The sequence below is a fragment of the Pipistrellus kuhlii genome, unplaced genomic scaffold (assembly GCF_014108245.1).
Source record: "Pipistrellus kuhlii isolate mPipKuh1 unplaced genomic scaffold, mPipKuh1.p scaffold_m20_p_6, whole genome shotgun sequence".
NCBI lineage: Eukaryota > Metazoa > Chordata > Mammalia > Chiroptera > Vespertilionidae > Pipistrellus > Pipistrellus kuhlii.
Genome location: NW_023425562.1, coordinates 76,293,670 through 76,437,848, shown reverse-complemented (window position 1 = coordinate 76,437,848; position 144,179 = coordinate 76,293,670). Strand labels below are relative to the sequence as shown.

General features: G+C 47.2%; 2 protein-coding genes across 4 annotated transcripts; both read left to right on the top strand.

Annotated features, from left to right (window-relative positions):
• Positions 1-7,644: 7,644 nt before the first annotated feature.
• Positions 7,645-8,442, top strand: LOC118708127 (60S ribosomal protein L7-like). Its single transcript, XM_036419161.2, has one exon. It carries the CDS (start codon positions 7,661-7,663, stop codon positions 8,408-8,410), a length of 750 nt encoding a protein of 249 aa, XP_036275054.1. The 5' UTR covers positions 7,645-7,660; the 3' UTR covers positions 8,411-8,442.
• A 30,681-nt stretch (positions 8,443-39,123) lies between these two features.
• Positions 39,124-108,827, top strand: ZFP64 (ZFP64 zinc finger protein). 3 transcript variants are annotated; one of them, XM_036418468.2, is made up of 9 exons: positions 39,375-39,557; positions 42,524-42,763; positions 47,097-47,258; positions 48,657-48,719; positions 53,081-53,332; positions 91,462-91,611; positions 91,838-91,900; positions 104,136-104,387; positions 107,613-108,827. In XM_036418468.2, exons 1-9 carry the CDS (start codon positions 39,512-39,514, stop codon positions 108,326-108,328), a joined length of 1,944 nt encoding a protein of 647 aa, XP_036274361.1. In that variant the 5' UTR covers positions 39,375-39,511; the 3' UTR covers positions 108,329-108,827. The 3 variants fall into 3 exon arrangements, with proteins under 3 accessions (XP_036274359.1, XP_036274361.1, XP_036274362.1); XM_036418466.2 differs by lacking the exons at positions 91,462-91,611; positions 91,838-91,900; positions 104,136-104,387; positions 107,613-108,827 and adding an exon at positions 59,596-61,558 and having other exon boundaries at positions 39,124-39,557; XM_036418469.2 differs by lacking the exons at positions 39,375-39,557; positions 42,524-42,763; positions 47,097-47,258; positions 48,657-48,719; positions 53,081-53,332 and adding an exon at positions 85,863-86,003.
• The last annotated feature ends 35,352 nt before the right edge of the window (positions 108,828-144,179 follow it).

Genomic DNA, 144,179 nt, shown 5'->3' with positions numbered 1-144,179 from the left:
GAAACATGGAACAGCCCTCTCCAGCCATTCAAACACTGGTCCAGATTGCCTCGTGCACCCGCCTCTAAGCCCTCAGTGATACTGTGGCTTTTCCCTAACGGAGCTGCGAAGGTGTCACTGCTGCTCAGATCACATGGCCCAACCACGGAGAGGAGGCTGCTGTCCAGAAGGAAGTTATATGCTGCTCCCCGGACAGGGAAGGATGCACACGCGATGGAAAATATCCACTGAATCAGGACTGTTGAGAGAATTCAGTAAGATAATAGTGGCCTCACCCCCGTGTCAGTGAAGAATTCTTTTGGTTTCAGGGTGATAAAAATATTTGGAACTGCCTAGAGGTGGTTGCATGACACTTTGAATGCAAGAAATGTCATGGAATTGAATTCACTTTAAAATGATTAATTTCATGTAATGTGAATGTCACCTCAATTAAAGAAAAAAAAAATCATGCTTTGGCTGCAAATATTAGAAAACCCTAAGCCAGTGGCTTAAAAAGTAGAGATTTGTTTGTCTTCCACAACAGGACATTGGGGGAGGAGGGAGGACCCGAGGGGGGGAGAGACAGGAGCTGGTCAATGACACCGTCCAGGACCCAGGCCTTCCTTCTCGCTCATCACCCTCGGCATGAAACACATTGACCCCATGGTCACAGGAGAGCTGCCTACCCCCAGCCCTCACAGCTGTGTTCCGGACGGAAAGAATGAGAAAGGCAGGGGAGCCCTGGCCGCTTTGCACATGGTTAGAGCATCCGCCTGCAGAATAGAGAGTCTTGGGTTTGATTCCTGGTCAAGGGTCAAGGCTACATACCTCTGCTGCAGGTTAGATCCCTGGCCCTGATTGGGGTGAGTGTGGCAGGCAACCAATCTCTCTATCTCTCTCTCTCTCTCTCTCTCTCTCTTTTCCCTCTCCTTCCTCCCATTTACTCTCTCTCTAAAAATCAATGGGAAAAAATATCCTCTGGTGAGGATTAACAAAAATAAAAATATTTTTTTAAAGGCAAGAGACAACGGGGGAGGTAGGAAGGGACTGTAATGCATCAGGCAAATAGAAGATTTATGGAAAGATCTGGATCTGTGTCAGATGGCCACCCCTGCTCGCATGCGTTTTATCTGGACACATTGTTTGCTTGAACAAAGTTGGGAAGGAAGGAAACCAGGACAACAGATGCTGGGTGGACAGCTAGCATCGGCTCCCATGCGCCCGGGACCAGGTGGGACTTCAGTATAGAAGACGGTGGAGAGGGAAGGAGAGGTTTTGACATTGAAATTCTGGAAGCAAGTAATACAGTCCTTCTTGTCTTCACCTCCTGAAGCTCACCGGTTTTCCAGGGGTGAGTTTAAATCGGTTCCTTTTTAGTCTTAAATGCAAAAATGCAAGCCGATCACACAGGGAACACACAAAGTTAAAGAAACGGAGGACATCTGTAGTACCGTCAACAATAAAAATTTAAAAAACATTCAAGAGACCATACTCCTCTTACACCAATCCTTTGCCTCTTTGCCTTAGTTTCTGTTTTAATGCAGCTGAACCGAATCTAGACAGCCCGCTACCCTAGCGAAATCCGGTTGCAGGTTTACCAGATTCCAGACTCACTGCCACTCGGTGCCCCCAAAGAGTAATTATTCGTAAACAACTTTAGTTTCAATCCTGATCCCGACCTGTAACTCATGTCTTCGCGCAGTAAATTAACGTGCTGAGAACGGCTTCTCACTCAGGGCACGACAGAAACATGAGAAATGGGTTTTAATAAAGACGGTTTGACAGGGGCTGGAGGGAGGGCAGAGGCGAGACCTGCTCTACCTCCAAGCGGTGCAGGGACATGAGAGCGCTCGGGAAGAGGTCTGGCCATGCTCTCCTCGCGGCCCCGCCCCTGTGGCTGGTCAGTGTTGAGCTAACTATAAAACGTACGTGTGCGTGATTAAATGCCATTTACATAAAGTATGAATTACACACAGTCTGAACAGAAACTTCATTTTCTCAAAGAAATATATTTCCGTTTTCCCCCCATGAAAAATAATTACTGTTTGCTTTTCAAAGTCAAGTCATACAGGAAAACCGAAAATCCTCCTCAAAGCCCCCGCCCACGGGGAAAACTCCTTAGTGCACACCGACCTCCAGCTTATTTTTTATATCCATTTACACAACCTACACACATTTTTAAAGACAAAAGGGAAATCGCGTGACATTGTGAGGGGCTGGGAGCACGTGTCCTCTACCCCTCATTGTCCCCGGGGAACCACAATCACAGTAACCCCCACAGAGGAGGGAGGTAAGTGATGGATGAGTGATGGCCATCGGTCCACACTCTTGATTGGGGGGGTGGGGAGGGGGCTAGCGTATTAAAGGGCCAGTCACGATGTGTTCCCTTTCTTCTCTGCCCCAGAACCCTGCAATCTCTGAGGCAGCCACCTTTGGCAAGTGTGACTTTTCCTGGGTGGGCTGTGGCCACATCCTCCAAAAACTCTTTCATCGGCAATAAAGCCGGCGCTTTTATGTCCATCTGTCGCCTTTCCTGTGCACCTACCCAGTTATTTCCCCGGGTGAACTCCGGGAAGCCGAAGTGCTGGGTCCAGGCGCCGGCTCATAGGACGTTGGCACCAGACGCCCTCTCAGGAGGTTTAGACCCTTGGGACCGTAAGCGTCTACTTCCACGTCTGTGCCAGCACCGGCGTTTTCCTTTAACCCTTTTCCAACTCTCTGAAGTAAAAAGAATATCTGATTTCATTTGCAGTTTGTTTTTTTCTGAGGATGCATCATTTTTCATAGGCTTACTGTGTTGTTCTGTGAGGGGTCTAAGAAATTAAATATTATCATAGCCAACTAGAGGCCCGATGCATGAAATTCATGCAAGGGTAGGCCTTCCTTTCCCTGGCTGCTGGCACCGGCTTCCCTCACAACCCCTTCCTTCAGGAAGGTTGTCTAGAACACATGTGTCAAACACAGGGCCCGCGGGCCAAATCCGTCCCGCCAGGCCTTGCAATGTGGCCCGCACAGCGCTGTCATCACTGCACTCCGCTGCGTTTCCATCACAATGACAGTTTATGACTGTTCAGTAAACCATTCGGCCCCCCGATTTAGGCTGGATTTTAGATTTTGGCCCCTTCTCTGATTGAGTTCGACACCCCTAGTCTAGAAGGACGTCCGGTCTAATTAGCATACTATGTTTTTATTATTATAGGTGACCTAGACACTCACTCAGTGTCAAACTACATCGCAAATACTTCGCCAGCCTTTTCTCCTACGCTCCTTCAGTGCACTGATTCTAAAGCCAGGTGTGGAGTTCCACAGAAGCCATCCCTGGTTCTTTTGAGTGGAGAAAGGGTTGAATAAGGATATCTCCCGGTCAGAGCATCTGCACTGGGCACAGGAAACCAAGCTCGGCAGGGGCGCAGCCGGGAGGATGCCCACACTGGCACTGCACAAATGCCCCCGGAGGATGCCCCCCTGGACTCACACCTGCAGCTGCACCAGCTCCACCCCCCGGGGCTCTGGACACCCTCCCCCCGCCCCTGCAGTTGCTGCCTCCAAGCCTGGGTGGCGCTCCCCTCACTCACCAGAGCGGCTCCCAGGTGGTGCCTGCTTCTTCTCACCGGCAGGGTCTCAGGAGCTGCCGTGGGGTCTGCCTGTGGCTGGGCCCAGGCTGCGGGGGGGCTGGGAAGGTGAGCCTTCCCTGGTGGACACTGGGACTTGAGATGTGGTGAAACTCCCCTGCGAGACAGGGTGTGAGTGGGTATGGCGAGGTTGAGCCACAGTCCCTGAAGACCTGATCTACGTATCACAGTACCTTTGGATTTCCAGAAGCTTCCGTCTGTTCTGCTGAATCCAGGCAATTCAGAGTCCTCCCACCCCCAATACACCCATCACCCGCTTTTATACCTGCTGATAGCTCTCTCTGAGGTGTTTTCCCCTGCTTCTGCCTGTCAAAACCCTGCTGGTCCAGGCTACACGCCATTAAAAATTATGCTTAGCCCTCGCTGGTGTTGCTCAATGGTTAAAGCATTGGCCCATGCACCAAAAGATCACAGGTCTGATTCCCAGTCAAGGGCATGTACCTGGGTTGAAGGTTCATTCCCAGCTCAGTCTGGGTGGGTGCAGGAGGCAGCCAATCTATGTCTCTCACCTCTCTCTCTCTCTCTCTCTCTCTCTCTCTCTCCCTTTCCCTCTCCCTCTCCCTCTCCCTCTCCCGCCCCCCCTTCTCTTTCCTCCATCCCTTCCACTTTTTCTAAAAATCAATGGAAAAGATATTCTCAGGTGAGGATTAACAACAAAAACGTAGGCTTAAAATATATAGTGGTCTCCCTTATCCGTGGTTTTTCTTTTGGCAGTTTTGATTACCCTCGGTCACTGATGTCCAAAAATATTAAATGGAAAAATCCCAGAAATAAATGATTCATATGTTTACTTTGCTCACCATTCTGGGTAGCCTGATGAAACCTCTCCAATCCAGCTCCATCCCACTGGGGAGGGAACTCATCCCTCATCCAGCGTCTCGGTTGCTTCCCATGCATCCCTCGCCACCACCACTCTCCGCCCCCCCGCCCCCCCGTGCTCCCCAAGCACCCCACCCATCAGCCATGGAGAAGCCGTCTCTGTGGGACTGACCAGTGCAGTATCCAGGTGCTTGCCTAACAACAGCCCCAAAGCACAAGACTACTGATGCTGGCAACTCCTTGTGCCAGAGAGAAGCTGTAAAGTGCTTCCTTTGTGTGGAAAAGTGCACGTTCTCCAACTAATCAGGCATTTTATTATGTCACATCGCTACAAGGAGGGTGGGTACATTACAGTACATTGTTATAATTGTTCCATTTTATTGTCAGTTGCTGGCAATCTCTGGGTACCTGGTCCACAAGGGGGCTTGAAAGAGCATGCACATAGACGATGGAACATTCTCCAGTGGCATAAGAATGAGGTAGAGATAAGGTCTGGTTGAGAAGGTCAGCAGTAGTCAAATGGAAAGCTTGCCAAGACACATTGTTAACTAGAAAAGGCAATATGTCAGTCCATGGGCTATGAGTCCATAAGGTAAAACTAATACAAACTAACTGTTCCTTTTAAACTATGAATATCCATAAAATAAAATAAAAAGTCTGAAATCTGCACATTTGCACGTGAACAGCGACTTCCGGGGCAGGAAGAGGATTGTCAGGGAGGGGTAAGGAGGGCCCATCGTGTTTACCTGTGTGTAAAAAATTATGTTACGCTCATTGTTTGCATTTGTAGGAAGGCATATGTTTCTATGTTACATATTTAATTATAAAAATTAAAAAGAATTGTAATTCCTGGGCATTGTCAGAATTTCCAAACATGTTTGGGTGAAGACTTTTCTAAAACGCCATGGAAATCAGTTTATTACACTTCAAATAACTCAAGTTTGCATGTCTGCATCCCATCCCTGTCATATCAAACTATAGCCCTACACTGTAACCATTTAAGAAAAATGCCATGCAGTGAAATAACTTAAAGCGAGAAACTCCTGTTGATTCATTTCTTTTTTGAAAAGTGGGGGGAAATCATAATTTATTTTTAAAAGTGGTTCCAAGAACACCAGCCCCTCCGGCAGGGCAGTTTGAGGAGCCCAAAGCCAAAGAGAATGGTAAAGAACCTAGAAAAACTGGAACCAGAGGAACGAGAAGCAGGCCGTGTGACTGGGGATCAAAGATAATACAAGCTAAATGACCAAAACCCTGAAAAACAAATGCAGCAGACATCCTGGGAGTGGTTTTAAGCCAACACTGCTCTGCAAACACCTGCAGAGCCCCCCCACCTAGACCACACGGGTTCTCTTTGTCTTTTCGCAAAAGCTCTTAGGAGACGGGATTAATATTTACAATACATTCTCTCGGTAAAGTAACATATAGAGAGAAACAATAGTGGAAAGACCTATGGGATTACAATAATTTAAACTTATGTCTTTGGTTCCTGGCGTGCCACAATACCGTGGGGATTTTATACATATTGAAGGATTCGGGATCATGTTATACTTCTTAAAGCCGAATTTCACACATATAAGCTGAAAATAAAACAATGTCTGGGAGAAAATTTCATAACATGCTCAAGCAGCATTGTATCAGAATTCATAGCCCTATAGTCATTTTTTTTATTAGTATTTTTGCAAACAGGAAGAAAATGTTAAATATACAACTAAAGACCGCCCTCTAGTGGGGTGTAGTGTTTATACAAAATACTCAGAATTTCACCTATTTGCAGAAAATGTTGCATGCAGATTTGCTGTTCATAGAACAGACTCTGCTTGGAATAGATTGCTTCAGATCATAGCATTTTTTTGTTAAAAAAAAAAAGCCATTGCATTTTTTAATGTTTCTTTCAACCACTAAACTAAGTGCAATTGCTTTGTCTTTGAAGCACCTTTTTCTTCTCAAAGCCCAGCAAGGCTTGAAACCACATCACTTTTTCTTCTTCCAGTGCCCTTCTTTGTTTAAAAACTGAACACAGGCACTATTCCAAGTAGATATAAGGTGGAGATACTGATGTCCCTCTCAAACGCTTCTCTTCTCGGCGCTGCAGTGCCAATCTGCTGACGCCGTCTTGTGGCCTCACGCAGACAATGGTAAGGGACATTTCAGAAAAATTCCCAGAGCTGGCCTTCTTTATCCAATCCTTCATCAGGGTCTCTCCCTGTCTGACACAGCACACAGTGAAGGGAAAGGGCTTCTCACACCCCAGCCGCTGAGAAGGTTTAACCTCTGACTGAGAAGGTCAACAGTAGGAGCTACACCAAAACAAGGCTCACTGAGCAGCACAGAAACTACCAACTTCTGAAGCAGAAGGACATGTAGGGTTTGTTTTAGTCAACATCATGATTTTTAGCATATTAATACCCCATCTGCGCAGCTAATCTACTTACTGTTTGTGGGTAATTAGCATGACTTTTGTTTAAATAAAGACCGAGATTGCAGGCTGTAAGTAGAATCTAACCATAAAAATAAAGAAAATGGTTGTATTACATTCTAGAAACTGTGGTTTGCATTGAGATTTCGGCCTGCTCTCTTTTATTAAGAAAAAAAAGATGGGGTGAGGAGGATGCCCTAACCCCATGTTCGGCAAACTGCAGCTCGAGAGCCACATGCGGCTCTTTGGCCCCTTGAGTGTGGCTCTTCCATAAAATACCATGGCCTGGGCGAGTCTATTTTGAAGAAGTGGTGTTAGAAGTTTAAGTTTAAAAAATATGGCTCTCAGAAATTTCAATCGTTGTACTGTTGATATTTGGCTCTGTTGACTAATGAGTTTGCTGACCACTGCCCTAACTGGTTTGGCTCAGTAGATAGAGCATCGGCCTGCGGACTGAAGGGTCCCAGGTTTGACTCCTGACAAAGGCATGTAGCTTGGTTGTGGGTACAACCCCAGTGAGGGGTGTGCAGGAGGCAGCTGATCGATGTTTCTCTCTCACCAATGTTTCTAAAGCTCTAGTCCTCTCTGTAAAAAAATAAATAAATAAATAAATAAATAAATAAAATATATATTTTAAAATAAATAAAATAAAATATATTTTTTTCAAAAGGAGGGAGGTTGCAAAAAAGAGAGGGGTGTCCAGGAGAAAGTAACCCCACCCCCTCTCCTCTCACTTAACACCCCCAATCCTTGACCCCACCCCAGTGGAGACTTTCGCATCTTGTTTCTGGACAAACAAGAACCAGGAATCATGGAGGGTGTAGAAGAGAAGAAGAAGAAGAAGGTTCCTGCTGTGCCAGAAACCCTCAAGAAAAAGCGAAGGAATTTCGCAGAGCTGAAGATCAAGCGCCTGAGAAAGAAGTTTGCCCAAAAGATGCTTCAAAAGGCAAGAAGGAAGCTCATCTATGAGAAAGCGAAGCACTATCACAAGGAATACAGGCAGATGTACAGGACGGAGATTCGCATGGCTAGGATGGCAAGAAAGGCCGGCAATTTCTACGTACCTGCCGAACCCAAATTGGCGTTTGTCATCAGGATCAGAGGTATCAATGGTGTGAGCCCAAAGGTCCGAAAGGTGCTGCAGCTTCTCCGCCTTCGCCAGATCTTTAACGGCACCTTTGTCAAGCTCAACAAGGCCTCCGTCAACATGCTGAGGATCGTGGAACCTTACATTGCGTGGGGGTACCCAAATCTGAAGTCGGTGAATGAATTGATCTACAAGCGTGGTTATGGCAAAATCAACAAAAAACGAATTGCCCTGACAGATAACGCATTGATTGCTCGATCTCTTGGTAAATATGGCATCATCTGCATGGAAGATCTGATCCATGAGATCTACACTGTTGGAAAGCACTTCAAAGAAGTGAACAACTTCCTGTGGCCCTTCAAGTTATCCTCTCCTCGGGGTGGCATGAAGAAGAAGACCACCCATTTCGTAGAAGGTGGAGATGCTGGCAACAGGGAAGACCAGATCAACAGGCTTATTAGAAGGATGAACTAAGGTATCTACTATCGTTATTTTTGTAATCTGGTCAGTTAATAAACAGTTCTTCAAAATTGAAAAAAAAAAAAAAGAACCAGGAATCCCTCTCTCGCTGTGAGTCAGTGTTCTTGCGCCCAGGAAACACTGAAGCCATCTCCCATACTGCCAGGGGTCCCTGCCCGCAGGCTAGGAAATCCAGCTTCTTCAAGATTGGAGCTGATAAAACTCCAGAGGGAAAGTGCCTCGCCCAAGGCTGTGTGGGGCCAGCAGTCCACACTGGCTCCCAGCTGCCACGCCAGTAAGGTTCCAGTTCCAGTGGTGATTCCCTCCATAGGACATCCTTTATTGGCTGCTCTCAGGCCTAGTCTCACTGCCCCACTCCTTCCCGTGTTCCTGAAGTCCCCTCCCAAATTATCTCCTTGCACTCAAATCTGTATCCCAGGGTTTGCACCTGGGGAGACCCAAGTGAAGACAATGAAGTAGTGATGGAGCAGTAACCAGTTTATATACCCAATGTTCCACTTCCACGTCTAGGATGGCTTTTATTTGGCGCCTTCGTGCCATGGCCACCTTGGCCCAACATCCGTGCACTAACTGGGCCAGCTCTGAAAAGAGAGTGGCTGTAAGTTATGAGTGTGCCAGCTGGAGGGTGGCCAGCTCTTCTGGTTTGCCCAGGACTGAGGGGCTCCAGGCAGTGGACCCTGCAGTGACAAATCCTGGGCAAACGGGGACTCTGGTCACCCTGAAACTACCACGCTTCCTATGGAGGGCGCTACACCGTTGTGAGTTTAGAGACCTTAACCACTCAGAGGTGACAAATAGGTGCATAAACCACTTAGTAGTGAAGCGTCTGGACTCCAGTGGTACAAAGGACGACTCTTGCACTCTGCCAGTTACACATTCATTTTCTTGTGGATGAGGGAAATGTTAGCCAGCACACCTCTGATAGTATACACATTCATGTCAAAAATGCATTTCCAAATACCATCTCATTAGGAATTAGGGCTTCAAAATATGAATGTGGAGGTGACACAAGCATTAAGTCCTTAGCAGACCCTAATGATTACCTATGACCCTTCTTTTCTTATTCCTGGGGCTGTTCCCCACCCTTCCCTACTCAGTTTCTGTCCCAGCCTCATGGTTTATGGCAGTGGTTCTCAACCTTTCTAATGCCAAGGCCTTTTAATACACTTCTTCATGTTGTGGTGATCCCCAACCATAACATTATTTTCGTGGCTACTTCATAACTGTAATGTTGCTACTGTTAATGAATTGTAATGTAAATATCTGCGTTTTCCGATGGTCTTAAGCTCTTACAGCAGCGGTTCACAACCTGTGGGTTGCTGAAAATAATTTTATGGTTAGGGGTCACCACAACATGAGGAACTGTATTAAAGGGTTGCAGCATTAGAAAGGTTGAGAACCACTGGTCTGTTGTGTGAATGCATGCACTTCCCCAAAAATCTCAGCAGCAGAGGCCACACCCACATGCCCCTGGTTCATTAACTTACACTCTACCCTCAAAGGGAGTAGAGCTGCTTTGTTTTCTACCACTGGCCTATTCTTCCTCTAGAGATTGGATTTCCAAATCAGCAGCTGTGAGCTACTTGTCACTATTTTAATTTAGATTATAATTAATTAACATTTCGTAAAATTACCAATTCTGTTCCTTAGGTACACTAATTCAACAGCCCACGTGGCTAGCGGCTGCCATATTGGACAGTACAGATGTGAACCATGTCCAGCATCACTGGAACTTTTATTGGACGGTGAGGCCAGGAGCCCAGGGTAGGGAAAAACTAGCAAACTTGGCCAGGAAGAGGTAGAGTCAGGATTCAAACTCTGAGACCTCCCCTCTGTCTACCTCATCTGCCTTTTATGTTCTTTAAAGTGCAGTAAATCTCCTCGCTCATCAGCATGGCCCAGCAGTCTTGGTTGACCATCACAAAATCTTTGTGGGGAACTTCTGTGCTGAGCTGTCCTTGGCCCTCAGAGTAAGAGCGAGCATATGTGTGCACCAGTGTCTTCTGCAGGCTCAGGGGAAGCAGGCAGCTGCTCTGGGAACAGCCCAACAACCTGATCATGATCCTGGTTCGATCCAACCAGGGCTGTTGTTCTGAGGGGTCTCCTCCATCTCACCAACTTTCTGCGGCTGAGGCACTATAGTTTTCTTCCCCCCACAACATCCAGAGATCCTGGCCTTCATGTTGTGACTCCTCGTTTCAGAATTACGTTTATTGAGCGCTTGTTACATGCCAAGCAGTGGGCTACGTGCTTTTGAGATTATTCTCTTACATGGTCTTTACACCAGTCTTTTGGAGTAAATATTATTATTATAGCATCCCCATTCTTAGGTGAGAGTTTCAGCCATTGCCCAAGATGCAAACACAGGACTGTTTGGTATTTAAGCCATGCTCTGCCACCAAGAGAAATGAAAATAACCTTTGAAGACATACCTCTGGAACAGAATCCAAAATAGTGGGAACAAATCATGGTGTGTCACTTAGTCACTGTGAGATTTCGAGTAAGTCCTTTGGCCTCTCTGAACCCACAGTTCCCAGTCTGTAGAATGCAGATGGTGATACCTGCTCATCACTCCTATCTACATATATAAAACCCTAATATGCAAATACACTAAATGACAGAACAACTGAACAACCAAACAACTGGTCACTATGATGTGCACTGGCCACCAGGGGGTGCATGAGGAACATGGTGGGCGTTGGCAGCAAGCAGAAGAGTCCTGATCATGGTGGGCATCCGCCACAGAGGGATGGTGGAGCAGGTGAGTGAGGGTGCCAGGCCAAGGCAAGGCACTGATCACTGTCATCAGAGCAAGCCACTGGTGGTTACTGAAAATTCTTTGCTCCCATGTACCATTGTCCCACGTGACACTCACACCTACTGCCGGCGCTGGCCCCACTCACACCCTGCTGCTGGTACCCGGCACAGGTCCCAATCACTCAGCTCTGACAACAAGTGTGAGCAGCAGCTGCCAGCCTCAATCTTTCCTGAAGGCTTTTCCACCTCCCCCTGCTCCTGAGGGGAGATCGGGGCATCAGCTGCCACTTGCACTCATAATGGTGCCAGCCCCACTTGCACCCACTGTTGGCGCTGACCCCCAATCACCCCATGCCGTCAATGGGTGTGAGCGGGGCCAGTGCTGTCAGTGCATAGGAGCGGTGGTGGCAAGAGCGGGGCTGCCACCAGACAGGGGACAGGGGCCATGGAGGGAGAGGGAGGGGCCAGGCTGGGTACAGAGGATGGGCCAAGACCTGTCCCCATGCCCACCGCAACCTCACACCCACAGTTCCTTTCAAGGTGCACGAATTCATGCACTGGGCTCCTATCGATAGTATGGTTAATAAGAAATATATATTTGTCCCAGCCAGGTGGCTCAGTTGGTTGGAGCATTGCTCTGTACACCAAAATGTTGTGGGTTCAATTCCTGGTCAGGGCACATATGGGAGGAGACTGAGATCTCTTAACTGATGTCTCTCTCTCTCTCTCCCTCTTCCTCTCTCTCTATAATCAATAAAAATAAAAGCATATCCTCAGGGTAGGATTTAAAAAAAAAAATTTTTTTTAAGAAAAAAACATAAACTCGATCAGAGTTCTTTGGCCACAAACAACAGAAAATGATACTGGCCAGTAAAAGCAAGAAAGGAATTTCCTGGAGGGTATTGGGGAGTCTCCAGAATTAATGGGAAGTCTGCAAAATCAGGCATGAACAGGATCAGGAACAAGGTGGGGCCTAGCATAGGCCATCCTTCAGGGGCCATTGCCCTTGGCCCTCTTTCCTTCTCCAATCAGTTCACTCCCAATTCCAAGTACGGGGTGAGACAGGCTGATTCACTGACGTTGGGTCCCTGGTCCACCCTGGGCTGCAATGGAATAAGAAGTTTCTGCAGAAGACCTCACTGGCCTTTTAGGGGAAGTCAGAACATTTTGACTATCTCTGCTCATGGAGGGAAAGATAATTTCTGAAAAATAACTCAAGCTCTTGTTAAAAGGAGGAGCATGCTGGGCGTGGAGGAGAAGGTAACTGTTAACTGCAATGTAAAATGCAAACTAGTGGTAATATCACCTTCTCATTCTTTGCAGGAAGCCCTGCTCTACACATTTCAAGTGATGGGGTGCGGAGGGGGGGCAGCATTCACTTCCCCAGAGTGATTTTTCTTACTCTTAATTTTTCCAGCATTATAGGAAAAAGGTAAAAGGTGAGCAAAGTAGGTTTACAGATGTGAGTGGGCAAAACACAGAGTTTATTCTTGTGTTGTTATTCATAACTAGAAGCCAGATGCACGAAAATTCGTGTTAGGATGGGCTTTCCTTTCCCTGGTTGCCTGCACCGCCTTTCCACTCGGCCCAGCCCCTATCCACTCCAGCCCCGCCTTCCCACACTGCCCAGAGGCCCTGAGAGACCAGGGGTGGGACAGAATGCCTGCGTCATTGCCATGGTAAGCATCCCACCCTCGTCACTGGGTGCCATCTTTGTTGGGTTAATTTGCATATCATTCCTGATTGGCTGGTGGCGTAGTGGAGGTACAGTCAATTTACATGTTTGTCTATTATTAGGTAAGATTGTTGTATTATTTTCCATACAAACAACCACAAGCCTGCTTTTGCCCCACGAGGCTTTAAGTTTTAATTTATACTAAATTCAAGGTATTCTCCAAACAGTATCAACCTTAGACAGTCAAAACGTCAGTAAATACGTGTACATTGAGCATGAGGAAGTCCGTGGGCTTCATGACTCATGTATGAAATTACTGACAACAAAAGAGAACCAGGCGATCATGCCTTTCTAAAGCAAAAGCAGTCAATCAAGTGGCCAGGATAGATGGCCATTCGGTTGGGAAAGAATGTTCTTGTTTAGGTTCAGAATAGAATAAATCATGGCCTGAAGGTCCAAGAACATAAATTTTACCATCATCATTTACCAAAATGTTATTCTTGAAGCATAGGTCATTATGCAAAAAGCACAGTTCCTCAAGAGAAAATACTTCAAACATTAATGTAAATAATAATGTGTTGAAGTGTTTTAAAATGTAACTCAGAGTGCAGGAGTTATATCCATAATGCTTTCTTTTTCTTTTCTTTCTTTTCTCTTTTGAATGCCATTCCAGGAAAAATTTCTTCTCTTGGGCACCAATACAACAGTTAAGAAATATTAGCAGGTTGTTTGTACATGCTGTTTAGTTTTTCTACCATAAAATAAGAAAAATGTGTAGGACAAATTAAAATTTTGTCATGCTTCATCTGAAATACATGTGAAATATGCCCCAAAGAGCAAAAGGAAGGGAAAGAAGGGGGGGGGGGGGGGGGGGGAAGAAAGAAAGAAAAAGAAGAATAAGAACCCAAATGTGTAAAGCTAAAACAACTTTACAACTTGAAAATTCATATGTGGCTATGCTGCAAACACTGAAACCAAGCTATAATAATTCACCTCTGAGAAGTTGTTTTTAATGTTTGATGGACAATATTTGAATAATCCATTTAAACACACATTGAATTTTAAAATGATTCGGCATGGCGTGGGGCAAACCTGCAAGATGGACTTAGCATTTTAAATTGCATGACAGGTTATTCTCAGTATGAGTGTATCCGACATGTCCCTTATTTTTGCCTCCGCAGTTCAAAAACAACAGGTAGCAAAAGCCTTTAAGAAACACACATTTGTATAATACAAGCTCTATTTTCTTTCCTCGTTGTCTATTGATGCTGTATTTCATGTTCCAATCCCACGGCTGTTCAGATGACACAAATTATTACAGAAACTTGCTCTCTTCTCCCAACCTTACTTGCCTTCAGCCAAATCCCAAAGGAAAGAAAAACGTCCTCTAAATAAATCCTAAAACTTCCTTCCCCTTCTGTTAATTTCAAAGAAGCACTCAGCGCCCAACAAGAGAAAAACGCGGTCTTCCCATCCCACAATTATGTTAAAATAGGATGTTCTGAGGGAAAAGCCCTACAGTGGGGCTGCTGTTCGGTCTGGATCAATAAGCATCGCCCGGTGTGAAACCACAGTGCTTTATCTGCCAGGCTTCGGCGGAAGAAGATTTGTAGAGTGAAATCTCCACAAAGGCTATCACTCTGGGTAAGAATTGGTGCGTCTGAGTTCATAAATTGCCGTCAGGCTGGCCCTTAGGATTACTCTTCCGTCTGAATTTTGGTTCTGTTTTCTCTCCGTCCCTCCCTGGTGGAGCTGAGGCTGGAAATAGCAGCACTCTGGCGCTCGTTAGTTTGATAAACTGGCCTAAGTGTGCAGCCACCCCCGGCGCTCCCGCCCGGGCGCGGGGATGGGCCTCCTGGCCATTGTGAAACCAGCAGGAAGTGTTTAGGCGCTGAATCACAGCGAGGATTCTGAATCTTTAATTTTTTTTCTCTCTCTCCGAGGATGTCAGCCTTTAAATATAAAACATGCTTTTCCCACTTGGTTTCCATTACTTGTAAAGCATTCAAGAGCGCCTGGGCTAGAATTACCTCCTTCAGAGGACAAGGGAACAGGCGAAAATCCCACACCCATTAACGGCTCCTCGGCCGGGCTTCTCTTCCAGTGTGGACCCAGCCATGTAATAAAAATGACTAAATACTGAACCTGAGCACCACGCTTCTAAATCCATCTTCTTTTTTTATCATATTTATCCATGCAGTGTGCGCCTCGTTGGCGGTTGAGATAGTGCAGGTGGAAATAAATTCCAAGGCATAACTAGTTTGTTTTTAGATAGGACGTATCCATCACCCAAATAACCAGGCAATTATGACAGAGCAAACCTTTGCAATAAGTGATTTGTTTTAAAGGTGGTTTAGGTTACAGTTAAAAATTAAAGTTCCCAGCAGAAGAAGGGAAAACAGGACACAATGGTGGGGGGGAGGGGTGTTTTCCAGTCACATTTGTGAATTTCTATGTTGTCTCTTTTTAAAATAAGACTCTAAGACTGAAATTGGGGCTGGAGCGTTCTTTTGTTTGGTTCTTTTTTGTTTTTAATTAAGCTCATTTATTATTTATGCTAGAATACCTCCGACAACCGATGGGGGGAAAGAGATTACGACTGTATTGTCTCCAATCTTAACTTCATCTTTGTTTCCTGACTGCATTCGTATTTTTCAATGAATTACCCCAACAACTGAGCATTAAGATATTTATCCGCATACAAATAAACACAAATATAGGTATGAAGATGCTGGGTGCACCAAGAGTATAACATTAACAGATTGGAGACAATTGCTCATCAATAGGAAATGGCCAATAAATTCTGCTGGAGTCCTGTAATCAGGGTAGAGAATGCTTTGCAACCATTTTGAAAAATTGAGCCGTTCTGCATATACAGTGTAAATGTTTATGCGTGACATAGTGTTGAATGCCAAAAGCATTCTGCATTGAGTAAGAATAATTTATAAATGAATGAGTATTCATAGGTATATTTGAGCACTGCTTGCATTTTAATAACTCACTGTTATTTGCTTATTTACAAATGATTATTTAAAGGGTCCGGACGGATACCATACAACCTGCTAATGGTTATTGTGCTGAGCAGGCTGCAAGAGAAAGCACGTACCCTCTTTACCTGTGTCTGTTTCTCTTTTCAAACAAAAGACTGCAGACTACTTCAAACAATACTCACTTTGTCTACACACTGGCTCCTCCAGGAATTAAAAATGTCATCTACATGAAGTACCGGGGAATAATGCTAAAAGTGTGACTATCAGGAACTCAGAAAAAATAGATATATCTGGTAAAAAAATGTAAAATAATAATAACAATGCTAATCTAACTTGACAAAAGGGATATTTAACATATTTCAGCTGATGGTGGAAACAGAAATCGGCTCAACCTTTCTAGAGAGCACTTCTGCATTGTATAGCATGAACTTTACGAACATTTGCATTGTTTTTATATGTTTTTATTAATTGCAGAGGGAGAGAGAGACACGTCAGTAATGAAAGGGAATCATCCGTGGCTGCCTCCTGCATGCCCCACACTGTGGATCCAGCCTGCACCCCCAGGCATGAGCCCTGGCCGGGAATCAAAACATGACCTCCTGGTTCATAGGTCGATGCTCCACCACTGAGCCACACCAACAGGGCAACATTTGCATTTTTGGATCCAATATTTCCACTTCTAAGGACTTGAACTAAGAAAAAGGCGATGCTTACAACACTACCTTAAGAAGCAGAGCAGAAAACAACCTAAATATCTAGTCAGAGAGGGTTAAATGATTACATTGCTGTTGATGACATGTAGCTCTTATTGATTACTTATGATCTGCTAGGCTTTCTTCCAAGGGCATAACAGACATCCGCTCATGTGTGCTTCATGACAACCCTGTGACATGTCTGTTACTTTCTGCTTGACAGGGAATGGAACAGAGACATGAGTGGTTCCGATGCCTTGCCCACAATCCACAGCTGGTGAGGAGCAGAGCGGGGATCAGGCCAGGCAGTCAAGATGCTCACACCTGCATTCTCCAGCAGCACGCTGACCCGCAGCCATTTGCCGGGACACGGGCAACCACTGAAGACCAGAGACCATCACTGACCTCAGAAAATAACCCCGATCTCTTGTTGCATGAAGATATAGAACACAACGTGGTACCATGGTGTGCACATTTGCAAACAAGCAGGACTTCCTAAAGCTAGCATCTTGAACATAAAAGAAATTATTTCTGAATGTTCAATGACATAATATAGTGAACAAAAAAATGGGAGGGGTCAATTGCATAGATTATAAAATATGATCACAGACACAAACAGCAAACATGGGATACAAATACATAAAAATATCATTCGTGATCCTCTGAAAGGTGGCATGTAAAGGTAAGTTTAATCTTTTTCATTATACTTAGAAAAATATTTTCCAAAATTTTACAATGCTATAAATATAGAAGTTTTAATGTAAGAAAAAAATGCTGTCATGAATATTTAGGTTTATATATAACACATATAAAACAATACAAGTCTTTCTTTATTGCATACATATGTATTTGTGTCGTATTTGTAAAGTTGTATTTTTTTAATTGGAAAACCCCAGGCAATACAGATCAATACAGACAGTTGGATGCCCCTTACGCTCATTCCCCGGACTCGGTCACTATCAGGGACTGTCGAGACTCTCAGGAAAGAGCTGGAAGAGGGCCAGGCCAGGGTGAGACACATAAGAACTTTAAGGTGACACCAAAAAGCTCAGTAATCCAATTAAATGATATTGTAATGCAATAATTTCTAAAATCAAAAATAATGCCACCACAAAATCTATGAGGAACAGATGTCAAAAATGTAAATATGAATAGATCCACCCCTCTCTTTGCATGACTCACCCTCCATTCAACCCTGCCTTCCAGAAAGAGAGATGTGGGCAGAAGCAGAGGCCAAGGATGTGGAAGAAGAGAGAGGAAGAAAGAGCTCAGCACTCAGGGGCAGGTCCCAGTCCGGGAGACAGGGGGGGCGATTGCCAAAACCCACCGGGAGCTGGAGGTGAGCTTGCCCTGCCAAGGGAGGCGGGCTCCAGCACTAGGGTTAGCAAAAGCCCTGAGAACCGGCCAACAGCCCCATGTGACAGCTCTCATTGCCTGTGCTGCCCAAGCCACACAGTGTGCCTGTGGTCTTTGGTAATACTGCCACATACCGGAGAGAGGATTGGGGGGCTCCCTTTCAATATGCACTGAGTGGACAGATTATGATGGTCTCTGAACGAATAATAATCTGGCCATTCAGTGTCTATCCTATATAATAAAAGGCTAACATGCAAATTGTCCCCTGGACCAGGAGTTCGACCAGCAGGCAGACCAGCCAACTGCCCATGTCTCCTCCCCCTGGCCAGGCTGGCCGGATCCCACTCATGCACAAATTCATGCACTGGGCCTCTAACACATATATATGTGTGTGTGTGTGTGTGTGTGTGTGTGTGTATGTGTGTGTGTATATATATGTTTTTATATACACACACACACACACACACACATATATATATATATATATATATATAGAGAGAGAGAGAGAGAGAGAGAGAGAGAGAGAGAGAGAATATACAGGGCAATATACATATGAAAAATTACAATATTTGTGCAAAAGTGATTAACTAAGTATAATAACCAAAAAATAGAGTTTGAATTCATCTCTTTATGCCATATGAGATTATGTCAGAGGATAGTACCAAAAATGTTAAGTCTAAATTGGGATTTTCTGAAGAGATATATTTAAGTTAATATTTAAAGGATGAAATGAATCATATGTGCTCCCACCCACAACCCCCCAAAAAAAAAAGTTTGCATGAACAAAATGTTCTGGTAATATTGCTATTGACACCTCCTAACCACTGGTTGGAAATCTAAGACATTTCTGGAATTTCCCTAAAGCTTATTGAGTACCAAGTAACAGATCCTGACAAAAAGGAAACTCCTGAACAATACATTTCAGAAGAAAAAGTAAACATCAGTTCAGAGGTTGAACCTCCACTCTGACAATATGCTTAATATTTTCTGCACACTTCCCCCAAAATTAATAATTATACATACTAGGAAGGAAGCAGACAAATTACTGTTTTACCATAATTAATTTGACACTTATTCATTGTTGTAAAATTATTATTGTCACCGAAGTCATACTTTAATGTTCACATGTCAATAAGGCAGGCCAAGGACGGGGGTTTTAAATAGTTTCAAGAAGGAAGACAATTAATTTTTGTGATTGTTGCATAAACATTGCATTAAGTGTCAAAGTAACACATTGGAAGAATTCAAAGGGCTTCATAAAATCAGAGGAGGAATGTTATAATTCTGCTTACCAGAGGATGACTGACTATTCTCTCAGTGGAATTCCTTCGCTGAAAATTAGCAAACAGTGGTTTTTTTGCCAGAATGTTCCAAATGAGGCACCATTGGTGGGACAAGAGAGGAATATGGTTCTATTTTAACAGTAGTGTTTATCTTAATGTGTCTTAGAAACAACTATTACTAGCATTCCAAGCACGAGATGCCGCAATATTATCGCTTCTGGTGAAATTCTCTTTCAAAAGAAGCCCATGTGAACGGACATGTAACATGGTCACAGGACAAGTATCACATGGCTGGAGCAGATGCCGCTCCATGGCCCTGTGCACCCCTCTCCCTCTCCTGCACATGGACCCCCAGGGCTCCTGCTCCCCAGCCAAGCACTTGGGCTCTTCCTTCGTCCCACGCTCCCAAAGCCACTTCTGCTCCAGGGGCAGCTAGAAAGGCCTTAACCGGTGACTGAGGGGGCAGGGGTCTAAACCAGGTCTGCCCAAAAGAAATACTTTAATGCCTCCGTTTTACAAAAATAAAAGGTGAAATAGTTTTTTTTTTAATGTATTTTATTGATTTTTTACAGAGAGGAAGAGAGAGGGATAGAGAATTAGAAACCGGTGAGAGAGAATCACCGATCAGCTGCCTCTTGCACACCCCCCACACCAGGGATGTGCCCGCAACCAAGGTATATGCCTTTGACCGGAATCAAACCCGGGACTCTTCAGTCCGCAGGCCAACGCTCTATCCACTGAGCCAAACCAGTTTCGGCAAGGTGAAATAGTTTTGACTATACATTTTGTTTAACCCATTATAGTCCAATATACCATTTCAACATCTAATCAATATTAAGAACGACTACAGAGATCTTTCATGTTCTTTTTTCTACCCCTCTTTCTGGTACTGAGTCTTCAAATCTGGTGTCCATTTCACATAGCACATTTCCGTTTGGACTAAGCACATTTCAAGGGCTCAATGGCACATGTATTCAGTTCCCCGAAGCTGCTGTAACAAAGTGCCACAAACCAGGTGACTTCAAACAAGAGGACGTATCCTCCCGTAGTTCTGGAGCTGGAAGCCCCAGACCAAGCTGTCAGCAGGGCCACGTTCCCGCTGAAGCTCCAGGAGAGGGGACCTTCCGCGGGCCTTTGCTTAGCCACTGGGGCTGCTGACCATCCTTGGTGTTCCTTGGCTGGTGGCCCCTCTCTGTCTGTCTTCCCAGGGCCTTCTCCTTGTGGGCATGTCTGTCTCTCTCCTCCTCTTCCAAGGACACCAGACATACTGGATTCAGGGTGCACCCTACACCTGTATGATCCCGTCTTAATTATATCTGCAATCACTCTATTTCTAAATAAAGTCACATTCATAATCAGGGTCTAGACCTGTAACACGTCATTTTTGGTGTATCCACAGCAAAAGCCGGGCCCTTCACCAAATTCTTCCCATGTCTCTTGTGCTATTTCCCAGGTAGGAGGCCATTAAAAATAAATAAGTGAGCCAAAACTGGTTTGGCTCAGTGGATAGAGCGTCGGCTTGCGGACTAAGGGGTACCAGGTTCGATTCTGGTCAAGGGCATGTACCTTGGTTGCGGGCACATCCCCAGTGGGGGGTGTACAAGAGGCAGCTGATTGACGATTCTCTCTCATCAATGTTTCTAACTCTCTATCCCTCTCTCTTCCTCTCTGTAAAAAAAATCAATAAAATATATTTTAAATAAATAAGTGGGATGCATGCCAGGAATGAGCTTGGAATCTCCTTGTTCAATTCTGTTCCTTTCTCCTTTTCCATTTCACTCTGAGCCTGTTCAGCCAAGTACGCAGACCCAAACTACCCCTTCTTCTCCCACCTCACCCCCCTTTTAAAAAAAAAAAAACTTGAGCCAAATATGCTAGACACAGGACTAAAGAGTAATGACACCTTGAAGTGCTGAATAAGTTTTTCGTGGGGGGAAAAATATGTCACCCATCTGCCAACAAAGCAGTGAAGCGAGTGGTGAAATCTCTGGTAAAAATCAAAAAGGAAGTCCGTTGTGATGTTTCAACCATCAGGTCGCATTTGGAAAGCAGGAGGAGAGATTAAAGCCTGTGGCTCCGGCTGCAGAGCTTCCCCCGCCAGTGACACCTCCGGCCGTGGCCTCATTAACACCGGCTTGGTTTCCTGTGACTGTGGGAGGCCGGAGCCTTTCATGTCCACGGCCAGACAGGACTGCTGACCCGACAAGATCCGTGTTGCTCACACTCTCGCTTGAATTTCTGTTACATTAATAGTTTGGGGACTTGAACACATTTCAAAATCCATATAAGTGATCCCGATACAATGAAAGCTTACTTTTTAATTCAGGCTGCGGGCTTCATGTTGAGTTATTTATTAAGTTAGTGAGCTCCTCAAGCTCATCTCCACACCAACCTTTTCGTCTCCGGCACAGGGACTAAGATGATCTTTGTGTCCCCAAGGAGAGGAAGTTTCCTCTTGCTGCTTGTACCAAAAGTGTCCCCAAACTGAATGGCTAGGGACAAATTTATCATCTTCCATCCCTGGAGGTCCGAAGTCCATACGCAGTCTCACTGAGCTAAATTCAAGGTCTGGTTGCATGTGGAGGTGGCACAGCCAGGTCAAAAGAGAAGTCAGAGAACAGACACAGTCACAGACCGGGAATCTTGAAGTGGATGCGCAAAGAGGTATATTAGTTTTCTACTGCTGCTGTAACAAATTGCCATGAATGTAGTCGGTTATTACCCTCTGGTTCTCGAGGGGACAAGTCCTAGAGTGAAGCCAATGGCAGGGCTGCATTCCTCCTGGAGGCTCTGGGGGGACCCACCTCCAGCTCCTACAGGCTGCCTACATGTCTTGGCTCCTGGCCTCTTCCTCCATCTTCCATCTCTGTCTCTCCCCCTCACCTCTTCTTACCTCCTCTGACTGATCCTCCTTCCTCCCTTTAATGAGGACCTGGTGATGACAGGGGACCCATCCAGACCATCGGGGGAAAGCTCCCCATGTCACGATCTTTCACGTATCACATCTGCAAAGTCCTTTTGCCATGGAAGGTAAGGAGTCCGTGATTGCCTGAACCAGGATGTGGGCACCTTGGAGGGCAACTGGGACTAGGAAGCCAGCCTGGCTCCAGAAGGAAGCAGCCTGGGTTTTGGGACATGAGACCTCTTGAACCATCAGGTAACAAGCCGCTTCCTGCCTTGAGGCACCACGTCTGTGGTCATTTGAGAGGTTTTTAGAGACGGTCCCTGGACAGGGGAATTCAGGCACAGAGACTAAACCAGAATCAGAGGGGACAGGGGAAAGGGGTACATACTGGTTGCTGACACTGCCCTGACCTTCCTCCCGCACACACACCAAGACCACCAGCAAGAAGGCTAATACCCTTTAGGCAGGTAAGTGGGCAAGAATATGCTAGAGAACTTGCCCAGCATAGAAAAAAGAAACCTAAGTATACTGGGGTGTGGGTGTAGGAAGTTAAGGGTCTGGGCAGTGACACAGCCCAGATGCTCAAGTTTCTCAAGTCACCCACCCGCACCCCATGCTCTCTGAGCTGCCAATCAGGTCTTCCGTGCCTCTTTCTAGAGCAAGATTGGAGAACCAAGGGCACAAGACCTTTGAGGAAACCGAGAGGACAAAGACCAGACAACCGAATGGAAAAGGGGCAGGCTACAGGGAGGAAACCAAAGCTGTGCAGAATGGGGAGCGGGGGAGGGAATCCCTCCCCAAAGCACTGACATGGTCAGACAAGAGGAAATACACCGAGTGGCCAGATTATTATGATCTCTGAACACATAATAATCTGGCCACTCAGTGTACTTATGTAGAAGGGAAAGCTTGCAAATCTTGATATGTCAAGGGACCAGGAGGTAGCGGCCCCCAGCCTCTGGCTAGTAAGTCCTCTGCTTCTTTCTAACTACCCACAATGCAGTACTTATACATGGAAAAACCTTATTTTAAAATCCCAACTCTGTGGTCAGTCTACACTGAGTGGCCAGATTATTAGGGTTCAGAGATCATAATAATCTGGCCACTCAGTGTAACGTGCCCACAGGTGAGAATCAGGCGCCATTCTTAAAAAATCAGATAAGAGCAAAGAGTTCTAGGAAATTAAATATATGAGAGCAGGAATATGAAACTAAGTTGAAAGCTTGAAAGATACTTTTGAAGAAATATCCCAGAAAGTAGAGCAAAAAGACTTGGACATGGAATTGGAAGGAATGATAATAGGAAAAGGAGAGGACCAGTTCCCATCCCAAACATCAGGAGTTCTAGGAAGAGAACAGAGAAAACAGAGGAAGAAAAAAATCATTCAAACGTCCCAGGTCTCATATCAGAGGACATCAGTGATGAGATGACAGGAATCCTCTGAGCATCCCATGGAATTCAGGCGTCTTCAAACTACGGCCCGCGGGCCACATGCGGCCCGCAGAGGAGTCTGATCCGGCCCGCCAGGTTTTTTGGGTAGTGAGCGCAGCTGAGGTGTTACAGTAGGAATTAGTAGTTCATATAGTCCGGCCCTCCAGCTCTCTGAGGGACCGTGACCTGGCCCCCACTTTAAAAAGTTTGAGGACCCCTGCAGGTGGAAACAGACCCAAACCATGACTGTTACCATTACATTTTAGGTGGCCAGGCCGGTGTGGCTCAGTTGATTGAACGTCACCCTGTGCACCAAAAAGTCACAGTCAGGGGCACATGCCCAGTCAGGAGCACATACCTGGATTTAAGGCTCAATCCCTAGTAGGGGGTGTGCAGGAGGCAGATGATATCAATAGATGTTTCTCACTTTCACTCTTCTCTCTTTCTCTCTCTCTCTCTCTCTCTCTCTCTCTCTCTCTCTCTATCTCGTCAATATAAACATTTTTAAAAACATTTTAGGCTACTAAAGGACTAAGGAAAGTAGCTAAAAGCTGTTGGAAAAAAAACACACAGTTTTCATCTAAAGTACAACATCAGCCAAAACCAGTTTGGCTCAGTGGATAGAGCATTGATCTGCGGACTGAAGGGTCCCAGGTTCGATTCCAGTTAAGGACATGTATATTGGTTGCAGGCACATCCCCAGTAGGGAGTGTGCAGGAGGCAGTTGATTAATGTTTCTCTCTCATCGAAATATCTAGCTTTCTATCCCTCTCCCTTCCTCTCTGTAAAAAATCAATAAAATATATTTTTTAAAAATAAAATAAAAGTACAACAATCAAAATGGCGTTGGACTTTATATTATCAGTAACATCAGAACCTCAAGGACAATGGAATAACGCCTTCAGATCTCTGAGGGACTGTTACAGTGGGTTCTGCACTCACGAGCTCAGTATTTGTGACTTTCCTGCTCGCCAACATTTACTTTTAACACTGAAACCAATGCTCATTCAGGGCCAGGTGCAGAGGGGCAGGAAATGTGAGCAACACACATTCCCAGCTAAGGGCCACCAAGGAGACCACACCCTTTCAGCTCTCAGCTGCCAAGCCAGTGTCCGCCTCACTATCCATTCTCCGCATTTTTTTCTGATTTTTGTTAGTGGTTTCCAACTGTTTAATATGGTCCCCACACAGAGCCCTGAAGTGCCTGCCACCTAGTGCTCCTAAGAGCCAGAGGCTGGGCTGAGCTTACAGGGAGCACTGGTCTGCTTCCGCTAAGTAACAGCGCTGTTGGCAGAATTCAACACCAACATATCAGCAATATGTATTAAATAAGGTGTCTTTAAACAGAAACACACAAAAAATAAGGTGTTGCCCTGATGGTTGGTGGAAATGTCATGAGAGCAGCTGGAAGGAACCCGGCCCTGGCTTTCCTGCAGGAGGGGCTCCGTTTCCCTTATCTGGCAGTCATGTGACTACAGAACACAAGGACTGCAAATAACAATAGTCAAGTATAATTTTATTTTTTTTACTAGAGGCCCGGTGTATGATATTCATGCACAGGGGAGGGGGTGTGTCCCTCAGTCCAGCCTGCACCCTCTCCAATCTGGGACCCCTCAAAGGATGTCTGACTGCCTGTTTAGGCCAGATCCTGGGCAGTCAGACATCCCTCTCACAATCCAGGACTACTGGCTCCCAACTGCTTACCTGCCTGCCTTCCTGATTGCCCCTAATCGCTTCTGCCTGCCAGCCTGATCACCCATGCCAGCCTGATTGATGCCTAACTGCTCCCCTGACAGCCTATTTGGCCCTAACTGCCCTCCCATGTAGACCTGGTCACCCCTAACTGCTCTCCCTTGCAGGTTTGATTGCCCCAACTGTCCTCCCCTGCTGGCCTGATCATCCACAACTTCCCTCCCTTGCAGGCCTGGTCCCTCTGAACTTCCCTCCTCTGCTGGCCATCTTGTGGTGGCCATCTTGTGCCCACATGGGGGCAGGATCTTTGACCACATGGAGGCAGCCATCTTGTGTGTTGGAGTGATGGTCAATTTGCATATTACTCTTTTATTAGATAGGATTGTTGACACTATTACAGATGTCCCCCAAATTAACTATCATTTTAACTGAGAGTGTTTTTCTTTTATAATATAGTGAGGTTTTTCTGTCAGTGTACAGCTTTGTGAATTTTAACTCATGTACAGGTTCGGGTGACCATCATCACTGTCAGGATACAGAACATTTCCATCGCCCCAATATCCCCTTGTGCTGCCCCTTTGTAGTCAAACCCTCCTCTCCCCCTTAACACTGGAGACCACGAGTCAGTCCTCCGTCACCACTATGCTGCCCTTTAAAGAATGGCACATAGATGGAACCATCAGACAGTATGCAACCTTTGGAGACTGGCTTCTCAACATAATGTCTTAAATATTCATTCAAGTTTTTACATGTATCAGTAGTTCATTCCTCCCCACAGCTCAGTGTAATATTCTACCAAGCCTAGAATGTTACACACAAGCCATCAATAAAGTATGAGGATATACATGTTCACTCTTACCATGCACCCCCTTGTCCTTTATCAGGGGACTAGAGAATAACGAAAGAAAAGCTCTAAACCAAGCAGGGGAAGGTAACAGATTTGCAAAGCCAGGGGTTCTGTCTGGAGAAGAAACATGAGAAATCCCAGGATGATGGTCAAGACCCAAGACAAGAACTGCCGAGCTCCCCAGTCCAGCTTGAAGAGTCTTCTTCAAAAGATGGAGCCCACAGAACCATCGTGTGTTTGGACGCATTGAGAAGAGATTCCGGCAACTCATGGTGACTCATCGGAGGAATGAGGACACAGGAAAGGAAGCAGACAGAAAAGGAGATTCTTTTAGACCAGTGTTTCCCAACCTTCTCTCATGATGAGAATCACCTGGTGGATTTGTTAAAACACAGATTCCTGAATCCCAACTAAGAAGTGCTAAACTAGAATTTTTGGGAACATATAGGTAAAATTGCATACCTAACTTAGTGCTCTGTATATAAAATCTGTCTTAGAGCACTAGTTAAGTATACAATTTTGCCTATATGTTCCCAAAAATTCTAGTTTAGCACTTCTTAGTTGGGATTCAGGAATCTGTGTTTTAACAACTCCACCAGGTGATTCTCATCATGAGAGAAGGTTGGGAAACACTGTTTTAGACTCTCATGAAAACACAGAGTTGTGCAGATTAGGAAAAGTAACCAGAATATGCTGGGGCTCAGCTGCATAGGATTTACACAATGTAAACATGGACAGTTTGTCTAAACACAATTCCTCTGGGGCCCAGGGAATAGCGGGGAGAAGACACTGCCTTTGTAGAATCAATTAACCCTGGAAATTATGTGTCTATATAACATAGACACAAATGAAAACTATATTTAAAATGGTAACACGAAAAAAAATGTTTCTTTCTAAATCAAGGCCAAGAGAAAAGGAGTGAGCCATCCCTGACAGTGAAGCTAGAGTCATACATTGCTTTCAGTGCTCACAGCATTGAGGATGACGCTGGAATGGAGTGGGGACTGGCTTCCTTTTTACATGCCTCTTTCTTTTTCCTTTTTTTTTTTTCTTTTTTTATATATTTTATTGATTTTTTACAGAGAGGAAGAGAGCGGGAGAGAGAGTTAGAAACATCGATGAGAGAGAATCATCGATCAGCTGCCTCTTGCACACCCCGTACTGGGGATGTGCCTGCAACCAAGGTACACGCCCTTGACTGGAATCGAACCTGGGACCTTTCAGTTGGCAGGCTGATGCTCTACCCACAGAGCCAAACCGGTTTCAGGAACATGCCTCTTTCTTTGGGGGGTGGGACATCTTTCTCAGAAGCTGCAGATCCTCTGTGTGTCATACAGAACAGGGCTTAGTCCCATGTTCTGATGTGTGTGTTTTCTCAACACCTCACAATTCCCCAACACCAGCTGGGTGTCCCACTCTGCGCAACTCTGACGCTGCCTGCAGAGAGCAGCAGATCCCACAGGCCAAGGGCTCAGTCCTACGAGACCATCCTCCCCGCCCCAACTTCTGAAGCCCGTAGCAGGCCCAGGGTGTCACCTGTGGTTCTGATGATAGCCACTGACCAGAGGTTCCATTATCCCTCACTGGGTCTGATTAATTTGATAGAGTGTCTCACAGAGCCCAGAGAAACATCCTACTTTCTAGATTCCCAATACACACACACACACACACACACACACACACACACATTGGCTATATATATATATATATACACACACACACACACACACACACACACACACACACATAAAGCCAGCGGCCATAACGACCATAATGACTGGTCTCTATGATGCCCACTGTGGCCAGCGAACCGGCCAATCAGGGGGTGGGGCCGGCCAGCCAACCTCCAGGCCCCTTCCCCCTACCAGCCGGCCCCTGATTGGATTCTCCCACCTCAATCAAGAGCTGGCCTCCAGCTAAATGTCCCTTCCCTTCCCCCCTGGCCAGCCCCACACTCAATCAGTCTGCCCCATCACAATAGGCCCAAAGCCCCTCCCTCCAGCTGCCCACCCCTGATCACACCCCCCACCCCAATAGGGAGCAGGGCTGGCCAGCCAACCTTCTGCAGCCCCTCCTCCTGGCTGGCCATGCCCCTGATGGGTCCCCAACACCCTGATCAGCCTCAGCACCCCCTTCCAGCCCCACCCCTGATCACCCCTCCACCCAAGTAGGAGGCAGGGCTGGCCCGCCAATCTCCTGAATCCCCCTCCCCCCAGTGGGCTCCCCCACCCTATCAGAGACAGGGCTGGACAGCCAACCATCCATGGCCCCTCCCCCAGGCCACTGGCCCCTGATCTGCACCCCTCACCTGATTCGGGAGTGGGCCAGATGGCCCACCACCCACAGCCCCTCCCTATGGCCAACCCCACCCCCAATTGACCTCCCATTCCCAATCAGGGGTGGGGCCAGCCTGCCAATCACCCTTCCCCAAGCCAGCCTGGCCCTGATCTAACCTTGATTGGGCCAGCCAGCCAACCTCCTGCCATCTCCTCCTCCCAACAGGCCCAACCCCAATTTGCCCCAATTGGGGCCTGGCTGGCCAGACCCCACCCATGCACGAATTCATAGATTGGGCCTTTAGTCCTATATAATAAAAGGCTAATATGCAAATCAACTGAACGGCAAAACAACCGGTCACTATGATGTGCACTGACCACCAGGAGGCAAACACTCAATGCAGGAGCTGCCCCCTGGTGGTCAGTGCGCTCCCACAGGGGAAGCACCACTCAGCCAGAAGTGGGCTGATGGCTGGCCAGTACAGAGGTGGTAGTGGCAACCTGTTTCACCTTCAAGGCAGCACTAAGGATGTCTGACTGATGGCATAGGCCCACTCCCTGCAGGGCCTAAGCTGTCAGCCGGATATCCCCCAAGGTCTACTAGACTGTGAGAAGGTGCAGGCTGGGCTGAAGGACCCTCTGAGTGCATGATTTTCACGTACCGGGCTTCTAGTCTACACTCATAAGAGGATAATATGCTAATTAGACAAGATAGACCAGACATCCTTCCAGATGTACTTCCTGACAAAGCCAGGGCCCAAGAGAAGCTGCCCAGGGCCCCAGATGCCTGTGGCCAGCCAGAGGGAGGGAAGCCTGGGTCCTGGGTGTGGGGGGCTGAGGCAGTGATGAGGAGTGATGAGGCAGGCAGGCAAGTGGTTAGGGGCGATCAGGCAGGCAGGAAGGCCAGTGGTTAGGAGCCAGCAGTCCTGGATTGCAAGAGGGATGTCTGACTGCCGGGATTGGGCCTACAATGGCAGTTGGACATTTTCCAAGGGGTCCCGTTTGCGAGAGCACAGGCCAGGCTGAGAGACCCCTCTTCCCTCCTCCCCTTCCATGCACAAATGCCATGCACCTGGCCTCTAGGTTATTATAATAGGGTACAACCCAGGAACAGCCAGAGGGCAGGGATGCCTAGGGCAAGGCCTCTGGGAAGGGCCACTGAGCTTCTTGTTCTCCACAAATCTCCATAGGATCAGCAACCCGGAGGCTCTCTGAAGCCCACCCTCCCCCAGGCTTTTGGTTCATTAAATCACTGACCATTGAAGACTGAACTCTATAGTCAGCCCTTCTTCCCTTACACCCCTAACAGGAGCAGGGGGTGGGGATGGGAAGGAAGTTAATGGGGTTGATTCTCTAGGATCCTAGAGTCCCTAGGGCCGTGGTCAGCAAACTGCAGCTCACAAGCCACATTGACTGTTGACTAATGAGTTTGCCGACCACTGACCTAGACTCTTGATTCCAATAATTACAGGCTGTTGTTGTTCCTTGTGAACAGCCCCTATCCCAGTGGTCGGCAAACTCATTAGTCCAACAGAGCAGCAAACTTCGGCTCAAGAGCTGCATGTGGCTCACGAGCTGCAGTTTGCCGATCACTGCCTAGGGTCTTTCCAAAAATTACTTCATGAGTATAACAAAAAACACCTTTATGGCTCTCAACATTTAGAAAATCCCAAGGAGTTCTAGAAGATAGTTTCTAGGATTTTGAAACTTTGTATTTGGGGGAACACTAATTTCAGTGGAAAGTGTGACCCTAACCGCTTCCCAGGACATTTAAAAATGTATTTTTTTTATTGATTTCAGAGATGAGAGAGAGAGAGAGAGAGAGAGAGAGAGAGAGAGAGAGAGAGAGAGAGAGAGAGAGAGAGAGAGACCAAAGATGAGAGTCATTGTGTGGAGAGCAGCTACAGCGTTTGGACAGGTTCAAGCCTCGGATGGATGAGAGGGCACAGTCCTCTCATGGCCACGTGCAAGTCCCAGCTTGGAGGGCAGAACCCTCCCAGCACAATTATAGCCAACAGCTGTAGTTGTAAGCATGACCCTATGGTCCGAACACGTGGCCCCACGTGTCTGAGTGATGTGGGCTTGATAGAGTTCAGGTGCGTGTCATTGAGTAGATCGAAACCCACGGGAATGTTGTGAACATCTTGACCACGCCCTTGCTTTGCCTTGTGACATCTGGCTATAAAATAAAGACACAGCTTGTGGTCCATGGCGCTCTCTCTCCAGGAGAGGGGCCAGTATCCCAACCAAGACCCAGCTTTTTTCTCTTGTCTGTCTTTTCTCAATCCTTCTCCACCCCCTCTCAGGGTCACTGAACCTGGCTAAGCTGGTGTGGCACATAAGGTGCCCTGGGGCTGAGGATGCCACGGCCGTGCCAGCCTGCCACACGTTGAGTAGCTTCCTCCTGCTCACCCCACACTGGGGATCAAACCCATAACCCAGGCATGTGCCCTGGACTGGGAATCAAACCGTAACCTCCTGGAGCCACATTTTAATGAAATGTCTGGGTTATCAGTACAATCGTGACATAGCTGTCTTCTATATTTTCTATGAACTTGGATGGGTAAAGAGCATTTGAAAGTTTTTGCAATTCAAAAATCACCTGAAACTATTATTATGGGGATCTGGGTGAAGGGTACATGAGAACTCTCTGTGGTATTTTTGTAACTTTTGGTGACTCTTAAACTATCTCAGAATGAAAGGGTGTAAAAATATATTCCAAAAGGTTGAAAAAAAATTTTTTTTCATTTCCACCAGTAGCTTTGGATTCCCACAAGAAGGGAAGGGCCTCCTCCGTTTCCTCTTCTGTAACGTGAGAACTAGATCAGCAGCTTTCAAACCGCCAGTGTCACTGAGGGTGTTTAACAGCTCAGCCAATATCTGCTTTGATTTTTATCTTATCAAAGCCATCTGAAAATTCGCAGTATTCGTCCTGACTTTTAACTTTCTGAGGACCCCGGCAAGTTCACTTGTACTTTCAGATTAGCTCTTGGACTCTCCAACTTTGAAATTGTCTCCTTTCCGAACCATGCGCCATACTTGAACCTCTTTGGAGTCGGTAGCTATACAGACTGTGACTGCCTTGCATTGCTTTTTTGGGAATGGATGTGGAGAGTTTGCTTTCCTTTGCTTAAATTCAAACCTTGCATCGGTTTAGAGAAATGCAAATGAGATCTACCACAGAGCATTTTTCACCGGTCGATCAGAAATGTGATAGTACCCGGGAGCGAGGCTGCAGGAAACAGGTGCGCTGACGGGCTAGCCCGGAGTTCTCAGCGGCACAACCCCCTGGCACACCTCAACATTTCCCATGCATGCACTCTTTGACCTGGTGATTCTATTTTAGGAAATTATTCTATAGACACTCTCTCTCGTGTACAGATATAGGTATAGATATTCGGTGTCTCTTTGTAGTAATAAAAGAACTGGAAACAAACTGAAGGTCCGTTAATAGGGATGGCTGAAGCCATTTTCAGTATATGTACGTACACAATGGGAAACTGAACTCCTCCTGAAGCAATGATGCAAATCTAGACCCACATATAAGCAATATTTCCCACGATACATTGTTATGCCAAAAAAAAAAAAAAAAAAAAAAAAACAGAATGTAAAAGGTTGTTTGCATTATAGTATAATTGGGGAGGGGGGGGGGATGGACAAGAAACTGGTAATAATTGCTGTTTTCTGGAAAGGAAACTGGGGGCCAGGGGAGGTGGAAGAGGCACCCACTTTTCACCATGTATCCTTTTTTAGACAGGACTTTCATGTTCCTGCGCTAATTACATAAGCGTGAAAAGAATCAGGCCTGTGTATGCTTGCCTGTGTGAATTATCTCAAGTGAACATACTGTTAAAGCACAGGTGTGCCACCCTCAATCAGGTGCCAGGGAAGACTCGGAGCCAGCTCTTATCAAATAATCGGTTGTGCAATCGCCACTCAGTGCCCAGCAGGCTGAGTCTGCTCACGTCCTGTTACAGAGGGTCTCAGCACTTATGTTAACTTTCACACGAGTCTTCCTTAGCTTGTCTGTTTATGTCAGGATTGCAGGCAGTTGGTAAATATGGCTGGTGGGTCCGTTTTGGGACAAATTTTTCCCTCGTCCCTTCCCAAGATTTCAGCTCAGTTTCCAGGGGTGAAGTGAGGAGTGCCCGCTGGAGTCACCCAGGCGTGTCTCTGTGCTGCGTGTCTCTGTGCTGCGTGCCTGGACCGCACGCCCTGCCACCATCCGCCCCAGCAGCACGTTCTCCGGGAGACGCTCAGGCACTCTCCGGATAAGAACCACCTGCAGCGTCCAGAAAAGGAGGGCACACCTCAGAAGCTCCACAAACCTTCCTCCAGCTGTCAGCCAGGGCCCAACCAGGACAGAGAGGCAGCCCTGAGGACTTAGGTGCATTTAATGCAGGAAGAGGATGCACAGGTGGTGAAAGAGCTGGAAAGCCACATGGGAAAGTTAGGCAGCCGAGAGACTAACAGTGGGAAGCTCTACCGCTTCCACCCAGGGAGGAGGCTGGGAAACAGGAAAGGAGGTGGCTTTTCAGAACTGAGGAACCAGAGCCACATGGCGGAGCCTGAGGCCAAAGGGCACCCCTCTGGGACCTGGGCCATAGAGAGGTTGGTTGCAGCCACTGTCGCCAAAACAGGGAGGGAGGGCAAGAAATACTCTGGCTTCTCTCTTCCACCCATTAGCCAAGCCCAACAGGAAGCCAGAAGCCCCAGCCTCCTGGACACACACACAGGAGCTGCCATGTGCGGTGCTGAGCCTGGGAGCGAGGAACGGGTCCGAGGGCAGCGGCCTCACAGCCCTCCCACCAGCTTCGTTCAATATGCAGCTGAAATCCTGGGCCACACTTTTCTGAAGTACTTCGGAGAATTTTTGGATTTGTTGAAACAAGTGCTTTTGAGACTGCAAAGCCCTGAATTAGCCCGTCGTTGTCTAGAAAAATAAGGAAGGCATAAGAAAAAGGAACCCTCGTGCACTGCTGGTGGGAATGCAGACTGGTGTGGAGAACAGTATGGAGTTTCCTCAAAAAGTTAAAAATGGAACTCCTATTTGACCCAGTAATCCTACTTGTTAGGACTATATTCCAAGAAAGTAGAAAAATGGATTAGAAAGGATATATACACCCCTATGTTCACAGCAGCACAATTCACCATGGCTAAGATTTGGAAACAGCCTAAGTGCCCATCAGCAGATGAGTGTATTAGAAAACTGTGGTACATCTACACAATAGAATACTACACTGTGGTTTAAAAAAAAAAAAAAAAAAAAGGAACGTTTACCATTTGCAACAGCATCGATGGAACTGGAGAGCATTATGCATGCTAAGTGAATAAGTCAGTCAGAGAAAGTTAAATATCACATGATCTCACACATATGTGGGATATAATGATCAACATAATTTGATGAATAGATCGATCTAGAGACAAATGGTATGGGGGGGGGGGAGTTCGAGAGCAACCAAAGGACTTACATGCATGCATATTAGCATTAACATGGACACAGACACTGGAGTGGAGGGGGCTTGCCCAGGCTGGGAAGGGATGGGGGAGGGAATCAATTATTTTATTAAAATAAATAAAAGCATACAATAAAAAATATTTGAATACCAGTTACCAATTTAAATGGGATCTATAATTTTTCTAGATTCTGTCATCATATCACATTCTCTGCATGTTTACTAAAAAGGGAAACATGCATTTCCATAATAGTCAAAGATTTGCTTTAATAGTGATCTTCCAAAGGAACCTTGATACCATCTATCTGTCTACCCATCCATCCATCCACATATATTAATACATGCATGCATCCATCCGGGCACGTCACAGGGTTGATGTATAACACAAGGAAATAAAAGCTCCTGTCCTGAGAACTTAGATTTTAGTGGACTATGCATGATTGCTATAGAAAACTACACCTGTTATGTTTGCTGGGGACCAAATTTTGATCACCTGCAATTATGAACTATTTTGTTAAGAGAAGGATATCTCTGCTCACAGAACATATGACAGTTAATCCAGTGACTGTGATCTCATTACTCTTCAGATTAATATTAGCAGAAGAAAAACTGTATATTCTCTTAATGATTTAAGAAAGTGTATGGAAATCTCCTTCCAGGAATTATTTAGGCAGGGAAATAATTCTAACAGGTTGATTTTTTTGGAACGCCAGGCCAATCTCTGTTCCAGGGGGTCTTCAAACTACGGCCCGCGGGCCACATGCGGCCCGCAGAGGAGTCTGATTAGGCCCGCCAGGTTTTTTGGGCAGTGAGCGCAGCCGAGGTGTTACAGTAGGAATTAGTAGTTCATATAGTCTGGCCCTCCAGCTGAGGGACCGTGATCTGGGCCCCACTTTAAAAAGTTTGAGGACGCCTGTACCGTTTCTGCTACTTGTCCTCAAAGATGCTTCACTGAGCTAGTCCTCCCTGGCCTTTTGACGGGAGGGAATTTATTTAACGCTTGTGACACTCATGTTCTGCATCCTTAAAATAGTGGGAAGCGTCGCCTCTCTGCTTTTCAGGCATTGAATGACATCGCACACATGATGCTGGTAATTCCTTGGTAGAGATTTTCAGTCGAAAGAAAAGTTTAAACCATAGGCAAGGATAACTCCCGTCTTCTATTAGAAACACGTGGGAAATTTTGAACAAATTCAAATACATGGGCAGTGACCTAGCAAACGGATATTCAGGCTTATGTCAGAAGTGTAGGGAGGCCCTGGCTGGTATGGCTCAGTGGATAGAGTGTCTGACTGCGGAGTGAAGGGTCAGGGATTCGATTTTAGTCAGGGGCACATGCCCGGGTTTCTGGCTTGATCCCTAGTAAGGGGCATGCAGGATGCAGCCAATCGGTGATTCTCATTTATGCTTCTCTCTTCTCTCTCTCTCTCTCTCTCTCTCTCTCTCTCTCTCTCTCTCTCTCTCTCTCTCCTCTCTCTCTCTCTTTCTCTCTCTCCCTATCTCTTCCTCTCTGAGATCAATAGAAGTATATTTAAAGAAGTGTAGGCAGGAGGGGGCAAACAGGAGAGACCAGACTCCACACAGCCACGTGTCACTACAAGATAACCCATGCTCAGATTTGCCAGATTTACACTTAAAAAAAAACTTTCCAAATTTTGCCAGATTTACACTTAAAAAAAAAAACTTTCCAAATCCCGATTTTTATGAGAGATCTATCATCTTTTAAGCATTGGCAACAGATTTAAATTTATTTTACATTCTAGATTTCGAACATGGGGTAGGATTGCCCATATATCTGAACCTCAAAGGAAGGTTGCCATTTCTAAACTGTATTTCATCTATTAAATGGGAAGAGGTAAAAAACTGGATAACAGAATAAACCATGCACATTCTAGTCAAACAAAGGCTATTAGCTTTGTAAGAAATGTCATCCTCCCTGAGCAAGTCATTCTGGAAGGAACCCGCATTGGAAGAGCGATCTGAAGGGGGGGGAGGAGGAAAACGCCCTTCCCTCTGGTGTTGGAACATCGGATCCTGCAGCTCTGCTCGGAATGGCTGGCGTGGACACATGCTCACACCGACCGATAACAAAGCCACTGCAGATATGTTACCTACACCCAAAAAACAACTGGCACCCAATAGCACCCAAAATGAATCACGATGCAACCTTAGAATGAAATATCATGCAACTATGACAAGAGTGGGAAGGGGAGGTTTGCAAGTATCGAGTGCCCAGGTTCACCCGGGGAGCTTGTCACGTGTACCAGACTTCACAGCAGACCCTCCGAAGCAGTCTCCACGAGTGGGGTCGGTGTGTCTGCACATTAATTTCTACACAGGCCCTCCTAACCCACCAACCAAACTGTGAAAACGCTTCAGAATCAAAGCTGTTATGAAGCAGTATGCATCGTGTTGCGTTTGATTAGGCTTTATTCAGTTGCATGTGAAAGAAACAATACACACAAATAACAGAACCTGACACAAGATAAACATGCATTTCTTGTGAAGCTCAGAAGTAGGCAGTCTAGTTGACATCTCCATAAAGAAGTTAGCGGCCCGGCCAGCATGGCTCAGTGGCTGAGTGTCAACCTATGAACCAGGAGGTCACAGTTTGATGGTACATGCCTGGGTTGTGGGGCGTGCGGGAGGCAGCCTATCAATGAATCGCTCTCATCAATGGTGTTTCTATATCTCTCTCCCTCTGCTTTCTTCTCTGAAATCAATAATATAAAAAATAAAAGTTAGCCAGCTTGAAATTTTTAATAAATTCTTATACATAGAGCACAAGGGCAACGACCTAGCAAATGGATATTCAGGCTTATGCAAAAAAAAAAGGGGGGGGAAAAGAAAAGAAATTAGCAACCTGGACTACGTATTGGTCATAATATATATCCCCAAAGATTTAAAAACAGCATGTAAGTTTTAGTCATAATTTTATAAAATACATGAGGACAACACACACACACACTCACATATCTGTATATATGAAAGCCTGATATGCTAAGTGTCCGACTGTTCGACCAGTCACTGTGACACACACTGACCACCAGGGGGTAGACACTCCAACCAGTAGGTTAGCTTGCTGCTGGGGTCTGGCCAATGGGAACTGGGCTGGACATGTCCTAGAGCCCTCCCTTGGTCCCTCCCCATTTTGACCCTAAAATATTTCTTCTAATGAATTTCCTTTCAATGTGCACGAATACGTGCCCTGGGCTTCTAGTATACATATAAGCAATGAGAAACAAATATTGTCCTTTGCAGCACACATTTTTAGTCGTGTTCCCTAGGGACAGGTATAAGGAAGGTGGCCTGCCGAAACTGGTTTGGCTCAATGGATAGAGTGTTGGCCTGCGGACTGAAGGGTTCCAGGTTCGATTCCAGTCAAGGGCATGTACATTGGTTGCAGGCACATTCCCAGTAGGGGATGTGCAAGAGGCAGCTGATGGATGTTTCTAACTCTCTATCCCTCTCTCTTCCTCTCTGTAAAAAATCAATAAAATATATTTTTTTAAAAAGGAAGGTGGCCTGGTAGAGTCCCACAGGGCAGGTGCTTTCCATAAGATACAGGAAAGCCTCCCTGGGAAGGGACATTCCGTTTGGCCCTGACTGGCAGAAAGAAGTTAGTCCTGCAAAGACCAGGGCAAAGCAGAGAGAGGGCCTCAGGGGCAGGGAGAGCTGGTGTTTGAACAACAGCTGGGAGGCTGTGGTAGGGGCCTGGGCACAGCAGGAGAGGACTGGCCGGCAGGAAGCTGGGCTGGAGGACAACAGCCAATCCACACCTAGCTCATCCCTGCCTCAGGGCTCTTGCTCTGCTGTCCTCCATCCCCACTCAAGTAGTACCTGCTCAGAGAGGCCTTCCTTGACCATTCCCACAGCCACCAGCACGTCCTTGTCTTATGTCTTCTGAGACCTCATCACTGTCAAGCAAGAACCCTGCTGATGTGATGAGCAGTGCTAGCCACTCGCAAAGCTCTCTTTTTGGATCACCCCTGCACCTCCGAGGTCTAGCACAGCGCCTGGCACACTGCAAAGACTTATAAACAAAGAGTCTCTAGGGCAGTGGTGGGCAAACTCATTAGTCAACAGAGCCAAATATCAACAGTACAAATATTGAAATTTCTTTTGAGAGCCAAGTTTTTTAAACTTAAACTTCTTTTAGAGCCATTTCTTCAAAATAGACTCGCCCAGGCCATGGTACTTTGTGGAAGAGCCACACTCAAGGGGCTAAAGAGCCAAATGTGGCTCCCCAGCCACAGTTTGCCGACCACTGCCCTAGGGGAAGGGGTACATCCTTAAAGGAAGCATAGAGGCAATTCCATTAGTCACAACATTATTTACCCAGTGCCTGTTCTGTGCCAGGCTCTCGGCCAAGTTGTGGCGGACAGATATATCAGTGAAGCAGAGATTTCTAAAAAAGAAAAAAAAAAAATCCCACCTTCAAGGGGACTTATTGAATGTCAGGGGGAAGGGGAAATGTAATACATAAATAAATTATGATCTGTCAGACACATAGATGGATATGGATACACAGACTCCCAGATAGTATAAAGTTAGATATAACGAGTTCTAATAAGAAAGCCAGCCCTAACTAGTTTGGCTCAGTGGATAGAGCGTCAGCCTGCAGACTCAAGGGTCCCAGGGTCGGTTCCAGTCGGGGGGCATGTACCTTGGTTGCAGGCACATCCCCAGTAGGGCGTGTGCAGGAGGCAGCTGATCGATGTTTCTCATCAATGTTTCTAACTCTCTCTCCCTCTCCTTTCCTCTCTGTAAAAAGTCAATTATATATATATATATATATATATATATATATATATATATATATATATATATATATATATTTAAAATAAAGTCTTTTTAAAAAAATGCTAAAGCAGAGGAAGGGAGACAAGGCGGTGGGTGGGGGGAAGAGGGCCGCAGTGTGAGACTGGACAAGCCAGGGATGGTCTCTCTAAGCAGGGACTTTCCCTGGGAATTGAGAAATGCTCGTTCCCAGGCCTCATCCCGGCCCTCCTGAGTCAGAAACTCTGGAGCGGGCCCCGCAGACTGCTCTGACCAGCCCTCTCGGGGGCTGTGCCCGCCCGGAAGGTCCGCAAGCAGGCCTCTGGGGCGGCGGGGGGAGGAGGGGCTGTCAGAGTTCGCCCCCCTTCCCCCGTGTCAGTCTCTCCACGTGATCCCGGCCCCCTATCTCACCGGTTCCCACCGGCGCCCCGTTAGCTGCGCGCTGACCTCAGCCGCGCTGGCTCCCGGGCCCCCCGCAGCGCCCACCCAGCACCGCAGCCCGAGGCGGCCTCTCCGCCACCCGGCCCCCCATCCCGGGGGTGCGCGGCCGCCACCTCGGGGCCCCGGCGCCCAGGGCGGCAGGTGCAGAGGCGCCCGGGCCGGGGAGGCCAGACGCGTCCATCGGCCCGGACCGCAGGGCTGCGGGAATGGGCACAGCCCTCCCGCCCGGGTCCGCCCTCCCCTCCGGGACGCGGGGCGCCGCCTGGGCCCCCGGGGACCCCGCGATCCGGGGCCGGGGGCCGGGGCCGGCGCGCGGCGCCCGGGAGCCGCTTTGCAGCTGGGCCGGCCGAGCGCCCTCTAGGCAGCGGAAGTGGCGCTCGCCGCACATCCGTCCTCCCGCCCCGGAGTGGGGGGAGGAAGGCGGGGGGGGGGGTGGAAAAATAAAGGAAAAGCCCTCCACCATGTAGCCCCGTGCCCCCCGCCCCATCGCCGGCCGGGACCCCCCGTGTGCGGCCATGAACGCGGCCGGCGAGGGCGAGAGCTTCCCGGGCTCCGTGCAGAGTAAGTGCCTCCCGGCGGCGCCGTGCGCGCTCCGGGGCCCGGGCCCGGCCCGTCCGCGCGCAGCCGCCAGGCCCGGGGCCCCGAAATCGGGGTGACGCCGCCGCGCCTGCTCCCGGGGACCGCGGCGGGCGCGCCGGGCGGGGGGCGCCGGGGTGGGTTTGGGGTGCTGGCTCCCCGCGCGGCGCCAGGCGGGGGGCGCCCTCCGGTTCCCAGACCCCTCGGAAGGGGACGGTAGGGGAGGGCATGCCGTCCAGACAATCGCCACCCCCTTGGGGCATTCCCCGGACCGTGCTCCCCTCCATTCCTCCTCCTCCTCCCCCCCCCCGGTGGAGTTTGGGAGATTCGGGGTAACCGCTGCGACGCCGGTGGTTAAACTTCTGCCTCCGGGGCCCCAGACCCTGGGAAGTGTGGGGGTCGGAGGGTCCCACGAGGTCTGGCCGGCGGGGCTTGCCGCCGCCTTATGGCAAAGCCTGGTCCCCATCAGAGGCGGGGATTTGAATGCGGAATGGAGCCGTCGTGGCTCCTCGGAGTTTGGGGTTCATGTTTATTTTCCTTGTGAGACAGGCGGTCCCTGGTCCCGCCCGGAGCATTGTCTCCCCAAGTGCGGTCCGGGGACCACGCGCCGGCCACCTGGGAGCGCGGCGCTTGTTTTAAAAAACTGAAGCTCTCGGGGCCCCACCCGTCTGGTCCGTGCTGGGCTGCCAGGGGGATAATGGGGGGTTTGAGGGGAGAGACCGCCCTTTCCCTGGGAGATTCGGGAGCATATGCAAAGTTTGAGAACGCCTGGCACAGGGGTTTGCAGACACCTGGCACTTATCGATAGTAAGCGCTTAGCCTGTTAGCTGTTCCCGTTAACAGTTTGGGAGACTTTGGGTTTGTAATTTGCATAATTTGTGAAAAGCACGGATTTTCCTCGACTCCAACGCCCCTTCACCCCACCTTCTTTACGACTCCTCTGGGAGTGGGACCCAGGTGTGTCCAGGGTGAACTCCCAGCCCACCTCCCCCAGGTCATTCTGATGCTGAAACAGATTTGGGGAACTTTGCAAAGAGAAATACATTCTTTTTGTTGGTGGTGAGCATGAGCCGTGCTCAGAGTTGTTTTATTATTATTATTATTATTATTATTATTATTATTATTATTTGACCTCAGTCCATTCTCACTGCAAAGGCAGGTGTGGCTTCTCCAGATTTTCAGTGGGTGCCTGAGATAACCCAGCCGGGAGGCATGCGGGGGCTGGGGACCCCTGCGCTGGCCTTTCACAAGCACCATCTCATTGAGGCCTGGGAACCAGGCTGTGAAGCAGAAACTTCTCCCCCTCCATCCTGGGCGTCAGCCCTGCTCCATCGGAATGGCCCTGAAGCAGGTCCCTTCATTTCTTGGTCCCTTGTTTCCAGTTAGTTCTCCCACCCCCGCCCCCAGCACCTCAGCAGTAGTGCGGAGGTTTTGAAGGAAAGCCTTCCTTCCTCCCATCCATTGGCTTCAAAGTACTTAAGTGCAAGATGGCTGGTAAAGCATGGCCACGCCCAGCCTCAGCACGCTCCTCAGCCCGCCAACCACATCGCCTTTCCACACTAAGATTTCTTGTCTTCCTTAGATCTGGGGAAAATTGAACATAATGTATTGTCTTGGAATTTTTTCAGAAAGTTGATACATGGATGCCAGCCATATATGTGCAAAATAGGTCTCATATAATTTAGGCATGGGAAAAGTTAGAAATAATATAAAGACCTAGTAGTAATTACTGAAATTTATGAAGTGTGGGTAACATGAAATAATCTGAATGTATTATTACATAATTGTTTTTACAGATACATCGCACAATGCTTATGCGGTCTTATGTGGGGGAAAGGTTAATTTTACAATACATTATGATCTTAAACAATGTTTAATTGAAGGTGAATGGAAAAAATCTTTTGTAATGTTCGTGGAACACATGCTGCTTCTCTTCTAAATCTTCTGTTATAAACATGAGTTTCCTTATGAGAAGACAAGTTTTTTAAAATAGAAATTAAGGATCTCATGTTAGACTTATTAACTAGTGGTGTTTCTTTATTCAATGAGCATTTACATAGACAGTGTCAGTTAGGGATGAATTTTGGCCATAAGTAACAGAACTGGTCTGCACTAGCCTAAGGAGAAGCCTGGAATTGGTGGTTCAGGAGATCAGTGAAGTAAGTACAGCATCTGCAGGCACCTTAGTATTTTCCTGAGTTACAGTATGGCTGCACACGCCCTGTTATCACACCTGCAGTCCAGGCAGATAGACAGGATTTAGAAATGTGGAGGGTATACACACACACACACACACACACACATATATATAATATATATTATATATACACATATATAACAATATATATATCGATTTCAGAGAGGGAGAGGGAAAGAGATGGAAACATCAATGATGAAAGAGAGCCATCGATCAGCTGCCTCCTGCACAGCCCCCTAATGGGGATCAAGCCTGCACCCCAAGCATGTGTGCTCAACCAGAATCCAACCTGGGACCCTTAGTCCGCAGGCCTCTATCCACTGATCCATCCAAACCAGCTAGGGCAAGGGATTAGTTTTCATGACTGGGAAGTACAACCATCCTTTTTCTTGATTATCTTTTTTTAATCCTTGTGGGGGAAAGAGGTACGCCCATTCTTTAGCTGGGCTGGTAGATGGCTGCTGGTTTTTCCAAGTGCAGGCAGACATGCACATAAAGAACGTTCTCCTGTGAAATGCCACGAGCGCCCCTAAGGACAGAAACGTGTTATAAGCCATCACTTGGGTCTGGGTACCTTCCTGCTAGGCCAGAATCGGAAGTCTGTTTGTAAGGAAGAAGAGGGAAGTAGAATGGACAGTGAGCCGGCAACTAGCCATGCCAGCCACCGTGCCCCACTTTCCTACCTGGATTTGGTTTGCACTGTAATGTCAAACTGTCTGGGGTTAATCTGCTCCTTTCCCTTTGTCCCATGGAGTTCCTGGGGGCACGGCGGTGCTGGTGGAGCTGACCCCCGACATCCACATCTGCGGCATCTGCAAGCAGCAGTTCAACAACTTGGACGCCTTCGTAGCGCACAAGCAGAGCGGCTGCCAGCTGACCGGCACGGCCGGGGCGGCGCCCAGCACCGTCCAGTTCGTGTCCGAGGAGACGGTGCCCGCCACCCAGACGCAGACCACCACCCGGACCATCACCTCGGAGACCCAGACCATCACAGGTATGGCGGGGCGGGGAGCCGGTCGGAGCAGGCCATGTCCCAGACCCGCCCTGGAACTTGTGAAAAGTCCAGTTCCCCAGGGCCCACCCGCTGGGGCTGCTGGTTCATTACTTTTAACAAGCTCAGCTGGGAAGCCAGCCGCCCAGCAGGGAGTCCAGTTGTAAATGTTCGTATTTGTAAATGCTGTCACATGTTAAACAAAACAGAATTAAAACAAGTTTCTAAAGCAAAAACCTAATACTAAGAGGAAGAATGCCTGCAGGAAATGCACTGCAGTTAAAAAACAAAAGATAGTTATTTTGGCTGATGGGAATATGGATATGGTCTTTGCATTTGCATTGTTTATATTAAGGGATAAAAAAGGGAGGATTTATGGTTTGTTTGTTTGTTTGTTTTTAACCCTGTAAGCAGGCATTGCTGCCTCCCTCTCTGGCTACCACCAGGAACTCAGAAAAGGTCACCCCAGTTCTGGGTGGTACCGTTCACGCCACCAAAAATAAATTGTAGATGGATCCCAAATTTAACTGTATAATGACACCATGAAAGTCCTAGAGTAATTACTATACACACAGACACACACACGTGTACACACACATACACACACACACACACACACACACACATATACCTACACTTATTAGTACACCTATATAATCTGTCTTAAGGGGTCAGGCAGAAAACTTTTAAAATATGAAGTAACCCATTTATGAGTTAGCGCTGACATTGTGGGTTCCTGTGTATTCCTTAGCTAAAGGCATTCACATTTTTAAATAAATAAATAAAAATACTGTGCCTACCAAAGAAGACAGGTCTTGGACACTCCCCCCTCTCACCCCTAAAGGAAAAGAAGTGTGTAAGTAGTTGCAGATTAACTTGAAATTTTTCCAAAGTAAAAGCAGTGTATGGAAAAGTTTAAAGACAACTGGAGAAGATAACTGCAGCATATATGACTAAGGCCTAATGTTCATCCTATCTAATAAAAGGGTAATAAGCAAATTTACTGTCACTCCGTCACAAAAATGGCGGTGTCCATAGCCACAAGATGGTGGCACCCAGTCCTCTCAGCCCTGCCAGAGTTCCCCCACTCCCCAGGGATGGCCACTGAGAGTGGGCAGCATGAGCAGCCTGGCAGAAGGCTTGCTTCATCGCCATGGCGACGAGGCAAGTGTTCTGCGCCCAGCCGCGGATGGGTCTCTGGGCAGCAGACACAGAGCAGCCAGGCCCCGCAAAGAGCTACTGACGCATGGATTCATGTGCAGGGCAACTAGTCCTATATAAAGAGCTCCTAAAAGTCAATGAGGTGGAGAAAAAGAACCAAGTAGAAAAGTCAGCAAAGGGCAGTAGGCGATAGACAAGAGGCACTAGCATGGAAGTATGCCTGTTGCTCAGCAGGGAAAGACATGCATGTGGACAAGGCTTGGGGGGAGAGCTGCTCTCCATTCTCGGGAGGTAAATTCACATAACCTGAGTGGGTTTGTGATATCTTTTGAATTTTTAATGTTAGATTTAAGATTTTTCACATTTCAAAATGTACATAAGACACATTTACCCAATAAGTCCACTCCCAGGTATTTACTCTATAAAACTTTCGAGCATAAACTATAAAGAGAGTGGAACTTTTATATGTCTACAACAAGAGGGAATTAGATAAATCAATGTCAGAGATTCAGACAGTGGAATAAAACTTGGCCTTGAAAAGGGAAGCTAGATCTATATGCAGACATAGAAAAATCTCCAAGTGTAAAACTCATACAGATGTGTGTGTGTGTGTGTGTGTGTATGTATGTATGTGTGTGTGTGTGTGTATATATATATATATATATATATATATATATATATATCATTATATTCAAGGGAAGCTTCTAGAACAGGAATGAGGCAGGTCATTCTAGTGAGAGAACCGTGAACTGTGCACAGGAGGGAATGGGGAGGACTGGGGAAGCGGAGAAAGCTGCTGTTTGGATGCAATCAGATACTTTGAGTTTTCAGAGGAGCCAACCAAATGTTTTTCCCAAACGTTACAATGTTGGTGGCCAAACAAAATACATCTGTGAGCCTGGCTGAGCCACAGGCTTTTTTTTTTTTGCATAGTCTCATGTTTACCAAATAGTTCATATGGAGCTGAGGCGTGGCGAACACCACCACTTGCTCTTCATCAAATATATATTGTTGTGATGTTTGAATTTTTTTTTGGGGGGGGGGGGAATAATGTTTCTGCTGAGTTTTTAAAACATTGAAATAGAATTAACCGAGCATCTCACAAACCTTAATAATAATACCTCAAGGTCTTCCCACTTTCTCCAGAGTTGACCTTAATCATTATTTTAGAGAAAATTTGAAACCTAATATACACCTTAAAGATGGGCCTGGTCCAACCTTCTCATTTCACAGCTAGACCAGTGCAGCTACGGATGTGGAGGGGACGTGGCCAGGGTCCCACCACACATCAGGACAGTCCTGGGACTTAGGCGCCGTGGCCCTTACCCCGGGCACCTTCTCTCTGCAGAATCGATCCCCTGTCCTCAGAGGCAGACGCCCAGGGGCCTCACGCTGTGCCGTGCTGCCGCAGGGCGAGGAGGCGTTGAGGACCACACTTCATTGGTGGCCGTTGACTACATCCTTCTGTGATCTGAGCTTTTGCCTATGAGTTCCCTCTGCCTGAAATACGTCTCCTGTCTTGGTCCGGCGGACGCCAACTCCGCCTAATTGTTCGAGGTTCATGACTGTCTGCACACAGAGCATCGGGCTTATCCTGGAACGCCCCCTCCTCTGTGAACTGCAGCCGCCGTGATGCACACCTTTCTGTTTTCCAGAGGAGCCAGGATTCCTCTGGCCTCAGAGCCGCCGTGCATGTGGTTCCTCTGCCTGGAACTGCCTTAATTCTTAGGCTGATCTCAGAGCTGCACCTGGAGGCATTTCCTCCAAACCCCCCCCACCCCGACCCCCTCTTTGACACCACAGACACACTGTTCTCTCAGACCAGGTCAGGTCCCCATAGCTCAGTGATTATTTGGGCAAGAACCCTAAGGTCTGCCCCATGGCTGAGCCAAAAGCAGCATGAATGAGGTCAGGTCTTCATCCCCAGCGCCAAGAAGGTGCTGGGCGGGAAGGTGCTCCTTCTGAGTTGAGAAGGTGACCTTCATCCGTGAAGCTGACCCCACACCCAATGGCTCCTCCTCCGTCCTCATAGTCAGTCCTTGGCCCGATGACACCCATGTCAGCATTTCCACTGCCCACGTTCCTTCACCCTTGCTGTGCCTCCGCTGTGCGTACCGTCCTGTATGCTCAGGCCAGGCCCGGAGTCCTCTCCGTGCCCAACTCATGGTGGCTCCCCCTGTCGAAGGGAGCGCCGAGCTCCAGAGACAGACTGCTGGACTCGCATCCCAGTCTGCCGCCCCCCCCAGCCCTGGACCGGGCGAGCCCCTTCCACGCTCTGATTAACGTTCCTCATCTGGCCCTCCCGGGTGTGCCCAGTGGTTAGAGCGTTGGCCTGAACACCGAAAGGTCTTGGGTTCGATTCCTGTTCAAAAGCACGTCTCAGTTGCAGGCTGGATCCCCGATCAGGGCTTGTGCAGGAGGCAACCGTTGGGTGTGTCTCTCACATTGATGTTTTTCTCCCCCACTTCTCCTCCCCTCCTCCCTTCACGCTATCTAAAAGCAGTGGGAAATACCCTTGGGTGAGGATTCAAAAAGAGCTCATGCCAAAACCGGTTTGGCTCAGTGGATAGAGCATCGGCCTGCAGACTGAAAGGTCCCGGGTTCGATTCCGGTCAAGGGCATGTACCTTGGTTGCGGGCACATCCCCAGTAGGGGGTGTGCAAGAGGCAGCTGATCGATGATTCTCTCTCATCGATGTTTCTAACTCTCTCTCCCGCTCTCTTCCTCTCTGTAAAAAATCAATAAAATATATAAAAAAAAGAAAGAAAAAAGAAGAAGAAGAAGAAAAAGAAGCCTGGGTTTGGATGGTTTCAGAACTCTGGCTCAGCATCTGGTCTTCTCGCTGTTCCCTGTGCTTACCGAATGGCTGCCACAGGTGCAGGCGTCACACCCTCCCTCCAGCATGTCCAAAGACAGGAAGTGTAACCAGGGCAACAGGAATGAGCATTCCTCCGCTGTCTCTCTTCCCCCACTTGTTTGATTGGCTTTCATCCGGGAGAAGACCTCTTACAGAACCCCCCGCCTGTCTCCTCCTGGGCTCCACCGCTGCATGGGGCCACGTGGACCCGCCTGAGCCGCTGAGGGGCTGGGAAGCAGCCTGCCCCGGGCATGCTCCAGAGAGGCAGGCAGGCGAAAGGGATGGCTGCTGGAAATGAATGACCGCCCTGTCTTTCAGTGTCAGCGCCAGAGTTTGTGTTTGAGCATGGCTACCAGACGTACCTGCCCACGGAGGGCAACGAAAACCAGACCACCACCGTCATCTCTCTGCCCGCCAAGTCACGTGCCAAAAAGCCCTCGGCGCCCCCTGCGCAGAAGAGGCTCAACTGTTGCTACCCAGGTACAGGCCGCCTCGTGTCCTGCGTGTGGAGAGGACAGGACGTTGTGTAGGCTCCGGGGTCCTACATCGTGAGCTCAACCTAGATGTGCTCCAAACTCTTTGGCTGACTAATCAGAGCCCCGTATGGTAAGGTGACCAGACGTCCCACTTTTGGCGGGACAGTCCCGATTTTTAACAATGTTTTAAAATGCCGCGGGACGCGGGACACATTGTTAAAAATTGGGACCGCCCCTTTTTTAAAAAACACCATGGGACGTGGGACACATTGCTAAAAATCAGGACTGTCCCACCAAAAGCGGGACGTCTGGTCACCTTCCCGTATGGGCATCATCCCGCACGCCCTACCTCCGCTCTCCCGGGTCACCATGCTCAGAGGCTCCTGAGTCTTGCACAGCCATGGGACTTTGGAATGGGACATGCGAGAGTTTCAGGTTCCTGTGAATTTTCCCTGCGAGGCGGTAGCTCAGGAAGACATCTAGAAAGGTTCTGTTCTTAGTTAAAGAAACAAAACAAAACAAAACAAAAACCACATTTTTATTTGGGAATAATTTCAGAATTACAGAAAAGTTACAAAAATGGTTCAAGCCCAGCTGGCGTGGCTCGGGATTGAGTGTTGCGATGAGCCAGGAGGTCACAGTTCGATTCCCAGTCCGGGCGCATGCTTGATCCCCAGTGGAGGGCGTGCAGGAGGCAGCCCGTCAGTGCTTCTCTCCCATCACTGATGTTTCTATCTCTCTCTCCCTTCTTCTCTGAAATCCATAAAAACATATATTTTTTAAATAATAAATTATTCAAAAAATTTTCTATATTTAGATTTTTAAAATGTTAACATATTACATGTAATTTGTCATTTTTCTTATATACACAGCACTGTCCCTTTGTCCCTCAATGCCTCGATATGTATTTCCTAAGAACAAGGAAACTCCTATAACCACAGTACAATCATCAAAGTCAGGAAATTCCCATTTATACACACGATTGTCAAGTTACTGACCTTATTCAGATTTTACCAGTTGTCTCTGTGTCAAAAGAAAAACATCTTTTCCCCCCGGTCTCGGATCCAGCTCAGGATCACACATTGTATTTGGTTTTCGTCCTGCGCTTTTCTTTTGTGACCTTGACATTTTTGCAAACTGCAGGCCAGTGATTGGGTACGGTGTCCCTCCGTTGGGTCTGTCTGAGGTGTCCTCCCGATTAGATGTAGGCTCTGCAGAGCAGTCAGGAAGTGCAGGAGTGGTGTCCTGACCTTGGTTCATCACCTCGGGGACACGGGACCCCGGTGTGTCCTGTCTCTGGCGGGTTATTGAACTCTCGTCACCTGGTTGAGGACGTTCCTGCCAAGTTTGTCCGCTCTAAAGTGATGATGTGTTATAATTAACCACTCCTTGCCTTTTGAAGGTTGCCAGTTCAAGACTGCCTATGGCATGAAGGACATGGAGCGCCACTTAAAAATCCACACAGGTACGTCCCATTTCTTTGGCACCTGCGCCCTGAACACGTGCTCTGTGCTGAGAGCTGGGGGTCCAGACCAGTCAGACACAGGATGTGACATAGAACCTCAGTGCATAGCACACACAAACAAACAAAAACAAGATGCTGTTCCTAAACGTGCTTTTGGCAGAAAATGCCTAAAGCATTAAACCCAGGACTGAAACAGGCCTGAGCGAACTTAACCAGTGGAAATGTGAACGGCTGCAGCCATTGGGAACATCCATTTGCCAAAATGAATTAAAATTTAAATGCACCTATTTTTGTCATTTTTGAGGAGATGATCCTATGAATGTGTCTCTGCGTGCATGTTTGTATGTAGGAGAGAGATGATTAGTGAAGAGAGGAATGAGGGGGAGGAATAGTAACATTTCTTTTATGTATCTTCACATCGTATCATTGGATGCAGTGAGTGTGTTATTTATGCAATTTTGAAGGGGGGATTTCATAAATACTTTTTATAAAAGGAGAGAAAATAATCAGTCTGTGGGGGAAAATGTGATTATTTCTAGTGATTTTAAATTTATTTGATATATTGCTTTTATGTCTCCCCGATTTTCTGCAAGGAAAAGGAGTTGCATTTTTACACTGTTTTTTAACAAAGTATGAGATACCCCTAATTCGATGATACAGGCGTGTATAAATTTAAAAACAAGTGTATGACGTCGAGACACACTGAGAGCTGGCTTAGGGGCCACTCATGCCTGGAGACCACACCTTGGCCTCAGCATTTGGAAGATCTGTTGTTTCTGACATCCCTTGGCCCTGGCCCATGATTGCCTCATTGCACTGGCGTCACCATCGGATCCAGCCCACCTCACAGTGACATGTCACTTGAGTTTATTCTAATGATCAGAATGTTCAGTTTTAGGTTTCAAGCCTTGGTAAGCATTCTCAGTCTAACAAGCAGTGCATTTCTCCACGTGGCTTTCACGTGCTGAAGTTCCATCAGTCACGTGTCACATACTCGCCATTGCGAGAGTACAGTGCTGTAATTATTAATGAGGATTGGGGAAGCATTCTAGAAATATTAGTAAGGCCCTGGCTGGTGTGGCTCAGTTGGTTGAGCATTGTCCCATGCAGCTGATTCGATTCCCAATCAGAGCACACACCTGGGTTGCAGGCTTGAACCCTGGTCAGGGGCGTGCAGGAGGCAGCTGATCGATGTATCTCTCTCACGTTGATATTTTTCTCTCTTTCTATCCTCTCTTGCTAGAAAAATCAATTAAAAGATCTTTTAAAAAGTATATGTATACGTAAGGGCCACCATCTTCGGCCTGTGTCTGAGATCTTCAGAAAGCATCTTTTACATACGGTGAGCCAGGCCTGGTTTCATAGGGTAGTTTCTACATCACTGCAGTATGTCCACCAATACCTTCAAGTGGAGAGGTGACAAGAAGGCGTCCTTACTTTGGTTACTTTCAGAGGCGAGGATGTGGTCAGGAGCAAGAATAGCAGGGCTCGCCCGACCGGCATGGCTCAGCGGTTGAGTATCGACCTCTGAACCGGGAGGTCACGGTTCAGTTCCTGGTCAGGTCACATACCCGGGTTATGGGCTCCATCCCAGTGTGAGGTGTGCAGGAGGCAGTCAATCAATGATTCTCTCACATCATTGATGTTTCTCTCTTTTCCTCTCTCTCTCTCTTTCTCTCTCTCTCTCTCTCTCTCTCTATCTCTCTCTCTCTCATCAGTAAAACTTTATTTGACCCAAAAAAAGAGTAGCGGGGCTCTGTGCCAGCAGAGCTGGCCAGCACCTGCTCAGTGCCGCAGCCACACAGACAGGGACCCCAGGGGCCACCTAACAGCTGACAATAATGAGAAATTATTGTTCCTGGATATTTAAATTTGACTATTAGCATCTTAACAATAAAATTGTCATATCTCATACACTTTTAGGGGTGTTCTTGACTGCCAGATGTTTATTCTACAACGGTAGTGATCAGTTTGGGCCGACATTGGTATGAGCACCCGGTTATTTACGTATTTGATATAAAGTAAAAGTGAAAATCCTAACTCCCATCCCATCTCCTTCTTATCTGGTGTCCATAAGTCACCAGTCTTCATCGTCCAGTAGGTCTCATTCTTAGATTTTGACATTCCGGTACCAAGCCTAAGACACACACACATGCGTGCACACGTGCGCACACACACACAATTTACTTTTCCTATCTCTTACTGAGGTAATATTTATGTATATACGATAGCTTCTCAGCCTTTTGGCAAAGATGTTGTATTATTATCACTGCAGCTTGCTGTTTTTCGTTGACTATTGGACATCTTGCCCTCGGCAGTATGAACGTACCTATCTTACTCTTTCAATGGCCAAGTACGGAATTGGTTCAGTAATTCACAGTACCTCTGCACACGAAATGCTTCAGCCTTCCTTAAAAACCTGTGGGTATTGCCTGGCTGGTGTGGCTCAGTGGTTGAGTGTCAACCTGTTATGAAACAGAAGGTCACAGTTCGATTCGGTACAAGCACCAGTTGTGGGCTCAGTCCTCAGTAGGGGGCATGCAGGAGGCATCCAATCGATGATACTCTCATCATTGATGTTTCTATCTCTCTCTCTCTCCCTTCCTCTCTGAAATAAATAAAAATAAAAATCATGTAGATTTTTTTTTTTTAACAAATAGTATATTCCATTGATTTTTTTTTAACAGAGAGGAAGGGAGAGGGATAGAGAGTTAGAAACATCGGTGAGAGAGAAACATCGATCAGCTGCCTTCTGCACACCCCCTACTGGGGATGTGCCCACAACCGATGTACATGCCCTTGACTGGAATCAAACCAGGGACCCTTCAGTCCGCAGGCCGACGCTCTATCCACTGAGCCAAATCAGTTAGGGCGTCGTGTAGTTATTAACGATGTGAAAAGATGTAGTCACGGGGGAGACAGGGTTGCGTTTGGCTAAGAAAGCAAGACAGTCCTGGATTCTAATCCCACTTGTTGAGAGGATCCAGTAAAACCACTCAGAGGCACGGGGCCTTTCAGAAAGGAAGTGTTTCAATTGATGTCAGCCAAGAGGTCTTTTTGTACCAAAAAAAAAAGTGGAGGTACACACAGACACAAAAGAAACTGGAACAATTTACGTCAAAAAACGTGTGGGTGACCAGTTGACAAGTGTCTCGCGAGTCCAGATGAAACAGGTATAGCAAAGAAACCCCACTCCTGCTCGGACAAGGCTGGGCTTTGTGTCTCTGTCACACGTCTGGCCAGAGGTGACAGGTGGTCCGGGCAGGTGGGCGGGGGTTACCCTCCTTCTGTGCCATCACAGTACGTTATGTCACGGTCCCCACCGCCTGCAGGTGGCTGGCCTAACCTGCCCACACCTGCCGGTTCACCCTGTCTCCTGGTGACCACTGATACGAAGGAGGGGAGAGAGAAAAGGTAGAAAGCACACAGCTTCTTTTTCCAAAAGGAGCCCCTTTTCCTTCTCTGCCATTTCACCGGCGAGGATGTGGTCGCAGAATCACCACTCGCTGCATGTGAGGCCGAGAGACGTGGTCTGCAGCTGGTCAGCCACAAGCCCCTACAACTAGGGGTCTGAGGGTTCGGGCCTGTCTGTGGGGACAAGGGAAATGGAGAGAATGGATACGAGGGACAGTGGACACTCTATTTTACTGAGCTGTAATTCAAAACTTTAGGTTGCATTCTATTCTTTTTTTTAATATAGATGTATTTATTGATTTTTAGAGAGGGATAGAGAGACAGAAACATAAGTGAGAGAGGAACATCATTGATCTGATGCCTCTTGCATGCCCCTTACCGGGGATTGAGCCTGTAATCCTGGAATCAACGGGTAACCTGGTGCCTGGGTCCATGCTCAACCGCTGAGCCACACTGGCTGGGTTGCATTCTATTCTTAGTACGTAAGAAATTCATATTCAACATAGGAAAAATCAGAAAATACCAGTAATAGCAGATTCATCTTCAAAAGAGAGGCACCCCGCCCCTCCTCCAAGATGTTAGCTCTTTGCCAACCACCCATCCATCCTTGTGGTCAGCAAACTGCGGCTCGCGAGCCACAGGCGGCTCTTTGGCCCCTTGAGTGTGGCTCTTCCACAAAATACCACAGCCTGGGCGAGTCTATTTTAAAGAAGTGGCCTTAGAAGAAGTTTACGTTGGAAAAATTCGGCTCTCAAAGGAAATTTCAATCGTCGTACTGCTGATATTTGGTTCTGTTGACTAATGAGTTTGCCGACCACTGGCCCATCCCCCTCGGGGGAGGGGTTTCTGAATAGACTTTGGGGATCAGGTATCACTCCCGTCACAAGGCAGTGGGAGGTGAGCCTCCTTCTTTACGCCGTCTCCTGACGCCCTCTGTGTGTTTGAAGGAGACAAGCCCCACAAGTGCGAGGTCTGCAGCAAGTGCTTCAGCCGGAAGGACAAGCTGAAGACCCACATGCGGTGCCACACGGGCGTGAAGCCCTACAAGTGCAAGACGTGCGACTACGCCGCCGCCGACAGCAGCAGCCTCAACAAGCACCTGCGGATCCACTCGGACGAGCGGCCCTTCAAGTGCCAGATCTGCCCCTACGCCAGCCGCAACTCCAGCCAGCTCACCGTGCACCTCCGGTCCCACACGGGTGAGTCCCCCGCGGCCCCCGCTCGCTGCCCCTGGCGTGCTCCGGCCTCCGTCACAGGCGCAGCATGCGGCCATGAACTGGGGCCGTGTGATGATCCCCTTGTATGCAGTTTTGCTTTCCGTCTGCCCAGAAGTGCCTTCCTGGGTAAAATAGGAGAAACCTCCCATTTAGAACTCTCTGTATATAGCTTTAGGTCACTTTATAACATACTAGTATTTAATTGAGGAACTATGCTAAACGAAATATAGAGATACAAGTGGTGCGTTTTTTTAGTACATTTCTGCATAATGGTTGTTGAGTCACTTCCCTCCGCCTTAAAGCATACTCTGACTGGTTCAGCGTGGGACAGCTTGATGGAAAATCTCAGCAGAGTAGGTACCTTAACAGATTGCGTGTGTTTTCCCTTTGGCAAGTGTATCCGATAGCGATTGGTACAGGGATGCTGTGTAACAACCAGCAGGAAACCCCAGGGGCATATCATGCTACGTATTCATTGCTCACACGCCTCAGGTCAGCACGGGCGGGGCTAGACCACTGTGCTGATGTGGGCCGGGCCCCGTCACCTGTGTGGGGGGCGTCCATTGCCCTTGGCTGGGGATCTGTTAGCTGTGGGCTACCTGGCGGTCCGTCGCCTGGACTGGGGCAGGTAGGCGGGGGAGTTAAGCTCTGCTCGTCATGCATCTCCTCCTCCCTCTGGAACCAGTGGGCTACCCAGGCTTGTCCTTCTCATCGCAGTGGCAGTAATACAGGCAGCTGTGTCTCAGTGTGTAACCCCATCTCAAACCTGTACTTGTATCCCGTTGGCTAAAGAAAATGCTGTTTTGGGCCTGGTGTTAAGGGTTGGGGGTCCATGGCCAAGGCCGGAGAGATGCGGGAGGGATACAGAATGGAAGCCACCCCGCCGGCACTCCCCGCTCTCTGACCTGCACATGCACTGCCACCCGCCCATGTCCGCATCTCGCGATCTCCGTCAGGTGTGGATACGTGTCCTCTCGCCTGGAGACCCTGGCGGTAAAAACACAAGTCCGTCCCCCCTCCCGGGGCCCAGAGCCGGGACGGCGGCAGTCGCCTTGCTGTGGGAGTGGGTAAGGACTGAAGCCTGTGGCAGCCACTGGTCCACACGTTTCTGACGTCCCTCCGACCGGGGTCCCCGGCGCCCCCTCCACCCCCCACCCCACCCCCGGCTCTGTGGACAGGGTGTGGTTCGTGATTAGCTTTGGCTCAGCTCCCTGGTTTCTAGGTGGTTCCGTGGCCCATCCTTCCCTTCCCCTTCCTTGGCTACTTCTGGAAAGGAGTGAGAACGGGCCTTTGGGAGAGGGTCTCAGCCTGCGTCTCCGCTGCCGGACGCCGGGCACCTCTTTCGGGTGCTGGTGCAGCTGGGCACGGCCTCGCCGGCAAAGCAGCCTAACGCGTTGGAGCCCCGGTGTGTGTGTGCCGGCAGCCGCACCGCAGGCCTCCCGAGGCTGCCGTCCTCGGAACCCAGCGCAGGCACTTTGGCACATAACCTCCTGTGGGCCGAATCTTTGAGACCGTAGGACTCCTTGTCCAGCTGAGAGAATCTACGTGGCACCAGCTTCACTCTTTTAGAGGTTTTAACGGAGAACCTACATCCACATCCTTCGTTTCTCAGTCAGTCTTTTCTCCCCCACTCCTCTCCTTCCCCCACTCCCCAATCCTCGCCGGCTGGAGATCAACTCCCTGGATAGGATCTTTGTCCACAGTTTGTTTTCTTTGAAAACCTTCTGCTGGCTGGAGATGAGAATCTTTTTGTGTTGTGTGTGTGTGTGTGTGTGTGTATATGTATGTGTATATATATATATATATATATATATATATATATATATATATATATATATATATATATAAATTTGAGAGAGAAAGAGAAGCATCAATGATGAGAGAGAATCGTTGATCGGCTGCCTCCTGCATACCCTTCCCTGGGGATCCAGCCCACAACCTGGGCATGTTTCCTCACCGGGAATCGAACTGTGACCTTCTGGTTCACAGGTCGGTGCCCAGCCACTGAGCCACACCGGCCAGGCACGATGAGCATCTTTGATTTCTATATTCTCTCTCGAAGTCCCATATAGAAAATGGCCAGGGGTTTGTGTGTGTGTTTGTCTCTTTCTGTGATAGCTCGTCATGTGCAGCTGGTGAGACACTTCCGGTGTTCTGCCTCAAATTGACCTCTTCGATCAGGCCCCCAGTTCAGTAGGTGTGTAGTCTGCCTTTTCAGTTCCTGCAGGGGGCAGTGTTACCGAAGGTTTGCCACTCCATGGTGTCCCGGCGGCCTCCTCCTGCCAACCGATCCGAAAGCCAGTGCTCCGTAACTTAGCTTTGTGTTGTGGCAATGCTCCACTTCTCCATCCTGGTCTCTGTATCCGTTATCTGGTATCACAGCACTGCAGTGTGACAGCCCGACCCTCAGTGGATACAGCGTGCCTTTTCCGTTCCCACGTTGGGATCAGCTCTGCTGATCTTGGCCAGGCTCACTTCCAAATGTGAGGCTCAGCTGGCCGTGGCCTGGCTGTGCCCTGGCCTTTACCGTGGTACCCCAGCTCTGCTCCACACATCTGTCATCGTCGTCGTCGTCCTCCTCCTCCTCCTCCTCCTCCTCCTCCTCCTCCTCTTCCTCCTCTCGCCCCCCCCCCCCGCCCCCCAGTGGGCCAGGCCAGGCTTGACCTCACGGCGATGGATGGCAGACTTGCAAGCGAGCAAATCCCAACGCACAAGCCCATTTCAAGCCATTACTATGTCAGGCCTATGTAGCGTATCATCAGCTGAATCTGAGGACATGATGGGTCCTGTTGTCTGAGGTCATGGCACGTCATCCTGCCCTGGTCAGGAGAGCATGCATGAGGACATACGTGACCGAGGCCATGGCTACAGGGAGAAGTGGTAGGTGGGAGTTTGGGGGACATTTTTGTGGCCAATAGCACGTTAAGACATTGACATAACTAATGCCAACCGATCTTCAGAAATCTCCCCAACCTAAGGTAGAGGAGCTGAAGGACTCACTTATGGAAACGGTTCAGAATCATTTTGATGTTCATGGATAACCTTACCATGTAGTGTAGCATCTTTAACTTGGCCCAGAAAAGTGTATTATGTAGAAGTTTGAATGTGTTCCATTTATGCATGGAGTACTCATCCCCCCCCCCTTTTTTTTTAAATATATTTTATTGATTTTTTTACAGAGAGGAAGAGAGAGGGACAGAGAGTCAGAAACATCGATGAGAGAGAAACACCAATCAGCTGCCTCCTGAACACCCCCTACTGGGGATGTGTCCGCAACCAATGTACATGCCCTTGACCGGAATCGAACCTAGGGCCCTTCAGTCCGCAGGCCGACGCTCTATCCACTGAGCCAAACTGGTTTCGGCTCATTTCCCCTTTTTAAGTCTGCGGCACTTACAACATTTTACAAATTGTAAAATTAATAGGATTTTGTCTTACCCTTCCTTCGCTTTGATCAATTACGTTGTCCATCATCTTAGGAGCAACTTAAACTCAAGAAAGATCCGTCCACTTAAACGTGTCTGTCATTTATTCGTCCACCAACACCCGTTAAGTCCCCTCTGCCGGGCACTGAGAATAAGGTAGTGGGCACTCCTCATTTAAGAAGTAAATCTGTGGTTAAAGGGGAATGAAGAAGAAGATGGCAAAGGGATTTAAACCGTTGACTTCCATGTCAAAATTGTTGTTAAGCTCTGTGAGAGTTGGTTACCTGCCTTTCCTGGGTTTCACCTCTGCTGATGCTTTAAAAAAAAAAAAAAAAAGGCCAAAGATTGACCCTAACTTCAGCAGGGATGTAACGGGAAGACCCAGTAAAACATTCTGGAGCAGAGAGTCTTCCTCTGAGTCCACAGACACAGCCACCCTGAGCCATGAATAGAATTTAGGAAGTCCATGAAGTTGGATGGGAAGAGATTTTCATCCTCATCTTCACTAACAAGTACTGAAACGTGATGTGTCCTTCAGTTCCAGCAACTGGCAGCCAGTCTGGTCACAGTGCACGGAACTCGTTGCCAGTAGAAACCACAGGTCCTTCCCTACAAGGGGTTGCAGGAGGATCAGAATTTCCTTAATTCTCTTCTCTATTTCGAAAGGGTTGTAGTCACTGGATCCTACTATTTAATACGTTGGTAAGCGTGTACATTGCCATATCACAGATTTTTTTCTTTTAATTTTTAATAATTACTTCAAAATAATCAGTTCCTTTTGTATTCCTATTCGTTTTTAGCTTATTTTGAATATTTAAGCGTTATTCTGAGAAAGGGCCCCTGGGTTTCACTGAGCTGGGAAAAGGGGGTTGACGGCATGAAAAGGGGGTCAGCATACTTATTCTGTAAAGGGCCAGATAGCAAACATTTTAGGCTTTGTGGGCCACACAGTCTCTGTCACAGTCGCTCACCTCTGCCTTGAAAGTGACCATAAACAACACAAACAAATGGGTGTGGCTGCATACCAATAAAACTTTATTTACAAACACAGGCTGTGAGCCGGATTGGCCATAGCTTACCATCGCAGAATTCAGTGTGCATGATCTTGGTGGTATTTATTTACACATAAAGCATTGTCTAGGTTTGGGCTTCCTGATTTTCTTGAAGCTTGCTATTTCCCCTCCCTGTCGTCTTTTTTTAAATATATTTTTATTGATTTCAGAGAGGAAGGGAGAGATAGAAACATCAGTGATGAGAGAGAATCATTGATTGGCTGCCTCCTGCACGCCTGCTACTGGGGATCAAGCCCGCAACCCGGGCATGTGCCCTTGACTGGAATCAAACCTGGAACCCTCCAGTCTGCAGGCCAACACTCTATCCACTGAGCCAAAACAGCCAGGGCTGTTTTGTTTTGTTTTTTAATTTTTTTTTAATTGATTTCAGAGAGGGAGAGAGATAGAAACATCAATGATGAGAGAGAATCATTGATCAGCTGTCCCCTGCATACCCCGCTCTGGGGATTGAGCCTGCAACCCTGGGTATGTGCCCTTGACCAGAATCAAACTCGGGACCCTTCAGTCCATAGGCTGACGCTCTATCCATTGAGCCAAGCTGGCTAGGGCGCTCCCTGCACCCTAGCCAGTTTGGCTCAGTGGATAGAATGGGTAAGCTATGGCCAAATCCAGCTCACAGCCTGTGTTTGTAAATAAATTGCATGCATTAAGCAGCTCATGGTGATGTGTTAGGCCTTACACCTAAAAGCAGGAGCACAGGCTTTGTCTATTGAGCCTGTGGCCTGAGACAGCGAGCATTGGCTGTAGGTACCGATGGTTAATTACCTGGCATCTCAGCTTACCAGCCTGGAGTCCAGGCCCTGCTCCGGGCTCCCAGGGGCTGTGACCAGCTCTGCGGTCTCTCTAGGCCTCAGGCTCCTCGCGTGAACAATGGTGTGAATGGTAACATTGCTAACACACCTGCCTCCTGGGACTGTCGGAGCCCCCGGGGGCCCCTGATGAGACCATTCCTGTGGAGTGTTCAGCAGCGTGCCTGGCATCCCGGAATCAACCCTGAAGAATGTTAGCTGCTGCCGTTTTGCCTAATTATACAGTCACTGACGTGGGCGGGGCCACCGTGGTGCCTTAGCTGCCCTGGACCTGGCACCCACTGAGCCGATCGCTTCGGAGTATCACGCCGTTCAGATGTTGGCGCGGTTTCGCTTCCCCTGCTCATCTTTCAGCGGATACGAATTTAAAAACAAAGAGTAGGAAGTTAAGCGACTGGATGTTATGACTTCGCCAGCAGAGAACGCCGTTGGCAAAGTGGGATATAAAGTTTGCGCGATAAACACGTCTTTAGTCGTGAAACTCTGCCTGGAGTATAAGCTGGCCATGTGAACCCCGGTAAGAAAGAACATTCTGATGAGTGATCACAAGGAGATGACTGATTCGAAATGTGTCCTCTTACAACATGTTACAATACGTAACTCAGTCACAACCAATGGATCACGCAACACGGTACAGCCCCGAGCCAGGGTGGTCACAGTAACCCTGGGAGCCATAGCGCGATTGTTGTAAAGACTGTGCTGAGGATGCTCACACACCTTATTGGGACAGTTAAAGAGCTCTTTCCAGTCTCCGCTTTTCTCCTGGGTTTTGAGACGGTGGTGGTGGCTTAGTTTGGGGAAAGAAAAGAAGCCCTCCACCCACCCCCCTTTTTCCCCGCCGCCCTGGTGTAGGCGAGTTTCGGGTGTGCGCTTCGGGGGGAGATCTGCGGTGGTTGTTGCCTGCCTGTTCTCACCCGAAACTCACCTTGTGTTGACAGGGGACGCCCCCTTCCAGTGCTGGCTCTGTAGCGCCAAGTTCAAAATCAGCTCGGACTTGAAAAGGCACATGCGCGTGCACTCTGGGGAGAAGCCCTTCAAGTGCGAGTTCTGCAACGTCCGCTGCACCATGAAGGGCAACCTCAAGTCGCACATCCGCATCAAGCACAGCGGCAACAGCTTCCAGTGCCCGCACTGCGACTTCCTGGCGGACAGCAAGGCCTCGCTGCGCAAGCACAGCCGCCTGCACGGGGCCGAGCACCCCGAGCGGTGCGCCGAGTGCGGCTACTCCTGCGCCAGCAAGGCCGGCCTGCGCGTGCACGAGCGCGTGCACCGCGCCGACCGCCCCTTCAAGTGCGGCCACTGCAGCTTCGACACCAAGCAGCCCGGCAACCTGAGCAAGCACGTGAGGAAGTTCCACGCGGACAAGGTCAAGAGCGAGGCCCCGGAGCGGAAGGACGTAGCACCGGGCCGCCAGAGCAGCCGGCAGGTGGCCAAGCTGGACGCCAAGAAGACCTTCCACTGCGACCTCTGCGAGGCCTCCTTCATGCGCGAGGACTCGCTGCGCAGCCACAAGAGGCAGCACAGCGAGCACCGCGAGGGCAAGCGCTCGGACGTGACGGTCCTGCAGTTCCAGATCGACCCCAGCAGCAAGCCACCGGCCGCACCCCTCGCCGTGGGGCACCTCCAGGTGCCCCTCCAGCCCGGCCCCGCGCCCCCGTTCGCCGAGGGGAGGGTCAAAATCATCGTGGGGCATCCTGTGCCCCAGACAAACACCATCGTCCAGGCCGCGGCCACTGCCGCTGCTGTGAACATCGTGCCGTCGGCCCTGGTGGCCCAGAGCCCCGAGGAGCTGCCCGCGAACGGCCAGCGGCTGCAGATCCTGCGCCAGGTCAACCTCATCGCCCCGCCCCAGGCCTCGGGGTGCCCCGGCGAGGTGGGCGCCGTGGCCCAGCCCACCGCCGTGCTGCTGACCACCACGCAGGACCAGGCGGACGGGGCCACCCTGCACCAGACCCTCCTCCCCGCGGCCCCCGGCGGCCCCCAGGAGGGCGCCGGCAGCCAGACGTTCATCACCAGCTCTGGCATCGCCTGCACCACCGACTTCGAGGGCCTGAACGCCCTGATCCAGGAGGGCGCGGCCGAGGTGACCGTGGTGAGCGACGGGGGCCAGAACATCGCCGTGGCCACCACGGCCCCCCCTATATTCTCCTCCTCCCAGCAGGACTTGCCCAAGCAGACCTACTCCATCATTCAGGGAGGGGCCCACGCAGCTCTGCTCTGCCCGGCGGATTCCATTCCAGATTAAAAAACGAAGGAAGGAAGGGAGAGCTTAAAAAAAAGAAAAATAGAAAGGGGGGAGGAATGGATGTGACAAGTCATACATAGAATTCTGCAAGAGGTATACCCTTTATGTTTTTAAACATGATTGTGAAAATGCACCCCCCCCCATAATAAATTGTAATTTTATACTGCCCACTGTAATTTTTAACGCTGTCCTAACTTTGAGGCCTCCTCTTGAACCGCAGTGTTGCAACCGTTGTAGGGTCTTCAGTGTTACCGGGATCATTATGAGTAGAGCTTGGAATTAAATGCATTGAGTAGTGAGTACATTTGCCTCCAACATGGCTTCCCAACTCTAATAAAGGTTTTCTCCATCTCATTAAACTTGTGGAGTGGATAGTGCTTCCCAGCCTCTCGCGTGCCATTCTGAACCTCCCCCAGCATACGTGGCTACCAATCTGTGATACGAAGGACCATTTTCTGCACAATGTTACCTGGGTATTTGACACCCCCCTCCAGAAAAAAAAGTTTAGTTCTAATCACATAAAAAGGGAATGGCTTTCTAATAAATTGATACATGTTTAAAATATACTGAAGGTTAATGATTTAGTAGTCACAGTATGATTTGGGATGGAGGGGACGTGAATGAGTTTATCATTAAAGAGAACTTGAACAAGCAAAGGTGTGTAGCCCTCGCTTCTAAGTATTATAGAAACATCTTACCTCAACAGTCAAATTATCTGTGGTACCTAAAGGGATTTGAATGGAAATGCTTTTTGACCAGTAGGTGGCGCCAGAGAGCAAGCTAGGATTATACCACATACATGAACTAGGGTCCTAATATCTCTGATATCCAGCCTCTCACATGATCTTCAAGTCATAACGGGCTCTTAGTGAGTACTGCATGAACGAAGCATGCCCTCACAGAATGTCAGCAAGGATGGTGAGTTAGAGAGGTTACTCTTGTGAGAAGTATATTTAAAATATAAGAACACTTAACTTTTTTAAATCAGTTTTTACACACTTTTACTTCCCTAATACACATACTTATTAAAGTTCTCATGCACATCAGCTTACTTTTACATAAAAGATATAAAGCAAAGTAAAGAAATAACAAAGTGACAAAGCTAGAACCCTTGAGGGTTGTCCGTTGGAAATAGCTACAGAGTTTGAGGTGGGCTTGTCTTTCTCTGCTCCTTACTTACTTGAACACAATGCTGATAATTCATTGTGCTTTCCTTTCATTTATTTTTTCCATTGTGTTTTCTTGCCAGAATTTCTGTCTTTTCCTATCCGTGATGGTAATAATGATTCATTAACTATTGTTTGATAAGAAATCAAAAAAACGTGCAGCATCCAATGTTAGTATTTTAATAATGCCATTGCTTTAGAAATATTGCTTTAATAATGCCATTGCTTTAGAAATATTGCTTATAGCTCTTTAGGAAGTTCAGCTATTGAATTTCAGCAGGGAAACTTCTATTATCATGAACCTGTTTTTTTACCTCTTTCTTTTTACCCAAAGTACCCCTTTTTTTCAACTTTTAAAAATCCCCCCCCCCCCCCGATTATAAAAGTAATGTGTATTCAAGATAGAAAGCATGGGTCTGGCCTGTGTGGCTCAGTTTGTTGAGCACCATCCCATGTACCAAGTTTCGGGCTCAATCCCCAGTAGGGGGCATGCAGGAAGCAGCTGATCAATGTTTCTCTCTCTCCCTTCCTCTAAAAAAAATCAATAAAATAGATTTTTTTTTTTTAAATATGGAAAGTATGAGAAACATTATCTAGAAAAATTAGTCACTAATCTTACTATTCAGATGTAAACATTGGGACCATTTTGATGGAGTTTCTCCTGATCTTTTTCCCCCTGCTTAGGTCTCTATGTTTTCTACTCCAGTTACAGAGTTGATGTTGAATTGACCATACTATGATATTTCCTTTCTATGTACTATTTATTTTTTTTGTAATTGGTTTTTGTTTTGTTTTTTTCCTTAGAGAGAGAAAGGGAGAGAGAGAAAGAGAGAAAGAGAAACCTCGATGTGATGGCAAGACATGGATTGGCTGCCTCCTGCATGCCCCCTCACCCAGCATCATGCTTAGAGAGAGGAAGGGAAAGAGAGAAACATCGATGTGAGAATCATTGATAGGTTGTCCTCCGAATGTGCCCTGACTGGGTATCGAACTGGCAACCTTTCACGGCACCAGCCAACACCCAACCAACTAAGCCACTCTAACCAGCCCCTAACTTTATTTTTATTTATTTTTTTAATATATTTTATTGATTTTTTACAGAGAGGAAGGGAGAGAGATAGAGAGATAGAAACGTCGATGAGAAACATCGACCAGCTGACTCTTGCACACCCCCTACCAGAGATGTGCCCGCAACCAACGTACATGCCCCTGACCGGAATCGAACCTGGGACCTTTCAGTCCTCAGACCGACGCTCTACCACTGAGCCAAACCGGTTCCCGCCCTAAATTTATTTTTTAAGCAAAAGTGAGACTATGACCAAACCATGCTTTACTCAACCATCTTCTTCTTCGTGACTATTTAGGTTGTTTTTTGTCTTGTTTGTCATTACAATGTCCACAGTAATCATCCTACATAATTCCTCACATTCACTGTACTCTTGGAGTTTCAGTGCATTCCCTTAGTCTGTACCTGTGTAGATCTCAAAACGGTAGTCCCAGCTGGTGTGCACCCAATTATCAACAACCCTGGGTGTTTTCCGGCTTTTGAAGTCTTGTTAATCTGATGAGAGAAATGAGGTGTTTAGTCCTTGTGCGTTTCTCCAGCTGGTGTATTGATCTGTATTTGTTTCTACATAGACTATTTGATCGTTTGCGTTTTTCTCTTATGACCTTTACACCACTACACACTCATTCTTTTTCTTGGGTTGTTGGGAACTCGAGGATTCGACCCCATGTCCATCACATATTGCTGAGTTTTCTCCCTTCCTGTCCTTTGTCTTTTGACTTTCTTGTGGTGGTGTTCCCATATAAAAATGACTATCCTTTTATGCAGTCGGATTCTTCTGCTTAATTTGTGGCTCCTCTCTCTCCTATGAAAGCCTCCCTCCCGAGGCCTTTCTGTGATATTGTTATTGTTTGGCTTTGCTGGCACCTTGCTGCTGCCAGGACGCATCTCTGTAACATCTGATGTAGGAGTTTGGTTGCCCACATATACAGGCCCGTTTGTTAAACAAGCTATTATTCCCAGTGGGACGGAATCTTAATTTCACCTTTAGATGAAGTACCCAAATATATTGTACTTGGATCTGTTTCTGGAATCTATTTTGTCCCATTGATCTTCATGTCTTCTCTGGTTTGCCAGCATCACATAATTTGATTATGTTTGCATTAAAGTAAACCTTAATAGCTTTCAGACTTACGAAGACTGTAGATGATCTTTTCCAAAACTTTCTTAGCAATTCTTAGGTATTCATACTTCTAGATTAACTGTCACTTGTCCAGAAAAAGAACACTCATTGAGGATTTTTATTAGAATTGCATCAATGTGATATATGAACTTAGGAAAAGATAACTTGATTAAAATGTTAAATCTTCCACCCAAAAACTTTTATTCAAATGCTGTTGTAAAAATTAGTCAATGAAATTACATAATTTTCTTTATATACAGCCTAGTCTTATTATATAAGCTTGTATTTTCATATTCTGAATTTTACTATAATTGTAAATAGGTCTTTTATCCAATTTTAAATGATTACTTAGTCAGCCTCAGCCCCAGCCCTAACCCTAGCCCTAGTACCCCTAGCCCCAACCCCAACCCAGTAATTGTTAACCAGGTGAACTGGTTTCAAGTAATCTTGTAACTGATAACCTGGTAACTGGTAATCTGATAACCAGTGACCTGGTAACCAGTAACCAGTGACCTGGTAACCGGTAACTGAATAACTGGCAAATGGTTAACTGGTAACTTAACCAGGTAAGCTGGTTACAAGTAACCTTTGTTACTGGTAACTGGTAACCTGGTAACCAGTTATTTGGTGATCAGTAACTGATTAACTGGTAAATGGTTAACTGGTAACTGTTAACCAGGTAAAATGGTTACAATTAACCTTTGTAACTGGTAACCTGGTAACCAGTGACTGGCTAACCAGTAACCTATAACCAATTAACTGGTAAATGATTAACCAGATGAACCTGTTACTGGTAACTAGTAACCAGTTAACTGGTAACTGTTAACCAGATAAACTGCTTACAAGTAATCTTAACTAATAACTATTGACTGGTTAACTGGTAACCTGTAACTGATTAACTGGTAAATGATTAACTGGTAGCCATTAATTAGGTGAACTGGTTGCAAGTAACCTTTGTAACTGGTAACCAGTTAGCTGGTAACTGGTAATCAATTAACTTGTAAATGGTTAACTGGTCACCATTAACCAGGTGAACTGGTTGCAAGTAACCTTGTAACTGATAACCTGTAACCTGGTAGCTTTTGTGACCTGGTAACCAGTTAACTGGTCACCGGTTGACTGGTAACCAATGACTGGTTAGCTGGTAACCTGTAACTGGTTGACCAATAACTGGTTAACTGTTAACCAGTAATCTGATAATCCATAACTTGGTAAGCATCAGTCAGTAATCTGGTAACTCTCAGAGTGAAACGGCAACCTAGTATCAGGGTATATCACCACCTACTATTGATAATATGGCTGGTGCCCTGTTTGCTGCTAGCCCTGTAACTGGCAACCTATTGATGGAAATATCTGGTTAACAGCAAGCAGGTAAACGCAAGCTGGGCAACCTTATCACTTTGAAAGCAATAACTACCGTAGCAACCAAGTAAAGGGGAAAATAATGAGAACTGAAGTGGTAGCGATGGTAACAGACAACCTGCAACCTCGTAAAGAACTAGCTAGTAAGTTGCACTCCGGGAAAATAACCAGCAATGTGGTAACCTGCAGCCGCCTAAGCACTATTGTGGCAGGTACAAAATCTGGCGGGTAGCAAACAGATACCTGGCATGCAGCACCCAGCAACACAGCAACTTGCAAGCAGTAGCTGGCAACCTAAGGAGATGAAACCAGCACCTGAAACCTAGTAACAGAATCCAGCTTGTTATTTGTAAGCACCTGCCAATTAACAAGCAACCTGAAAGCAGTAATGGTCACACAGAAAAACTACCTGCTGGTGCACCCAGCCAACACAGCTAGCAACCCTAGGCAGTGGTACAGGGAGCGTATAGGTCAGACAACCGCCCTCACCCAGGTAGCCTGTACTCCACCTCCCTCTCTCCCTCCCTCCAACCCTTCCTTCTCTCCCTCCCTCCAACCCTTCCTTCCTTCCTTCCTTCCTTCCTTCCTTCCTTCCTTCCTTCCTTCCTTCCTTCCTTCCTTCCTTCCTTCCTTCCTTCCTTCCTTCCCTCTTTCCTTTCTTCTCTGAGGTAACATCAATAGGGATGAAAATGCTAGCAGGAAATGTCACTGCAAAAAAAAAAAAAAGCACAGCAAACAATACCTGGAAAGAGGACCCCTGGTCCTGGGTAACCACAGCAACAAGCATGCAGCAAAGGAAACACGCGGAAAGCTGAACGAACGCAGACAACAGCACTGCCTCCACGCATCTTTCAAAGGAAATCGCTGCAAAGCAGTTACGCTACAAGAAGGAGACAGCGACACTTGCAAATCACGCGAAATACTGAATAATGGGGGGGGGGGGGGGGGGGGGCGGGCACTCAACTCCGTGGTTACTTGTGTAAGGAAAGGGAACTCCAAGTAATTGGATACCGCAGGGCAGGGGGAAAAGATGACCTAACTGCATAGCACAGCCACAGCTGCGTGATGCACAGGTTTAGGGCATGTATCATGGGTCTGCCCAGATATTCTAACTCAGACATCATTGTCTGGGAAACACTGCCGAGATAGAAACGGCCATTCTGAACTGAGGGAAATGGACAGGGAAATAAATAACACGTCTCGGACACCCTTAGAAGGTCACAGTTCAGTTCCCAGTCAGGGCACAAGCTGGGGTTGGGGGCTCAATTCCCAGTAGGGGGTGTGCAGGAGGCAGCTGATCAATGATTCTCATTATTGATATTTCTCTCTCCCTTCCTCTCTGAAATAAATAAAAATTACTTTTTAAGAACTCAACTAAAATAATTTTTTGTTACAAGCATAAAGAATAGCTATTTTGGCATAATTGATTAAATTGAGCTAGCTTAACAAAAAAAAAATTCTAATCTTTATTATTGAAAGTATTACATATATCCTCCTCTTACTCCCATTGACCCCGCATAGCTTGCCCCCACACCCTACCCCAGGTTTTCACCCCCTGTTGTCTGTGTGCATGGGTTATGAATGTATGCATACAAGTTCTTTCTGGTTGTTCTCTTCCCACCCATCCACCCACTCTCACCTTCCCTCTGTGATTCCACAGTCTCTTCCATGCTTCTGTGTCTATGAATCTATATTGTTCATCAGTTTATTTTGTTCATATGAGTGAGATCATGTGATACTTATCTTTCTCTGACTGGCTTATTTTGCTTAGCATAATCCTCTCCAGGTCCCTCCATGCTGTTTCAGAGGGTAAAAGATTCTTCTTTTTTACTGCTGCATAGTATTCCATGGTGTAATCATGGCTTTTATATCCACTCATCTACTGATGGGCACTGGGGCTGCTTGCAGATCTTAGCAATTGTACCTTGTGCTGCTATGAACATAGGGGTGCATACATTCTTCCTGATTGGTTTTTTTTCGGTTTCTTAGGATATAGTCCTAGCAGTGGGATCACTGGGTCAGATTTATTTAATTTTTGGAGGAAAGTCCATGCTGTTTTCCACAGTGGCTGCATGAGTCTGCGTTCCCACCAGCAGTGCACGAGGGTTCCTTTTTCTCCACATCCTCACCAGAACTTGTCGTTTGTTGATTTGTTGATGGTAGCCATTCTGAAAGGTATGAAGTGATACCTCATTGTCGTTTTAATTTGCATATCTCTGATGATCAGTGACTTTGAGCATTTTTTTCATATCTCTTAGCCATCTGTATGTCTGCTTTGGAAAAGTGCCTATTTAGGCCCTGTGCCCATTTTTAAATTGGATTGTTTGTCTTCCATTTATTAAGTTGAATGAATTCCTTATATATTTTGGATATTAACCCTTTATCAGTGTGTCATTGCCAAATATGTTCTCCCATACAGTGGGCTCCCTTTTCATTTTTTTTAATGGTTTCTTTTGCTGTGCAGAGGATTTTTTATTTTGATGTAGTCCCATTTGTTTCTTTCTCTCTTTTTTCTTCTCTCTACAGAGTCCTTTTAGCATTTCTTGCAGTGCTGGTTTGGTGGTGAAAAACTCTTTTACCTTTTTTGGTCTGGAAGCTCTTTGCTTCACCATCTATTTTGAATGATGCACATACTAATCCTGGTTCTAGATCCTTGCTTTTCATTACCTTGAGTACTTCATGCCATTCCCTTCTGACCTGTAGAGTTTCTGATGGAAATCAGCTGTCAGTCTTATGGGAGCTCCTTTGTGAGTAAATTTCCTTTTGCTGATTTTAAGATTCTCACTTTGTCTTTAATTTTAGGCATTTTAATTATGTGTCTGGGCATGGGACTCTCTTTGAGTTCTTCTTGCTAGGGACTCTTTGTGCCTTCTGAAATTGAGTGATTTTTTTTTTTTCCTTCACCAGGTTAAATAAGTTTTCTTCCATTATTTCTTCAAACACATTCTCTTGCTCTGACCGGTTTGGCTCAATGGATAGAGCGTCATTGGTCTGCAGACTGAAGGGTCCCAGGTTCTATTCCTGTCAAGGCATGTACCTTGGTTGTGGGCACATCCCCAGTAGGGGGCGTGCAGGAGGTAGCTGATCTATGTTTCTCTCTTATCGTTGTTTCTGACTACCCCTCTCCCTTCTCTGTAAAAAAATCAATAAAATATATATATATTTTAAAACAAACACATTCTCTATCCTTTGCTCACTTTCTTCCCCTTGTGGCACGCCTATTATGCAGGTATGGTTATGTTTCACGTCCCACAGCTCTCTTAAGCTGTCCCCCTTTTTAATTGTTTTTTTTTTCCCTTTGGTTCTCTGATTGTTTTTTTCTACCCTGTCTTCCAATTCACTGATCCAACAATCAGCCTCCCCCAATCTGGTATTCCTTCTACTGTATTCTTTATTAGTGCTGTGTTATTCTTCATAGTTATTATATATTTTCTCAGGCTGTTGAACATCTTTGCTATCATTATTTTGATCTCTGTATCTGATACATTTCTTATCTCCATTTCTTTTAGCTCTTCTTATGGAGAAGTCTCTTCTTTCATTTGGGGCTTGTTTTTTTGTCTCCCTATTTTGGCTGTCTGTTTGCATTTGTGTCTATGTATTAGATAGATCTGCTGTGAGTTCCAATCTCACAAAAATTATTATTAATTGACAGTATTTATTAGAAACTCTTGGTCTCTGATAAATATGATATATGATGGTTATGATATAGTCATTTCATCTCCACATTGTTTTATCTCTTTCTTACAGTGTATATACTAATTTTGTTTTCTTGTCCTATTGCATTAGCCAGGACCTCCAAACAATGTCACTACAGCTGGCATCCTTGTTGCATCTCTAACTTTAACTTGATGGTTTTAGAATTTTCAAATTTAATATAAAATACACAGTTCCTTTGGGTGTTGGTTTTTATATACTTAGGTCATTTTCTTCTGCTCTAATTTTTTTAACATGTTTTTATTGATTTCAGAGAAAAAGGGAGAGGGAGAGAGAGATAGAAACATCAATGATGAGGCAGAATCGTCGATTGGCTGCCTCTTGCACGCCCCTACTGGGGATTGAGCCCGCAACCTGGGCTTGTGCCCTTGACCAGAATCGAACCTGGGACCCTTCAGTCTGCAGGCTGATGCTCTATCCACTGAGCCAAACCTGCTAGGGCTACTCTTATTTTTACTTGAGAGTTTTCATTTGGATGAGTTGCTTACTATTATCAAATATCTTTTTAATATCTTTTGATATAAATATTTGGATTTTGACTTAAAAATGAGGATATAGTAGATCAGTGCAGGACATAGCCTGGTGCTAAATCACCTAGCTTTCCTGAAATAAGCCCCTTGGTCTTGTTGGATTCATCTTCTAATTCAGTGGTTGGCAAACCACGCCTCACAAGCCACCTGTGGCTCTTAGGCCCCTTGAGTGTGGCTCTTCCACAAAATACCACATGCCGGGCACACACATACAGTGCAATTGAAACTTCATGGCCCAGGTGCAGAAGTCAGTTTTCGACTCTCAAAAGAAATTTCAATCGTTGTACTGTTGATATTTGGCTCTGTTAACTAATGAGTTTGCTGACCACTGGTCTAATGCTTTGCTGGCTCTCATTTACTGATATTTTCCTTGAATACTTTACAGCTACATGTGTAAGCACAGTTGATGTCTAGTTCTTTTTGGCACTTTGAGTTTTGCTGGTTTGCTTGTTTTAGGTTATTCTACTCTAAAAATAAGTTGGGACTTTCCCCTTCTTATGGTATTCCTATTTTTAATGTTAGTAACCAGCAAATATTTAATTAATCTGTTTATCATCTGGGCTGATGCCTTTTATCATTGTACATCCTTAATAACCTTCCCAATTTTTTCTGTAATTTTCAGTCTGGATCAATTTAGGTAATTTATAGTTTTCAAAAGAAAAAAATTTTTTCACATTGCTCTAAGTTTTCAGATCTGTGGCCCTTCCATTTAACATTCTCTAAAATTATTTTTAAATCTTTGACATTTGTTTAGCAGCTTTCTTATTTCTGTTGTTTTTGTTTTGTGTTTTTATTCTTCACCTTAGTTTGCCAAGAGTTTATTTTGTCATTTGTTTTAAGTAAATGTAAAGCTTTTGCTTTTATTTCTTTACTCCTCCATTTTATTCATTTCAGCTTTTATCTTTTTATGCATTCTTTCTGTGCTTTTCTTTCCACTTCTTTTGTTATCCTAATTTCCCTAAGTTCACTACTTACAATAACCATCAAAAACACAAAAATAAATTTGCAGACAGATGCAACTGGTCGGTATCTCCAGGGCAGCAGTCTGTTTGCATTTATGTAGGTGATTTACTTGCAATATTATATTTTTCTACAACCCACAAGGTTATAAAAACCTCAGGAACAGTGAAAGGCACTAACTCCTATAGAATTAGTCAATCCAGACCTGGAAACTAACAGGATACTCAGAAATCTCTTTTGCTTATTTTGAAGTCTGTCAAAATTTTTCATGGCACCCATATTTGTATAGATTTTTCTCCGAAGCATCCTTTCATAAATGTTAGATCTTTTGTTATTTTAGTTTCGGGGATGGTTGGTTGGCTGGGTTGGTGGGCCGGGGGGAACAAACCTGAGAGTTATATCAAGGTATATTTTTTATTTTTCAAGTAGTTCCAATTTGTGAAACCATGCTTTAGGTTTCTGATAATAATGGGTTTTGATCTGAGAATGTGACTTGTAAAAGTACTTTTTGTGATTTTAGTTTTTTATTTTAGAAATAACGTTTTTATTGATTTTCAGAGAGAAAGGAAGTGAGAGGGAGAGAGAAATAGAAACACTGACGCATCAACATTGATCAGCTGCCTTCTGCATGCCCCCTGCTAGGGATCAAGTTGGAAACCTGGGCATATGCCCTGAGCAGGAATCGAACTCAGGACCTCTTGATATCTTGATACATGGGTTGACTCTCAACCATTGGCCCATGTGGGCCAGACAGTTTCTTTATGGCCATGTACATGAGTGATTTTTGTAAAAGTTTGGTGGCTATCTGTGAATGAAGCATGTTGACTTATTATTCAGTTCTTGAAATCCTCCCATAAATTTTGTCTATTTGATAAACTTTGAAAGTATTTTTAAACCTCTCACTATGATTGTTTTTGCTACCAGTTGCAGCTTCTGATTGCAGAACCTTTTCATCGCCCCCGAAAGAAACCAGTTAGCAGTCACTGTCCTTTCCCTGCCTCTCCCCAGCCTCTGGCAACCACCAGTCTACTTTCTGTCGCTGTTGCTTTCCCTGTTTTTATAATTTCACATAATTAGAATCAGACCAATGGGATCTTCTGTGCCTGGCTTCTTTCACTTAGCATAATGTTTACAAGGTGCATCCATGTAGCCTGTATCAGAATTGCATTCCTTTTTTATGGCCAAATAATATTCCATTGTATGACTATACTACAATTCATTTATCCCTTCATTAACTGGAAGAAATTTGGGTTTTTCTGACTCTTTGCCATAGTTTTTAAGATATCATTATACTCAGGCTTTAGAATCATTTATGAATTTTTATCAGGGTGGCCACTACCTATTGAGCAGTTGCTCTGTGTCAGTCATATTAACTCAAAGACTGTTCCCCCAGTCCTACCCGGGAGCCGTTATTATCATCACCCTTTAGGTCTGATGAGGCTGAGAACCAGCACCAGTAAGCAGCTGGCCGGCTCACACAGCTAGTTTGTTCCATTTGACTTGAATCATAAAGTCAAAATGGGGGGTAGGAAGTACCCAGTTGAATGCAGAAAACAGAAATGGGGGTGAGCAGCTTAAGGTGGGCTGGAACATATGAAGGTCTGGAGGAAGAGAGGTCATTTGTAGTGACCATTTTTCTAGGAAAGCGAAGTGCGATTTTTTTAAAGGTTGGTGCTTCTTGGCGAGGGTTAGCTCTTAGGAAGGTTGGTTATTTTTGGAGAACAAAATCCTGTATTTATATTGTATTTATAAGGTGATCATACAGCTTGTCATCCAAACTGGGACACGTTTGAGAGTGAAGTGGCATTATTGATCATTATGCTGGGTGAACACGTGTAAATCAGCTTCTAATTTACCGTTATTACTGATTTAAAAAAAAAAAAAAAAACAAGCCAGAAGCTGTAAAATAATGACAGTGCTTCACCCTAGTGGTGCAAAGCAGCAAAGATTAGAATTCCACAGCCCATGGGTCAGTTTTCCAGAAAAATATGTCACATGCCATAAAGCTGATCAAAATTTGGGTTTTCTACGTAATGTGTATATAAACATTTATATTACTATAGATATATCTACCAATCCGTTTGTGTTTAGCCAGGTGGTTGTATTCCTATTTCTAATGTTAGTAAGTGTGGTAACTGAGATAATTGTTTCCAGTTGGCACTCCCTCCCTGGCACAGAATTATTATATATTCACCCTCCCTTGCCTGCTGGCATCATGGTGAGTGGAGTGTGCCTCCCTGCCCCATTGGTTCTGGGCCAAGCCATTGTTTCACTTTGGCTGACAAAATACCAGTGGGCCTGGTTGAAAGAGGGGCTTTAAATGTGCCTATGCAGTTTGGCTCATCCTCTCGCTCTCATGAGACCTGTCATGAGAAGAACATGCCTGTGTAGTTGATGCCTATGAGACACGAACAGACATGTGGGCCTATGAACCCCATTTGCAGCCCAGAGCCAAACCCAGCACAGCCCCCATGAACTCACAGACCAGTGATAAGGAAAATCAGCATTCCTATGGAAAGCCACTGAGAGGTTGCGCTTGTTTGTTATGTAGCAAAAACTAATACGAGAGACTGACTGCTGGTACAGCCCTCAACGTAGGATGACCTATTGAATGGCCATAGCCGATGCTAGGTGTTTATGTGAATGAATGACATGATGTCTTCCCTACAATTCAGCAGGTCTCTTCCTCCCATATTGTCTTCCCTCCTTTTCATCTTTTCCTTCTTCTTCTCCCCCACCCCCTTAATTTCTGGTCAGTTCCCTTTCATTGGAAAGGGAGAGGAGAACCTGCTTATGGTTCTCCATGTGGACAGCTCTGTGGAGAGGCAGCCTGTCCCTACTGGCTCCGAGGCCAGGCCCCTCCCAGGAGAAGCTGCATGAAAGGATCCAACTCCGGGGATGCCTCCATTTGTGTGAGATGTTATACCTTCCCAGAGAGGATTTTGTTCATTTTGAGCCAACTCTAAGCTACCGAGAGTCTTCAGAAAGATAAGCCGAGTTCAGGTTAGTTTGAAATATTAATATGTTGAAGGTTCAACAAGCATTCATTTTGAGGGGTATTAAAAGTTCTTGCAAATCAGCGGTCATCTTTACAGAGTGGCTCTCAACCTAATCCATTAGACAGCACAGACACACCCAAATTGCCTTTACACCGGTGGGTAAGTACCATCATCCAAAGACCCTTGGCGTCCAGTCCACCCCCACTTTCAGCCATATGCTTCAAATGGGGCTGACATACCCCTACCAAAGAGGAGGAATGTGTCCTACCCTTGGCCAATCATGGTACCCAATGACCTTGGTCAAAGTTATTGGTCTAAAGCAAGATTCAGCAATGTTTTTTCTAAAGTGACAGAAATGCTTGCTGGTTTCAACAGAAACATTTGATAGTAAATATTTTAGATGTAGAGGGCCATCCAGTCTTTGTTATGGTACTTAACTTTTTAGTTTTAGCATAAAAGCAGCCATAGACAATACATATGAGTGAATGAGGCTGTGTTCTAATAAAACTTTATTTATAGAAACAAGCAGTGGGCCAGATTTAGTCCACAAGCCATAGTTTGCTAATTCCTGGTCTTAAAGGATGGGCATATGAATCAAGGTGAGCCACTGAGGCCTAACCAGGGCTGAGTCATAGGACTTTTTTGGAGTGATCAGGAAAAAGGCACTTTCTTTACCTTGGATCTATGAGAATATAAGGCTGGTCCTGGCTGGGCTTCCAAGTAGAGATGTATTATTTACCAACTGCTATGTAACAAATTATCCCAAAGCTTAGTGGCTTAAACATATGTATTATTTCAGGATTTCGATGGGTCGGCAATGCAAACATAGCTTAGCTGGATCCTCTGCCTCAAGTTCTCTCCCAAGGGTGTAATCACGTTGTTGGCCAGGGCTGGGGTCTCATCTGAAGGCTGGACTGGGGGATATATCTGCTTGCAAGCCCACTGACATGGTAGTTGGCAGAATTCAGTTCCTTGTGGGCCACTGGGGTTAAAGACTAATTTCCCACTGGCTATTGGCCAGAGGCTGTAATCAGTATTGTGCCACTTGGGCCTCTCCATAGCACAGCTCTCCACATGGCAGCTGGCTTCCATAAAAGTGAGCAACCACACCGAAACCAGTTTGGCTCAATGGATAGAGCTTCAGCCTGCGGACTGAAAGGTCCCAGGTTCGATTCTGGTCAAGGGCATGTATATTGGTTGTGGGCACCTCCCCAGTAGGGGGTGTGCAGGAGGCAGCTGATCGATGTTTCTCTCTCATCAATGTTTCTAACTATCTATCCTTCTCCCTTCTTTTCTGTAAAGAATCAATAAAATATATATTTTTTTAAAAAGTGAGCAACCAAGAGAGAACAGGACAGGTGAGCAAGGAGAAGCCAGTGTCTCTTTTGTAATTTCATCTCAAAAGTGGCATTCCATCTCTTTTGTCAGAGTCTGTTCATTAGAAATGGGCCTCTGGGTCTAGCCCAGCCTGTAGGGGAGGTGATTAGCCAAGAGCAAGACTATCAGAGGGTTAGGGCTCAGTAGGAGCCATGTCAGAAGCTGTCTTTCCCTTTGAGGAACTCCCTGGAGGAAACCAGCACACAGGAGCAGAGCAAGACGGAGCTGGCATGACCGAGTTTGAGGCCCTGGATCAAGCCAGAGCTAAAATAGAAATGCACTCTCACCATTCAGTTGTTTAAGACAAAGTATTTGTTTTTCTTAAGGGGGTATTAGTTGAGCATTTTGAGGCTTTTAAGCCTACAACCCCCAAAAAAGATATTTCATTACATAAATTTAGTCTAAAGCCACCTGGGTATCTATAGTAACTGATAGAAAAGGTCATTTTTCATTGACTGTTACCTGTGCCAAGTAGTGCCCTAGGCATGTTACAACTACCTCAGCAGCCCTTGTGTCAGCTCTAAACAGCAACTAATGCAGTAATCTCTCCTCACAAATGAGATAAAACCAGGAATAACACATACTCTTGGTCACCTCTTTAAAGGGAAGCTGCTTGCCTTCCTCTTCCTCTTTCCTCCTTCCCATGGGCTGGGTCACTGGTCTGGATCTTTGCCTGCAGGAGATAGAAAAGCAACAAGCCAGGAGTTGGGTCCCTAGATGATCTCATGGAGCATCATCCAGCAGAAATAAACCTTCTGTTTTATTTAAGTCACTTTTACTTGGTCTCCGTTAAAGAGCCCAAAGCAATAGCCTAACTAAAATGGGATCACAGGAGGGCCTATTCTATAGTATGACTGAACTCAGTGTTCCAAACACACCCCTCCCGTCTTTTTCTCTGATCCATCCCCAGCATGCCTGGCACAATGTCAGTATTCAATAGAATCAGTAAATTTACAGTTATCATTATCCTATATAATAAAGCAGTAATATGCAAATTGACCATCACATCCTCTCACAAGGGGGCCGCCCCCATGTGGTCAAAAGATGGCTGCCACAAGATGGCCGGCAGGGGAGGGCAGTTGTGGGCAATAAGACCAGCAAAGGAGGGCAGTTAGGGGCAACCAGATCAGCAGGGGAGAGCAGTTGGGAGGGACTAGGCCTGCAGGAGAGGGCAGTTGAGGGTGACGAGGCTAGCAGGGAAGGGCAGTTGGGGGCACCCAGGCCAGCAGGGGAGGGAAGTTGGTAACCAGGTCAGCAGGGTGGGGAAGGCAGTTAAAGGTGATCGGGCCAACAAGGGAGGGCAGTTGGAGGCGCCCAGGCCTACAGGGGTAAGCAGTTGGGGACAACTGGGCCTGTAGGGAAGGGCAGTTGGGGGTTCCCAGGCCGGCAGGGAAGAGCAGTTGGGGGGACCAGGTCTGCAAGGGAGGGAAGTTGGGGGCAACCAGGTCTGCAGGGGAGGGCAGTTAGGGGCAACCATGCCAGCAGGGGAGCAGTTAAGTGTCGATCTGGTTGGCAGGTGAGTGGTTAGGGGGTGATCAGGCTGGCAGGCAGAAGCAGTTAGGGGCAATCAGGCAGGCAGGCAGGCAAGTGGTTGGGAGCCAGCAGTCCCAGATTGTGAGAAGGATGTCCTAAACCCAAGGGGTCTCAGATTGGAAAGGGTGCAGGCTGGGCTGAGGGACATTCACCACCCCCACCCCCCCTACCCCCGTGCACAAATTTCATGCACTAGTTATATTATAAAATAGTTTTATAAGTTATTATAGTGTAAGGATAATAGGTAGATGACTGCCAATAATAATAACCAATATCCTTGATTATTTACTGTTTGTCACTCTCTTTTACATATAGTCCACTTTAATACTCATAAAAACTATTTGATGACAGAAGAGCCAATTCTGTAGAGAGAGAAAGCAAATCAATAGTTGTCTATGGCTGAGGAAAATGGAGAGTGTAATAGGTGATAAAAACATTCTAAAATTGTGATGGTTTCCCAACTCTGAACTACTAAAAATAATTATGTTGTACAGTGAAAGGGTGAACTGTATGGTATGTAATTCTATCTCATTTCATTTGTTAGTTGTTGGTGTTTTTTTTAAAAAAAAGAAAAAAAAGAAAAACCATTTTAGGATTATTATCTTCTTTTTACAGATGAGAAAACTGAGGCTCGAGGAAGTTAAATTACATATCTGTGAAGAGCCAGGTCTCAGTGAGATAATACACGTAAAACATCTTCTAAAATAGTACTTAGCTCATGGAGGACATTTGTGAATGGTCACTTCTTTCACTGTCAATACTACCACCCTCACCATTATTATCCTTCATTGCTTCTCGGTAAGGAGAGGTAAAGTAACCTTCCAAACCAGCCTAGGGTTGGCCTCTGGATGTGTCTGAGGTTTAATAGGGAAAGAGGGGAAAGGAGAAATAGAAATGGCTTAATCATATACTGCCTGCCTCTTCCTTCCACCTACCTCCTTCACCTCATCTCCAGCACTCCACCCACCTACAGCGAGACTGGGGTTCCTCAGACATGCCATCACTTTACCTCCTGGTCTCAGCACAAACTATCCCCTCTGCCTGGAAGCCCCCTCACCTCACTTTTTTGCCTGCCCAAGACCTACACATCTGGGGTTATGAATCTGGCTCTTGCAGGAAGCTTTACCTGACCCTGTGTGAACCTTTATCGCACTGTCTTGTTCACTTATTTTTCCTCATGATTATTATGTGACTCGCTTGAAGGTTTGTTGTTGCATTCCTAGAGGTTAGCATGATGCCTCACACCCAGATAGAACCCAATTAATGTTTGTTAAATGAATGGCTCTGGAACAAACCCTCAGAGAGGGTGTCAGAGTCAGGGAAACAGTGGCATAAGACATGGAAAACGATGATAGGTCTGGTGATCTCAGTGTTGCTTGAAAGGGATCGAAACCTCGTTTTTCTCAGGTGAAACAACTCACCGCTGCCCCAGGTCTAGAACCTGCAAACTCCTAGGCCTGGACAACATTCCTTTACAGTTCAGGAGCTTACAAACCTGGAGGAGCCAGCAGATGAATTGGAGGCTGTTTAATATCTCTGTCGATAAAGGCCCTGATCCTCTTTGTGGCTCACACTGTAGCTGCTTCCAGGGTGTCATTTCTTCATTTCACACTCGGGAGAGGGACTGGGGGTAGGAGCAGAAAGGAAAGAGAAGGAGGAAGCGAAGATTTGTATCTGGTTATTCACATTTTCAACTAAGACTGTGCCCTAGTGACTTTTAAACTAGTACTCCCCCCCCCCCCCTTCATTTTAAATGATATACACCGGTGGGAATGTAAGTTGATATAGCCACACTGGAAAATACTTAGGCATCTCCTAGGGAAGTTGGACAGGAGCATATGGTGAGATCCAGCTATTCTGTGTCTCTCCCCCCCCGCCCCCCACCCTGCCCCACTGTGCTTCCAAGCAACCATGCAGGAGAATCTCCAGGGCAGCTTGTTAAAATGCAGATTGACCCCAGTGAGTCCCAGGCTATAACGTGGGCACAGGTCACGTGGGAACCTTGTGAAGAAGCAGCTTTTAATGGAAAAGAGAAGCTTCCCTCCATGAGTCAGGGAACCTGAGGGAGAATGTTTACAGCTACGTTACTCATAATGGCCAAATTGGACACCGCCCATTGGCAGTGACAGTGCAGACCGAATTGGTCTATGCATGCAATGGAGGTCACGCGAGAGTGGAAATGAATGAGCTGCAGCTGCCTGCAGCAACCTGTTCAATCTCACAGAGCGAAAGGAGTGGAGGAAAGTTACCCTTGTGGTTCAAACGGTGGCCAGACTCAGCAACGCGTTATGTGGTGGCAAAACTACTTTTAAATCGTACGCACTTATGATAGAAATAGTGGAACAAGGTGGCAGACGGAAGGAGAAGCTGGTGGATAGGAACATGGGAAGGGTTTCCTTGGTACAAAGAATGTTCTAGATCTAACGTTGGTGGTTACATGAGTGTTAGTTTTATTCCTTAAATTGCACATGAATGTTTTATACACTCTTGTGTGTGTGCCAAATTTCGTTGTTGTTGTTTTTTAATTTTAAAACTTGAAAGATTTCAGAAAAGTATGTACCTATGTAGCAAGTTGTCAGTCACTCAGACAATCATATCACCAATATTGCTGCCCTGTCCTCAGGGATAATTCCTTAGTCTCCTCCACATTCACATGTGTGTGTTGGGTTGTGTGTACAGGATGTAGCAAAAGTAGGTTTACAGTTGTTCATATAAAAATAATACAATAATTAATAAATAATAATACAATAATAATAAACTATTTTGCATACTCACAACTGTAAACCTAATTTTGCCAAACCCTATATATATTAAATTTTATAGAGAGAGATGCTGTTAGATCTTTAGGTATTTATATACATATATTTACATACACACAGCAGCATAATTGGTGTTATTTGAACATTTGGAGACTTACATATCTTTTTTTTAATATATTTTTATTGATTTTTTACAGAGAGGAAGGAAGATAGAGAGCTAGAAACGTCGATGAGAGAGAAACATCGACCAGCTGCCTCTTGCACACCCCCTATGGGGGATGTGCCCGCAACCAATGTACATGCCCCTGACCGGAATCGAACCTGGGACCTTTCAGTCCGCAGACCGACGCTCTACCACTGAGCCAAACCGGCTTTGGCAAGACTTACATATCTTGAAGAATATTCCCTATCAAAGCACACAGGAATATATTATTCTTTTTTTATGGTCATATAGAATTTATTCCATCATATGATACAATCACAATTTAATTATTTATTTTTAACTACAAAGTAGTCTGTGAATACATTCATTGTTTTAAAGGAAGTATTACTGTATTACAAATACACAGAAAATTTAGGCTCCTTAATCCTTCTGCCCTCCCCCTCAAAGCTGCTCCCCTGCCCCCACCCTGCTTAACACATAGCCAGTGTGTTGCCTTCCGATACCTTTTAATCCTCGATTTCCATGTTGCAGTATTGGAAGTCTATGTCAATTTGAACGTGTGTATATCTGGGGGAACTTGCTGTTTTATTGTTTTCGGTGCAGTAGATCTGGGACTTGAGCCAGGCTTGTATACAGAAATCTGGCTGGTTACTTGTATTTGCTTCCGGGTATTCTGCGGTGTGGCTAACCCTCACTTTAATCGAACCACTGCCCTATGATTGGCCATTTAGTTTGTGTCTCAAATTTTTTGGCTGTGACAACGATGTCACCACAAACATCCTCAGACACACTCCTCTGTGCGCATGCGTAGATGTCTCTCTGGAGAAGACTAGATGGGAAGGAGAATTAATTGCTAGATCATTGGCGGGGGCACATTTTACATTTTATTGCCAAATTCCCCTCCAAAGTGACGACAGACAAACATTACACTCCTGCTAGCAATGCATTAGGAAACCAATTACCTTGCACTCCTGCTAGCAGTAGATGCTATCAGCCTTCTCAATATTTATTGATCTGGTAGGTGGAGGAAAAAAAGAGAGAGGAATTCTGGCTACTTAATATTCACACCTTGTAATTAGTGAGGCTAACTCTCCCTCCCCCCCCCCCCCCCCTTGCACAATTGCTTCCCCAAATCCACATTAAACAAGATCTCCAGGTCGTTCTTTCCATTCAAGTCTGAGCAGCACAGAAATCAGAATCCGATTCTTAACAAGGTCCCCAGGTGATCCGTGACTGTTATTCTCTGAGACACCGGAGTCAGGATCTGCATTTTAACAAGGTCCCCAGGTGATCTGTGCCCGTTACTCTCTGAGACACAGGAGTCAGAATCTGCATTTTTGCAAGGTCCTGGCTGATTCTCATGTTGCATGCATGGTACCTGTGAGAGTGCAGGATGGGGCAGGAATAGTGGGATCATAGCCGATGCTCACCTTTACTAATATGTGTCTAGTCTTTTTATTCGGGCAAGATCTAAAACAGTATTTCAATTTATTTTAACTTGCATGTCTTTTATCATAAGTGTGCTTAGACATTTAAACAATTTTTTACAAGCCAGATTTTCCTTTCTGGGAAACAGCTAGTCAGTGAATCTCGTTGCTTTGCTTGGAACACACCAGCGCTGATCTCCTTGGAGCTTTGCTGCTGTGTCCTCTCCCAGGATGCCATCTCCCTGGTTCTTTCAGGGCTTTAGCTCTACCTGCCCCGTCTAGCCCAACTCAGATACCCCACCACCACCACCCAGAGATTCTCCGTCATCATCCCACTTCATCTTAATCGTAGCAACCATTGTTATCCGAATGACCTTATGCATGACCCCATTCCTTCATTCACTCTTCATTCCTTCCTTCGCTGATTGCCCTGCTGGTCTTGTTGGTCTTGCATATCACTCTGTATCCAACACCTGCAACAGACCAGGAAGTCATGTGGGTCAACACATTGTTAGCAGATGAACAAGTAAATTAATTCCTGGCCGATGAAGAAATAAGGTTAGCTTCTCTCTGGATGTACACCCCATTCGGGGATCACTTGTACCTGGATCGTTCAGTCCTGTATCCATAGTGAAGAACCGTTATGGTTATGACAGATGTCAGATGAGGTGGCCAAGGGGAGCACAAGCCAGACGAGGTGAGCACGCCCCCAGGAGGCCTAGGACGGTCAGGGAGATCATGGTAATTTATTTTTTATCTATTTCTCTTGAAAAATAAGGCAATTACTTGAGCAATGTTAAGTGAGTAGTATTAAATTACTCGCTTATATATTGGGAAACACGCACTTCAGAAGGGCTGAGTCATGTCTACACGGACTTGTTTGCATCTAATTAATTTCCATGTAAAATAGTATCTGTGCCTAGTCAATTGGAAGCACCAGTTCTAGATAAGTGTTAGCTATTATTATAGGTAACTGTAACTCTTACTCTATGGTTGTATAATAAATGGTAACACGAAGAGAGTACTGCCTCTGTGCTGTACATTGCTGTGTACTGTACACACATGAATCTGTCCTCACAGCCACCCCAGTTATGCATTGCCATGTTACTGATCAGAAAGCGGGGCACAGAGCAGCTTTCTCACGGCCACGCAGCGACAGAGCCAGGATTCTACTCTGGCGGCTCCACGGGGTGCTTACCATCCCATGCCCTCCTCCCGGTCTTCACATGCTCTGCAAAGGGGTGTGGCGTGACCAGGAGGATCTTTGTATGGTTCAGAGGTGCCCCATCCTCTCTTGGCAAAATACTGCAAGAGCTGTCAAAATTACAGATAGTCTCCATTTTCCTTTTATGAAGTGACTAGTGTTGAAACTTTACTAACTTTCTCCATGAAGGAGACTACTTAACCATTTTTTTTAAAGAGAAGATTCAGGAGGGTAAAGGTGATCTATAAAGAATGAGAAAGTAACTAGTTTGCAAGAGGAACATCCTATGGAGACAGTATTTTGAAATGTGCCTTTGGCCTTGATCCCCTTGTTAAGTGATTCTGTTACTGAGAACAATGAAAAATGATGACACAAACACCTTTATCTGAGAGGTTAAACTTGGCAACAGAATTTCTAATCCGTTTAAGCGTCTTCCGTGGGTTGGAAATCCCCGTTAAGATACGGAGATGCACCTGCTTCAGGTGAATTCGCAGAAGCCCCAGGTGATTAGCAGGGAAGGGGAGCATTTACAAACTGGGTTGTTGTTTTTTTTAACTTGTATACTTGGTAAATGGAATGGAAAGAACAGAACAGCTTATTCAGCATAGCCAATCATATCTGGGTTTCATTTAGATTTCTATATCCTGTGTTATAGTTTTTTTTCCAGTTTTTCATTTATGACCCTTGAAGTCAAACCATTGAAACCAAACACAGCAGTCAATTTAACTTAGCACAACTCTGAATGCACGTAGTGTAAAATGTTTAAAAAGTGCCTTCAAAAAATGAAACAGATGTAATCAGATTCTGTCATTGTATTTGTGGAAAACATCAGTAATTTTGTTTTTCCTGAAACATTGCACGCAGGGAAAACGCAGGGTCGTAGTGAACTATCAGTGTGTGTGAGTCTGACAGGCAAAAATGAAGACAGGACGTGGCCCCACAGTATCGCTGGCCCCGTCTCAGTGCCATTGTCTCCTAGTCACCTACCGTCCAACCTACGGGGACATTCCCTTAAGTAACGAGGGCGATTTTTATTTTACAGAGAGGGAGAGAGAGAGTTAGAAACATGGATGAGAGTCATCAATCACTGCCTCTTGCAGTGGGGATGTGCCCGCAACCAAGGTACATGCCCTTGATACATGCCCATGACCGGAATCAAACCCGGGACCCTTCAGTCCGCAGGCTCTATCCACTGAGCCAAACCGGTTTCGGCACTAGGGCACTTTTTAGAAAAGATCAGAGTCAACACCACACACATGGCAAAGGCCAGGAAACAATCCTGTGCCCATCCGCAGGAGAGCAGACAGATAACTCTGGTATGTTCGCACCATGGAAGATTACACACGAGTTAAAATGGATGAATGCCAGTCACAGCAATTTAGATGATCATAGTAATCTACTAAGTGTGAGAAAAACAATTCCTGGAAGATCGCATACACTTATGTGAAGTTTCTTTTAAAATTAAAATGGTTTATATTTTTAATACTTGTAGGTGCAAAAAAAACAAAAAACAAAAAACAAAAACCTTGCTATAAAGAAAAAGGAATGAACATGTAGGACTTAGGTTGATGACTATTAAATTAGAGGAGAGGGAGCTGAAACCGGTTTGGCTCAATGGATAGAGCGTCGGCCTGCGGACTCCAGGGTCCTGGGTTCTATTCCCGTCAAGGGCATGTACCATGGTTGCAGGCACATCCCCAGTAGGGGGGTGTGCAAGAGGCAGCTGATCGATGTTACTCTCTCATCGATGTTTCTGGCTTTCTATCCCTCTCCCTTCCTCTCTGTAAAAATTCAATAAAATATATATATATTTTTTTTTAAATTAGAGGAGAGGGAAAGAGAAGGTGGGTGAGATGTAGTTTATGGTTAAGGGCTTAGTTTTGGGTGGTGGGCCCCTGGTGTTTATTATGTCATAATAAGCTAAGGAACAAACCAGCAACCAGATACAGGCCCGGGATGATCAGTGCTGACAAGGTGTGCTGACCCAGTGGTGTGCCCTTGAGCGGAAGGGTGCAGAGAGCTCAGGCAGGCCCAGGGTGTCAGGTGTCACCCATTCTCCATGCTGGGCGCCCTTCCCCTTCAGCTTCCCCGGAGGCAGTGACCGCGGTCCCCAGCTTACCCAGTGTCCTTCTGCAGCACTCCAAACGGAGACCCTAGCATTACCTTTTCACATGGCATGTGTTTGCAAATGGCATTACGTTTATGTGTATATACTTCCCAAAGAAATCTTTAAAATTGCTTTAATTTTTTGTTTGTTTGACCTCGAGTGACTTCACCTCGCGTTGCACAAACATCCTAGAATCAATTCACAACTTGAAAACAGGAAGCCTGAGGAAAACAGCTCGGTTTTGGGGAAATATAAAAATGCTCTTCCCGCAGGCGGTCTCCTAGGGCTTGTCAACAGTAGTAACCCCGCAGCAGGCGGTGTACCGGACGCGGAGAAACCCCACGGGGCGCGCACTCGCCACAGCAGAGCCCCCCGCCCGCGGAGGCGTTAGGAACACGGGTCCCCAGACCCCTCCCGGGTTCGCAGCTGAACCCGCGTCTTTCTAACTCGGGCTCCACGTGACCATCAGGTCCCGGCAAGCTCGGGGCACGGCCCCGCCTTCATAACAGCTCCACCTGGGAACGAGTAAACACCTGGGACGGACGGCGGTGGCTTTCTGGTTCCCAATGGCATGTCGTTCACCTGGTGCAAGGAGGGGTCCCCCCCCCTCCGTCCCACCCCCAACACCCCTCGGGTCTTATCAAGGTCCCAGCCAGTCTGAGCACGAACGCCAATTAGACACACACACACACACACACCCCGAGGACCACGCCCCAGTTGCCTGCCCGGGCGGGGCCCAAACTTCTCGGGTGTGTGGCTTCTGGGGTGCGCGGCGCTGGACCCCGCGCGGCGCTGCGCAAACGCGGATTCCCGGGCTCCGCCGCCTGGAGCCAAAACTTTGGGAATCTGTGTTTTTGATCGGCTTCTCCAGGAGCAGTGGTTCACCCTGTATTTGGAGACACTGTGGCCTCATTTAAATTTCAAATTCGAACGCACAGCCAAGGCTGAGAGCCGCGCGTGGAAGTCGTGCCTTAACGCCCGTGCCGAGCAGCCCGGGGAGCTCGCACCGCCCCCGCCGCGGCGCCCGGGGTCCCGTCCGGGCCGATGAAGCCCGAATCCGGACGCGCCGCCGGGGCCTCGCCGGGGAGGGAGCTTGTTAGGATCCAAACGCGCAGGCCCCAGCCCAGACCCGCCGGGTCAGAATCTGCATTGTAACGAGCTCCCCGTGGTGCCCGCGCACATTCGGGCTGGAGGCGAGCGGCGCTCCTGCATTTTTAATGGGCCCGCGGATCACCTGGGAGCTTGTTAGGATGCAGACGCGGCTCCTCCAACTTTAATGTGCGCGCAGGTCGCCGGGGAGCTCGTTACAATGCAGGTTCTGCCGCGGCGGGCCTGGGCGGGGCCCGGGAGCCTGCATTTCCCCGGCGCCGCGGGGGCGCGGCCTGCGAGGCGCGGACGGCGCTCCCGGGACCCCGAGCGAGGCCGGCCCTGGGCCAATCCGCCGCCGGGGCCCGGGATAAACGCCCGCTCCGCGTCCTGCTGGTGGGCATCCGGCCGCTCGCGGGCCGGGGCGCCTCGCCATGTCGCGGCGCAAGCAGGCGAAGCCGCAGCAGCTGCTCCGCGCCGAGCCCGAGCCGGAGCCCGCGCGCCCGGAGGCGGCCGGGGAGCCGGGTGAGTAGCGCGGCGGCCGCCCCGCCAGGGGGGCTGGATGCCGTTTCCCGGGTGTTTCCGGGCTCGCGCGAGGGCTCAGTCCCGCCGCCGGGCGTGGTAGACGGGGCGAAGCTTCCAACTTGTCCTGGGAATCCGGCGCGGATCGGGGTGTCCGCGCGGACTGAGCGCGGTGCATCGCCGGGCCGCTGCAAGGATGCCCGGGGACGCTTCCCGGGGCTGCCTCCGGGGTGGCGGGGTGCCGGTCCCCGAACCCCGCGCGCAGGCACTTCTGGGGGCTGGAGCGATGTCTGCAATGTCTGAGCTGGCGGGTCTCGGGCTCGGAGGGGAGAGGGACACGGCAGCGGACCGGGCGGACGGAACTCCGGCTCCGCTGGAGCCTGTGGCCCGGGCGCTGGAGCCCGGAGCGCGGTGGTTAGGGGTGCGCTTTTGCGGGGAGGTGGGGTACACGACAGAAAAGCCCTGGAGGGAGGTGTGGGCGGGGGGCGGGGGCGCTTTCACGCGCTGTCCCGACCGGCCGCGGAGTGAACCCCCGAAGGCTGGGAGGGGGCGATGCCGGGGGGAGCGCATTCCGGGCGGCGGGAACCGCGGGTTCGGAGGGGAGGACGCAGCGGGCTGGGACCTGCGGCGGGTCAGACGAGGGCTGAGGGGTGAGATTGTGCCTTTTTACCCCGGAGAAGCGGAGCCGCCGGGGGGGAAGAGGGGGTCGGGTAGGCGGGGCCACAGCCGGACTGGCCGCGCTCACCTGGGAGCCCCGCGGCTGGGGGAGCCCGGGAAGCGGTAGGACCCCCGGCTTCGCTAACGCCTCGGGGCGGTGTTTCTCACCCCGGGGCCCCGGGAGCCATCAGTGCTAAAGCGCCTCGGGGTAGGGAGCTTTGCCAGCTGGTCAGATTCTTAGGGGCACTCTCTGGAACCCCACCCCTTGGAATGTCGGGGGAGGGGAGGGGAAGGGTGAGGTCGGGGAATCTGCATTTCTAAAGCGCTCCCGCTCCTGATTATCTGGCCCTCAGACACAGATTGAGAGGAGGTAATCTCGCCTCCCTCCTCTTTGCCTCCCCTCCCCCTTCGGCCCGTCGTTAGCCGATACCTTTTTCTTAGGAAGGAAGTGGAGTGGAGTTTTAACTGCACTGTCTTTGTCCTTCCTGCGTTCTTCTGGACGGGGATCTCGAGTCCCTTCTGTGGGAAGGCTCAAACCCCCAGCAGCGCTAAAAAAAAAAACCTCTCCGCCGGAGGTGGTCGAGGGGAAAAACCTTAACCAAGCCACTCCTAAATTAGTAGCTTGTATTTGAAACTAAAGTTCGGCTGCATGAATTGCCGTAAACAAAATGCCATAACCACTTCTATGCCCAAGGCCTTGAATGGAGACAGGTAGCTGGACAAGGGCGTCTTTGGCCTCCTGCTGGTCCTCCTGAGAGGACTTTAGGATGTTGAATCTTTAGCTGGGAGCGATTTTTGAAGACTTCCTGAATTGCCCCGGGCTGTTTTTTCAAAGTTCTTGCTATCCGCCTCTTTTTATGCGTCCAGCAGCGCTGGCCCTGGAGCGGGCCTGTGTTCCCAGGCTTTGGGAATCGTGTTCGGTGCCCTGCAGTCCCGGGGCGCCCCCTGTGGGCAGGCATCATCAGAATTACGCCCCAAACACGCCTCAACTCCGGCCACCACTGCAGAGAAAAAGCAGCCTGACAGCTGATGGGTTTTTTTACCTCTATTTTATTTACATCTGTGCTGCGGAGCTGGAGCTTGCCTTGCTTGTTAAGTTAGGCCACTCTTGCAAATAAATCACTTTGCAACCAAAGTAACATTTGGAGGAAGTATAATGGAGCCGGTCAGTTGGTAGACTTGAGGCACCACCAGTGGAAGAGGGAAGTAGCAGGGGCAGGACAACAACCTTACAAAGTAACATCAGCAGTTTCTCAAAGGGTTAACTCTTTGCACTCCGCTGTCAGCGGAATTTTAGCATATCACTCGGGATGTCCCCTCTCAGGGGGGACATTGCAGTTTATTAGTGATTACGGGGAATTGAGTTAATTCAACGCACGTGTCCGCCGCAAAGTAGCGTGAAGTAGCTGGTGGCCAATGTCCAGAATGGTTCGGAGTGCAAAGGGTTAAAAAAGGCCCACTGTGCTCACGGAGGTTCTAACTGCCAAATGTTTGCGGCTGCTCTCCCCTCCCCTCTCCTGGTCAAGCAGAAGATCTATCTTTCCCAGGAGACACGTGGGGCCCGTGGGTGTCTAATGGTGAAGGAAGTCTCTCGTGGTCCCTGATAGCTGTTGGGCAGTTTTCTGATAGCCAGAACTCATCCATCTCTCTTCTTCTGCCTATTTTGAAGCTTGCATTGCGCAATGCATTTCCCTCTCCAAGAATGTGGTGGTGCACATATGTACACGCTAGTGAATAAAGCCAATAATGTTTACACGGTGCTCACTTATGTTCTTTTATGGATGCTAAAGTTCATAATCTTCATGTTACCCTGTAAGTTTGGGGCTAAAGTCCCATTTTACCGATGTGGCAACTGAGGAACAGCCAAGTTGAGTAACTTACGTAGGGTCACTCAGGTACTAGATGATAGAATTGGAATTTGAAACTTACTAGCTGGCTTCCCAGTCAGATCCCTCTCACTTAGATTTCAGCTTTTCAGTCTAACTCTGCCTGGCAGGTTAAAACACTCTAGCGTTTGATGCCTTTCTTTTTAAAGGGGGATTGCTAAGTAGTACAGGTTTGGTTGCCTGTGAGGGGCATACTGATGAGCTTCAGGGTTCTAGTTGGCTGAAAACTTCTAGCCCTGTGATCTTGAGCATCTCTCCTGAGTCGTTTTCCATCCTTCCGAGCAGAAGGTCTCAAAGTGTGGTCCCCAGATCAGCTGCATCAGCAGGGAACTTGTTAGAAAAATCACCGGCCGCTTCAGACCTCCTGAATCAGGAACTCTAGAGGTGGGCACCAACACCTGTGTCTTACAAGCCCTCAGGCTGATTCTGACTTGTGGCGTTGTGTTAGACTCAGCAGGGGTCTTCAAACTTCTCTCATTATGAGAATCACCTGGTGGAGTTGTTAAAATACAGATTCCCAGACCCCAACTATAAGAAGTGCTATCAGGAATCTGTGTTTTAACACCTCCACCAGGTGATTCTCATAATGAGAGAAGTTTGAAGACCCCTGTGTTAGAGGCTCCAGTGTCTCCCAAACTTCTCTCATGATGAGAATAGTAAAATTGTATACTTAACTAGTGTTCTAAGCTTAAGTATACAGTTTTACCTATATGTTCCCAAAAATTCTATTATAGTTTAGCACTTCTTTGTTGGGATTCAGGAATCTGTATTTGAACAACTCCACCAGGTGATTCTCATCATGAGAGAAGTTTGGGAAACACTGTAACAGAGGGTGTGGCGTTGTGCTTCTCTGATTTTAGCGGAGTAAGCATGTCAAACTCGTGGGGGGGGGGGGGCTGTATGCCTTGTTTATTTGGCCCGTGTTCGCCTTTGAGTTTGATATGCTTGGTACAGAGGAATTGCCTAGGGCTCCTGTGAAAGTGCAGGTTGCCTCCATAGGTGGAACGGAGTCTGGGGTGGGATGGGCCCTGAGGTTCTGCATGTCTAACTAGCTCCCATGAAGCTGATTTTAGTGCTCTGTGGCCAATCCTTTGAATAGCAGAGGCTTAGAGTAGTAAGACAGTCGCTTAGGAAAGGCTTTAAAATGCAGGTTCCTGGGGATCTGCCCTAATACCCCTTCCCTCTAGGGCCATGGTCGGCAAACTGCGGCTCACGAGCCACATGCGGCTCTTTGGCCCCTTGAGGGTGGCTCTTCCACAAAATACCACGGCCTGGGCGACTCTATTTTGAAGAAGTGGCGTTAGAAGAAGTTTAAGTTTAAAAATTTTGCCCCTCAATAAAAAAAATTTAAAAAAAGAAAAAAAGAAAAATTTTGCCCCTCAAAAGAAATTTTAATCATTGTACTGTTGATATTTGGCTCTGTTGACTAATGAATTTGCCGACCACTGCTCTAAGGCATTACATTTAACCCACAATGCAGGTGATGCTGATTCAGGTATGGGGACCGGTTTGTGCATTGTCGGGTGTTCAGCAGTATCCCTGGCCTTACCCTGCTAGATACCACTATCCCCACATGATCCTGACAATTAAAACGTCCCCAGTCATTGCCAAAAGTTCCCTGGGGGCAAAATGAACGCCAGTGAAGAGCCACAGACCTTTCTAATTGAAGTGTACAGAGAATTTACATTGCTATCTCTTAACCCTGAGACAGGTCAGCCATTCCTTTTTACAGGCGAGTCCACTGTGGCTCGGAAAGGTTAAGTAAGGTGCCCGTAGGCACACAGCTCGTTTCCCGGCTAAGCAAACCCTGTACCTAGAACCGAAGCCCTCACCAACGTGCTGCACGTTGCAGAGAAGGTTTACCTTGACAAACCCTCAAGGAAAATGGAATCAGCCTTCTGTACTGGGGTAAACCAAAAGCCCCGGACAGTGGCCTCGAATTCATAAATTAGTCGAGATCTTTTTTCTTAAAGACTGCAGACATGGCTCGCACGTCTGTAGGAGGGAGTACTTAATCGTTGTTATGGAATCTTTTTAAACTGCCTATTTAAACTGAGCCATATGAAATTCTCATCCAATCCTTGGGCCCATGAAAACGAGGATTGTGCGTGGCCCAACCTCACTGAAAACGGAAAGACCCAGTGAGGGGCCTGCACCCCTCGCTGGGCTACATGAATCAGACAGATATGCAATTTGTGAATATTCCTCCCTACACTGTGAGAAGGTTTTTATAGTGAAGGTCTAATTTTATCTTCCCACTTTAAAAATAAAAACCCTTCTCAAGCTTTTAGTTGGGTTCAGCTTCCCACCGTCTCCAGTGGTGTTACAGTCTGTTGAAATCGGAATCAAGACCCTGGTGTTACAGACCGTCATCGGGTCTTAGTCCCTGGCTCCCCCTTCTGTCGTGTTATCTGCTGAAATACCTGCATGTGGCCTGTGACCTGTACAGCCTGGAAATGGGACGGAAGCAGTTAAAAATAGCCCTGCATTGCCCCGACATCCAGCTTTCTGTTCTGTCCGTCATAACTCCTGGCCTTTGGTTCTTGTCCTTCTTCCCTTTTCTCATAATTTGTGTCCATTACCTTTTATAAAATTGCGGCCTGTGATGGATCGGACATCCTCTTACAAAGCAGATCGTTGAGAGGCGCTTTTGCCAAGTTTTACAGCCCGGATCCGGCCATGGCACCCCTGTCACCATGCTGTGTTCTTTTGTCCCCTGTGTGTCCTGGAAACCGGTCATTAGTGAAGGTGACTTTTCTAAGGCCAGAGTGCATGTGGCTTCCAGGTTTACAGGTTTTGCGTGTGTGTTTGAGAAGGGATGAAGGGAGGTGGAGTAAGCCCGCGCCTGCTCTGTTATAAGACTTACCGCGGTGCTAATATCTGAGATATTAAGGAACACCTTCTGGTCTCCATTTCAGCTTCAGAACTAGATCCTGATGCCCCCAAACCAACTTGCCCCTCCTCCGACAGCAGCGACGCCCAGAAAGCCCCTGTCGTGGCTCCTCCCTCCGAGTCAAAGCAACAAACGGCGACCCTAGGAGAGAGGACATTCAACTGCTGCTACCCAGGTAAAGGGTGACCCGGAGCCCCAAGCCCCTGGGGCGCCGTCCAGCGCGGCGGGTCCCGCTAGCTGAGCTCGGAGCGCTGAGCGCATCCCGGCGCTGCTCTTGCGCATGCGTAGCGCAGGGGCATCCTCTGCGGGTCCTGAGCATCGCTGCTCAGCGTGTGCCTTCCCCGAACTCCAGTTCATAGTAGCTTTCTTTCCGAGATTATATATTTCTCTTTCTCTTCTAGGTTGCCACTTCAAAACTGTTCACGGCATGAAAGACTTGGACCGCCACCTACGAATCCATACGGGTAGGTGTCCATTCATTTGCTCAGAATTTTTGTGTTAAAAATGAACAACAGCACACAAGGAAAGGGATAGGATTAAGTGCTAGGTACGAGGTGTGAGCAGGACGGATAAGGTCTCTGCCTCGTGAAACTCAGTCCAGTGGGGTGGGCTGGGACCTAAAAAGTAACCAATAGGCCAAAATGTTAGCTAACAGGTAAGGGGAAAATGCTCAGGAACCTGTGTTAGAGGGATGTGATCTAGCTGCAGAGGCTTGGGAGGAGGAGCAAAATTGTGTATGAGGTGTACGTGAACTTGAACACAGGTTCTCCAGCCCTAGTCAAGCCTTCACAGTATTGCAGGTCGTCAGTATCTCAGTTATAACCTAATTAGAGGTCCAGTGCACGAACTTCATGGGGGGTAGGGGGGTTCCTCAGCCCGGCCTGCACCCTCTCACAATTCGGGACCCCTCAGGGGATGTCCAACTGCTAGTTTAGGCCCAATCCCGGCAGTTGGACATCACTCTCTCAATCTGGGACCACTGGCTCCTTAACTACTCACCTGCCTGCCTGATCGCCCCTAAATCCTCTGCCTGCCTGCCAGCCTGCCTGCTGATCGCCCCTAACCACTCTGCCTGCCTGCCTGCTGATCACCCCTAACCACTCTGCCTGCCTGCCTGATCACCCCTAACCACTTACCTGCCTGATCACCTCTAACTGCTCACCTGCTTGCCTGATCACCCCTAACCACTCTGCCTGCCTGATCGCCCCTAACTGCCTCTTCCTCGGCCCCTGCCGCCTCAGCCCTCGCCACCGCAGCTTCATGACGCCTGTAAGGTCATTCGACTGTCTGATCTAATTAGCATATTATGCTTCTATTATTATAAATGAGGAACCTTAGCCAGAACTAATCAGCTAGCCTGCTCCTCAGAAATTGACTGAGATAATGTTTGCTGTTGTTTTTAAATGGGCATGTGATGAAGTTGGACAGGTTGACACAGTAATCTTAGATAAGAGCAGTAAGGTTGCTTCTTAACGGTGCCTTCCAAGGTGCCACCAGCTGCTAAGAACACAAATAAGATGCTGGAGTGGAAGAATTCCCTGATCTACATCAGGGGCTGCACACCGTGGCCCGTGGGCCCGTGCACCCTGCAGGCGTGCCTCTTGTCCCCCTACCTTTGTGGCTGCTCTGGCCCTGCGGTGGCATCACTGAGCAGTTCCCAGAGAAATGGGGTGGTACACAAAGCCTGAGATATTGACTGTCTGGCTCTTTACAGAGCTCTGCCAACCTTGGGAGTGTAGACCCTCTAGTGTGAGTTAGGACACTGGTCTGTTTGCTCCTACAGAACCACGCTAAGTGGCTTAAACATTATCAGGTTTATTTCTCTCAGAAGCAAGAGACCCACAGCTGTTAGACCGGCTTTGTCATCCTTAGCATAGCGCTTCATCTCCGGTCCAGATTCCCTGCCCCATGGGAAACAGAATAACAGAATGCAGGGGGGGGGGGGGGGGGAGGTGACTCACAGCTTCCTCACGGGCTGTGCCCCAGAAGCAGCAAACCTTGTGGCCAGTGGGAGGTGAGCAGACCTAGGCCTGCTCAGGCATCGGGGCGGGGAGGGGACTGGGAATGGTTTCCGGAAGGGCAGCCACATACCCAGCTGAGACGCTGCAGCACCAGGAGTAGGACAGCTCTCGGGACAGTTGGCAGTGTGCTGTGGAAATAAGAATGAAGGGGCACTCTTTCCCAGAAAGGGTAGACCATGAGAGGCCTCGTAGCGAAAGGAATGGATAATCCTCATCTTGAAAGACGAGGCTGCGGGATGACAGGATCAGTAGGAGTATGGCACTTGCAGGAGCCATTGGAGCAAAGCTGAGAGCCCCGTCTCCCCCCAACATGGCGGGTTTGGGCAACCTCAGGTGACTGGAGTGAAGGAAACAGTGGAGCCGTTGTTCGCAGCAGAGGCTGTGCTGCTGCCATCTAGTGGGTGGGGCCAAAAGTGCTGTCTGCATCCTGCTGCACCGGACAGGCCCGTTTATCATGTCCCAAACGCTAGGGTGGACGGAGAGAGAGGCTGCAGCTGGGTTAATCGTATTTTATTGGAGTCACGCAGAGCATGATGGGTATACAGGAAGTCTAGGCAAGGCTCTGTCCTCGGTGGTACCCTGAGTCAGGCGGGCAGCCGTGGCGCAGACGGATTGCTCCTCAATAGATGTATCCTTGGGCTCCTCCTCTGGGTCCAAGGCAACTGCTCCAGCTCCCGGGTTCTCTTACCCAGGGAAGAGTGGGGGACGGCCTGGGGTCTCCCAGCATCTCTCTCAGGGCATGACCCAGCAGTAGTGTCCCTCGTGGTTAGTGGAATAGTGAGATCCAGCTAATGGTGACTTAGAAACAAAGCATTTCTGTCCTGCAACACAGCCCAGGCTCAGTGTGGCGGCTGGCCCATGGCCTCGGGGACTCCGGCTCTTCTTTTGCTGCTTTGACATCCCAAGGATGTTCCTCTCACAGGCACGGTCTTTGCTGCCACTTTAAATATATATTTTATTGATTTTTTACAGAGAGGAAGAGAGAGGGATAGAGAGTTAGAAACATCGATGAAAGAGAATCATCGATCAGCTGCCTCTTGCACACCCCCTACTGGGGATGTGCCCGCAACCAAGGTACATGCCCTTGACCGGAATCGAACCCGGGACCTTTCAGTCTGCAGGCCGACGCTCTATCCACTGAGCCAAACCGGTTTCGGCTTTACTGCCACTTTAAAGACACATCTTAGCCTGGTCGGTGTGGCTCAGCGGTTTAGCCTCAACCTAAGAACCAGGAGGTCACGGTTTGATTCCTGGTCAGGGCACATGCCCAGATTGTGGGTTTGATCCCCAGTATAGGGTGTGCAGGAGGCAGCCAGTTGATGATTCTTCCTCATCATTGATGTTTGTATCACTCTCTTCCTCTCTGACATCAATAAAAATATATTTGGGGGGGGGGGGAAGACAAATGCTAGAAGCTACACGCATCACTTGGACTAATGAAGTCTTGAATCCATGTGGCAAAGATAACAGTCTCTTCACCAAAAAAAACAAAACAGAGAAATGGCACGCAGGCTAGTGGTGTGTCTCACCCAGCCTGGGTGGGAAGCATCTGTAGGTGATCATTTCAGTCTTGAGCCCCATCTTTGCCAAATAGGTAGGACAGTGGTTCTTAAACTTCTATTTTGAGATCCTTTTACATTTAGAAATTAAAGCCTCCTTCCCCTCTCCCCCCCCCCCAAAAAAAAAGGGTTTTTGTTTTATCTAGATATTTGGCATTAGCAATCTGAAACTTTAAAATATTTATTCGCTTAAAAATAACAGAAAACACATTCTATATTAACATAACACTTTTATAACAAGTATTTTCCAAACCAAAACGTAGCATTGTTTATGCCTTCGCAAATCTCTTCTGTCTGGTTTCATGGCCGGCTGGGTCCTCGGCTGTTTCTGTGTACAGTCCGTTGTCATGTGTTGTTTTGGTTGAAGCATGTGATGAAAACCTGGCCCCACTGACAGGGCGGGCAAGAGGGAGTTTACGGCCGAAACTGGTTTGGCTCAGTGGTAGAGCGTTGGTCCGCGGATTGGAAGGTCCCAGGTTCGATTCCGGTCAAAGGCGTGTACCTGGGTTGTGGGCACATCCCCAGTAGGGGGTGTGCAAGAGGCAGCTGGTCGATGTTTCTCTCTCATTGACGTTTCTAGCTCTCTCTCTCTCTCCCTTCCTCTCTCTGTAAAAAATCAATAAAAAAAATATTTTAAAAAAAAGGGAGTTTACGATTGTGAGCACACAAAATACAGAGCTCATTCTTGTACCGATATGTATTAATTATTGCATTTTTATGCGAACAACTGTAAACCTACTTTTGCCCCACCCTGAATGTGATGGGAAATGGAGAGGAATGTTGATAGTCTTTGTAGATAATTATTTTCCTTTAATCCACAATGCAATATATGGTTAGCTACTGAAAGATTTGTGGCTACATGGACTCTGCAGCCGCATAGCCACAGACTTTTCAAACTGTTCCGTTAAAATGCATTGATCTGAATGCTTTTCCCCAAGCTTGATTGTTGGCATGTCCTGCATTGGTCGCTGGGAAGACACTGGTTTACCAACTTAGGTAATTCCTCCAAATGTCTCATTTCATTCCAGCATGGGGAAAATCACTTCTGTTAATATTGCCAATCTCGTTTTGGAAACCTAAAAATCAGGAAGCTGCAGGCCCAGAGTAGCGGGTCTGTGTTCTGAAACCCTAACTTCCCTTTTCAGAGCTTTCTTGAATGTTACATTGTGGTGTTGGTCACTGTCCTTGAAGCCACAGGCCCACGTAGCTCATTCGGCCGAAGACCACATCTGAAAACAACACACAAAGAAAGCCATAGTTTGCCAGTTGTTTCAAATCAAAGCGGTGCGGCCTGCGTACAGTGTGCCGGTGCTTGTCAGACAGCCATGTGTTGTGGTTTGCAGCAGCAGAAGCAGCTTCCACATCCCACATCCCGTTTCACCACACAGGGAGTTAAAGAGGCTTATTCAGGGGAGAGATTTAATCAAATGGTTTCAGCTGCTGGAAAGGATATTATTCCTGAGAGTGAAACTGGCTCTGGCTTCCCTGGGGATACAGCGGGGGACAGGGGCAGGTGGTTGTGAAGGCTGTCAGGACAGCAGGGAGAGCTCAGGTGCCAGCAGACCGGCCCACCATCACTCCTCAGTGACAGTGCCAGTGATGAAAAGGGCAAAGCGCGTCCTAGGAGGGGTATGAAAATACTTTGACCACAGACTCAACCAGATGAGTCTCGAGGACCCCCGGGCACTCCCAGGCTGAACTTCGAGGGCCGTGGAGGCTGAGTGTGACAGGCACATTAGGAGAGGCTAAGGTGTATGTGCGCCCAGCATGCAGGCTTGCTGAGGGCTTATTTGGGGAGTGTTGGAAAGTCAGGCCTGGAACTTGGATTGAGTCTTTCTTTTTATTATTTTTATTCTAGAGTCATGTTGGGGCATACATATGGGTTTTTACCTTAAATGTGAGTCTGTTTGTCTTGGATGGAAAGAAAAACTAAATTTTCAAATAGACAATAGAAACAGAGCGAGGACTGAGAAGGAGGAAGAACAAGATAGAAAATGCTTCATTTCTATTTTTTCCCCAGCAAAATTGTAAGCAAGAAAATATATAGAGAAAAAAGTCAATGTAAACAGTAAATATATCTAGATAATTATAAAAACAGCATCAGTTTTCTCATCATATATACGTTGAATATATATTGCTCTTACTGTCTTTCTTTGGGGGGAGGCCTTTTTTTTTTTAAGAGAGAAAGGGAGGAGGAGAGAGAGAATCAAAGAGAGAAACATCTATCAGTTGCCTCCAGTACCTTCCCGAACCAGGGATCGTTCCCACAACCTGGGTATGTGCCCTGACATAGAATCAACCCTCCAACCTACCAGCCAGCACAAATTTCTAAGTCCTTCTATCATATGGCCGAAACCGGTTTGGCTTAGTGGTAGAGCATCCGTCTGCGGACTGAAAGGTCCCAAGTTCGATTCCGGTCAGGGGCATGTACGTTGGTTGCGGGCACAGGCAGCTGGTCGATATTTCTCATCGACGTTTCTGGCTCTCTATCCCTCTCTCTTCCTCTCTTTAAAAAATCAATAATATATATATATATATATATATATATATATATATATATATATATATATATTTTTTTTTTTTTAAGTGAATATGGTGTTGTTTGAAAGCTAGCAATGACAGGATGAGGTCTTTTGCCACCTCAGCTTCCAGACCACTCTCCCACCTGCTTCCTGGGCAATAAAATTCATCTAGAAGAGAAAAGAAGGCACAAAGCTAGCCCCAAAATCTTGGACAACAAAATCTTTTGCTTTATTAGAAATTAAAATAACCAAAGAGTTATAAATCAATCTGTGAATAAATAAATAAATAGAAGTGGTATAAATAAGTATGGGACAGAGCATAGGAAGAGGTGTGGGGGAGTAGGAGAGAAAGGGGGTGCGCGGGCATGCAAATTGAAGGCAGCATTTCGAGGTGGAGGAGTTGCAGGTGAATTCTGGTGATGTGGGGCCAGGACAGTTGGCAGTCCATTGGGACAAAAGTTATTGCCCTTCGCCTCATTCACAAATTCCAAATATATTAAATAAGTTAGGGATTAAAGTCTATAATGTAGTAGGACAAATTTATGGTGTAAGTAGACAATTAAAGCCACAGAGAAGACATAATGACACCACTAAGAAGGGAAGACAAGTATCCCACAAGTAAATTTGGAACATAGGGCGGAATTAATCTTCAGCACATACAAGGTTTCCTCCAAGTCAAAGATAATCTCAAGGGAAAGAATCTGAGCAGGACATGACCTAAGAAATACAAATGCCAATATTTGCATTGAAGGCCCATCAGCAGTAAAGGAAAATGCAGTATAGATGCCGTATTTTCTCCATCTGGTTGTATTAGCATAGTGAATTGCAGAACACCATATATCACTCTGCATTCAATTTAGTCTTTGCCATACCCTTCCTCCCTCACCTCCCAATTCAGAGAGAAACGTGGCAATGGGCAGAAAGTTGATAGAGGTCTGATAGTAGCAAAGCCGCTTTAAAATGAAACTTGAGCTTTGGCCAGTGTTGCTCAATGGTTAGAGGGTTGACCCATGCACTGCAGGGGCATGGCTTCTATTCCCAGTCAAGGGCACATACCTGGGTTGCATGTTCGATCCACAGCCCTGGTTGGAGTGCATGCCTAAGGCAACCAATTGATGTATCTCTCTCACATCATGTTTCTCTCTCTCTCTCCTTCCCCTGCTACCTTCCACTCTAAAAATTAATGGGGGAAAATGCCCTCATTTACTCTAATAGTTCAAGTGTACTTTTGTTTTGTTTTGGTAGACTATCTTATGCAAGTAAAGCGTTTTCTCCTATCTTTCACCTTGATCCTGAGCACCTCTGTCTGGATGCTCCAGGTCTGAGTTGAAGAGTAACAGTGAGAAGAAGCCATCGTATCTTAATTCCTTATCTGAAAGGAAGGCTCTCCTGTCATCTTTAACCAAGAATGATGGCTGCTTTTCAGATGGTTTGCTCCCTTTAAGGTGGCCTCATGGGGTTTCTCTGGCCTCATAAGAGATTGACTTATAAGGCTTATATTTTTACTATCACTTCGTATTTCTTCATTTGGCATTGATAGCCGAGTTCATCTCTCATGAAGTGAGTTGAGGCATTTATCTTTCCTATGCTATTAAACAGTTAATCCAACGTGGAAACACTTCTAGGGCAGTGGTCGGCAAACTCATTAGTCAACAGAGCCAAATATCAGCAGTACAACGATTGAAATTTCTTTGGAGAGCCAAATTTTTTTAACTTAAACTTCTTCTAACGCCACTGCTTCAACATAGACTTGCCCAGGCCGTGGTATTTTGTGGAAGAGCCACACTCAAGGGGCCAAAGAGCCGCATGTGGCTCCCGAGCCATGGTTTGCCAACCACTGTTCTAGGACATTTGGTCTTCTGTGCCCACAGTCCTCTCTGCTTGTGCCTTTTATCAGAGGGCGGGGAGGGGCTGTAGATGGGGCTGTGCCGGGAGAACCACCTTCAGTGGCAACTGGAGACAGTGCCGCTCATCCCAGCGTCCCCTCCTCACCCCTACCTGGTCCCGGCCCCATCCGGGTGAGGCACAGCTCCGTGCCTGTGGGCTTTCCTGCAGGACCCAGCGGGGCCTCTGTCTGGAACACGCCAGTTAAAGGCATTACTTGACCTTGTGTCTGCTGTGGACTCCTGGCAACTTAGTGAAACTAGGACCCTTCCCAGATAGTGCTTTTAAATGGAGTAAAATCCCATTGAAAGCTATATTTTAGTACAATTGCTACCAAAGTGTTAAGTGTGTGATATTTTAATACGCTGAGTCCTTACGACCCTGGGAGCTTGTTAGAAATGCAGAATCTCAGACCCTACCCAGGTCTACTGAGTCAGAAACTATATTTTGTTTTTTGTTTTTATGAGTTCAGCTTGAGAAGTGAGATATTGGTCAAAGGGTACAAACTCTCAGTTATGAGATGAATACATTCTAGGGATCCGAAGTACAGTGAGGTGACTGGGGTCAATACTGTATCCTTTGTTATATTCTGAAAGTTGCTTAGAGTAACTTACATGTTCTCATCATAAAAAAAAAAAAGTAATTATCAGAGGTGATGGAGCTGTGACCACTATAAGGTTAATCATTTCTCAATATACATAGATATTAAATCCTCACATTGTATACCTTAAACTTACACAATGTTATATGTCAACTAGAGGCCTGGTGCATGAAATTTGTTCATGGGCAGGTTTCCTGGGCCAATCAGGTCCGTCTGCCAGCTGGGACCTTCCTTCCCCCAGCTGCTGGCTGCTGGCCGGGGCCTTCACTCTGTGCTGCCCCCTGGTAGTCAGAGCACGTCAGAGCGAGTGGTCCAACTCCTGGTCGGTCGAACTCCGGAAGGGACAATATGCATATTAGCTTTTTTATTATATAGGATTATAGTATCTCAAGGTTCTGCATTTAAATGCCACCCTCACCCCACCCCCAGATGACTAGTATGGACATCAGCACTGAGAAGCCCCACATTGAAGGTTAGGACCTCGTGGGCTGGTCTGCTAGCTTACTCCCTTCGTTACGGAGCAGCGATGAACATAAATGTTTCTTTGAGAACTGGCTCATGTCTATTCACAAGGGTCTCAGGTGCCATGATTAGTGTGGTCAGCTAACCAAGAGGAAATGCTGAAATTCAGTTAGAAGTTTTAGAAACGGAAATTTGATCATTTCCCACACAAGGTCTTTCACCCTCTGGATTGTATCTACACATCCCAAATGAAGAACCCCCCCCTCTGGAATGTGACAGGTCATCTGGGGCAAGAGAGACGATGACACGCTGGCTGGTTTGGAAGAGCATTTGCCTAACGGTGACTCATCAGTTGTGATCACATTTCCCTGGGCAGAGCGAGCCACACACCGCAGTCCCTGGGCAGGGAACAGATTTCTCCCGGGAAGGACAGCCGACACCTCAGTACAAACAACTTACTTCGGGGTGCATCTCTGATGTAGCAACTTTTGACCTTGTCATCGATCCGTTTTACTTTATATCTTCCTGGGCCATCATCCATTTTATCACATCTTCCACATTTATTGGGGTGAAGTTCTACTTGACCATCTATAGTCCCTTTTCTCTCTGCAACGCCTCTGTCCTCAACCAGGCACAGCGTTACTCCCCTCCCTCCACAGGAGACATTTGGCAATATCTGGAGACTTATTTGACTCTCACAAAGGGGGGGGTGTGTGCTGAGGAGGGGTCCAGGATGGTGTGAAATAGGCTGACATACAGAACAGCCCACTGCAAAGAAGAAGCTGGCCCAAAATGGAGATAATGCAGAGTCAGAAAACCTTGGTCTATTGGAATCTTCTCTTTTTTAAAAAATAAATACATTTTAAAAAATGTGTTCATTGATTTTTAGAAAAATAGGGAGGGGGAGAGAGAAACATTGTGATGAGAGAGAAACATTGATCGGCTGCCTCCTGCATGGCCCCCACCAGGGATTGAGCCCCAACCAGGTCATGTGCCCTGACAGGGAATCAACCAGCGACCTCTTGATGCATGGATTGACACTCAATCACTGAGCCATTCCAGCCGGGCAGAATCTTCTCTTTCTGAGCAAACCTCCTCTTTTAACAACCAAGTTTGGTTTTTTTGATCAAGTGCTGGACTCATTTATTCCTTCTAGTTTATTAACTCCCATATGGTTCACTTGTTTTCAGTCTTCTGTTAAAAATGAACTTAAAAGTGATGGATTATGGTGCCCTGGCCAGTGGGCCAAGTGTTAGAGCTGAGGCCCATGTACCAAGGTGTCTTGGGTTTGATTCTCTATCAAGGGCATGCACTTGGGTTGCAAGTTCAATCCCCAGCTCCAATTGGAGCACATGTGGGAGGAAAGCAAACAGTGTGTCCTCTCATATCGATGTTTCTCTCTCTCCTCCTTCTCTTTCTCCCTTCTAATCTCCCTACAAAGCAATGGAAAAGATATCCTGGGGTGAGGACTAACAACAACAAAAAGTAACAGGCTGTGGGTTTGTAATCTGATTTGGATTCATGAACAAAAATTGTTGAAAATATGTCCTACAATTTTCAGGCTGACTTTTTTGAAAACCTTTTGTGAGACCATGTTAGGTTCATAAAAGTTTGATTCACGTCTACGTGGTGAATTTAATCTTTTCTTTAATATGAAATTTCTAATGGCTTTCATCATCACAATTCGATATTAAAATTGATATTCCTGTGTTCTTTTAGCATTTTTCTAAAGTGTTGTGTTTTTTTTTAATCATTTTCTATTCCTTGTCATTTTTACTTAGGTCTCTTAAGCACATTAAGCTGACTTTTTGAAATTTTTTGAAAATATATTTTTATTGATTTCAGAGAGGAAAGGAAAGGAAAGGGAAAGGGTGAGATAGAAACATCAATGATGAGAGAGAATCACTGATCGGCTTCCTCCTGTACGCCCCCTACTGGGACCAGCCTGTAACCCAGGTATGTGCCCAGACTAGGAATCAAACCTTGACCTCCTGGTTCATAGGTCGATGCTCAAACCACAGAACCCCACCACACTAGTCAGGCTGACTTTTTGAAATTTTTAACAAGTAAATTTAATCCATTTACGTTTGTTGTACTTACATTTAGTTGGATTTTTACCAAATTTTTGTGTTTTTTTGTTTGTTTTTAATGGTCAGTTCTCTCTTATGGTATGGAAGCAATACTTTCCATTTCATTACTTTCTCATATCCCACATTTTATCCACTTCCTTTTTCTCCCCTGATGTGTGTATACAATTCAAGAATGATACCCTGAGTCATCTGTCAGCTGGCTTTCTTTTTCCCCTGAATGCCAGTTCAAATGTAGGATTCTATTTAAGCAATTTCTGTAGAACTTTATAGATTTTATTTCCATCTTGCTACCATCCAGTGTGGTCTGAGGAGTTGTGTGCTGATCTGAACGTTTTTCTTTCTGAAGCCTTTCATAGCTTACCATCTGGGCTTCTGAATTTGGCCACCCTTTCTAGATAAGGCATGTTAAGACCCAGGGCCATGTTTGTTGTTGAGAAATAAATGATTTGCTCTGTTCTGTCCTACCCAATCTAGAGCTAGCTGTCATATCTTTTAGTTTCTCTGTTGTAACATCCTTTTGCTAGTCAACTTACTGGAAGAAAATGGAAATAATTCTGGGAATGAAAACTGCTTTTATTACTTCAAGTTCTTGATTTGGACATGTCCACACACAAAAAAGATTGCCGAGACAGCACAATGTAGCAGATACTGGAGCAAAACTGCCTTTGTTCAAATCCCAACTTCAGCCTTGACAAGTTGGCATGTCTTCCTGGTTCTGGCTTCCCCTGCATTTGATTCCTGGGTGAAATCATGTGTATTGGACATGATCTCTCTGAAGTGTGGTAGGGGAGGAAAGGAACATTCGATTTGGAGAGATGTTCTGAGCACGGGGATCTCTGACTCCCAGCGCATCTCTAACTTCTTGGGCCATTTGTGCTATTTCTCTGCTCTGAGCACCCTCATTTCCGGTAGCTGGGGCAGGGGAACTGTGGGAGGGTGGACACTTTGCTCCTTGCAGTTTGGCATACAGAAGGGAGGGACCCTCCTGGCCACTCTTTATGGGTTCCTCAGTGAGAGCCAGAAAGCTGCCCTAGGACACTTAGGCCTGAGAACTTCTGTAGCCACTCCCATGTTCCCAGTGGGGTTTGGCCTGTGATTTTCTCCTTCAGTCTGATTTTATCGAACCTGCCCTTTGAATTCTCCGTGATTCCTGAGCGTCCCATGCATGGCACACCTCTCCTCTCCGTGTGGGCATCTAGATTTTTAAAATATATTTTTATTGATTTCAGAGAGGAAGGGAGAGGGAGAGAGAGATAGAAACATCAGTGATGAGAGAGAATCATGGATCGGCTGCCTCCTGTATGCCCCACTGGGGATCAAACCCATAACAAGTGTCCTGACCGGGAATCGAACCATGACCTCCTGGTTCATAGGTCAGTGCTCAGCCACTGAGCCACACTGGCTGGGCAGCGTCTAGATTTAAGTGTCTTTCTGTCCCGGGCATTTGTGCAGAAGGAAGAGGCGGACCCATGTGCCCAAACTACCATTTTGGTCAGATCTCTTTGCAGTAGTCTTGATGAGAGGAACCCGTAAATCCTTGAATCTTTCATGTATTTGAAGGAGACAAACCACACAAGTGTGAGTTCTGCGACAAGTGCTTCAGCCGGAAGGACAATCTGACCATGCACATGCGCTGCCACACCAGCGTGAAGCCCCACAAGTGTCACCTGTGCGACTACGCCGCCGTGGACAGCAGCAGCCTGAAGAAGCACCTGCGGATCCACTCGGATGAGCGGCCCTACAAGTGCCAGCTCTGCCCCTACGCCAGCCGCAACTCCAGCCAGCTCACCGTGCACCTCCGGTCCCACACGGGTGAGTCCCTGACCCAGAAACCTGCCAGTTTCTTAACCTTTATTTACGTAAAGCACAAGCAGCGTAAACACCCTGGTGGTTAAGTAAAGGAACGTGGACTCTCTGTGGTGATGGTGAAGCTTGTGGTTTTAATTAAAAGATGAAAACCCAACAGCTGGGTTTCCTAACATGCCTGCATAGAATGCACTGGATGAGTAGGCAGTACAGCAGCCAGGAAGTTAAGGCATATATTGAATTATCTGAGATATAAACTAGGTGTTTCAGTCTTTTCACTAAAACTCTGATCGCATAGTTTAATCCAGAAACATGTAGCAAAAGCAGTGGAATGTAACTGCAGATCACAAACTTCCAGTTATAGAAATTGGGCATTGCAAAGACCTTTTCCTTCCCTTCTTTATGAGGGCCCCATCGAAATAATGATCGATCAGTCAATAGACCCAAATAATCCATCATGGCACAGAAAAATGGGGATTGGGAGTCTCATAAGAAGGTTCCTAAAATGAGAATTTTCAGTGAATTCATGGAAGATGGCAAGCAGACAGAAATATGTTGTCATCTAAAACTGAGTAAAGAAACCTGTCCCAACAGACAGATGGGAGGCAGCCAGGCTGTGGGAGCCAGCCCTTGCAGCCATTGTCCGGCTGGCCTGAGCGTTCTGGACTTATAGACAGCCAGGCCCCAGTGCTCAGAGAAGCTGAGCCTATTGGCAAAATGGCCCAAACTATTACCCAGCAGAAAAATATCTACAGCACCTGTGACTAAGGAACCCAATCCATTCTTTCTAAGCAAAGTGTCAACTGTGGATTATGAGTCATTTGTGGAAAATGATGGTGTAAAAAGCACCCAGTCTAACAAATAATTCTGGAGCTAACAGAGTACCTGGGTGATAGATGAGAATTTTTCAATTCTAATTGGTATCAATCCAGTGGCAGAAATGTTGCATCCAAGAACAGTTCTATGAAAAAGTAGTAAGAACAAAGAGGTGTGAATTAAAAGTAGGATTGCTGGCTCAAAGTTTTTTAAAATCCCAGAGATTGGGGCGGGGGCGGGGGGGAGTGTTGGAGAACTAAGAACAAATATGAAGCTAAAAGTTGGGTTGCTGACTAGGTCTAGGAAGAAAAAAAAGGTAGAAGTGAGAAAATCAGAAAAATGATTTCATAGCTCTAAGGGGCCGTAGGTGTGAAAGCCCTCACAAGATGTCACGCAGGGCCAAAGGAGGGGCCAGAGCAGTCTCTACCTAGAAAGACTCCTCAATAACACTGGCTTTTGGAGTCAGTGGAATGGTGGCTTCTAAGCAGGAAAATCATTTTGAATGTAGAATTTTATATCCAGCCCAACTGTCTCAAGTCCAAAGACAGAACAGACAAAGGTATATACAAGGACTCAGACTTTTCTCTAAGCCACCATTCTAGGGAAGGTACTGGGAGATAGACACTATCAAAACAAGGGAGAAAAATTTGACCTGAGGTATTTGACATGTGAATATCTGAATACAGCTAGCTGGGATTGCAGTAAAGGGAAATAGCAAGATAATAACTTGTATAAAAGGCTAAGAGGGAAAAAAAATTAGTAAATCAGAAACTCACAGAAAATTCATTAGAAAGTCCATGTAAATGCTTACATAACTAAAAGACTGGACAACTTGAGATGATGATGAGGTTCTTTTTACTCAAGAAATGAACAGTGTAGTCAAGAGCATGCATGATAAAATGTGGCTCAAAATGCGTCTGTAGGAAAAGATGATCAATTAAACCTTGATGCATATTATCAACTGACCCAGGTGTGACAGTGATCCTGGAAAGGGGGTGAACATAATCTGTAGTTGGGTATGATGAATATTACATGCTGTCATGATATAAATTACTTCTATAGCAGTCCTCAAATCACACTGTCCTGTTCAATGTTGTTTCTTTTAACGTTGATTGGAACATAACTCTGTTTATATCAGTTAGCCTATGGTAAAACTGGCTCCGTTAACATTCCGATGACGTTAAGAGAGGACTCAGTAGAGCTGAACCCTAAAAGGTGAAAACAGCCCTAGCCAGTTTGGCTCAGTGGATAGAGCATCCACCTTTGGACCAAAGGGTCCCTGGTTCAAATCTGGGCCAGGGCTCATACATTGGTTGCAGGTTCCTCCCCGGCCCAGTCCCCGGTCAAGGCGTGCACAGGAGGCACATAATTGATGTGTTTCGCTCACGTCGGTATTTCTGTCTTTCCCTCTCTTCCACTCTCTCTAAAATCAGTGGGAAAATATCCTCCAGTAAGGATTAACCAAAAAAAAAATAAATACAATTTGAAAACAACTAGTCAAAGCTTGAGAATTCGCAAATGTTGTTGAACTTAAGTGTAAAAATAAAGCTATTCCTGACAAGAAGAGGGTATCCTCAGAACACCTCTGAAGCTGACGGGCTCACAGTGGTGAGGCTGTCCATCGGAAGGGAATGCTAGAAGGCCAGGGCCACAACTCGCAGTGCGGGAGGACCCTGGGGGAGAGGGTGCCCGGGTAGGGTGTAGGAAGAGTGAGACCTCGTCTTGGCTTAGCGTCATGACGATGATACATAAAGTAGCGACCTCCACAAGAACTAAAAACCCTCGCGGTCTCCAGGGGGGCCAAGGAGGCTACGGCCTCTCTGTATGTGTCTCCTGCTGCCATCTTCCCGTGTTCCTTCTAGAAATAAAACTCGTGTTGTCATTGGGAAAGTGTGAAACTTCCACAAGGAATACAAAACAGTTAACTGATGTAATGTAGCTTAAACGCTGGAGTCAGCATGCTTCTAAGTGCCAGCTGGGTGAGGACAGGGCTTTGTAACACTGTGTGCACCTCTTCCTCCTCCTGTGTCCAGTTCTGACATAAGGGAGAGTTTAGCAGCGAAGCGGAAGTGCCCTCGTGAAGAGGATGGGCTTGGATGCCATGGTGCCGGGGTTCAGATCCCTGCTATTCAGGATCCATACGTTGACCCCTCTGAGCCTCAGTTATCCCAGCTGTAAAATGGGGGTAGTTGGGTAACGGTACCCATTCACAGGGCTGTTGTGAGGACTCAGCTAGTTAGTACACATGGGAGATGGTGTCATTATGAGGCCAAACTTCCGCGAGGAATCCAAATTATGAGGTAGCGGAGTCCAAAGACCCCACTGTTCCCTTTGTGGCCAGGTGTTCTGACGCATGCTTGGGGGGAGGTCTGTGTTGCCTGCCTGCTCTAATGGAAACACACCTTCCGTTGCTAGGGGACACCCCCTTCCAGTGCTGGCTCTGTAGCGCCAAGTTCAAAATCAGCTCGGACTTGAAAAGGCACATGATCGTGCACTCCGGGGAGAAGCCCTTCAAGTGCGACTTCTGCGACGTGCGCTGCACCATGAAGGCGAACCTCAAGTCGCACGTGCGCATCAAGCACACCTTCAAGTGCCTGCACTGCAGCTTCCAGGGCCGGGACCGGGCGGACCTGCTGGCGCACAGCCGGCTGCACCGGGCCGACCACCCCGAGAAGTGCCCCGAGTGCAGCTACTCCTGCTCCAGCGCGGCTGCCCTGCGCGTGCACAGCCGCGTGCACTGCCCCGACCGCCCCTTCAAGTGCGACTTCTGCAGCTTCGACACCAAGCGGCCCAGCAGCCTGGCCAAGCACTTCGACAAGGTGCACCGGGACGAGGCCAGGACGACGGAGAACCGGGCCCCGCCGGCCAAGGAGGCGCTCCCCCGGGACGGCGGCGGCTCCCCGCACGTGGCCAAGATCGTGACTCAGAGGGCCTTCCGCTGCGAGACCTGCGGGGCCGCCTTCGTCCGCGACGACTCGCTGCGCTGCCACCGGAAGCAGCACAGCGAGCAGAGCGAGAGCAAGAACGCGGACCTGGTCACCTTCCCGCCCGACAGCGGGGCCTCCGGGCAGCCGGGCGCCCCGGCCTCCTCCGCGGGGCAGCGGGAGGCCGCCCCGGAGCCCGGCCTCTGACCGCACAGGGAGCGTGGGGAGCTGCCCAGACACCCAGGCGAATGCTGCTCCCAGCCATCGGGTGCTGCCAGCCAGCCAGCCAGACTTACTCACAGGCTCTGGGCACGGCTGCCCCCGACTCCCGGGCCTCCAGGCGCCTGCAGTCCTGTGGCCGGAGGGCAGGCACCTCCCATCACCGTCTTCCCTCGGAGAACCCACAAGGGGAGGCGGCCAGGCGGCCCCTGGTGGGGCCCGCTGAGCGCTGCTCCGTCCGACAGGACCAGCTTCTTCGTAACGGACTCGTGTCCTAAGTCGGGTCCATCTCCGGTGCAATCATTAAACGACTCAGACTACGCGGGGCACGAGCACGGAGCTGACCTGTTTGGTTCGGGTGAGGATGGGTACGCGCGGGCTCTGGGGAGCTCTCGTTCTTACCCCTGGTGGCGGTTGGTGGAGTGTTCGCCTTACACGTTTTTTGTATGGTTCCTTTTGTCTTAAAATAAAACTCATCAGTTTGTCAGTTGTCTTTTAAAACTCATCTGCCTACGGCGGTAAGAGGAACGTTCCTTTCCTTCCGTGGGCAGGCGGTGGTGGTCTGCTCTCCGCCCGCCCCTCCTGCAGGGATCAGAGATGCTCAGACTCCCCAGGTCAGGAGTGCGGGGCCGGAGAGCAGTGTGGCCTGCAGGTGGCAGCAGAGATAAGCTAACGGAAGCGCAGCCGGTCGCCGCTTTGTGATCTCCAAGGTTTGTGGAAAGAAGGGACGAGGGGCTCGGTGCGCCCGGGGCTGGTTTCTGGGCCTGCGGTGCATGGGACAGCCTGAGGCCAGCGTCTTTTCATCACAGGGAGCACGTGGTGTGCACGGAACCAGCCAGGACTTGAACTTCCAAACCTCTTGTAAATGGACGCGGTGCTTTAGCTTAGGAGGCTGCGAACGCCAGTGGCTTGTGGCTGACCTCAAGTGGCTTTTTTTCTCCATTTTGTCCTACTTTGGCATCTTTTCTTCAAATACAGTCTGTTTGATACAAGTCCTTGTGTGTTCCTCATCAGGCTAAAAATCGATGCCGTTAAGGAGGATGAAATAGATCCATTGGTTTCAGGAAAGTGGGAAAGGGAACTTGAAAACAAATGTGCAGAGATTGCCTAGAAGGGACTGTTTCCCTTCTGACACAGCGAGAGGGACGCAGCTTCTTTTGTCACGAACCTTGTCGTCGGAACAAACCTGACCGCATTAAGGTCTGGGGTCAGGCGAGTGATGCCCTGTTGAACCCCTTTGTTGTGAGGAGATGATGAGCCTGCCCCCCACAATAGAACGGATCATTGCTTTGCTTTCGAACATTGTTCCCGTGGCTCTGAGAAGCACAGGCAGCAGCGTGCAGTGCGCTGTGCAGGTCCCGCCGTCCCCGGGCCGCTGTCTGCCGGAGTTTTACCTGCGCGTCTCTTCCAATAACAGGAGGGCCGTTGACTTCTCAAGTGGGAGCCCCGAGATCAGAATCACACAGGTGTCCCTCTCCTTCGCTGTTATCCCCCGTGGGTAAACAGGAAAGACGCCGGCCTTCTTAGGAGGCTTTCTCTAACAGCTGCCTGAACCTCAGGTCTTACATCTGCCCTGGGCTCACCTTGTGAGTCTGGGTTCCCAGTGCAGCCGAGATCAGGGCAAGTGTGGGACCAGATACCAGTAAATACCAGAGGCAACAGAATGAGGCTTCCTTTTTCTTTCTCCCCCCCCCCCCAAAAAAAAACACACACACAAAACAATACTATGTATATTTTATTGATTTCAGAGAGGGAGAGAGAGAGAGACATCATCAATGAGAGAGAATCATGGATCGGCCACCCTCTTGCACGCTCCCCACTGGGGATTGAGCCTGAGACCCAATGTGCCCTTGACCAGAATCGAACCCGGGATCCCCCAGTCCGAAGGCCGACACTCTATCCACTGAGCCAAACCAGCCAGGGCTACCCTTTATCCTTTAAGGAAGAAATTAAATGCAGGGACAAACAGCCGAAACCGGTTTGGCTCAGTGGATAGAGCGTCGGCCTGCAGACTGAAAGGTCGCAGGTTCGATTCCGGTCAAGGCCATATACCTTGGTTGCGGGCACATCCCCAGTAGGAGGTGTGCAAGAGGCAGCTGATCGATGATCCTCTCTCATCGATGTTTCTAACTCTCTATCCCTCACCACCCCCTCAGGGTCACTGAACCTGGCTGAACTGGCACAGCACATGAGGAGCCCAGCGTGGGGCTGAGTATGCCATGGCCGTGCTGGATTACCACGACTGTGGGATTCAATTTTGTTTATAAAGAACAGATGATTTCTATTGCATTGTGTTCACTTCTCTCTCTTATGTCCATTTACCTTCAAAGTACAGGCACTTTTTACTTGACCAGAGAGGCTAAAAGTGACACATACATGTTTTGGGGATTAAGGAAACTCCTGCACATCCTCGTAGGTGTGAGTAATTGAGAATTGTTTGTAATTAAGAACTCACTTAAGAATATAAATTCTAATTAGCTGGCTCTTGATCTGGGGCTGCTTATGTGCCAGACACCCTTCTAGCTCTCACTTAATCTGCATAACAATTCTGGGAGGCAAGCACTGGATGATCTCCATTTTATAGATGAGGAAGATGAGGTGCAGAGGTCTTCGGTAACAGGGCCAAAGTCTCTTAGCCAATGAAATGACAGAGGCCGATGGGCCCCGGGCCATCTTCCAGACTCCTCTCCGGGAGACAGGACTCACAGCTCCCTGAACGCTCTATCTCTGCATTTCCAGCAGGAAGCTCCTTATCGCCCGCAGCGGAAGGCGCCGAGCTGAGCTGCAGCCATGGCTGGATGACAGGTTTTCATTTTTATATTGCTTTTCTACCTTCCCTCCAGTGACCACGTAGTGCTTTTGCAATAAGAAAGCAGTTATGTTAAAATATTGACAGTCCTTAAGGACAGGATACTTCCAGTGCCGGAACGTGGCTCATCTCTAATGTCTGAGCCAACCTGCCTACCCACAGCCGCTCAGTGTTACTATTTTGTGATCTCGAACCAAAGCCACGGAGACGCCAGAGGCAGATCCAAAATTCCCAATGGTAACAGCTGTCCTGTTGCTGTCTTGCACACATCTGGGAGGGCCTGTATGTCCACAGAACGTAGCACAGACTGAGCACCGTGGGGTCTGCACCCCAATGGAATATACCACTGGAGGGGCATGAGATGCTCGGGACAGTAACAAACAATACCCCCACACTTCCAAACAGGGTCTAATGAGAACCGTCTGCTATGGGAACAGGGCAGGAGGTGGCATTTGAAATGGGCCTTTGTGACCTGAGATCACAGTAAGGGCGTGGTCAAGATGTTTACAACATTCCCGTGGGTTTCGATCCCACTCAATGACACGCACCTGAACTCTATCAAGCCCACATCACTCAGACATGGGACCACGTGTTCAGACCATACGTTCAAGCTTAAAACTATAGCTGTTGGCTATAATTGTGCTGGGAGGATTCTGCCCTCCAAGCTGGGACTTGCACCTGGCCATGAGAGGACTGTGCCCTCTCATCCGTCCGAGGCTTGAACCTGTCCAAACGCTGTAGCTGCTCTCCACACACAGTCAGATGGGGGAAGAGAATCCGTTTGCTCTGCTAGAGGGAGACTTGTTGGAGAGAATTTGGCGATAATGTCGAAATATAAGCTGCAAGTTCCCTTTGGCCCATCAGTTCTGTGTGTAGGTTTTTCTCCCATGGAATGAATTTGATGGGGTGTTATTAATAGAATGAGTATGTGCCAGGATGTTCAGAGCAGCTTGCTCGTGAGAGCAGTTAGCAGGAACCAATCAGCCTTTCCGTGGGTGGAGGGCTGGTCAAGTTCGCCGGTGACCGCACAAAGGTTTTCCAGAGACACAGAGTCCTGCTTGGTGCATGTGTGTTGGCATGGAGAGTGGTTGAAGGTGGATCATTAAATGAACAAAAAGTGACTTGCATTGCTCTGTTCAGTACAGTCCCCGCTGATGTTTAAAAGTGAAGGTATGTGTATGGTCATTGCCTCAAAGGATACGAAAGAACTTGAATGGTGGCTATTTCTGGTAAGTGAAGGAAATGTAGGGAGACAGGAAGGCTTTTATTACTTTAACTGATAGCTCTGCGCACAAATCCATGTGCCAGTAGCTCACTGCTGCCCTCCAATAGCTCTCTGCCTGCTGCCCCGCCCTCCGTAGCTCCCCCCCCACCAGCTTGCTGCCCTGCCCCCCCTTAGCTCTCCACAGCCTGCTTGTAGCTCGCTGGCCCCCCTCCTGCTGATCCGTGATCCAGTCGTTACGCGGTCAGTTGTTACGCTGACCAGGTGCATATTGCATCTTCATTGTATAGGATACCCTTCTGTTTCATTCCTGTTTTTACGACAGGCTGTATTGAGTGGATGATTAAAATATCTTTATCTGCCAGGTTCCCACTCACTCTGCCAGCTTATTCACTTCGATAACCGTGTTTTAAACACGTACGATACATTCATTCTAATGTGAAAAAAGTCCTTGGAACTTAAATATTCTGTGGACATCTCTCATTTTTTACGTCGACTCCCTTTTCTCCACCTGCCTCTCCCCTGCACAGTTAGCCTCGCTTTCTGCCGCTCTCCGGAGCCCCTGGGTGCTGAGCTGAGCTGAGGGAGCTCTTCGCGGGTCGGTTTGTGGGTGGCACAGCCCTCCTCTCCCAGCATGAACTGGAGGGGTCGGTGGCTTTCGCGCGTTTCTCTGCTGTCCTCTGGGATTCGCACTTGGGATGAAACCAGAATTTATGCACTTAGTTCACGCAGCAGGCATTTCAGCAGCTGACCTTTTGGACTGTCCCTCATTCCATCCACAGCTTACCTTCCTCACCGGTGCTTGTCTTCAGTAAAACTTTCCCAAAGCTCATCACTCCCAAGGACAAGTAACACTGTACGAGGGGACAGCATGACGCCTCATTGGTATTTTCACACCAAAAGAAAAAATTCACCTTAATTATAATAAGTGGGTTTTTTCTATTATATAGAAAATTTGGAAAATACAAAATAATGTAGAAAAGCAAAATTGCTGCCTGGACAGCATAGCTAGTGTCTGAATGTTGACCTATGAACCAGGAGGTCACAGTTCAATTTCAGGTCAGGCACATGCTCAGGATGGGGGTACAATCCCCATGTGGGGTGTGCAGGCAGCAGCCAATCAATGATTTTTTCCTCATCATTGATGTTTCTGTCTATCTCCCTTCCTTGCTGAAATAAATAAAAATATATTTTAAAAAAAGAAAAGTAAAATTATCTATAACCTAGTCCCAAACCCATAGGCAATAGTTGCTAGTGTGTTCCTCTATTAGTCTTTTGCTTGACTAAGTACGTTTTATATCACTATCTAGCATTTGTTAATGTATGCACTTTGAAACCTAATATGGCAGTTCCCTGTGTTGCCATATGCAACTTACATAAGTTACTTCTCATTATTCTCAGTGGACATTTGAATTTCTTCTAGTTATTCAGACTTAAAAATAATGCCACATCTGTCATCTTAATGTTTGCGTCTCTTTCCATATGTAGGATTATTTTCTTCAGGTAGATTCCCAGAAATGGAATGACTGGATCAGAGTTCGTGAATATCTTTAAGGCTCTTGCTAAATGTTACCAAATTGCTTTCTACAAAGGTGGTGCCAGTTTGCACTCATCAACAGAATGGCAAGTATCCTTCCCCCTTCTCCAAAACTGGGTGTTGTTATTAAGTGCTGTGCAGTTTAGGTAAGCTGCTTATCTTGATTGCATCAGTAACTCTTAATGGCATTAGTAGAGGAGCTTTCAAAATACCCGTACGTGGTGTAGCCCAGTCAGCGTGGCTCAGTGGTTGAGCATCGACCTGTGAACCAGGAGGTCACAGTTGGGTTCCTGGTCAGGGCACATGCTTGGGTTGTGGATTCGATCCCCAGTGCGGGGAGTGCAGTGAGTCTCTCTTTGATGTTTCTATCTCTCCCTCTCCCTTCCTCTCTGAAATCAATTTAAAAATGTTGTTTAAAAAATAAAAAAAACATATGTGATCACATATTTGCATATTTTAAGTAATGTATAATATATTAAATAAAAGAATGTAAAAAAAATACCAAGGTTTCACTATGCAAATATAAAATCCCACCAACCCACCCTGGTTGGTGTTCTCAGTGGTTAGAGCATCAGCCCACTCACAGGAGGGTCACGGGTTCAATTCCTGGTCAAGGTCATGTACCTGGGTTGCAGGTTCAATCTGGGCACATGAAGGAAGCAATCAAATGATGTGTCACTCTCACATCAATGTTCCCCTCTCTCTCTCTCTCTCTCCCTCCCCTCCCACTCTCTCTAAAAAACAAATCAATGGGAAAAATACCCTTGGGTAAGGATTAACAGCAATGACAAGAATAAAACAATCATAAGTCCACCAACCCTCTACCAGCAGCAGAGTAAGCACTGTGTGGACGTAAAATCATTTGACATTTCACCACTTCGTTTAACACGTAATTATTGCAGTAAGCAGCAAAAAGGGGAATTATTTAAAATCTGGCCCTTTTGCCCCAAGAATGTTGGGCATTTATCCCGGGGGCCTCCATTTGCTTCATCAACATTAAACCACGTTTGTATGTAAATCACAGGGCTCCGTGAACACCGTAACTCTGGCTGGACAGTGATGCTCGTGGTGGCCCAATGCTGTGAGCGCAGTTGGTGCCGGCTGATGACTCTGCTTGGAAATTGCCCATCAGGAAGCCATTTTCAATTGATTATATTTCATGGCTAATAGCCTCAAAGACCGCTTCTACTCCTATAATTAAACATCATTCTTAGAAGTTGAACAAAGCAGTGATTAAGGAAATGGGATGGGGATGGGTACCATGCAAAAAAATGAATATACAGTTTGCCAGGTTCTCAGTAATTGAGGGCAGCCTGGAAATTGAAAATGTGCAGTATTTGACAAAGCTGCTTATGTCAGAAAATGGATGGGCGCCTTGGGAATGGGTGGGGGAGGCGATTACGTAAAACTGTACATAGTTGAAAGAAAGGGAAAGTAGCTTAGTTTAGGAACAGCTAAAAATGAGTGATATGAATAATCTGTTAATGGCTAAAGGCATAGAGAAAAAAAATAAAACTAGAAAAGGGCATAAGAGAGCTGGAATGTTGCATGCAGTTTGCTGATTTTGTTTTTGAAATAGAAACCTGGCACCAACATCACTGTATTTATATCCATAGAATGGGATTAGGTATAATCCCTCTGAAAAATTGGGAGAACAAAACCCCCAGTGCCATCATCTTGCCTCCAAAAACCTGTAATGATGCCATAGCTGACATAAGATTCTATTGCCAAGGAAATAGATCTCAAACGAAAGACATGGAGAAAAATAAAAGACTGGATATAGAGTTCAAAACCACGGTTATAAGGTTTTTCAAGAATTTCCTAGAAAAGGCCATTAAATTTAATGAGACCCAACTAGAAATTAAACAAACACTGACTAAAATAAAAAATATTATACAGAGACTCAATAGCAGACTAGAAGAATACAAGAAACAAGTCAAAGATTTGGAATACAAAGAGCCAAAGGGCACTCCTCTGGAGAAGCAAGAAGAGAAGAGAATCCAGAAAGTTTAAGATAGTGTAAGGGGCCACTGGGACAACTTCAAGCTTACCAACATCAGAATTATAGGGGTGCCAGAAGAAGAGAGAGAGCAAGACACTGAAAACCTATTTGAAGAAATAATGTCAGAAAACTTCCCCCACCTGGTGAAAGAAATAGACTTACAAGTATAGGAAGCACACAGAACCCCAAACAAGAGGAATCCAAAGAGGACCACACCAAGACACATCATAATTAAAATGCCAAAGGCAAAAGACAAAAAGAGAATCTTACAAGCAGCAAGAGAAAAGCAGTTGGTTACCTATAAGGGCCCTTTTTCTCAACAGAAACTATGCAGGCCAGAAGGGAGTGGCAAGAAATATTCAAAGTGATTATTGTATCCAGCAAAGTTATCATTCAGAATTGAAGGGCAGATAAAGAGCTTCACAGATAAGAAAAAGCTAAAGGATTTCATCACCACCAAACCAGTATTATATGAAATGCTGAAAGGTATTCTTTAAGAAGAGGAAGAAGAAGAAAAAAGATAAAAATTATGAGCAACAAATACATATATATCAACAAGTGAATCTAAAAATCAAGTGAATTAAAAATTTGAGGAACAGAATAAACTGGTGAATATAATAGAATCAGGGGCAAAGAAAGGGAGTGGATTGATAATTATCAGGGGAAAGGGGGTGTGGGGGTGCAGGAAGAGATTGGATTAAAATTGTACACCTTTGGATGAGGACAATGTGGGGGCAGGGAGGTAAGGGCAGAGGGTAGGGCAGGAACCCGGTGGAAGGGAGCTATGGGGGGGTGGGGGGGAGAAACAATTGTAATAATCTGAGCAATAGATTTATTTTTAAAAAATATTGCCAAAACACTAGGTAGAAAACAGAAGAGTTGATGTTGTCAGTTCAGAAGTGCTTACTGAGCACATACTATGTGCCTGGCCTTGTGCAGGACACTGAGACGCAAGACAGACGTTGCTGTATGACTTTATTCCTTTTAACTAGTTGTCTTTATTTTATCGTTATTATAAAAATACACTATCATTTGTAAAAGATTTAAATCTTATAATTAAAAAGTGAAAGATGGGGGACAATTCAATAGATGTGGCTTCAATAGATGTGGCTTCGGAAACTGTTGAGTCAGAAAGTTATATTTCCTACTTTAGTTGCAAAAAATAAATCTTGTGGTTACATAAGTGACAAAGCCTAAACAACAGAACTGATCCATGTGGGAGAAAATACGAAGAGTGCGTGTATGACTTTATTCAAAAGTCGCCAAAACCACCAAAGAAAGAAATTTGACAGCTCCCCATGGCAAACGCCGGTAACAGTAACTGAGTCACATTCAGGATGAACCAAGAACTCTTTGCAACTCTAAAGCACAGGACAAGCAACCCAACAGGGAGAAGCATGGGTGAAGGCTGTGGACCCACAGATGCGGTGTGTCTGCCCCAGGGGCTAGACCAGCCCGACTGGCAGAAATGAACCTCTAGAGACGGGCACCCTCTCCACCATGTCCCCCTCCCCCTCTCTGTCTCTCTCGGTTCTTCAGGCCTGCCACCTTTTCCTACCCCAGGCCCTTTGCACGTGCTGCCCTGTTTGCTTGGAATGCTCTCCGCCCTCTTCCCGAGGCTAACTCTGTATCTTTAGATCGCAGACTGAAGGGTACTCTGCTCTTGGAGAGTTCCTCCCTGCCCCTTCCTGTGTGAGACAGCTCCCCTTTCACCAGACTCTGCCTAGTGTCTCAGAGCTGAGGGACTGTGTGATTCTGGTCACATCTCCGGGACTTAGAGGATCGCCTGGCTCCCAGAGGTGCTCAAAGCACTTACCAAACAGCTGGCAAACATTTCACCTGCCTATGTACTGGATGATTGATTGATTGATTGATTGATTGACTAATTGATTGCTGTGCGACTTTCTGTATCTGTATACACTCTTTTCAGGTTGCGCTTAGGACTCTGTCATTTATTGCTTTCACCGAGCCCCTAAAAAAAGAGCTAGGAGTATTGTAAGTATTCAGTAAATATTTGTTAAAGAGTAAATAAATGAACCTCACACATTTTTTTTGTGGGGGGGTAATCTCCTTATTATGGGTAGCAGGCACTGGATAGTCATGGGGAGGGACCTGTACATGGCAGACTTTTATAAATACTTCCTGTTGTCCATTCACTGTCTAGACGTCGAATACTGCTGTGTGGCCACCCGCCCAGGAGGGGGACTCTGGGTTTGGAAGGTCCCCTCCAGAGCAGGACCAGCAGCCCTGCCAGTTCTCGGCCTCGCCTTCAGATGTCACTAAGTGCCTGTCCACGGCGTCGCTGGCTGGTGGTGACAGCCGGGCGGGCCGCCCGGAAGGGAGGAAATGACTGATGCTAGGAACAAATCTCCCGCTTCCTCAGCACCGCCAGAGAAGGCGACAGGGTGCCGATGTGCCCCGCTTTGCAGGACGCCACTAGCACACCTGATACCCCGGGCGCCGGAACCTTCCGGCAGCCAGAACCTTCCTAATCAGGCCAGCCTCAGAAATCATGTTTGACTCCATGCTGCGGGCCACCTCTGTCCCTTAGGGCCCTGGGTAGACTTCATGTGCCCAGTGATACTTCTGCCCTCTAGTCATGGGGAGCTGGGGCAACAGGAAAGAAAGAACTAAATGTAATAGAAAATCCTGCAGGCAGCGTGGTATTTGCGGTTAGATCCCAGATCAGGGAAAAGGGACATCAGTGGGAAGACGGGTAAAATACAAAAAAATAAAAATAAATAAAAACAGTCTAGTTTATTTACTAGAACTGCACCCTGTTAATGTCTTTGTTTGTTAGGAGGAGCTGGGGGAAGCACCTATTGGAGTTCTCTGCATGACCCTCCCATAAATCTAAGTCATTTTTAAGTGTGCAAGACTGGCCAAAACTGGTTTGGCTCAGTGGATAGAGCATTGGCCTGTGGATTAAAGGGTCCCGGGTTCTATTTAGGTCAAGGGCATGTGCCTTGGTTGCGGCACATCCCCAGTAGGGGGTGTGCAGGAGGCAGCTGATTGATGTTTCTCTCTTATCAATGTTTCTGACTCTCTATCCCTCTCCCTTCCTCTCTGTAAAAAAAATCAAAATATATATTTTTAAAAATAAATAAAATAAAGTGTGCAAGACTGTGGTGGCGGGGATGGCGTGGCCTATGTCATAGAATTCCCAAGGCACCTGGTTTCAGCTCTGTGACACTGGGCAAGGGGCCTCTGATAGCCTCCGTTTTCTTTCTTTTTTTTTTTTTTTTTTAATGTATTTTATTGATTTTTTGCAGGGTCATATGTGAAATACATATGCAAAAATACATATTATAGATGTAAAGCAAGTATATGTATGTGTGTGTGTACATAGATACTGATAGTACAGAGTCATATGTGAAATACATATGCAAAAAAAAGTATGGTGCAGAATGTACATACAATGTGCTACCATTTGTATGTTTAAAAGTATGTGTTTGTTTAGATATTCATCCACTGTCACTGGAAAGGTCCTGATAATAGTTGCTACTTGGTCAGCATTAAAGAAAAAGACCATTCAAGTCATATCTGTCTTCTTAAATGTTATTGCCAATAAAATTTCACTTTGCCCCAGCCGGTGGCTCAGTTGGTTGGAGGGTCATCCCATACACCAATAAGGTTACGGGTTCAATCCCCAGTCAGGGTGGGTGCAGGAGGCAAATGACCAGTGTTTCTCTCTCATCTCTTTCTCTCCCCCCCCCCCCACCCTCTCTCTCTAAAATCAATAAACATATCCTTGGATGAAGATTTTTTTAAAAAATTGTTCTTGTTTAGGATGGTTAACCAGCATTTGGGTCATACTAATTTCTTCAGTATGATTTTAAACTGTTTATTATGGAAATTTTCAAACAATACAGAGGAGAATCTCAGTGCTCTGTCTGCATCCATGACCCAGCTTCAACAGTTAATATCGATAGTTGTTCTGATCTTGTAGTGCATTCAGCTTGTTTTCATCAGTGACTTAAAAATGATGATTATAGCCGAAACTGGTTTGGCTCAGTGGATAGAGCATTGGCCTGCAGACTTAAAGGTCCCGGGTTCTATTTCGGTCAAGGGCATGTACCGAGGTTGTGGGCACATCCCCAGTAGGAGGTGTGCAGGAGCCAGCTGATTGATGTCTCTCTCTCATCAATGTTTCTGACTCTCTATCCCTCTCCTTTCTTCTCTGTAAAAAAAAAATCAATAAAATAAAATAATTTTTTAAATATATTTTATTGATTTTGTACAGAGAGGAAGGGAGAGAGAGAGTTAGAATCATCGATGAGAGAGAGTCATCGATCAGCTGCCTCTTGCACACCCCCTACTGGGGATGTGCCCGCAACTAAGGTACATGCCCTTGACCAGAATCGAACCCGGGACCTTCCAGTCCCCAAGCCGACGCTCTATCCATTGAGCCAAACCGGTTTCGGCAAAATAAAAATTTTTTAAATGATGATTATAGTCTATGTGGATCAGTAGTTAGAGTTGGCCCTCAGACTGAAGGGTCCCAGGTTTGATTCTAGTCAAGCAGCCAAGGGCACATTTCTAGGTTTTGGGTGTGCTCCCTGCCCCCTGGTTGGGGCATATGCAGGAGGCAACCAATGTGTCCCTCTCACATTGATGTTTCTCTCTCACCCTTTCTCTCTCTCTCTCTCTCTCTATCCTCCCTTTTCCTTCATTCCCTCCCTCCCTCCTTTCTACTCTCTGAAAAGCAGTGGAAAAATATCCTCTGGTGAGGATTTTAAAAAATAAAGATGATTGTAATAGTAACTCAGTTCTCATCAAAGGCGACCCACAGGTTTAGAACCGCTAGCAGGGTCGCCAAGACCATCAGAAAACACAGATATTTACATTACGATTCATAACAGCAGCAAAATTACAGTTATGAAGTAGCAACAAAAATAATTTTATGGTTGGGGGGTCACCACAACATGAGGAACTGTATTAAAGGGTCACAGCAATAAAAAGATTGAGGAAAAACTGGCCTCTGTGGTCTATATTTATCCCATGAGCTAAGAATGGTTTTTATATTTTTAAAGGTTTATAAAAACACATGAGAGAGAAAATATATATACCGCAAAGCTGAAAACATTTACTATCTGGCTCTTTACAAAAGTAGTTTGCCAACCTTTGGTTACTAGAATGTAATTATGTAAAAACGTGACTGTAACTACATACTTAGTGATTTTTTTTAAAAACTGAAATGGAAGCAACACAAAGAAATATTATGGGATAAATATATAATTTACAAGTCCTATTTGTTGTTCATACTAATCATATCGCAGGCATTTCAACAAAATTCTCAGACATGTGTAATAATAAGTACATTCATCTTGGATAGTTCTCTGACTTTGAGCCATAATTAATACCCTGTTTCCCTGAAAATAAGACAGTTTCTTATATTAATTTTTGCTCCCAAAGATGCGCTAGGTCTTATTTTCAGGGGATGTCTTATTTTTCCATGAAGAAGAATAAGGTACACATTTATTGTTAAATAAAAATAAAGGAAATTTATTACCTGTATACGGTACGGTAGTACGGTAGTTGTCAACACAAACCAGACAAACTGTGAATCCTACAGTATCAAGAATTTACTCATTTATTCAATGACGATCATGTCATCATCTTCTGTAACATCATCATAACAATCCAATTCCTGAATTTCCTGGTGAATTTCTTGTGACTCCATTTCTTTCAGAATTAGTGGACCAAATCTCTCATGTTTAGTCTAGGGGGGGCCTTTCGGGGGATGCCTTATATTTCACTCAGAAGGAAACCTATAAGTAGGTCTTATTTTCGAGGATGTCTTATTTTCGGGGAAACACAGTAGCATGATATCTGTTTTGCTTTTGTCACGAAGGGGGTAGATGTGTCAGAGCATGAGGACTAAGTGTTTTGTGCGAGCTCCGTTTTGCTTGGTTTATGACATCCTGGCGTAAGTTACCTGGCGGAAGCCCACAGATGGTGTCGGAAGGTCTGCCCACTGAGCTCAGTTGAGTTCCAGTCTTCCCATCATGTGGAGTTTTGTTCAAATCAAGAAAAATTCTGAACTGAACATTCCTCGAGGGAGCTTGTGTGGTTTGTATTAACATTCTGGTTAAATAATAATTCAAAACTAGAGCAGCTCTTATTCCTGAGGCAGCATCTTTATCCCCCGCGCCCCGAAAAAGGCATCCATCCTGGTCGGATCCTCTCAGTCCTCCTCCTCCTCACCGGGGTGCGGGTGCTCTGGACCCCTTTCCCTTAGGCCTCTCCGACCTCTGCACGGAGGCCTCAGTACCAGGAGGAGACAACCTTTCAGGAACCTGGCGGAGAAAATAGCATGGAGGCCAAGAGTGAGGCCCTTGATGTCTCCCCACCCACCACACACACACACACACACACACACACACACACACACACACACCAGTTGGAGGCAAAATAACAGGAGGGGAAGGTGAGAAGAGTGAGAGGGGAGAGGAGGAGGAGAAAGGGGGTTGGGGGAGGAGTTGAGAGAGGAGGGGAGGGAAAGGAGAAAAGGAGGAGGGAAATGTTCTAGGGCTCCTCCCCGCACTGCTGCGTTCAGCTCAGCCCCCTCGGCCTGCAGGCCTTCTCCTCTGAGGAGTGCTGCTCCTTGCAGGGTGAGCCTCCGCAAGTTGGAGCTGCTGGCCCTTCCTCCTGAAGCACAGCCCACAGACTCGCTGTCGCAGCCCGCGCCTCTCCGAGCGCAGAGGCCTCCTCCCCACGGGGACTCACTCTCCGGGGACATCTGCCAACAGCTGGTCATCCCGGCTGCAGCCCCGGAGGTTCCTGCAGCTGCAGGTGCAGGGGGAGAGGTCGCAAGGCGTGTGCAGCAGAATCAGACCTGGAACCCCGTTCCGTAGGCAGGAGGCTGGCTTGTTTCCAGGAAGGCAGACGGCTTGTGCCCACAGGAATGGGGCATCGCTCTTCCGACATCTCAATCCGGGTCCCCCCCACATGTCCTCCTGCTCTGGAACCACTCAGAGTTCCCGAACATTCCCCTCCTTGGTCCCTGTGGCTTCGGTGCCGCACCTTTTGAGAACGTTTGCCACAACCAGAGAAAGTGTGTGCAGCTCTTGGTCGTTCTGCGTCTGAGTGTTCCTCTAGGGTTCAACCTGCAAAAACCAGAAGGTGGGGGGGTGGGGGGAAGGTTTGGTCTAAGATTAAAGATTTTCATTTGTGATGGGTAATAAATTTAATTCTGCCGATCACATCCTAACACGCTTGCTACATGTTTAACATTCCTAAAATTACCCACAGTACTTGTTAAGTACTTCTATGTAATCACGTTTTCCGTAGACGCTCACTTGGACCCTCTGATTCGGGGCAAAAAGGACTCCGGATTTTTTCTGGTTTCTTGATTTTGAAAATAGGATTCAAGAGGGAGGGCCAGGGACCCGCTGCCACACAAGATCTCACTTTTAAATTCGGCCCCACTGTCCCAGCAGGCGAGGACTATGAGGACATGCTTTAATTCTGTCACAGACATGTTTTGATGTCCACACACCCGGGAGAAGCCAAAGTCCAGAAAGGAGCCGGCAGCCTGGGGGCTCCTCGGAGCCGCCTTAAAAGCCATCGGCCACTGGCCATTTAAACCGTCAGCGCTTTATCTCTTTGTTGGACTCTTGGAATGTCATTGATACCCTCTTTGTATTGGTAATTGTTTTAATTAGCCACCCGGCAGGGGCCCCTCTCCCGGCTGGATTATGGCCGCACAGCTGGCCCCGCGGCCCGTGAAAATAAAGGCCAGACTTTATGACGCGCTTAATTTCTTTTTATCTATCCAATTTTTCCTTTTCTCTCTCGCCCTCATTTTTGCCCTCTTCCCCTCCCCTCCCCACCCCCACCTCCCCTTTGTTTTTGTGAAGGGCTGAGGCAAAAAGCTTTTGAAGAATCAAAGAATTACGAGGGGCGGAGGGGCCACTCCTAATGTGGCTATTTATTAGCATCTCACTCTCCGGGAGGAAACATAGTCAGGTCTGCTCTCCGGGGCACTCTATGAACCCCCGGTGGTATCGGGGGCACTCTATGAACCCCCGGTGGTATCGGGGGCACTCTATGAACCCCCGGTGGTATCGGGGGCACTCTATGAACCCCCGGTGGTATCGGGGGCACTCTATGAACCCCCGGTGGTATCGGGGGCACTCTATGAACCCCCGGTGGTATCGGGGGCACTCTATGAACCCCCGGTGGTATCGGGGGCACTCTATGAACCCCCGGTGGTATCGGGGGCACTCTATGAACCCCCGGTGGTATCGGGGGCACTCTATGAACCCCTGTTGGTATCGGGGGCACTCTATGAACCCCCGGTGGTGTGGGGAGCAATGACGCTGAGGTTGTTGTCGGCGCTGAGCTTCGGAGGGTGGAGGGAGGGGAGCGTTTGCCAAAAAGCTCCTGTCGCCTGGAGTGTTTGTTCTCATTGACCACATCCTTCTTTTGTGGGTGGAAATCTGGAGGATCGATTATGATGCAGATCCGACACCATTTCCATTTGTGGAAGCCGTGTGGCCTGGGATGTTTGGACTTTTGGAAATTCTTGCATTGTTAAGATTGCTCCCCACCCCTGCCCCCACCCCCCACCCCCGACTTTGAACTGGCTGCTGCCAGTGAGACCACAAACGAACTGCAGGAGGAGAACAGGGACCAGCAGAGAGGCAGGGCTGGTCTGTGGCTTTGGAGAAACAGCCAGGGCCTCTCTCGCAAAGTGTGAGTCTGGGAAGCGACCCGCCTAGACATTAAAGCGGGCCGTCCTTGCACACTGCGCTGCACACAGTTCCGTTTTTTCCCAATGATACTCAGAGTAACTGATCTGCGTTGGGAAAGCAACGATAGCTCCGGTTATCAAATGTGGAAAAGGCCTCGAACTGGCACTTAAAGGTCTTAAATATTGCCGCACCCAACTTTTATTTCTAGCCATTTTCAACAGGAAACACTAAGCAACCTCCACCAAGGAACCTGACAAGATGGGGGGTGGGGGGATGTTGGGAGGTATTTTTAATTTGTGTGCAAATATTCAGTGTTTGGGTGTCTTTAAAATTAAGTATGGTCGTAGCTGAAATTTTCTCGTTCCTTGGATCATTTTTTATTTTGGAGCCACTCAGAGATTGTAAAACAGGCACATGACACAGAGACTAAATAAATACCAGCAGCGGCTTGTTGGGTGTGATGGTAAGGCTTTGAAATTCAGCGAGGAGACTGAGAAGAGGCAGGAATCCCTCAGTAAGCGAGCGTTTTTGAACGGGAGGCCTGGGGGTCGGGAGAGTCTGACGGGAGCCTAGTGTCTCTGAGGGGCGGTGAGTTACTAACAGACAAAATAAGTCACATGCAGCATAGATGTTCATGAAGGCAGTGATGGCACAACATCGCGGATACACTAAATGCCTCTTAATTGCACACTTTAAAATGGTCCATTTTTATGTTGTGTGATTTCACTTCAATAAAAAATAAATAAGCAAAATGAGACGATCTTTTAAAAAACCATAGAGTAACTAAGCTTTAGAAAGCACTTAAAAATTTGCCTCACTTTTTCTCTTTTTCTCCTGTCCACTCTCTAGCTCCATCTTTCTGGAACAGGACCCATGTGGGGTCCATATTTTGAATATTCATCTCATTTTGTCATGAGAGGGGACCCGACTCATCTACAGTCCCCCGCCCGTGACAAGGCAGTACTGGGACTTGGAAATCCTGATTTCTCTGGTGGCATTTGCTCTGTCAAATGAATACAGCAGCTGGCAAGACCCTGGTGACCTACGTACAGATTTGTGGATGCTTTCCTTGCTTCGGAGGTTTTGTAGTGGGAAGTGCTGTTTGGCAGCCAAGCAGACCCCTGAGGGTGGTGGAGTGCTCACTCATCTCCACCTGGGGGTGTGCCAGCCCTTCCCCAGGCTGCTGTGTGGGCTCCAGCGCCAGCCTGAGCGACATCTTTGCAGTGTGGCTGTCACGTTGGCAGACCTCAGGAAGCGAGCGTTTTTGTTTCTATGGTTAGTTACTGCTGTCATTTTTATCCACAGAAACAACAGCATGGACCCAAGATCAAAGACAGAGCATTCTTTTATGTAAGAGAATTCATATGTCTTGATTGATCTTGTAGAGAGAAAGAGGAAGGGAGAGAGACACTGATTTGTTGTTCTAACCATTTATGCACCCACTGGCTGACTCCTGCATACATTATTACTGGAGATTGAACCCACAACCCTGGGGCCTTGGGACAATGCTCCAATCAACTGAGCCACCCGGCCAGGGCAGGACAATCCTTTAAATATAGAATACTAGAGGCCCAGTGCATGAAATTTGTGCATGGCTAAGGTACCTAGCGCTGTCAGCTGCCGGTCGGAGGTCCCCCTTCTCTGACTTCCAGCTGAATGCCAGGGCCCTCCTTCATTCCATGCCGACCCCTGGTGGTCAGCACACGTCATAGCGAGTGATTGAACTCCCAATAGGTCGAACTCCCAAGGGGACACTTTGTATATTAGGCATTTATATATATATATATATATATATATATATATATATATATGTGTGTGTGTGTGTGTGTGTGTGTGTGTGTGTATGTATGTATATATGTATATATGTTCCAAGTTTCAGCAATTTTAAAGGACAGTTCTATGTAAAGATTAAAGATAATCAGGAATATTTTTTAAATCCCTTCTTTGGCAGATTCTTATTCCCCTCAAAGGTGTTAATTGAGAATATCTATATGACCATATAAGTGTATGCATATACCCACAAGAAATAGCCAGAGTTGTGAAATCTGTGTTAGCCTTCGCATTGAGGGGGAAATGTTGAAGAAGTCCATCATCCCGGAGCGGGTCGCTATGGTCTTTCCTTCCCAAGGGACATCCCTACTCCATGAGACTCGATGTTTTTGTTTGCCTTTGTCATCCTGGATCACCCAGGCCAGGCACAAAGTAGACCTTCCTCAGATACCTGTGGGGTGATTGTATGTACTAAACACGTAACCAGGAAGCAATTTAAAGGGAGCTACATAAAGTAAGTGTTACCAAATCACTGCCCTTAGGACAATAGACTGGTCAAGTTTCCAACCAGATACCTTCTACAGTGTTCCTTTTTTCTTTCTTCTTTTCCTTGCCCTTGAACTGAAACAGGGTGCATGTACTCTTCAGCATTCACTGGAGACCACTGGGCTGCCCGGGATTTCCCACTGCAGCTCATGTGGTCCCCCTTAGTGCCATCATTCGCATCTGTGGCTCCTTAATTAAGCCTTTGGTGTCTATGAAAACGGAATTTGTGAATATGAAGGGTTTGTACTCTGTAAGCCAATTAAAGTGACCAATAACTGGAGGAGACCAGCTGGCCTGTAGGACACTCAGTTTCTCTCTCACCACTCTAGACACTAGCAGCTGTAGAGCAGAAGGTGCATGCATTTTAAAAACAGAAAGCTAAGTATGGTTCTCTGGAAGGTGGTGGTGGTGTTTGCTAAGTGATGTCACCGGACAAACAAATGAATCATCTAGTGTTAGAGAAATGGATTTTAGAGGAAAAGTGAGATTTGCAAGAAGTTTAATTATATAAAGCAATTAGTTAAATCGGTATTGTAGAAAAGACAATAAGTGAGTTTTCTTGCATAATCCTATCTAATAAAAGAGTAATAGGTAAATTGACCATCACTCCAACAAACAATATGGCCACCCACATGTGGTCAAAGATGGTTGCCCCCATGTGGACACAAGATGGCCAGCAGGGGAGGGCAGTTGGGAGGGACCAGGCCTGCAGGCAGGCAGGTAAGCAGTTAAGGGTGATCAGGTAGGCAGGCAGAGGAGTTAGGGGTGCTCAGGCATGTAGACAAGTGGTTAGGGGCAATCAGGCAGGCAGAGGCAGTTAGGGACAATGAGGCAGATATGCAGAGTGGTTAGGGGCATCAGGCAGGCAGGTAGAAATAGGGATGATTAGGCAGGTGAGCAGTTAGGGGAGATTAGGCAAGCAGGCGAGTGCTTGGGGGCAATCAGGCAGGCAGGCAGAATGGTTAGGGGCATCAGGCAGAGTGATTAGGGGTGATCAGGCATGCAGACATGTGGTTAGGAGCGATCAGGCAGGCAGAGGCAGTTAGGGGCAATCAGGCAGGCAAGTGGTTAGGGGCATCAGGCAAGCAGGCAGAGGTAGTTAGGGATGATTAGGCAGGCAGTCAAGCAAGCTGCTAGGGACGATCAGGCAGGCAGGTGAGTTGTTAGGAGCATCAGGCAGTCAGGCGAGTGGTTAGAAGTCAGCCATCCTGGATTGTAAGAGGTGCAAGCTGGGCTGAGGAACCCCTGCCCCCTGTCCATAAATTTCATGCACCAGGCCTCTAATCTATAATAATAGAAGTGGAATATGCTAATTAGACCTGATGTCCTTCTGGATGAAGCTGGGGCTGTGAGGGAAGCCTGAGTCCTGGGTGCTGAAGGGAAGTTCGTGCCGGCAGCCGGGGGAAGGAAGGCATACTATTGCACAAATTTCATGCATTGGGCCTCTAGTAATATATGAAATATGAATTTATAACAACTATGTAACATGTTTTATTCTCATGTGGACCAATCTTGAAGATAACAGTAGGCAAAGAAAGCAAGTCATAGGATGAATGGTGTGTATAGTGTAACAAAAAGCACACATATAGATAGTAGATCTGTACATATTTGTTGTATGTGCATGGAATCACTCTGGAAGAATAACGGGAAACCTACAACAGCCATGATTGGTGACCACGCCCATCCAAGTCAGTGTAGCGTTTAATGCAAAAAGAAAAATCAGTAATACTGACCCTGATTTTAATTAAAATTAAATCCATGGTTCATCATGGATTTTTTTCTATGAATTTTTTTTTACTTCCATTACCTTTGTTTTTTTAAATATTGCACTAAAATCTTATTTATCTGGATTCCTGAGTTGTTAGCTCCCCTTGGAAATGTGGCACCCAAGATGAGTGAGGGACCTCTTCCCCGCCTCCTGGTTCTGGCTGCCCTTCAGTGCCGTCTGATCTTACTGTCCCCGCCTGCAGATCCATGGCAAACCTTATTCACAAACAGAAAAGAAAGGGCATTCAGCCACACCAGGTATTTGGAACCCTTTGCAATCACGGTCCTAAATCTTTTGGGGGCATATAGACCCAACCACCCCCTTCCCCAACCCTCCCTTCCCAACCCCCCTTCCCCATGCCCCCCTCCTCCAGCAGAACCTGCCAAAAGTGACAGTCCCTCTGCACCTACAGACTATATTTTGCATTTTATTTCAAGGTCTGTGAAAAGTTCATGTTTTAAAGGATACTTCACCTAGGGAGATTACCACCATGCCAGACTTCCTCTTTCAACGTGTGTCCTGGCTTTCCTTCCACCCTCTGTACCAAAGAAATAAATACCTTGTTTCTGTCTTTTCGCGCCTTTGTGGGGGTGGGGGTGTTGTCCATCATGGGAACAGACACATTTCCTCGCTCTCCTGCTGGTCTTCACAGTTGGAGTGCTTCCTGGCAAGGCGTCCTGGGGACGAAATGCTATGTCAAGGCTGGGTCCACTCCCAAAAAGGAAGCATTGCTCTGAATGTAAATAATATCGGATGCAGGAGCAGAGTCCCGTCAAGACATCATTCCACGAGGCCCAGCCTCAGCACCAACAGCATGTTGAGCAGCACCCTGGTATCTACGAAGGCATCCTGACCTGACAGAATGAAGGCAGACTGGCAGTTGTGAAATCCAAAAATGTCTCCATGCACAGGTCCCCTGGGGGACACGGTCGCCCCACCCAAGAGCCTCTGGGCTTTGCGATGTACAGATAACGTAAGAGAAACCCACACCTGAAACCTTTATGTTCAAGTTGACCGATGTCACCCCAATAAATTTTTTTAAAAAAACAACAAGAAAAAAAAACCACTCTGGGCTAGATCTGCAAATCACCTGAGTATTTGCTGACCTTCTTCCAGATTTTCTTTCCAAGTTAACGCACTGGATAAACACCATGCAATGGACTGTTCACAAATGCACAGGTTAATCCTTAACTGCTATCCTTCTCACAGTGAAACCATTGTTTTTTTATGAATTTGCAACCCCGTGAAAGGGCATAAAGACCTTCCCCTCCCTGAACCGCACTCTCCCCTCTCCTCCTCAGACACCCCTCTGCTTCTCCAGCCCTGGCTCCAGGAAGTGTCACCTGTTGCAAATGACTAGCGGGAGGAATCCCCCGTTTTTTTACGGCCACCAGCTTTACTTCTGGAGTGTTCTGACCCAGCCCTGGACAGTGTTACTTTCTGCTCGTGTGTGATTAAAAGCCCCAGAGGCCCTTGCAGCAATCTCTTCATTGTCTCCGGGAGCTTGAAAGTGTTCTTTCTTCACAGGGCTTACTGGAGCTTGCAGATCCCAGAGACGTGGGTAGTCACTGTCCCCCCAAATATGGCACTGGAGGTGGATCGCTCACTTTCACTGGCTTAGGATTTAATAAAATTTTTAATCTGCTTGTCGGAAGCTTCATATTCCTAAGAAAGAAAAGACACCCACAGGTTCAGCAAAAGTGTTTTTCCTTCTGTATTTCTCCCTTTCTTCTCCTCCTCCTCCTCCTCCTCCTCCTCCTCCTCCTCCTCCTTCTTCTCCTCCTCCTCCTCCTCCTCCTTCTCCTCCTCCTCTTCCTCCTCCTCCTCTTCCTCCTCCTCCTCCTCCTCCTCCTCCTCCTCCTCCTCCTTCTTCTCCTCCTCCTTCCTCCTCCTCCTCCTCCTCCTCCTCCTCTTCCTGCTCCTCCTCCTCCTCCTCCTCCTCCTCCTCCTCCTCCTCCTTCTCCTCCTCCTCCTCCTCCTTCTCCTCCTCCTCTTCCTCCTCCTCCTCTTCCTCCTCCTTCTCCTTCTCCTTCTCCTTCTCCTTCTCCTTCTTCTTCTCCTTCTCCTTCTTCTTCTTTACTAAAAAGACTTCTTCATATTTTCTTATCAGGACCTATTATCATAATAATTTCAAATAACATTAATTTTCCCACTCTTAATTACCAAATATATATGCAGAGCAAACACACACCAAAAAAATGTTTTAAGCCACAAAGAAGCAAAACAAATCACTGGGAGTACCAATGCCCGGAAAAGGGAGGCACTGATACGGTCTTTTGCTTCATTATCTGAGTGCGAACTCGGAACAGACACGGATGAGTAGGAGGCCTCCTGTCCTAAGTGGACCCCATTAGGAAGGCTCGTTCCCTCAGGACTCAAAGTGGGAGCAGCATCCTAAGCCAGTCTCTTAGCTGTCAGGTCAGGGTGCCTCCGCTAATCCCGAGTTATTTTGGCGGTTGGATTTTTGTTTGTTGTTGGTGTGTGTGGTTTATTTAAAAGAGGTAATCCATTCACCTTCCATGTGGTTCTATATTCTAAAGGTACAAAGAGCTAGATGGTGAAAAAAACTTGTCCCAGGCCTCAGTCCTCACCCTGGTGGCCTTTTATTAGTTTCTTATACATCTTTCTGGAGATTTCTATGCATCCACAAGCAAATATTTTTATACTCTTTTTTTATTTGTTGCTTCAGAGGAAACATGTTAGCCACTCTGATCTATATTTGCTTGCTTTTTCCCCCCCACTTCCATGTACATCTTGGCATCAGAACAGAGGGAGCTACCTATCACGTTTTTAAAAAGAGCTGCGTGGTATTTTAGTATATGGCTGCACTTAAATGTTCTTAACCATGAAATGTATTGCCATTTACATGGTTCTACTCTTTTTTTAAAAATATATTTTATTAATTTATTCACAGAGAGGAAGAGAGAGGGATAGAGAGTTAGAAACATCAATGAGAGAGAATCATCGATCAGCTGCCTCTTGCACACTCCCTACTGGGTATATGCCTGCAACCAAGGTACATGCCCTTGACCAAAATCGAACCCAGGACCTTTCAGTCCGCAGGCCGACGCTCTATCCACTGAGCCAAACCGGTCCCGGCTCTTTTTTTTTTTTTTTTTTTTTTTATAGCAATGGTGTTGCAATGACTATTTTAAAGACAAAAGCATAATGTAGCAGCGACCTGGGTGCCCCCGCACCACCTGGCTCAAGACCAAGACCTGGGCCCAGCTCCCCTCGCCACGCCCACCCCTCACACCCTGCCTGGCCTTCCTCACACCCTGCCCAGCCGGCTCCCAGCCTCCTTTAACCCTGGAGAGCTTTGAAAGGGAGATGGAACAACTTGAGTCCTAAGTGGACACCTGCTGGCTGGGGAAGGGGGTGGGACCCGTCACTTTGGGAGTTTGCTGCCCATTAGCACCTCTCTGGGCCGCAGGAAGGCAGCTGCTACACCTCCGTCAGCCTGGAGCCATTTCCTCTGGGACAGGGGTTCTCAGGCGCGGCACCCCCCCCCCCCCCCATCTATACCACAGGGGGCATTTGTCTGTGACTGGAGATCCTTTTTTTTAAAAAATTTATTTTTTTGATTTTGTACAGAGAGGAAAGGAGAGAGATAGAGTCAGAAATATCGATGAGAGAGAGTCATCCATAAGCTGCCTCTTGCACACCCCCCACTGGGGATATACCCGCAACCAAGGCACATGCCCTTGACCAGAATCGAACCCGGGTCCCTTCAGTCCCCAAGCCGACGCTCTATCCATTGAGCCAAACCGGTTTCGGCTGGAGATACTTTTTATTTTATTTTTACTTTACTACTGGTTAATCCCCGCCTGAGGGTATTTTTCCCATTGATTTTTTAGAGAGAGTGGAAGGAAGGGAAGGAAGAGGGAAGAGAGAAATATCCATGTGAGAGAGACACATGAATTGATTGCTTTCTGCACACACCCTGACCAGGGCCAAGGGTCGAACCTGCACCCAAAGTATATGCCCCTAATGGAGAATCAAACCCAAGACCCGTTGGTATGCAGGACGACACTCTAACCACTGAGCATACTGGCCAGGGCTGAAAACAGTTTTGATTGTCACACCTGGATCTAGCGGATAGAGGTCAGGGATGCCGCTGCACATCCTCCAATGCACGGGACAGTCCCCACTACAGAGACTGATCCAGCCCGAATGCCAACAGTGCCAAGGAGGGGAGACCCCGCCCTGGCAGCAGTGGGCCTCTTTGCATGGTGCCCTCCTCTGTTCTTACATTGATTCCCGGCTAGTCCTTCAGACATCCACTGGCCCCTTCAGGCCCTCCCTCTGCAGACCCAGGGTCCCCTGCGTGGGGATCACACCCCCGGGTCCCAGGGAAAGACAGCCCACCTCCTCACTATGACATGCGCTTGCTGTGCCCGGCTCAGAACGCACCTTCGCAAGACTCTGCCCTTGTTTAATCCGTCTCTTCCTCGGAGCCCCTGCCACTTACCCCGCCTTTGGGCCACCACATGGCCCTGGTCTACAGAGGGAGACCCCCAAGGAAGCAAAGACATGACCTTATTTATTTTTAATTTTTATTTTTTTAAATATATTTTATTGATTTTTTTTTTTTTTTAACAGAGAAGAAGGGAGAGGGATAGAGAGCCAGAAACATCGATGAGAGAGAAACATCGAGCTGCTGCCTCCTGCACACCCCCCACCGGGGATGTGCCCGCAACCAAGGTACATGCCCTTGGCCGGAATGGAACTCGGGACCCCTCAGTCTGCAGGCCGACGCTCTATCCGCTGAGCCAAACCGGTTTCGGCAAAGACGGTGACCTTTCACTAGCCTGAGGACTTTGGGCAGGAAACAGAGGTGTGTTGGAGATGGTTGAGACGTTTGTGGCTGACCCACGAGCTAGGGGCTGCCTCTGACATTCGGTGGGTGTGTCCCGGGGGCAGATGTCCTCCATCAGCAGGAGAGAACCCGGGCCTTGCCCAGCTTCCTAACGTGTCACGGGCGTTCGTGCTGGACCTCCGGCTCATCCGAAAGAACAGCACTGCTGTGTGCACAGCGTTAATCAGTAACTTCCCGGGCCCCTGTCCCAACCAGCTCAGGCCATTTGCATGTTCTCTTCTCCGGTACAAACACGTCTGGCCTCTTAGTTCCAGTTGTAATTATGGCCACGCACGCACCAACTCTTTCTTTTTTCCACTCCATTTAGCTCCTAACGCCAAACTCATTGTTCGGAAGAATGGTCAGGCTTCTTCCCGGTGCTTTTCTGGAATGGTCCTCCCAGCCGTTTGGGTAGGGAAATAAATACGAATATTCTCACCCAGAAAACAAAACCTCACTACTTCCGGGCGGCCTTCCCTGCCCGGATCCTCCTCACATTCATGTCAGGGCTGCTGCTGCCCCCTCCACGTCCTGAGAACTTCTCTAAGCCCCTCTTGTCACGTGGCAGGTACCTGGTCCACATTGGCTCCGCGTCTGATTGCCCCTCCCCTGAGCTTCTCCTCACTGCACTGCCTGCTCAGTGTGTGTTCTAGATCAGGAGAGACTATCCATAAGCATTTGCTAGATGAAGAAGAAGGGACGGGAAGAAGGAAAGAGGAAAAGAATTACATCCAAAGCTTTGTTTAAAAAAAAAAAAAAAGTGAAATGATTTGTCCGGGTGTCATCTGGAGTGTGGAGGGATACCCCTTGGGTCACTAGAAAGCATTGCCTCTCAGATGGTGCTGGTTTGTGGTTCATTGTTACCCTGAGGGGGAACTTTGAAAATCGGTGGTTGAGCATTGACCCATGAACCAAGACATCCACCAGATGGATTCCCGGTCAGGGCACATCCCAGGTTGGGGCTCGATCCCCAGGAGAGGGTGTGCAGGAGGCAGCCATTGATGTTTCTGTCTCTCTATCCCTCTCCCTTCCTCTCTCTCAAATCAATTTAAAAATAAAAACTTTTTTTTTTTTTAAGAGAGAGAATGCAAAGAATGGACAAAACTGAGTTGTCACTTTCTGAGCGAGCAGAAGGCAAAGTCGTTCTTCAACCTGATTGCATGTTAGCTCCTCCTCGAAGCCCAGGGAGACCCCTGTCCCGCCTTCAGGGGCTCACCTACGAGAGGGAGATTCTCCCGCAGAGACAGGTAAAGGCGGGATGTCAGGGAAGTTCTGGACAGAGAGCCCGGGAGCTGGCGAGCAGCGTGGGGCGAGCGTGTTATCCAAACATGTCAGTTTCTGGTGACAAATGGAACCACCAGGGGGGTGACGGCCTCCTCCAAGGCAGGCCTGGCATGTGATGACGGGGGGCTGGACGCTGCGGAGTGTTAAGCCGCGGCCATAAATCGGATGATGTTCAAATGTGCCGTCGCTGGGTCAGGTCAGTTTCCAAATCTGTCAACCCACTTATCTCGGCCCCGGGGCAGCCTGTGTAGTGAGGACTATTGTCCTGAGCCCCCCGCCCGCCTCACTGCCTTGCTGTCTGTGTGCAGGCCGCTCGCGTTTGGACCATTCCAGCCAGTCTTAGAAAGCCTGCTTCCTTAAAGCGCAAAAGCAGTGAGGGAACTTCGCCGGAACTTATGAAAGACACCTAGAAGGAAAAAAGTTGTCTGTTATCCACCACCCAGAAAGAACCACTGTTAAGATTTCAGTGTTTTTTCTTTGCCTAGACATTGTTACACAAAAATGGGACCGTTCTGTACATACTGTTTTTATTTGCATTTTACTTATTTTTAAGTATATACATATATATATATACACACATATATATATACACACATATATATATATATATATATATATATATATATATATATATTTTATTGAGTTTTTACAAAGAGGAAGAGAGAGGGATAGAAAGCTTGAAACATCAATGAGAGAGAAACATCGATCAGCTGCCTACTAGGGATGTGCCCGCAACCAAGGTACATGCCCTTGACCGGAATCAAACCCGGGACTTTTCAGTCTTTTCAGGCTGATGCTCTATCCACTGAGCCAAACTGATTTCAGCTGTATTTTACTTCTTATTTGGAAATAATTTTAGACTCATGGGATACTGCAGGGCACAGGGGTCCCTTTATGCAGCTTCCCCCAGGGGTCACCGCTCCCCCCACAACAGTATCCCATCTGTACATGCCTTTGCCTAACTTGGAACAAGTTCTTACTCTGCTGTGAACATCTGCCTGTGATGTCTCTGGTGCTGGCCCCCTGCAGTGTAGTCTTTACACTGCAGCCAGAGGCACTGGCTAAAGACTAAAGCTGATCGCAACCCACTTTTACTCAAAGCCAAAGTCTGTGCAGCACCCACACCCACACTCCTTAGAGCTCTGTCACTTTACATCGCCCTCCCCCTCACTCACTCTGACCCAGACACACCCGCCTCTTTGCTGTTCTTCTAGCGTCTCAGATGTGCCCCTGCCTCAGCGACTTGGCACTGGCTGTTCCCTCTGTGGTATGCGCTCTTTCTGCAGGCTTCCATCCATATGGCCTCATCTCCTTCAAATCTTTGCTCAAATGTCATGTTCCCAATGAGAGTTCTGGCCCCTCTGTTTTAAATAACACCTTATACCACCACTGGACCCTGGAGCCCTCTCTTGTTGCTCTATTTTTTTTTTCCAAAGCATATATATAGCCTTCTGACATTTTATCATGTGACTGGAGGCCCTGTGCACCAAATTTCGTGCATGGGTGGGGTCCCTAGGCCTGGCCGGTGATCTGGGCTGATCAGGTTCCCCGCCTCCCCACCTCCCCGCTCCCTTTCCTTCCCTCGCTGCCTGCATCCGCCACCACCTATCCCCATTCCCTATCCCAGCCTGGGACCCAGCACTGATCAGGTGGTCGGGGGCCTGCCAGCCCAGGGGGGAGGAATTGGGAGGTTGGCTGGCAGGCCCCCAATCGGGGCCTGTGGCCTGGGGGCAGCTCCTGCAGTGAGCATCTGCCCCCTGGTGGTCAGTGTATGTCATAGCAATTGGTCATTCCGGTCGTTCCAGTCGTTTCATCTTAGCAGTCACTTAGGCTTATATATATATATATGGATTGTTATATCTGTTATTCATTGTCTGATGTATGTTTCATAAGGAGGTACCCTAAGCACCTAGATCACACTGGTAATAACAGAGGTTCAACAAAATATTTATCAGTGAACAAATGAGTAGTGGTTAAGAGCTTGGATTCTGTATTCAAATCCCAGCTCTGCCACTTATGAGCTGTGCAAGCTGGAGATCAAGTTACTTTTCTGTGCCTCAGTTTCCTCATCTGTAAAATGGGGGAATCATAATTATCTGTCTCATAGGACTGTCATGAAGGTTACCTTAGTTAACACATACGAAGAGCTGGTGCAGTGTCTGACATAAAGTGAATGATAAGCAAATGCTAACTACAATTGTTGTTTTATAGCATCATTAATTATGTGCCACAATAGACTTTAATAGTAGCTAGATATTTAATTGCTTTCCATTTCTCATGAGTTTATAGAAAAGAACAGTAAGCTTCCTTCTAGCTAGGACTTTGCATATACCCTTAATTATTCCTTTAAGAAAAAAACATTTGTGGTAGGCTTTTTATTTACTTTTTGACCATAAACATATCTCCCCAATCAGGCTATTTTCTTTTATTGCATACAAATTTGTTTTGCTTTGTTTTTTCTATGACCAAAGCATCTCATATCTCATGGGTTGTACAAACAGCCCTCAAGCAATCATTGTTGAATAGATGAATATGTAAGTGACTAGAAAGTGTGCTTTATTCTCTTAGTACAAGCTGATGTTTACAATAAACGACATCAGGGTTTCACAAACAGCACATGGCGGACTCCTATGGCAGAGACTGCTCTTGTCCCCAAGTAGCCATTCTCCTATTCTTCTCCAAAAGCAAAAACCCTGATTAATGGCAGGACACATTGCTGTCTAGAATAAAGCCACATTTCCCAGCCTCCCTTGCAGCTAGATGTTACATGACACTGCTCTAGCCCAGTGGTCAGCAAACTGCGGCTCAGTGAGCCGCTATTTGCCGCTCTGTTGACTAATGAGCTTGCCGACCACTGCTCTAGCCTATGACTTAGGGAAAGTGTCCCATGTAACTTCCCAGTAATAGCCTTGGGAAAGACCCGTGGTCCCTCACCTTCCTCTTTGGAGGTAATAGGTAAATATTGACATAATATCAGGAGCTCCTGTAGTGGGAAACACAAATTTGATGATAACAGAAAGGCTTGAAGGAATAGCCTCAGTTCCTAATAATTCTGGAATTGTTATATTGGCACTCTACTGTGTACTTGTCAGAAATAAACGCATCTTTTATTGACTAGAGAGAGGGAAAAGAAGTGGGAGAGAGAGAGAGAGAGAGAAAAACATGGATGAGTAAGAACCATTGATTGGTTGCTTCCTGCAGGCCCCCTACTGGGGATCAAGCCCAAAACCTGGGCATGTGCCCTGACTAGGAATTGAACCAGCGGCCTCTCAGTGCATTGGAGGACACCCACCACCTGAACCACACTGGCCAGGGCTAACCACTCTTAATTTGAGTTTTCTATGCTGCACAGCCAGAACCAACCCTACCTCATTCAGGACTCAATAACTTTTCTTGACTGAATGAGTGAACAGTATGTATGTACATTCCTAGGTTTAAGTCACAAACTACATTTCTAACAATGTACAATTTCTAAAATCTGCTGCTGGTATCTCCATGAGGTGATAGATGGTGTAGGTTGCATTTGTATACAAAAGTCCCCCTGTTGGGTTTAAACAAAGACTCAACTTTTAAACAAAGTTGTCTCAGAAAGCAAAAACCCTTGTACCTCCAATTTGACTTAGCAGTTCAGTAATGCCATCCAGGACATGGGCTCTTCATCCTGCCTTTCCCCTTCCTGGGCATTTCACTGATGTCTTGCCTCATAGTCCCCAAACAGCTGCCATCACACCAATGTCACATTCTCATCCAGCAAAGGGAAATGGAATAAGGGACAAAAGTGGTTCCCCCCCCCCTTTTTTTTTGTCAGGGAGAAAAATCTTTTCAGAGGCCCCCAACTGATATCCACCTCATTGGCCAGAACAGGGTCACATGACCTCCTCAAGAATCATCACTGAGAAAAGGAACAGAATTCCTCTGACTGATACAAACCAGCTGGTCCTTAGAGAGTAGAGTGCATGGCATCCTGGGGTCTCTGAGACCCTCTGAGTCAGGGGTTGCGAGGTCAGACAATTTTTATCATCATGCTAAACAGTTATTGGCCACGTTTCATTGTGTGGACCCCTGACTCAGAGGGTCTCAGTCAAGGGCATGTACCTTGGTTGCTCCAGCAGGGGGCGTGCAGGAGACAGCTGATCTATGTTTCTAACTATCTCTCTCTCTCTCTCTCTCTGTAAAAAATCAATAAACTATATATTAAAAATAATAATTTAAAAATGTCCTGATGAAGCAGTAAAATTTACTGCTCTAATGAGTATCCACCCTTGAGTGCACATTTTTTTTTCAGTCCTTATGTGAAACAGGAAGTTCTACAAAGAAAGCTCTCTGGCCCTGTGGGGCCATGACCTCTGGCAGGAAAGAGCTGGTTTGAGTTGCGAGCTGAACTAGCTGCATTTTTCATGGACAGCTGGCATACTGGCTTCTCAGACAGATTTTGGCAGATTTTGCCGGAAGACGAATGAAATAAACATGTCATTTCAAAGACAACAGCACACAGTATTTGTTGCCAATGATAACATTTGAGCTTTCAAGCAAAAATTAGAAATTCAAAATATTAGGCCCACCCCCATGACCCTGATGGCTTCGCAATGCTCAGGCTCTTGTCCAATGAAGTCAGCAGTGACATTGACCACTGTGGCTTTTTTTAATATTTCATGGTAAAATGTGCCAACATCGAGAAGATCTGTGGAACGCAATAAACGAGTATTTTTCATTTGACCAACGCACGCTGCTAAAAAAAATCACACGTGGATAAGAGATCTACTCAGAGTGTAAGAGAAATAGGTTTTGATGTAACAGGCCATGTGTAAATGATTTCCGGGTCTATATGCTAGCATCCAGGAGCCTCACTGTCCTCACCTGTAAAATGGGACAATCAGTCCCTCTCCCCATTTTGCAGATTCCGGCCCTGGTGGGTTAGCAAGGAGGCATGTGAGCACCCGCTACCGTGCTTTGTGCTGGTGATTCCCTCTCCTTTCTACTTTTGTCAATGGTGGAAGTCACAGCCATTCTTCAGTGCCTGGAGGAGCCGAGGCTTACCAAGGGGATGTCTAACATGACACTAAGGGAAACATCTAAATGACACGTGTGGGCAATGTCTCAGCAGAACTGAAAGCTGCACGGGACCAGGTGCTGGTGCAAGGCTCCTTCCCTGCCTTCTCTCGCGCGTAGATACAGCGAAACATATGTGAGTGTGTGTCTGTATGGACGTATGTCACTCCTGACCTGATAGCCTATCGATCCAGGAAGCCAGTTCCCACTGCCTTTGCTGGGCTTATTGCAGTGTCCCCGCTAGGATTTAAATTGACATTTTCAGAAAGGTTTCCCTTTCAGTTAATAAAAATGTTCTGGAACAAAATGGTGTGGCAGGATGCACAACATTGTGAACATACCAGTCTCTTATACACCCTCGGATTTTACACTTCTAAGTAAAATGGCCCTAACCAGTTTGGCTCAGGGATAGAGCATCAGCCTGAAGACTGAAGGCTCCCAGGTTCGATTCTGGTCAAGAGCATGTACCTTGGTTGCAGGCACATCCCCAGTGGGGGGTGTGGAGGAGGCAGCTGACTGATGTTTCAAACTCTCTATCCTTCTCCCTTCCTCTCTGTAAAAAATCAATAAAATATATAGTTTTTTAAAAAGTAGTTAAAATGGCCCTAACAGGTTTGGCTCAGTGGATAGAGCGTTGGCCTGTGGACTGAAGGGTCGCAGGTTCAATTCCGGTCAAGGCATGTATCTTGGTTGTAGGCACATACCCAGAGGGGAGTGTGGAGGAGGCAGCTGATTGATGTTTCTAACTCTCTGTCCCTCTCCCTTCCTCTCTGTAAAAAAATCAATAAAATATATTTTTTAAAATTGTTAAAATGGTACAGTTTATGTAGTGTGTATTATACCACAATAAGAAATATAGGGAGACCCAAGGGACTTTCCAGTCACTCTCAGGGGCACCTGGGAGAGGGGGTCCCGACACTCAGATCCCTCAGCCCAGCACATCCCTCAGGTGTGGAGGCCAGGGCCCCTCACAGCTCACCTCTGCATCTGCTGTGCCGGCTCCTCCAGTCCTAATGTTACAAGTAAACACAGACAGACAAGCAGAAGCCGTAAGCAGAAAGGCCGGCCTGTGTGTGGCTTTTACTGGGACGAAGCTGTCCTTCCCTGGAACGGGGACCATCGCCTTGTAAAGCCACGGCAGGAAGTGCTCACAGACAGTGTCCTCGCTGGTGCTCATTCTGAGGGAGGGGAGAGCCTTCTTGGCACGGCTTAGACATGTAGGATGTGCTGAGAGCTGCTCAGGGACCCGCCGTCCGCTCACTGTACCCTTGTTATCAAAGGCCCCATAAAACCCAGGGGCTTCCTCGGCGTCTGTCCAGGCCTCTGGAGAAAAAGCCCCTTAATCACCGCAGATCCCCAGCTGTCTGCGATCCCCTCGGAGAAATAAAGCCATAAATACGTTCAGTTGTGTTGACATTCACACCGGAAAGGGCACCGAGCTCCCAAGCACTGCGGCTTCCTTTTGTGTTTTATTACTAAGCAGCCAGGAAAATAGCAGGGGGGCTGCCCCTGGCGATGCCGGGTGGCACAGTGGGTTTCTCCTCTCCGCAAGGGGCAGGCAGCATCCCTCATACCATGGCCAAAGCCAAAGGCTCGGAGCACACCGGTCCGCACAGAGCATCCTGCTGGCACAGGCAGGGACAGGCACAGACCTGCCATCTGAGAGGCATCAATGAACAGAGCGCGTGCGCACACACACACACACACACACACACACACACTCACACCGGCCGTCCGAGAGGCATCAATGAACAGAGCACACACACTCACACACACACACACACACTGGCCATCTGAGAGGCATCAATGAACAGAGCGCGCGCACACACACACACGCACACACACACACTCACACACACACACACACACTCACACCGGCCGTCCGAGAGGCATCAATGAACAGAGCACACACACTCACACACACACACTCACACCGGCCATCTGAGAGGCATCAATGAACAGAGCACACACACACACACACACACACACACACACACACACACACACACACTCACACCGGCCGTCCGAGAGGCATCAATGAACAGAGCATACATACACACACACACACTGGCCATCTGAGAGGCATCAATGAACAGCACACACACACATACACACACACACACACTCACACCGGCCGTCCGAGAGGCATCAATGAACAGAGCACACACACTCACACACACACACTCACACCGGCCATCTGAGAGGCATCAATGAACAGAGCACACACACACACACACACACACACACTCACACACACACACACACACTCACACCGGCCGTCCGAGAGGCATCAATGAACAGAGCATACATACACACACACACACTGGCCATCTGAGAGGCATCAATGAACAGCACACACACACATACACACACACACACACTCACACCGGCCGTCCGAGAGGCATCAATGAACAGAGCACACACACTCACACACACTGGCCATCTGAGAGGCATCAATGAACAGAGCATACACACACACACACACACACACACACACACACTGGCCATCTGAGAGGCATAAACGAACAGAGCACACACACACATACACACACACACACACACACACACACACACCCCGGCCATCTGAACAGAGCACACACACACATCGGCCATCTGAGAGGCATCAATGAACAGAGCGCGCGCACACATACACACACAAACACACACACGCACACACACACACACCACGCCTCCCTGACTCAGGCCTGAAAATATCAGCATTCCTGCCACTGTAATCAAACACTTAGGCAGCGGGCTGTGGAATGCGCAATAATTTGTCAGGCGCCCTTCAGTGGAGTCCACGAGAGCAAACCGGGAGGCCCCCTTGACCCTGGGAGACTGTGCCCTTTCACCTTCCTCCGGCCTCCTCCAGGCCGGGCTCCACTCTGGCCAGATGGCCGAACTATCAAAGGGTTTTATGAGTGAAAACTGCTTTCTCAACCCGAACGTTGTCTGTTCCCATCCCGGTTAATGTGCCCGACCAGGCCGGGGCTGTAAGTGCAAGGCTCGGAGCGGCCGCCCTGTGTGAGCGCCAGGCGGCGCGGTGTTTGCAGAGAAAACAGCTGACGCCCAGATGAGGGCAATTTCAGCTAAATATTTTAAAGAGCCGTCAAGAAAGAAATGATTGATTGATATTTTTTATTGTTGTGTGTGTGTGTGTTTTGTGTATGTGTGTTTTTGTTGTTGTTGTTGTTGTTCCTGCCGTGATCTTTTAACAAATTGCAGGCAAATTTGCTTCCTTCATAAATTCTAACGTTCTTCTCTCCCCCTTCCCCCCCCCCCCCCCCATCCCTATCCTGCCTTTCAGGAAGGCTGGGTGACAAATGAAAAATCATCAGATCAAATTGTGCCAGGAAGCTCAAGTAGAAATTGATGTGTCTCTCACGTTAGATTTCAAGGTGAATTTGTAGTCCGTTTTGTAAGCTCTTGGGCAGTTCCTAAGAAATGGCTGGGATGAGTTTGACTCCACAGATATTTCTGAGTGTAAACCATAAGGCAGACTCCATCCCCATCCCAGCGCCATCAGACCCTCTGGCAGGAGAGGGAAGGCTCCTGTTGGGAGATGCCGGTGTGTGCCCTCGTGCTGAGAAAAACAACAGAAAGAAACAGCCCCCAGATGGCAGGCAGTGACGATGAGAACAGATAAGGCAGTGGGAGGGGGCTGACTGCCTCAGGAACGGGTGACACTCAAGTTTGTGTGGGTGGGAAAGGCCCCCTGGAAAAGATGATGTTAAAGCAAAGATCAGAATGAGCTTAGGCAGAGAGAGGCAGCACGGTCCATCCAAAATACGACGCAGGCCACGCATTTGTGCTCAGTTTTCTAGCAAAACGGTAAACAAACGGAGAAAATGTAAAGATATTATATATTGTATTTTAATGGTATGTTTTCTGTGATACGTATTGGGATTTTCATTTCTTTTTAGTTTTAAAAACTTTTAAATTTATTTTTTATTAACTCGGTATATCCAAAACATTATTTCAAAATGATTTGGGGTGTGGGGGGGGGGGGGGGAAATACTGAGTCTTTGCAACCCAGTATATATTTTATACCAATAGCACATCTCAATTTGGATACTAAGTTCACAAAGGTTTTATCTGGATTTAGATTTTATAAGGTTCACAGTTGAAAAAGTGGGTGCATATGGCCCCGTTGTACCAAATATCCTTCAAAGTGTTCAGTTTTGCAGTTTTAATTTAAGTTGCAATGAAGTAAGGATAAGAGCCCATCACTCAGATGCGGGGGCCTCATTTCACAGTGTGGTGGCCCCTGGGGTGTGTGGCGATCGACCAGCCAG

Coding starts and splice junctions, on each gene's coding strand:
- LOC118708127 (XM_036419161.2), top strand. CDS start 7,661: ATGGAGGGTGTAGAAGAGAAGAAGAAGAAGAAGGTTCCTGCTGTGCCA.
- ZFP64 (XM_036418466.2), top strand. CDS start 39,512: ATGAACGCGGCCGGCGAGGGCGAGAGCTTCCCGGGCTCCGTGCAGA. Junction 47,259..48,656: donor GCTCAACTGTTGCTACCCAG/GTACAGGCCGCC, acceptor TGCCTTTTGAAG/GTTGCCAGTTCAAGACTGCC. Junction 53,333..59,595: donor GCACCTCCGGTCCCACACGG/GTGAGTCCCCCG, acceptor TTGTGTTGACAG/GGGACGCCCCCTTCCAGTGC.